Genomic DNA, 144,179 nt, shown 5'->3' on the forward strand with positions numbered 1-144,179 from the left:
CGTCCCACATAATATTAGGTCTACTTGGCCAGTTTACAAGTCCATTTTTTGTTTGTAACAAAAAACTTATTGATTGCAAGATATCAAACAAAAAATTACTTGTAAACCGCCCAAGTAGACCTAATATTATGTAAAAAAGATTTTAAAGAGTGGAATGAATATAACAAAACCATAATAGTAAAGTAAGTTACATTGCCGGTCTGCTCCGACTTCAAGTACCTCGGTTCGCTCGTACAGTGCGATGGCGATATTGACCGCGACGTGAAAAACCGGATTAGCACAGGATGGATGAAATGGCGACAGGTTACGGGAACCATTTGTGACGCCCGTATGCCCCTTCGGTTGAAGGGTAAAATTTATAAAACGATCATAAGACCTGTCGTCATGTATGGATCAGAGTGTTGGGCCCTAAAGGTGAAGGATGAAAAGAGATTGCATGTAGCGGAGATGAGAATGTTAAGGTGGATGTGTGGCGTGACGAGAATGGATAGGATAAGGAATGAGTATATAAGAGGAAGCCTGAAAGTTGCACCCATAACAGAAAAAGTAAGGGCAAATCGCCTAGCATGGTACGGGCATGTGATGCGGAGGGATGAAAGTCATGTGACGAGAAAGGTATTAAGAATGAATGTGGAGGGAAGTACGAGGAGAGGAAAACCGAGGAAAAGGTGGATGGACTGTGTGAAAGATGATATGAAACTAACGCAAGTGAATGATGAGATGACGGGTGACAGAGATGTATGGAAGAAAAAGACATGCTGCGCCGACCCCAAGTGAATGGGACAAGGGCAAGCGAATGATGAATAGTAAAGTAAGTATTTTTATTGCTTTCAATTTGGTATACAAAGATACCGCTTGCAGCTTCCGACTAATCCATTTTCTTGGATAAATAATTGTCACATTAGGGGAATTTTGGGTAATTGTATCGCCACGCCACGCTCTGTAGCTCCGTACACAGTTTGCTCCAAATATTATTTAAAATAAACACATGTAATGTTTGATGTCGTGATTCGGGTCCTTCTTGTAGCTGATGAATTCACGCATAGGTCGTATGTTTTGTCTACGCACGATGCACTCTATCTCGTCTTACTTAACGGAATCAAATTGCACAAATCTTTGCAGTGTCATCGGACAAGTTGGTCGTAAACAAAATTAAAATAGGTAATTTTAAAGGTCTTTATTATACCTAGCCTTTTTATCGCTGATTGCAATGAGCGCCCCGGATGGTATTTTCTTCTTACCTTCGAGGATATCTAGGCATTGCCTTGAGCACCGTTAAAAATGTAAACCTCCAGGTTTTGTAACATTAGAACTATTGGGTTTCTAATTACCCTAGTTGAGTTTTGCTCGTGTTTTATGCTGCTTGCTTGTTTGCTCCGATTTTACTCTACTCTGCTATTCACTTTAAAGATATTAGTAAAATAATAAGTTCATATCAATAATATCTCTGTTTACGATATAAAAAAATTCTGACAGTATATATAAATAACGGTTGCTAGGTAACAACATTATGAATAAAGAAAGGTATATGTACGAGGTATATGCAAACTTTTTAATGTTGTATTCATGCCTTTAAATTGTATCAATTTTATAGTGACATCTGGTGACGTAGTTTGCATAATCGGAAGTCTCCTTTACGCAATTTTTCTTTCATTCTTTCAAATCTATCATTATATGTTTTCTTGTTTGTTTTGTTTATGTTAGCAAAGATAGATATAACTCCGTAATAGATGGATACAGTCTAAGAAAAAAACGTGCCTCGAAAATCAAGAAAATTTGATTCTCGATCAGAGGGCGCTACTAGCTTTGGCCTACTGTCGTATAGATGGCGTTGACGATTTCGTTTGTTATTTAACAATTTTAACGCATATCAGTGAAAGAATATGGGTCAAAAATGTCAAAATCATAAAAATAATTAATGCAAATAAAAAAAAAACATTTATCCATATTTAAATACATTTTATCGTATTTTTATAAATCTTCATTTTTAGTTTCAAAGTGTGTTGATAGATGGCAGTGAATTTACTGTGGTTACAAAATTTACTATGACAGTACAGCTCTAGTATAAGTTACTCTATGATGTTAGTCAACTTTATAACATTGTTTTATGGTTTTCATGATCAATAACGGATTAGAATTAATAAAATATTAGATTCACTCACTTCACTTCTATCCTTATGTTTGTCAATTCTGTCATTGTCATTAACCGACTTCAATTTCATAGAAGGAGGAGGTTCTGTATTCGGTTGTGGCTATTTTTTTTTTATGTATGTTCACCGATTATTCCGAGACCCGTGGTCCGATTTGAGTAGTTCTTTTTTTGTTCGAAAGGAGCTACTTCCAAGTTGGTCCCATATTAATCTGGTTCTGATCTGATGATGGGATCCATGAGGAATTGAGGGAACTCCTCAGTTTTTAAAGGCACATGTATGGTGATTTGGTCGTTTTCTTAAGCAACTTGATCATTTTTTCTCGAAAACCACCAATTTGATGAAGTGGAGCTGATGATGATGATTGTTTTGATGATAATGATTCCAGCGATTACTCCGGCACCCATGATCCGATTTGAGTTATTCTTTTTCTGTTTGAAAGAAGTTACCTCTCCAAGGTGATTTCGTAATATTTTTAGTTTTGATCTGATGATGGAATCCGTGAGGAATTGAGGGAACTCCTCAATTTTTAAAGGCACGTGTATGGTAATTTCGGTGTTTTCTAAAGTAACTCAAGCATTTCCTCACCAAAACCACCAATTTGATGTAGTGCAACTGTAGCCTAACCACGAGTTTGGCACTAAATATTCTTCGTAACTTACTTTGTACACTAATACGCCAGTACGAGCGAGATGCATATACAGTAAGTTACGCACACGATAGCGAATATATCAATGTCAAACTCGTGGTAAGGCTACTGATAACTTCCCTCGTATGTGTATTATGATTTTTGATGTAGGTAGTGTTGGAAACAACCAAAGAGACTGAGAGGTGAAGGTAGAGGGTATTAGTGTTTGGGGGGTTTGAGGTTGGGGGTTGAGGGGAGGTGAGTTGATGGGTCGGGGACTGAGGGGTTGGGAGTTAAGGGATTGGGGGTTAGGGTTAGGAGTTAAGGGGTCTGGGGTTAGGGGTCGGGGAATGGCGGTTGAAGGGTTGGTGGTTTAGGGTCGAGGGGTTCAGTGTTCAGGGGTTGATGTGCTGTGAGGTTGAGTGATCGGGGGGTTTGAGGGATTGGGTCAGTGGCGGGGCGGAGAATAGATTTACAGACAGGAATGATTTCCCAGACGGACTCGAGGAAAATTCTGATTATTTAATAAAGTTTACGAATTTACAGATAAACATGATTATGTTTTTCATTCATGCGTCACGCTCTTAACAATGTCTTAAAACTAAAAATGGCAAAATAATAACTTTTATAAAAAAAAGATAAACCGACTTCAAAAAGGATGAAATCGGTTTTAAGTCGGTGCCAAGCCAAGTACTCCAAGTAGTAACAATACCAGTCAAAAATAATCAGCTTTATGTATATAAATCCCATTACAACTGTACAAATATTATAAACGTGAAAGCAATTATGTCTGCCTCTTTGCTACCTTTTCATGGCTAAACAACTGAACCGCTTTAGCTGAAATTTTGCATGAAGGTTCCTTGAATTGTTTTATATTTTGAAATGTAGTCCTCTGGATAAGCGGCAGAAAATAACTCAGTCCCAATCCCAAACTTGCGTGCTATGACTGTTTAAGAATTAGTAAGAAATGCTCTTTAAAAAATACGACGACAAAACGTATTAGATTTACACTAACGTGCCGACAAGCATGGTACGAACTGCGCCAAGAAGGTTCAACCGTGTGTTCTGTTCTGAGGTGTACAGAAATTTCGTTTATTGTTGTCGTGTAACGCTGCGTCTTACATAGGCGAACACTCGCGAACGCGAAGCGACGCGGCACGGTGCGGCCGGCCCAAGGCGTTCGCGTTCGCAACGAGATCGCCCACGTAGGACACTTCTATATAGGTATCAAAGGATTAATTAAGGCGCCGTGCCGCGCCGCTTCACATTCGCGTGTTGTTCGCCTACGTAGTACGCTGCGTTAGGTAATCCAACGTACATACTTATATAGCCGCATCTTTATCGAATTGCACCAAAATCACTATGAATATATGGTTTAAAATTTGGCTTGGCACCGACTTCAAACATATCAGTTGGTAACGCATATACTTAAACACGGAACCCTAAAAAGGATAAATTTTATTTCATCCTTTTTGAAGACGGTTTATCTTTTTTTTATAAAAGTTTTTATTGAATTTAATGTCGTGTAGCCATTACTGGCGCTAGTTATGCACGCTTAATGTCGCGCCACGATATGGTCGGACCGGACCGGTACATCTTCGGTCGGTTGATCCGTGTAAGTCTACTTAATGTTATGTACTTATGTTATGTTCTTATGTCGTCATATTGTATCTCTTTTTGTATTAGTTTGTATAAACTATGTGTAATTAATTTTTCGCTATATTTTATGTTTCTTTCCTTTATGTTGCTTTCTTTTTGTATGTTACCTTCCGTGATTCTCACCTGATGGTCTCATCGGAAGATCAGCGCTGGAAGTCGCCAGCAGCATGCTGAGATGGGGCCATTTCGTGACACTTTATTTTCACTGTTCTTTTAATGTATGTCTATTGTCTGTGTGTTTACGAATAAAACTATTCTATTCTAAATCTACGCCATCATCCTCCATCTTTAATGACGTTAACTATATTCCTAGTGCCCCCCCCCACCCTGATTTATACTCTATTGTTAACTCACTTAGAAAGGGATGGAGATAGAAAATTCGAAATTTACGATCTTCGCCGTAGCCGGCCTGTTTCGACATTCGACCTTCTGTAAATGTCTTCCTGGTATCCGGGACCGGGACGCTTACATTTACGTGCCAAACAGTCACCGGCTACGGCGGCTACCACACTAAAGATGAAGCTTCATAGTGATTCGAAGGCATAAGTTACAAAGTATGGATGGTATAGAAGTATACAGTCTCCATGTTACGAAGGGTCAAAATGTGTCATTTTCATTTAATTGTGGAAATTGTGGTTTTTAGCAGTTTTATAGTGGTTTTGATACCAGGAGTATATTAGTTATTCTCAGTTGGCCTTATCGACTAGGGGACGCACGGCGCCGACCAAGCGGACTCGAACGCAATACTAGGTACCAGGTGAACAAGAGTCGGAAGTAGGTTTAGAAATAATGAAATAAATAAATGCGAAAGTCTGTCTGTCTGTCTGTGTGTAACCTCTTCACGCTTAAACCGCTGAAACGATTTTTTTGAAATTTGGTATACAGATAGTCCCGGGGAAGGACATCTAGGATACTTTTTATCCCAGAACTCATCCCTCAAGGGGGTGAAAACGGGGGTGGAAATTTGTATGGGGAATCAATAACCGCTGAACCGATTTAGATGAAACTTGGTATGGGGATAGTTTGAGCTGTGGGAAAGGATATAGAATAACTTTTATCCCCGAAATCATCCCTTAAGGGTATAAAAAATGGGGTGGAAATGTATAGTGTGGACCAATTTGGGGGTGAAAAAAGGATGGTTTAAAAAGGAGATTTGTTTAAGAATTAAGGTACCCAAATTACTAATTCCACGCAGACGAAGTCGCGGGCAAAAGCTAGTTTAATATATATAATAAAGTTTTTCTTAAAGAAACAATATGAGTTCACTAAAAATCAATTTCTACCCCTTCCTATTTTCATTTCTACATTACGAAGTTTCACTTCTTCCGCGCGGAGGGACTCCACGCACTGTTTTTTTTGTTTGATTTCTTGTAACTAATCAAAGATTTTTGAGTACAAGATATCGAACAAAATAAATGACTCGTAAACCGCCCAAGTAGACCTAATATCATGTAGAAAAAAGGTTTTAAAGAGTGGAATGAATATAACAAATATTAGTTAAGTAAGTATTTTTATTGCTTTCAATTTGGTATACAAAGATAGTACCTTTAATAAGAGCAGGTGTAAGTAACAAGTATTTTGATTCCACCGCTTGCAGCTTCTGACTCTATATCCATTTTCTTTGCAATAATTGTCACATTAGGAGAATTTCGGGTAATACGCCACGGTCTGTAGCTCCGTACACAGTTGGCTCCAGATATTCTTTAAAACACACGAATAATTACGTGATAATTCGGATCCATCTTGTAGCTTCAGAATTTCAGACCCATGTATTATCTCTTGTCTAAGCCAGGTACCTCCATAGATGCGCTCTAGTTCCTCCCACGTGTCTTTAGCGGAATCAAATCTTACGATTTTGTGCAGAATGTCATTAGACATGTTTGTCGTGAACAAACTTAAAATTGCGCTATTATATTTTCGAACATGAAATAGTTATTTGTTATACAAGGGTGCAAAGTTGTATTTTACCCGCGAGTGTGGAATTGAAACACGAGAAGTAAAATACATTTGCACCCGCGTGTAACACAAAACTTTTCCCCTCACTATAGCGAGGAAAGTGCAACATCCACAGGCGTTAGATCATCTTCATCACTGGAATCACAATTTTTTTTACGATAATACGATATTATAACAGAAACTCTAAGTTGTGAATTTTTACGTATCGGAGTCGGTGAGAAAATTTTTGTTGACAATGTTGACATTTCTGACGATGCGTTTTGAAATTGCATCGATTCAACTTGTGCGTTCAGAATTACATTCAACATCATTTAAAAAAACAAATGTTTCTTATGGAATTTAAGGTTTAAGTATTACTTAAAATCATTAAATAAAGCTAAATTTGGTATTTTTTATTAAATTCTCAAACCATTTATTTATGATAATTAATATCGAACGAACCATTATTATGAGCGTTTTACGTTTTGTTATCTGTCAAAACTGTCAAAAGCTAATTAAACACGCTCCATCCAAGTTCAAATTACTTTCCCCACTAGTGGATAAAATGCGGTTTTCCCCGCTAGTATTAAAGGATAAAAGACGGCTTCCCGAGCTGGTGAGGGGAAAATGTCTTTTCATCGCTCGCTGCAGAGAGCGCCAACGATGATGGCTCCAGGTGTTGTAATATTGGAAGGCTTATTTCCCTATTCTCGTGTTTAATGCTTGCTCCATATTTTTACTTGGTTATACTTTAAAATTAATAGAGAAAAAATAACATGCAACTGTGTAATTTGTCTGACAGTAAACAACAGTGTCAGTGGTAGTTGCTGAGTAATCAACATTATAAATAAAGAAAGGTCTTAACAAACTAGGTATATGCAACCTTTTCAATGTTGTATTCATGATGTATTCATGCCTTAAAATTGTATCATTTTTATAGTGAGATCTGGTGACGTAGTTAGCAAAATCGAAAGCATCGGAAGTCGACTTTAACCTATTGATGCAGGTGAAGCGTTAAAATTATTTATCACAGAACGTAAGTAATATTACTACTACACGTGTTAATAATAATTAATATGATTCTTATCTACAACAGTCTTATAGGCCAATTTAGAAATAAACTTATTTTTTGGTTTTTATAATTCTGATATCTCAAACATTTATTAGGCATTTACATTGACACTTAAACACGATAAAATCTAAGTCAATTAGATTAGAAGGCTCTCAGGTCTAGATGACTAGATGCTAAAAGATTAATTACTTGTAAATATCTAACTAATGTGTTCACAGCTATTTGTATACCTATTGTGTGTATATGTTTGATTATTACATTATTTCACGTCATACTATTTTCTAGTACTTTTTACACCATCTTTAACACTGTAGGTAACAGTGCGACCATATAAGAAATAAAAATACCTATCCTATTATATTTATGTTTCTGCAATAGTACAATTTATTTATTTCAGGCACTAAAATCAATGTAAATATAAGTAGGATTTTTTTAGGAGCAATGATGTGTAGCTCTTAAATGCATAGTGTAGTGTAGGATACAGCCCACAAGAAAAACATATAAGGCCGATTCTTATTGTTATGCTTTATTGTGACTTGTAAGGATACCATACGGTTTCTAAGAAAATCATGTTGTTTGTATTTCAGTGCAAGTATCAACTGTTACTTGATTGGTTTACACATATATTGTACCTTAGGAATTGTTCAAGGATTTCCTTAAACTACAATTCCTAAGGTACAATTCAGGTAAGGTACAGTACGCTTTATCTGTTTTCTAATTAAATGGTTCAATGTCTATTCACGATAAAACATTTTTAGCGTTCCGTACCTCAAAAGGAAAAAACGGAACCTTATAGGATCACTCGTGCGTCTGTCTGTCCGTCTGTCACAGCCTATTTTCTCCGAAACTACTGGACTAATTAAGTTGAAATTTGGTGTACATATATAAGTTTGTGACCCAAAGACGTACATATCACTTAAACAAATGAATTTAAACACGGGGGCCACTTGGGGGGAAATGCGAAAAATAAAAAATAAAGTTTTTCAAACTATATCGTGTTACATATCAAATGAAAGAGCTCATTGTGAGAATCTTAAATATATAAACAGTTTAGAAGTTATTCAAGAAAATAGGTAAAAAATGATCATTCCCCCCCTTTATCTCCGAAACTACTGGGTCTAAAATTTTGAAAAAAATACACAAAATATATCTTTACCTATAGATCACAGGAAAACCTATTAGAAATGTGCAGTCAAGCGTGAGTCGGACTTAATAGATCATACAAAGCTGATCTAATACCCTACTCAAGAGATAAACTCCAGGCTACCCCCCAAATCTCCCTTCCCCTCCATAATTGGGCTGATCAACTATTTCTTGCTAAAAAAATTTTTTTGTTTTTTCCTTACAATATTATTTAATATTGATAATAACACTTCCAAAGATTGCAAATATATATCGAGCATCGCTCGTTCTTGTGTTTCGATGGAAATTAAACAAAGATTTGTTAACACACTCACGTAAAACGTCCACTGAGTCACAGATACGGATTTCTTGATTTTGATAAGAAACCTACATTTAATTTAAACATTCTTTTATTTATTACTGAAAATAGTTAATAATGAACACAGTTACTAAATAAAAGGTACAAAAGTCAGTCTCAATTTCGTAATACTGGGGTTGATTTTGTCTCTTGAGTCACATGGGTAGTTTGATGTGAATATTTTTTAACATAACTCAGTATGAACTCAATATAACTAAACAAATATAGTGACGGTACTTAACAGAGTTCTAAGCGAAACATTATTTGTATATAATGTCAATGAATGTTTTTTTATGAACTGATTAAAAGCCGGTAATCTGTTGCAATTTAGGGGGACATTGTCAGCGAAGAGACAAAACATGTGACTCAAGAGACACAATTACACTAACCTTGAAGATCAGGAAAAAAAATTCTGTGCTTTAGTACTATTCCAGCAACTGAATCACTAATTATCAGTATTAAATTTAACGTAGTATATAAGGATTTAAGGTTAATCAACCTAAAAATGTCTCTCGAGTCACGTAGAAAGTCTTCAGAGTCACGATTTTCATGACTATTTTAATTACTATAATAACATGTACACTGAGCATTTTAGACTTAAAAGGAACTAAACTAAGATACAAATTTGATTCGAAACGGAACTTCATACATTTCGATAAAATATTTCTTGTTTAAGGAGACTCGGTTCAATGCAAATTTGCCTACTTAAACACGGTGCTGCATCGCATCTGCTTTGTGATTGGTTGGCCAACAAAAACATTTTATTTTAGGTTTATAGCAACATACATACCCTACGAAAACCGCTTAGCGTTGCTTGTTAGTCTCCACCATAGGCTACGGTGGCCAAAATCGAGAAAAAAACTGTCTTAAAATTGAATTTAGCAAGGAACAGGTACCAGCTAGGGCCTCATGAGTTACGAGGAGGTGTCGTTGACCAATCCGCCGGGGACGCCGGGCTCGGCGGCCGGGGCGCGTACGGCGAGTATGAAGGTATCGCCGCGGGCTGCGGTAGCTCGCGTATCTTTGCTGTATACTTCTGGATGATGATTTCTGTTGCCGCTATAACAACAAATACTAAAAACAGAATAATATAAATATTTAAATGGGGCTCCCATACAACAAACGTGATTTTTTTGCTGTTTTTTCCGTAATGGTACGGAACCCTTCGTGCGCGAGTCCGACTCGCACTCGGCCGGTTTTTTTTATTTTATTATATGAGGATTTAGTAAATTGTAGGTCCTAAATCCTCATATAATAATACAGCCAAAATGCCAAAACGCTAGGTGGGGGATTGCCAGAGAGAATGACGTCACAAGTAACCAGGGTCCTAATGCTCCATGTGCACAAGGACCCTTCTCTGTGGATCGCCACATGTTGGCATAGAGTTAGACCAAGACAAGTCTGCAGGGATTTTAATAGCGCAGACTGTGCGAGTGTTATTTTAAACGTCACAAACTTCTATGAAATTATGACGTTTGATAACATTTGCACAGTGCGCTGTCAAAATCGTTGCAGAGTTGTCTTGGTCTAACTCTATGGCTTTCTGTAACGTTGGCATTAATGTCAAATGACGTGAACACCGTTATCAAATCGATATGCACTGCTCTAGTTGGACTTCTCTTTTGGTAACAGTTCTTGATCATGGAGCTCAATCTGCTGTCCCAGATAGCCAAGGTACCTATGTGCGATAGAGTCAGACTGTCTAAGGGTGGGTCACTCGTGTATGGAGAAAAAAAAAATAAGTTGTCCTTCGGGCATAATTATAAAAAGTTAAGTACGTAATAATACCAATAAACAGTATTTTAAATTATTTTGCAATCGGAATTCATTTAATTACCGCCTCCGGATCCATTTCCATGTTTGCATATAAATATTGATACATTTTGTATGGACTGCAGAGTATTGTATTGTCTCTTTATTCTAACTTTAGCTAAAAATACATAGCATGTTAAAGGTTCAGAGCTCAGAATAATATCTTCTTCCGTGGTTCAGAGCCAATAAATTAAAAAAAAAGTAATAAAAAAGAAACATTTTTTTTTAGAATGTTGTTTATGAAAACTTCAATAAAATAAAATAAAAACCGGCCAAGTGCGAGTCGGACTCGCGCACGAAGGGTTCCGTACCATTACGGAAAAAAACAGGACAAAATCACGTTTGTTGTATGGGAGCCCCATTTAAATATGTATATTATTCTGTTTTTAGTATTTGTTGTTATAGCGGCAACAGAAATACATCATCTGAAAGTTTCAACTGTCTAGCTATCACGGTTCATGAGATACAGCCTGGTGACGGACAGACGGACAGACGGACAGCGGAGTCTTAGTAATAGGGTCCCGTTTTTACCCTTTGGGTACGGAACCCTAAAAACGTGTAATAATTAATTACCAAAAGACACCTTTTTACACGACTGCCCAAAAAAAGGAGTGTATTGTTTTTTAACTGTGATATAAAATAAAATAAAGTAAAAATGACCCACCCTACGGTCTACCTCCTTTTACTTTGTAAAATTACTTTAAGTAAATACTTGCCAGTGGTCACATTCATTTTTTTAGGGTTCCGTTCTCAAAGGGTAAAAACGGGACCCTGTTACTAATACTCCACTGTCCGTCTGTCTGTCACCAGGCTGTAGCTAGACAGTTGAAATTTTCACAGATGATGTATTTCTGTTGCCGCTATAACAACAAATACTAAAAACAATAGATAATGGTATGGAACCCTTCGTGCGCGAGTCCGATTCGCACTTGGCCGGTTTTATTTATCGTTAACGTGTCCGTCATTAATGTCAAAGTCAGTTACAAAAATCTGCAAATATGGCAGAAGATTTTTTACTTGTGTTATTTTTGTTTTTCATTGGTTTATTATCATTTATAAGTTTTCTACCTGTGCTTCTTCATTTGATACAAATAATCTAACATAAAATAAATTTAATGGTGACAATACGAGCAACTATGATTACCAACTAACGTAAGTAATCGGCCAAAACGTACTTATTGCTACAAAGATGTTTCACAACATTTTAAATCTCGTCCTGAAGTCGCAGCAGAACACATTACAAATAAATTATTACTAATATTAGAAATAAAAAAATTACGAGCTTTATTGCTTTATACAAATTGAGATCGAATGTTTCTGTTGACTGAGAGCGCGCTCACGCCGGGGTCGGAGTTCGGCCGCACGCGCTCCCATGGGGCGGGCTATCTTGATCCCTGGCAATACTCACAAAGCAGCACCTTCTTAAAAGCTTGTCTAAACACTTTATTAAATATTGTATAGAAAATCGGATTTACCATAGAACTTGAGTAACCCAACCACAGTACAAAATCGAAAACCCAATAAGGTACGTTTTTCTCCCAACGAGGACAAATAGCTGGTAGCATGTTAAGAACAAAAAAAGGCGCCCACAGTATAACGAACGTGAAAAACACCACTCCAAGGACTTTAGTGGCCTTCTGTTCAAGACGCAATATCCGGCCGTGACGCGAAGAGTTCCGAGATATCACGCTTGAATTCCGTGAGTGATGCGTCCTTGGGTTCGCGTGGCGATATGGACTTGGGTTGGCCGGTTGTGCTCGAGATGTTAATGACCTTCGGGTCCGCATGTTTCGCACAGGAGTTGCCAGTGTTGTTCTAGATACGCCGAAAGTTGAACCCCGTCTTCCACATCTCCTTTCCTCTTCCCATGTAACCATAGAAGATGCTCCGCGACTTGAACGCCTCGAGTAGGAGATGGAAGGCTCATCACTTCTAAGCCGAGAAAACCCGTTACAGTCATTAACATCCTCTCCGGGTACAATGACTACATCTGTATTACGCCTCGGCGGAGTCGACTCATTGCCAAAATAAGGACACGTGCAAGGAGGCGGCAGGAGCAGACCATCTTCGGAACTGCGAGATTTAGTAGTCAAGGCATTGGGTGCAAGCAGTCCTTCGTTACCTTCGTCATCAGAAGCGCTTCTTGGTCGATGTGGCAATATACCTGTATCGACAGCAGCCGACAGTCGGCGTCTATCTCGATGCATCGAAGAAGGTGAGCTAGATGAAACGCTTATGGATCCAGGTGTGGCTATACCGGCACGTTCTGATGTATGAGGTCTAAAAAAAACATAAAAAGAAGGAATTAAAAAGGCCTAAATAATGGATTCCTATTCGTGTATCTATATAGATTACTTAAATTTTAATAATTAAATTGCTAAGCTTCGAATACATTGTTCCAATGATGGGCCGTCTCGATTTTAGACTAAACGGGACTTAATCATATAAGGTGCGTTGGGGTAAGTTATAAACAGGGGTAAAACAAAAAGTCCTCCGTAATTTGAATCTCGTAATATTTTTGCTGCTTCAACATTGTTCAAACTGCCATTTAGTTGTGCCCTGTCGCTCAGTGGTCAATATCACTTAAAGTGCGAAGTTGTGTGCTATGAACGTATTCGTACCAGAAAAAAAATAAGCGGACACGTACCTATTAATTTTAACAATCTAGGGAACAAATCAAATTATTTTAAGAAATATATATATTTTTTTAAGTAGTCACAATAAGAATAGTCACTATATATGAATTATAAACGGAAATAGATATCATACATTAAAGGAAAAGTAGTTGGACAAAGGCGCCTAGCCTTTCAAAGATAGCATATACCAGAGAATTTGGGACGGGTACCAAGCGGGTGGTTTAGTGGTCAGGATGTTAGCCGCGTAAGCTGAAGACGCGGGTTTGATTCCCGCCTCGGTCACCGGTGGACTTGGTCGATCTCATCCCGCCACCATCCCAATTTCTTCCAGTCTTATTTTGTTGAAAAATATTTTTAAATAGTACATTATTGTCGAGGCTCGGAAGTAGCTACTTGCTGGCTAAGGATTCGTTTTAAACGGACGACCTTGGGAGTCCATTTAATTGAATCTGAAGCCAGCAAGTAGCCTTCCAGCCGAGTCATATATAGTGCTTTTCTCAAAAATGGCGCAATAAATACAAATATAATAGAAATATTTTACAGAAGCAACGTTCTTAAAAAGTAATAAGATTTGCTTTGCCGCCGTTTATTTTTTTTTATTAAAAATAAAAGTGTATTTTTCTGCTGAAAATACGCCAACCTGTTTGAGACACCTAAATAGTCGCGGTACCAACATTATAATAATAAGTACTGATCATCTGTTTGGCTGTTTAATGGACCTATGCCTTTATTTGATATGGCCACTTCAGTTTTAAAAGTTTGGAACTCGACAAATAATGGAATTTGTATGCAACATTGCAGTCCCGAAATCAAGACTGCAATGTTTTTAACTTTTTAATTTTTGACTGACCATAAACTACGCACTTCGCGACCTACTTTTTAACCGGCAACGTCGACTTTGCCGTCCATTTTTGAGAAAAGGTCTTTTAACTCATTAGTACCATATTACCTGAGTATTGTATGTAATAGGAAAGACTCTTATTTACTTTTAACCCCTAATAAATATAATCTTCCCAAACAAACCTATGTTCTTTGTTTTACGGTGGCTACAATGCAACATTGCTCATCTCATCCAAATCCCATTCCATCTTACCCCAACGCACCTTACGTAAACCTTTACCGCACAGCACTTGTAATAATTAGGAGTCTGAAAAATATCAGTTTTAGTGTTAGTACATACCTGGTCAAAAAAAAACATCATCATCATCATCATCGGCCACGAAATTTTATTTGAACCACCCGCATTATGCTTATTGTTCACTAATTGGCCGACCTGTTCATCGCCAAATTAACAACTGTATAATAGTAATAGTACATTGTGCAACGAGGGGGGTCAGCGAGATTTTGTAAGCGAGGTCTATAATTCACGACAGCCGCAGGCTGGATTGAATTAAAGGCTCGAGTTTACAATATTCTTACCCCCGGAGTTACACACTAATTCGTTTTTCATCAGACTTGCGAAGAAAAAACTAAATTTTAAGCGAAATAATTTTTAAATACGGTGACATTTCAAACATTCGTCCGCCATATCGTCATTTCTTGACAGGTTAGGCATCGAAGGCACAGACCTTCGGCATTCTGCGACGATTGAAAATTGTGTAAAAATATTTTTTAATACAGTTGCTCAAAAAGTGCTACTTTACGTAGCTGTTTAGCGTGCGGAAAGTTGGTTTTCGCGAACTAGTGCTTTTCACTTTTCCATTTTTTTTAAATTTATACTTGTTTCAATTCATGACTACTTATTGATGAGTGTTAATATTAGTTTCCTTTTAACGTCGTAATCAACATAAAAACCTACTGTTAACGTAAAAATACGAAAATAGTTATTTACTCGTGTCGATTAAACTCCCTGCGGTCGTGTTTTAATTTATCGCCACTCGTTTCGAATTTCCTCTTTTCCGCACTTGTATCGTACAACGTTTCACAGTACAGATGGCCCTTTAATCTTTCGACATATGCACGAAAAGTGCTCATTCCCGCACTAGTGCGGAAAAGTAGCACCATATGTACTGTAAATATACATTTGATATTGATATTTATTGAAATAAAATTTTACAGCATTACAGCTAAGGGCGCCAATGCGCTGTAAAACTAAGTAATTAAAGCTATATGTAATAAAGTTATACGAATAAATATGACAATAATTAATAAGCTACCTATGTTGATTCACAAAAAAGTAAAAAATCTTTAAAAAGTTTATGATTTTTGTTGGCAAACAAGTCGCAGTCAGGTGCAAAAGATAAAAAATTGTTGAGGAGTGTCCGAGAGCGGACGATTGGAGAGTACTGTGCAATCGTGTGAAAGGTTTCATTCGCTAGAAGGCGATGGCTACGACCACGCAAGTAGTTGTCGGGAACGAAGAAGGTAGTCATCTTCGCCACCAAGTCCAAGCAGTCAGACTCTCCTCTTAGTATTTGAGATGCAGTAGATATCAGGTTGACATTACGCCGTATCTCAAGGGAGTTAATCATAATCATTTATTACATACGGTGCCGAGACATGGACGCTCACTAAGGAGGCTGTGCATAAAATCCGCGTAGCACAGAGAGCCATGGAGCGCGCCATGCTCGGTATCAAGCTTCAAGATCGAGTAAGGAATGTCGAGATCCGTCGACGCACCAAGGTGCAAGACGTTGGTTTCGCCATTACCAAACTAAAATGGAGTTGGGCGGGACATGTTGCTAGGCAGAGTGATGGCAGGTGGACTAAAATGTTAACGGAATGGTGGCCGCTTTCGAATGAAAGAAGCCCCTGGCGTCCATCGGCTCGATGGGTGGACGACATCCGGAAGATTGCGGGTCACTTCTGGAATCTGGATGAGATTGGCTCAGGACCGGGACAAGTGGCGTACTGGAAGAGGCCTATGCTCAGCAGTGGGCGATAAAGGGCTGATATGATGATGATGATGATTTATTGCACCATGGTAAAAAACAAGTTATTACAAAAATAGTAGTGTCTCATGGGCCCTAAAAGGGTATGGCAAACATTTCCTTAAATTAACTAGCTTAATAATTTTAAGAGATCAAAACTACTTAACAAAACTATCAGTGACAAAATCGGTGACTGAATAATATGCTTTTTCAGCAAGGAACGATTTCAACTTCTTTGCATACATCTTGTCCCTTTCCTCTGCTTCTAAGTAATTTGGTAGGTGATTATAATATTTTACTGCTGCATAGTGAGGGCTTTTAGGTATATTTCTAATTTTGGCGGGGGTAATTCGAGTTTATGTAGCTCTTTGAACAAATGTTTGTTTTTTCTTACTCTTCTTCTTCTTCTTTGTCGTAACCTCATGTCTGAGGGACGTGACGAGTGTGGACACTCTTCACCAGTGCTCTCCAGGCCGCTTTGTCCTGGGCCCAGTGCATGCTAGCCTGCAGTGTGGCGTTTGTCACTGATGTTATTCTGTCCGCCCAACGCGTGGCCATACGTCCATCCCTACGCTTCCTTGCCATGCGGCCAGTAATTTTGAGCCTTTCCAGGCTATCTGGCCCTGTCCTGCTCAGATGACCGAAGAAACCAAGTACACGTTTTTTTTTACATATATGCATAACTCTAAGATGTAAAGGCATGGAAGAGTGAGTATGCCGTGTTTGATGAAGTAGGGTTTGCAGCTTTCCCAATTTCTGATTCCGACTAGCACGCGAACGCATTTTTTTTGCATAACAAACAAGTCATGCACATCTGTACTGTTAAAGACTAGCACACCCAGTAAGAATTTGGTTGGGTATAAAAAGGGGTAAAACCCGTATGTTTTTTTATAAAAGAAGCGGAGAAAAGTTACCTGTACCTTTTCTAAGAGCAAGGTGTAGGACTACATATTTCATATTTTATTACTTGCCTCTTTATCATTATAACACGTTTATTTTTAATATTTAATACTGAAAAACCGTTCTTAAAAAGTTGTCTGAATGGAACGGAATAGCTATAGAAGGTAGAGGTAGGAATAGCTGCCGAAACGCCTGTCAAAGAAGAGGCGTTTTTTCTTACTGCAAGCATGTTTTAAGTTTCCAAAGTTTTTATTTCTTACTTGTTGTTTTTATTATTTTTTCGCAACTGTATTAAAAAAACTTCGTTCGATACACGTGCGGAAATGTCATTCTTCACTCGTCCCTAGTCTTGCCACTCGCCTACGGCTTGTGGCAAGATATTTCGGTAGTCGTGCCTCGTGAAGTAATGACATACTTTCCGCAATAGCATCGAAATGTACTATTAAACGGCTATTAAACAAAAATATTTAATTATAAACGTCAGTCAGTATTTTAAGCAGAATATTTTACTTATAACAGTTATAACCTACTTGGTTCATATGAATTAGTGGCACAATTAAAAAAGAAAGCTATGACTCCCTAGTTTTTTCACAATCAATAACTCCCACAGTAACATTTTCCCTGCAGCACCTACACCTGCATGAAATAAGATTTTTTTCGAGCAAGTGTGATGAAAACAATATTAACAAGTGCGGGGTTTGGGCGTTTTAAAACCTTACGTCGCTGGATAATGTTGATATCCGCTTATATCTGTCATTCTTGTGACCCCGGATATATATACAATACGGTAACTTACGAAATTACAGAAAGCAAATATAATTGCTGCCGTAGGTATTAAGTCCCATTTAGTAAAAAAAACTTCCTTCCATCTATATCTTTTCCATGTTACACAGTGTGTTAGTTGTTTATTTAATTGCTCAACTTCATTTTAAAGTACTTATAGATCGTTAAAAAACAACGTTAAGAGGAAAGAGGACGAAGTCACGTAATCGCTTCTCCATACAACCGTAGTCCCTATTTTCCTCTCTGGATTAACATTTTAGAAAATATTTTGACGCAATTTGATGTAAGTAACCTAGAACCACAGATATGCCCCTTCGTTTGTTTATTTTTTATTTTTTGTTTATTACTTATAAGAGTTTTATTGCTCCTAACTCAAAATCAAAAAATTAAAAAATTCAACGTCGGGGCATAGTCGGGGCAAAGTCGTCGTCAATAGAACTTGCAAATAATGTAAACAAATATGACAGATTTTGTTAGCGTTTTACACATAACCTAAAATTTTTACATAGGTTATTTTCCCTGGAATATTAATATTTTTTATTATTATGTCAACAAACAATCATTACATAGAAAGATATATACAATAAATGGACTACAGAGAAGACAAACAGTGCCGAAAAATTTTAAATGTGATATTATAGAAACATTATAAGAGTTGATACTGAGTGGTAGAGAGAGATTCATCGTGCAACCCAACAGACAGGTTTACAACATTTCAACTGTCAGTTAAGTCGTCGACGAAATCCGACTAACAGTTTAATTAAATGACAATTAATAGGAGATACTTATTAAATGAAAAGTAACAAACTACAGGTTCTTAAAATCGATATCCTTATGATCGATAATACATATTATATCATTTACGTTTTACATTATTCAGTTCCAATTATTAAGAGTTATTGACTGGGATGTTTTAATAAGCAATTAGATATTTCGTTTTTAAAAGATAAAATGGATACATTAAAAGGGTTTATATGCTAAAAACTGATTATTATACATTTCTGGCGCACGGGAGAGAAAACAATTTTTTGTGTATTTTTTCTTAAAGTGGGGTGGGGGGAAATAGATATTTTTTACGTGAGGAGCGAGCTGGACGATTACTACGCGAAAGCCTTATTTTAGATAACAAAGTAGGAGAGTCGATAAGATTATTTATAATTTTAAATAAAATTGTCGCATCAGTCAATTTGCGTCTGTTCTCTAAAGATAGAAGTTGGTAGTGCTGTAGAGTATTAATCCTGGTAACTTGAGTTAATACGAAAATTGCGATACTTGAGTATTTTCATAATTTTTTTTTGGATTCTACATTTATGGCACTGGAAGTAAGGGCTCCATACAACACTACCGAAGTCGAATATGGATCTTACAAACGAGAAGTAAAGAATTTTAATTGTTTTGTTGGTTTTAAAGGGTTTACTGAGTCTATTGATGAGGCCTAAATTTCTAAATGCTCTTTGAACAATTTTGTCTATATGTGCATTAAATGATACCTTATCATCCATTATAATACCTAGATCTCTAATATTAGTAGCACGTTTAAGTGTATTATCACAAAGGTTATAGTTGAATATTATTGGATTTATTTTACGGGTATAACTGGTGACAGAGCACTTATCAGCATTTAAAAATAATTGATTCTGTAAACAGTATAACGACGAAGTTCTAAGATCATCCTGCAAGTCACAACAATCTTTGATTGAGGTAACAATTTTAAAAAGTTTCGTGTCGTCAGCATATAACAAGTGATTGGAGTTATTAAGTGTTGTACCAATATCATTGCTATAAATTGTGAATAAAAGGGGCCCCAAATGGGATCCCTGAGGAATACCAGAAGGCACGCTAAGATAATTAGAGCAGTACCGTTTAACACATACAGCTTGACTACGGTTACGTATATATGAGTCGATCCATCTAAGAAGGCTGCCGTGCATACCGGCGTTCAAAAGCTTGTTTATGAGCAAATCATGATTAATTTTATCGAACGCTTTTGAAAGTCGGTGTACACGACGTCTACTTGTTGATTTTTGTCCATAGCTTGAAGTATAAAGTCTGTAAAAGTCAACATATTGGATTCGACACTCCTACATTTAAAGAAACCGTGTTAATGTTCAGATATGTGGTGTTTCAATGCTGCAAATAATTCAATAGTAACGATTTTTTCAAAAACCTTGCCTAGTACGCACAGTTTAGAGATGGGTCTATACTGGTCAATATGGGCCTTACCCTCTGTTGTTTTGGGTATGGGTGTTATTAAGGAAGATTTCCATATGCATGGAAATATTCCTGTCTTTAGAGAGAAACGGAAAATATACGCAATAGGTTCAGCAAGTTCAGCTGCACATTTTGAGACTATGAATGGATGTATTCCATCTGAACCAGCACCTTTATGAATATTAACACCTCGCAACTCTCGGAGGATTATATCTTTATGTAAACTAATGGAGTCTATATCTACGGTTGTTTGAGATGTACTTGAAAAATCTAACATACTATTTAAATTGTTATCTATAAACACGGAGTGAAAACATTGATTAAAAGCGTTGCATATATCAATACCCTCATTAAAAAAATTGTTTTTGTAACACATTTTGTCAGACATGTCATTATTCATCGTTTTATTTTTGAGAGCGTTGAGAAGTGTATGTGGGGTGAGATTACAAGATAGAATTAGGAACAGTGTGATAAGGGAAAAGTGTGGACTGAGCGAAGATGTAGTGACAAAAATTGAGAAAGGTATGTTGAGATGGTTTGGACACGTGGAAAGAATGAGTGAAAGGAGGCTAACAAAGAGAGTGTATAAGGGAGAGGTAGAAACGGGAGTTGGAAGGGGCAGACCTCGGCGGACTTTCTCTGATCAGATCGGGGAAATCCTGAAGAAAGGCCAGGTCAAGAGCACCCTAAACCGGCGAGCGTGAGCATGAGGAATGTTATGAAAGTGAAGGAAGCGAAAGAGGTATGTCAGGATCGTAGCAAGTGGAAATCCGTGGTCTCTGCCTACCCCTCCGGGAAATAGGCGTGATTATATGTATGTATGTTATTTTTGACAAAAGCCCAGAAGTATTTAGGGTGCTTATTTATTTTTTCTTGACTAAAATAAATATAATTGTTGTAGCAATCACGTTCCATTTTTTTAAATCTTTTTCTTAATGTGGCATAGGTTAGATAATCTTTACTATTACCGTATATTTTCCATTTCTTATGCATTTTTTGTTTTTCTTTATTTAACTTAATAAGGGACTTTGTGAACCAGGGGGGGGGAGCTTATTACTATTATTTGATATTAGTTTACACGGAACATGTTTCTCTATAAGTTCATTGAGAGTATTATAAAAATAGGTAGTCATGTCTTCGACCAGTGACATAGACGAAAAGACGTTTAACCAATCAACAGTCGATATGCCGGAACGTATAGCTTCAAAGTCGGCTTTAAAAACCATTTTTTTACTGATTTTATTATTTATAAGTGAGGTCGGTAAACACAACGATAAGTCTATGTCCAGGGCTTTATGGTGAGGATCCTCAGAAACCTAAGGTAACTCGCATGTCAACACGTTACAGAATCTATTACATAACACCAAGTCTAATACTTTGTCATTAGCATTGAACGACAAGTTATATTGAGACAATAGGGATAAACTCATGAAATCAACTACTCGTAATAGAGAGCTGTGGTAATCATTGTTAGTATTTAAGTCAATTGAGTCATTGTCTTCATCACGAGACCAAATTGCGTTTATTAACCACCAACCAACCAAATTAACATTTAATTTAACTATATAAAATATAAATATAATATTTAAGTATATAGACTATTGACTGTTGACTGTTAATGGTTGTCCTTTTAAAGAGCGAGGTTACGAAGTAATGAAGGTAAAATGGTCTGTTTACATTATTTGCAATGCAAGTTCTATTAACCACGACTTTAATATAAAATAATTTGTGTAAAAATATGTTCTTCCATAAAGGTAATATCCAGGGAGGAAAATAGGGACAACGTTTGAATGGGAGAAGCGGTCGCGTCGTTGTCGTCTTAACTGTTATTGAAGAAGATTTAAAAACACGCAGCCTTTTTAATTACATCCGGAACACTTAAATCCCTAAAACATCGTCAATCCCAGGTGCCAAATAATGCTCAACACTATGAGTGATATTAACGCGACACAAGGAAACCAACAAACCTATTTTACCGCACCACCCAAGTAGCACAGTAGCACAGTAACTGTATAGCAGCCGAATAATGTCTGGGTAACTGATTATCGGAAAATGGCGAGAAATCGTAAATCATCTGTGCCTGATGTCAGCAGTTGACCACGACACTCTGCAAAGAGTAAAACGACAAAGAAGAAGAAGAAGAACTGATTAGGTATCTCTTAGCCAGTCATTATTCGGCTACTATACAGCTATCTGTGCTACTTGGGCAATGCGAGGATAATACTAAAATATACTAACCGTGAAATATTACAAATCAAATTCAAATGAACGCTATATTAAATATGTATCATTCAAAATCATCAATTAAATGTCAATTCCACCAGCCAGCATGAGGTACCAATTCCAAATTTGTATCAAGTTACTTTTACTTTTCCTTAATAAAGAGAGCCTTTGGCGTCTGGTGTATGGTGTGAGATAATCAACTAATACCACTAACACGCTGTGAATTAAAAGATATGTCTGCACGAACAAAAAACAATTATATTGGGATACATCACAATTATCACAAATAAGAGACATTTTTCGGATAAGTCAAGTACTTGTTACATAAACTTTGTATTTTATTCGAGATATTTTATTTATATGGTATACTCTCCTAGTTGTAAATTATCGCATTAATTACATTTCTCGTATACTGAACATAAAAACCTGAACGCGTTAAATTGCATGTAGGACCGCACTTGTAACAAGTACTCGTACCTAACACTTTGCATCTCGTACACAAAGACATGATTAATAATCGACTCTTTTTGCGATGTATGGTTATTGGGATATTTTTCAATGTAGATGTACCTTTCTGGTGTATATAAATTTGGAAAATACATATTTTAAATTTTGAGAAAATGAATTATGCCAATTCATATATACCCGCTATATTGTCGTTTAGACGCAGCGGAAGCTTCCAAGCCGCGAGACAGGCGCAACATCTCAGCCCCAAACTGATGCAGTGCGGTCATTGCTGATGGGGCGGGCTCGCTGTGCAACACAACATGTACTCATATCAAGTCTACACAGATGGTTACAAGTAAACATAGAACAGCGCGGCGCGGAGGACTACTACATCAACAAATAGGTATTTCTATTCAATAAACATGCAACAATCTATAAATTGTATATACAGATGTAAATCACAATGAAAAAATCAACGATGATCAAACTGGTCAACGTGGGACTCGAACCCACATCCTTGGATTGCCGGTCCAATGCGTTACCAATTGCGCGTTTATAGATTGTAACAATGTGGTACTTCCCACAATAAAAAAGGAAAAATATATTAACATTTAAACATGCAACAATTAGGATAGGTAAGATCTTCACCGATACGTCTGACGGATGAAACTTATATTTTATGAAAGAAAATATGTTCCTGAACATGAATTAATAGGGTTGCCTAAAGAAATATTAGTAAGAGATCTTAGATCCCGTTTTCTAAGGGGACCTTGCATTTTTGAGACAAAGCAAACCGCTTGGAACAGGTGTTCCTGCATACATCTAGCAAATATATCAAGTTTGGTGTATTTTTCGTATAATTCGAGGATGAAGAATTCATTTCTGTGACTAAATTTTCACTCACCCATACAAAAAATTCGAGAAATACAAAATTTAAAAAAATCTACACTTTTTTTTTTCGAAAATCCTCTATAGAATTAAAACTATGAGAATTTGCTCTAGAAAAAAAATACACGTGAATAGCCCAGTTATCCTACTATATAGAATAGTAAACTTGTCAAACATTTTTCTTTTATAACTCTGTTAAAAAAATGTTTTGTGGCGCCCGGCGTACCCGCGTTGTAAGAGCGGTATGCAGCTTTTAGGATTTTTAAGTATGTTTAGATGATTTCTGATAAGTTGTTATTCTTCTGGTTGTAGATTACATTAATAAATTACTTCTGGACGTGATATATAGTTGGTCAAGCAAATCATGTCAGCAGAAAAAGGCGCTAAATTCAAATTTTATATGGGACGATATCCCTTCGCGCCTACATTTTATAAATGTTCCGCCTTTTTCTACTGAAAAGATTATAAGATATAAGAACTATATATACAAATATAAAATAACTATATAAATAAAGATGTTGCGAAAACTTTTGCCAGTAGTTATTATAAATGTGATAAAATTAACATAGTTAGATGTTTGACAAAAAATGCGGGTTAAAATTAGATATCTATTGTTCGCAATTGCCACTACATGCACACAGGTCCGCACATTTTAGGCACATTTTACATTTACATTTACATTTTAGATTTTTTAACGCAGTTGCACCTCCTTGCTCATTTGTTTTGCAGCGGCAACAAATAATCTCCAAACAAGCAGCAGCCGCCGCAGGTCGGCTTGTTCATATGGGCTCCCAATAACCATTTTGTTTGGACCAGCCCCAGTCAGCAGGGCATGGTAGCTGTTGCTGAGAGGATATAATCTGTCCCCAAACCTTCTCCCCAAACTCCTCCTTGGTAAACTGCACGGAGAATATGTTTACGTAGGGCATCTTCTGTTGGAGGCAGATTCTCTAACTGGAGATTTCTTATTGTATAAAGTACTCTTCGGCACTCATTTACACTCGTACCTCGTACTTGTACCTGATCTGAAATCAGTAACAAAATGCATAGTGTTAAAATACTGTCTAGGGATTAATTCACACCTCGTAATTCAAATCTGTCCAGACTTAAAATGTAAGACTCTTACTTGTGATACAAGACCATAACAAATTTTTCCAATATTGGCAACGCCTGCTCAATATTGCCTTGTTTGTCGTATTTAAATCCTTCCGTTACAGCAGGATATGCCCTCCAAGCTTGAAATACGCTTTTTTCACCTTTCCACACAAAAAAGAAACAGTTTCGCAACCTGAAAAGGCGTGGAAGAATGCCAAGACTACTGTCCTTTCTGGTCCTGTGAAATGAATTATATATCTATGCGTTACAAATAAAATCATATATTTAAAGAAAGTTTGCAGCACGTGACCAATTGCCCAGATGACCTGTCTCGTACTGCGGTGACATATTTATTTTATTTACAATTAATGGAGGAACTACAAAAGTTACCTAATGAAGATGCAATAGCATGGCACGAGAGGAACTGGTCATTCTTTCCTGTGTCAATATGTACCCATAACTCCTGGAGCTCCGGCAATTGTGATATACATGCAACTGCGAGAACAACAACATCAGTATCCACTGTGCGTTGCATAATTTTTGTGTGACCTGGGGCTACAGCATCAGCCACATAATGGACCATCATGCGCATGTCTGCTTTCTGTACGAGGGCAACTGGTCACGTGCTGCAAACTTCCTTTAAATATATGATTTTATTTGTAACGCATAGATGTATAATTTATTTTACAGGACCAGAAAGGACAGAAGTCTTGGGCGGGAGGGGTGACCAGGATGGACAAGGTGCGCAACGAGCACATACGGGGTAGTTTTAAGGTCGCGCCTATCACAGACAAAATGACAGTCCCGCCTTAGATGGTATGGCCATGTAATGAGACGCAGTGAAGACCATGTGGTAAAAATCGCTCTAAACTTACCAGAACGTAAGAAAGGTATCGGCCGCTATTTTATATAGAAGGATAACTGGGCTATTCACAGGTATTTTTTTTTCTAGAGCAAATCGCCATAGTTTTAATTTTGTAGAGGATTTTCGAAAAAAAAAGTGTAAAGAAAATTTTTGCATTTTGAATTTCTCGTATTTTTTGTATGGGTGAGTGAAAATTTAGTCACAGAAATAAATTTTTCATCCTCGAATTATACGAAAAAGACACCAAACGATATATTTGCTAGATATATGCAGAAATAAAGCTTAGAGTGAGGCGCGCCGGAGGCACTTTCCCGCCCCCCCCCCCACCCTGCCCACCTGCTGGGGGGGACCTCGTGGCAACCGGGCTAAATCAGCTCAGATCACCCCCAGAAACAACTGCTCCAAACGGTTTGCTTTGTCTCAAAAATGCAAGGTGGTGGACCTAAGATCTCCTGCTATATGGTCAAGACTATTTTGAATGAATTTTTGAAAATAATTTTTTTTCTTCTAATTTCACCGATTTGTCTGACGAACGAAATAAGTTCCAATGGAAAGTATACAACTTGTACAACACGAATAAATTAGGTTGCCTATGTTTTTCCGGTCACTATTATGAGATTGCCGTGTATAAACAGGTGAGTTAAAATCGATAATTGCACCCATCTGTCTGACGCTTGAATTATATATCAAAATAATAGTAATTTTATTGCGAATACAATGGTATAGGGTTGCCTGCAAAAATCCGATCACAAATAAGGGTTGCCAGGCTTTTAAAGAAAATAAGAAGGGACGACTTTTAACTATTTTCGAAAGTGTTTATTAAGCACTATTTTTGGATTTTTTTTCGTATTTTTTCAAAAGTTAGAAGGAAAAACCCTTTTTTTTTCTTTAAAAATAATTATTACCGAAATGATTCACTTTATCAAAAAATGTTGTTTTAAAGACCCCTATTTATTTTGAAAGACCTATCCAACGACACCCTACACTATAGGGTTGAAACAACAAAAAAAAAAATTACATACATTTTGTTTCTTTCGAAGCGATTATTTCCTAAAAATATTCACTTTATCCCTTTGGGGTTGGATGTCGTTGGATAGGTATTTTAAAATGAATACGGGTTTTTAACGAACAATTTTTATAAAGTTACTATTTTTGAAAATAATCGCTTCTAAAGGAACAAAATATATGTAAAAAAAAATCGTTTCAACCCTATAGTGCCGGATATTCTTGTATAGGTATTTTAAAATGAATACGGGTCTTCAGTAATCAATTTTAGATAAAGTGAATATTTTCGGAAATAATCCCTCCGAAAGAAACAAAATGTATATGAGGTTTTTTTTTATTTCAAACCTATAGTGCTGGATATTGTTGGATAGGTCTTTTAAAATGAATAGGGGTTTTGAAAAATCTGTTGTTATAAAGTGAATATTTTCGGATATAATCGCCTCGAAAGAAACAAAATGTATGTAAAGATTTTTTGTTTCGTTTCAACCCTATGATGTGGGATGTCGTTGGATAGGTATTTTAAAATAAATAAGGGTTTAGTTTTGCTGGGCATTTTCCGCAACTCGACATCCAATGTGCCTATTTTGCGTGAAACGAGGTAGCGCTACTCTAACCACCCCAGCTCCTCCATGAAGCCTAGCAAAGTCTTCAGGTTGCTAGTTGCCTCCTTTAGTGTGCATGGATTCCCTTGGTATTTGCTCCTATATACTTCTACCTGTTTACAGTCTAGGAGAATATGTTTTGTTGTTTCTTCTTCTGCTATGCACGCTCTGCACATGGGGCTGTCCGTTTTACCCATAATATGTAGGTGTTTGTTTAGTGTATTATGTCCTGTTATTAATCCTACTATTTTACGTAGTTGGCTTCTTGGTGTTTTCAGTAATAATTTGGTAAGCTTGTGGTTCAGTTCCGGTAGAATTTCTTTGGTTTGCCTGCATGTCTTCATTTCATTCCAGTACTTGTTGTGCAGTTGTCTGTGATGTTGTTCTAGCTGGTTGTGTATGTAGGATATTGGTAGGGGCATGATTGGCTCGGGTCCATATGCCGGTGTTTCTGAACCTTTCCTGGCCAGTTCATCCGCTGCATCGTTTCCTCTTGATCCACTATGCCCCTTTATCCATTGTACTGTTACTTTGTTGCCTTCTTTGCTCACTTCAGTGAGGCTCCGATGACATTCAAGTATAAGCTCTGAAGTAAGTTTGTCGCTGCATAGCGCTTGTAGTACCGATTTACTGTCTGACAGTATTAGTATGGTTTCGTGTTTCACTTGTCGTCTTGTAATAGCATTGCAAGCTTCTATTATTCCTACACATTAAGCTTGGAATACCGTATTGTGTTCACCAAGGGATTTTGTGATGTGTATGTTCAGGTCCTCTGAGAAGACACCACATCCTGTCCCTTCGTTTGTTTTTGAGCCATCTGTGTATATTCTTAGGTTTATTTGGTTTAGTCCTTCTTTCGGATCTTCTGTTAAAGATATGGCGTAATCTTTCCAGAAGATCATAGTTTTTGGTATTTTGTCGATGGGCGCTTCCAGCATGGGCAGTTTTAAGATCGTATTTTCATAGATCTTCTTGTGCGATGAGCTGAAAGATGTCCATAGGTTTAGATTTTTCAAACGAAGAGCTGTGGCAGCCGCTTCTTTCTGTATGTATATGTGTAGTGGCAGGAGTCCTAGCATTATTTCTAGAGCCTTCTTCAAATTTCACCGATTTGTCTGACGAACGAAATAAGTTCCAATGGAAAGTATACAACTTGTACAACACGAATAAATTAGGTTGCCTATGTTTTTCCGGTCACTATTATGAGATTGCCGTGTATAAACAGGTGAGTTAAAATCGATAATTGCACCCATCTGTCTGACGCTTGAATTATATATCAAAATAATAGTAATTTTATTGCGAATACAATGGTATAGCGTTGCCTGCAAAAATCCGATCACAAATAAGGGTTGCCAGGCTTTTAAAGAAAATAAGAAGGGACGACTTTTAACTATTTTCGAATGTGTTTATTAAGCACTATTTTTGGATTTTTTTTTTCGTATTTTTTCAAAAGTTAGAAGGAAAAACCCTTTTTTTTTCTTTAAAAATAATTATTACCGAAATGATTGACTTTATCAAAAAATGTTGTTTAAAGACCCCTATTTATTTTGAAAGACCTATCCAACGACACCCTACACTATAGGGTTGAAACGACAAAAAAAATTATTACATACATTTTGTTTCTTTCTTTTGTTTCCTAAAAATATTCTCTTTATCCCTTTGGGGTTGGATGTCGTTGGATATGTATTTTAAAATGAATACGGGTTTTTAACGAACAATTTTTATAAAGTTACTATTTTCGAAAATAATCGCTTCTAAAGGAACAAAATATATGTAAAAAAAAAATCGTTTCTACCCTATAGTGCCGGATATTCTTGTATAGGTATTTTAAAATGAATACAGGTCTTCAATAATCAATTTTAGATAAAGTGAATATTTTCGGAAATAATCCCTCCGAAAGAAACAAAATGTATATGAGGTTTTTTTTTATTTCAAACCTATAGTGCTGGATATTGTTGGATAGGTCTTTTAAAATGAATAGGGGTTTTGAAAAATCAGTTGTTATAAAGTGAATATTTTCGGAAATAATCGCCTCGAAAGAAACAAAATGTATGTAAGGATTTTTTGTTTCGTTTCAACCCTATGATGTGGGATGTCGTTGGATAGGTATTTTAAAATAAATAGGGGTTTTAGAAAAACATGTTTTGATAAAGTGAATATTTTCGGAAATAATCACTTTGAAAGAAACAAAATGTGTGTGACAATTTTTTTATTGTTTCAACCCTATATTTTCGGCATATCGCGGGTATGTGTCATCCCTATTGAGATATGGTTTGACTATATGGGGGAACTCAGTCGATGCTGATATAATATTTAAAACACAAAAAAAATGTGTAAGGTCTCTATCTGGGGCTTGGTATCTGGATCACTGCAGACCTTTATTAAGGCACAATAAAATTTTGACATTGAGGTCTCAAAGAGGTACCCATCGACATAATCTGTACATGCCCAGGACAAACCTTACACTGAGCAGAAAAAACGTGCATTACATGGCAATACAATTATTTAATACTTTTACTGACGATTTTAAAGCCCTTCCAATAAAACTATTAAAAAAATATATTTGACCATTTGATAGAGAACTGTTATTATTCAATTGATGAATTTTTGACATTATGTAAATTATAGGTTATAGATTTTACATTGTTTGACTATTGATACATTTATAATGCTCTATAATTATTGAATATTTTCACATTAGACAAATTGTAATCTTAAATTATATTTACAATTTATGATTTTATTATTTATTATTAATTGTACTTTTATTATTTTTCAATGTGACATTTTATTTTAATGGAGGTTTAATATTAGTTAGTAATTTAAGAATATTTGTACGCCATGTATTATGGTAAATCAAGGACTGGAAACAATATTATGTAACAACAATTTATACCCTTTTTTGCACAAATAAACTATTCTATTCTATAATGTGGGGTGCCGTTAGATAGGTCTTTCAAAATAAATAAGAATAAGAATAAGAAAACATTTATTGCCACAACAAAAGAGAAATTACAGGAAACAAATAACATAAAAAATTGGCATGCGCGACAAAAGGAGCGGGCTCAGCATATGCTGCGCCAGCCACTTCACCAGGAATTGACCACACAGCGCTGATTTTCAGTCCGCCCCCTTACATATTGATATGTGCGCGGGATATTATTTTTACAGATATATATATGCAGGTTAAATTTAGAATAATTAGATTACACAAAAAATTTCATAGTTAAACTCTAACAAACAGGTAGTAAATAGGGGTCTGTAAACAACATTTTTTGATAAAATGAATATTTTCGGAAATAATCGCTTTGAAAGAAACTAAATGTGTTTATTACAATATTACTGTTGACAAAAATAATTGTGTACCTACCTACCTGCTCTATTTTGTAATGCTTACTATGTGTAATAATTTATGTGATTGTATTAAACTGAAAGTAATAAAAGTAGTTGTAAAGCTGTGTTGGCCGAGTGGATAAGGCGTCAGAGGCGGTGGCGCGGGGTAGCCGGACGGGAGGTAACGGACAGTTTGTAGCTAACGGGTAGTAGTAGTCGGAAAGTCTGTCATATTACTTATAGAAGTTTAAGGGAAGACCGTCATATGCAATATGCGTCTTGCTTTAAACTAGTTGTTGCTAACCTTTTGAGTTTCTAGATCTTATGTCCTTCTCTGGGAAGTTGCAATATTAGGTATTTACTTTGTTATTGCATTACAAATTAAACACAATTGAGCACTGTGTGTCTGCTAAAAGTACCTAAGATTATTGACGATCCGTGAACAATAAATAATATAGATATGTTAGTGACAAATTTAAACTTTTTTCTTGCAATAATTCCAAAAGAACAAGTTTATATAAAAAGTACTGGGGAATATGCCTAAGATGTATTATGCTTTCTTGCTAGATCACTGAAAATTCAAGCGAATAGCTTTATCCAAAACGAAGTTACAGGTAGAAGGAAGAGGGATCAGTGAAGAGGCGTTTTAGGGTCTATTTGGTACGGTACGGTAGGGTACGGTCTACTCGTTTTTGGATCGATTAGCGCTGGGCCGTTCATTTTGGATCGATTAGCGAAATTGTGTTAATTAATTAATTTTGGATCGATTAGTAGAGAGCTGTCCATTTTTGTGTCAATTGGTGAAGAAGTTTCATTTTGGGTTTATTAGTAGAGAGCCCGTCTAGTTTTATGTCGATTGGTGAAGAGAAGTTTCCTTTTGAGTCGGAGCACACTAAGCTTCGTGGCGTAAACAAGAGCGTGTACGTACTCTCTTCTTCAGGAAATCGATTTTTCCATATCGCGATTTTTGCCATTCGCAATTTTTACGATTTTATTTTTTCTCAATAGCTTCCTTTTCCGAAAGCATTTCTAAGCATTCGCATATTTTCCCATTAATTATATTTTCCAGTAGCTTATTTTACTGTTACGTTTACTTACCATTTTTTCGGGAAATGAAGCTAATTGAGTAAAAATAAAATGGAAAAATTGCGAATGGCAAATATCGAGATCTGGAAAAAACGATTTCCGGAAGAGAGTACACACTCCTAAACAAGTTATTTGATTGATATCTATATCTCTATATTACGATTCATTTCATGAAATAATTTATAAATTTTCAGCAACATAGCACGCTTCTCGAGTCGTGAGCCTACCAGAATATTCTTCTGTCCGAATTATGAGTACCTACCGTCCATTTATTTAGTAGTCAAATAAGGAACGAAGGTAACGGAATAGGAAAAGATGACGTTTGTGAAATTTAATAGCAGAGGCACTAATGCCTGTGCACGTGATTTAATTGATGAGATAGAAAAAAAAACGATGTCAACTGTCAGTGTCACTTAGCTGTCATTGCCGAAAAATAACAGACATAACGGCCCAACCCATTCTGTTATCTTGTGATTTAGTGTTATCATTGAGATTTTTGACGACCTCAGCACGACCCAAGGACTTCTGATTCCCCACGACATCTGCGAGTATTTGGACAAAGATTGAATCTACTTTCGACAACTTGGCACTGCTTATTGGAGAACGTTTTTTCCCTTACGACGACCCGACCCCTGCGCTGACCCTTGGACTGAGTTTTGCAAGAAGGGTGAGCGAGTTTATGCGAGCAGATTCTACAAACTTGCCCCACATGGACCTAGTTATGATTTTAAATTATTATCATAACAGTGATAAGCACAATGCCGCCGTAATTAAAAAAAACTTTACCGACCCAATTGAAAGTAGTTGCGAGTGTCCATACTGTCCCATGTTTTTATTTTATGTCTGTGCTTTGAGAAAATATGTTATTTACCTACACGGAAATACACATTGATTTGCATAACAATCATTTTTATTATTTTCTTGCAAAATTAAATAAAAAATATGTAAAATACCTATTATTGTATGTAAGTTAAGAAATCAATTCATTGGGTAAGTACGAGTATATGGGATTTTAAATTGTATTTCTATTAGGTATTGGTCATTATTAAGGATTTTCATCGCCAAGACGTAACGAGTAAAGGACGCTTATGTTATTGTGAAAATAATAACTTTCTACATAGGTATATTGTGGCCAAACAAGTTGGTAAGAGAGTTACCTATGTAAATGTTTTTAGTATAATTGTAAAAAACCGGCCGAGTGCGAGTCGGGCTTGCGCACGAAGGGTTCCGTACCATTACGCAAAAAAACGGCAAAAAAATCACGTTTGTTGTATGGGAGCCCCACTTAAATATTTATTTTGTTCTGTTTTTAGTATTTGTTGTTATAGCGGCAACAGAAATACATCATCTGTGAAAATTTCAACTGTCTAGCTATCACGTTTCGTGAGATACAGCCCAGTGACAGACGGACAGACACACAGCAGAGTCTTAGTAATAGGGTCCCGTTTTTACCCTTTGGGTACGGAACCCTAATAGAGGATTACATGTTGCCGAGACATTTTATTTCGACGTTAACAATAGGATATGGAGGAGACAGTAAAAGTTAGAAAGTTACATGTTGCTTTTTTATTTTGTGTTTACTCAACAATACCCACATGTCCCACATCGACACGAGTATCGACCTAATAATAACGCTATAACATCGCTCGCTGCAGAACTGGACTTTTCATTACCTAGTCTAGGTATAAATTCTGTTACACTACGGCTACGGTATCTGTACAGAACAAGTATCTCTACCTATCTATGAATTTAAGCTAGATTTTTGATATAGATAATACGTTTTTAAGCACGCCCTATATTTGCTAGCCTTCGCGCGATAGCTTCTCACACCACCAAATCGGCAGTAAATAAGAACCAAAAAAACTATACTCATCCTTTTTTTTTGGTTGCTAGTACTAGTGTAAGACAAAGATAGTATGATTATCTCTGCTATGTTTGAAATGAGACAGTTCTTTGACAAACTATATCTACATATTTTACAACACTGAAATGAATGCTACATTAGTATCAGCCTTTATATTAACAAACAGCGTTATTACGAGTATTAAGTTAGAAAGTAAGGTAAGGAAGGTAATACCTAGAGTCCTGAATCCAGAGATCTCTGGTATCGATCGGCGGCAATTCTGTGTCAGTAGAGGCGGCAGAGTGCTGTGGTGTGCTTCTGTTCTGTCCGAGGAACCGACGCCACGTGCGGCGCCTTTCTATAAGTGTTACAAAATAGTTATTTATTGTCTGTCACTACTACTTCTGCCAAAATTACATTTAGGTACTACTGGTAATCTATCGCAGCCAATAGTGCCACGATTGCAAGTATTTCTACGTGTTGCTATTATAATGTCACAAAAAAGAAGTGCTAAGTAGAAATAAAGGATCCTGTCCTGTCAGCATCAAAACTGGTGTATCTGACTATGCGTCAAAAGTACATCTACTATTCTCTAATAGCTCAACAATAAGTCTATATGTAAAACAATTAGACTGGCAGATACTTTTGAGGGCGTAATCTAGAGTTATATCTCTATTTGGAAACATATGCGAGGATGACAGATACTTTTGAGGGCGTAATCTAGAGTTATATCTCTATTTGGAAACATATGCGAGGATGACAGATACTTTTGAGGGCGTAATCTAGAGTTATATCTCTATTTGGAACCATATGCGAGGATGACAGATACTTTTGAGGGCGTAATCTAGAGTTATATCTCTATTTGGAAACATATGCGAGGATGACAGATACTTTTGAGGGCGTAATCTAGAGTTATATCTCTATTTGGAAACATATGCGAGGATGACAGATACTTTTGAGGGCGTAATCTAGAGTTATATCTCTATTTGGAAACATATGCGAGGATGACAGATACTTTTGAGGGCGTAATCTAGAGTTATATCTCTATTTGGAAACATATGCGAGGATGACAGATACTTTTGGTGCATTGTTTCATCCGCTGCTATCGATGCTGAGTGTACGTCTTGTCGGAAATTTATTCTGGTAAAATGTATTTTTTTGGGTTCGATTCGCAGACAACGATTCGCCGAACATCGGTTCGCAGTGATTTAAAATTTGTAGATGTAACTTTTGGTCGACTAACGTTATAGGTGCGGCGGTTTTTGGTCTAGAAGTCTTCTGGAAATCGATTTCGCTCATGTCGTCGTAGACATGGACATATTTGGTATCAGTGCATTCAGTGTAATGTCCTGAATACAAATATATAAGACAAGCGCGAAAGTGGTGGGGGTAGTTGCTGTGACGTCAAAAAGTCGGCAGTACAAAGTTTTTTACTTTTTTTCTTTAATCATACCATGTGGGGTATCAAATGAAAGGGCTTTGTGAGTAGATCACACATATATAACATACTGTAACATTTTTACTACTTCGTCTAACAAATTATTAAAAAAGTTTCAAATATTTCACAATCCACAGTTGACTTTGAACTGCTCTAAATTGAAAATGTTTGAATGGATCATTCCAAAATACATACAAAGTGACTGTGAATATCCTCTATATAATGTTAAAAAATAATTAACCAGATATAACCAAAAATAAGAAAAGTACATCAAGTTGAAAAAAAAGTATACTTTTAAATATGTTACATTAAACTGCAAGTATTATTAAAACAAACAAAAAACCAGACTGTTTACATATATTTTTGAAATGGTCTTTTCACTAGCTTGCATTTGGTACCCATATTGCTAAAGTAAGAAAAAAACAAGGCTATGTCACTGACACAATTCTGACAAATTCAACCACATCTCATATGGGCTATATAAATTTTGAAAATGGCACCCGCTAATGAAAAAGGGTCCCAACGGATTGTTTTTTTTTTACTATAGCAATATGGGTGCCAAATGAAAGCTAGTGAAAAGACCATTTCAAAAATATATGTAAATATTCTGGTTTTTTGTTTGTTTTAATAATAGTTGCAGTTTAATGTAACAGAAAATTATATCTTTTTTTAACTTAATGTTATTTTCTCATTTTTGGTTATATCTTGTTAATCATTTTTTAACGTTATATACAGGATATTCACAGTCACTTGGTATATATTTTGGAACGATCCATTCAGTCATTTTCAATTTAGAGTAGTTCAAAGTCAACTGTGGATTGTGAAATTTTTGAACGTTTTCTAATAATTTGGTAGACGAAGTAGTGAAAATGTTACAGTATGTTATATATTTGTGATCCCTTTCATTTGATATGATTAAAAAAAAGTAAAAAACTTTGTACTGCCGACTTTTTGACGTCACAGCAACTACCCCCATCACTTTCGCGGTTGTCATCTCATATATTTGTGTTCAGGACATCACACTGAATGCACTGATACCAAAAATGTCCATGTCTGCGACGACATGAGCGAAAAGTAACCTAAAGCCTGTTCCGCCAAGCCACTATTACGCAGACTCTTGGTTCACATACAGTTCAGTTCGCTTCTGTGTAAATTAGCAGAACTATTATTGAAAGATTTTTATTTGGCAGAGTAATCTTTTCATTTAAGCAATGTTTAGTCGAATAACGTTTCACATTTTATAAGTACATCGTTATTTTCGAAATAGTCTTTTTACTAAAACATGTAACTGTCAAAAAAAATTTTTGGGACACACTTTTATTGCTGACTGTACTTCTTTTCGTTTGTATGTCTATCGAGTACTTCTTGAGACCTTTATAATGAGCCTAAATTTGATGTGTTTGTGTTTTTCCATCAAAGAGCTCCTTTGGCTACCTACCGGCTGCATCATCAGAACACCTCCATGTTAGCATATTATTGCATTGTCACCGGAATTACGACAGTACTTCAAATTTCAACTGAATTAGATACCGGGAAGTAGTTTAAATTTTAGTTACAAGATTTGAAGCACTATATATACAAAGGTAGGTATATACGCAGTGAAGCTAAATAAAAGTGTGTAATAATAATAAAAAGAAAACCAACTTAAAAAAGGATTAAATTAAATATTATCCTTTTTTAAGTATATGTATAAAAAGTAAGTTACGAAGACGTCAGCGAATATGTAATACTTAGACCATCTATAATTTTATTTTATTTAATCATTAAAAATAAGGTCAAGTTGGGTAAGTGAAACATACTTTATTTTTTTTCTTCAGTTAATCAACTGGTATTTCCTAAATAAAAGATTTATAGCAGCGACAGTATAAAATGTACTTTGCAATATAATAATGTAGTATAATTTCAGCAACATATAACGCTGCTTATCTAAAAGAACGCTCTATCGCGAAATAGTTCATTTTGCAACTAAGTATACAGCTAGACGCGCAATACGCCAAAGTTTATCGTGAATAAAACTCCCGTGGAGTTACGTTAAAAAATGACCAGATGGCAGCTTTGTGCCGTTATGCCATTGGTCTGATTGTGACGCCATCTTATGAGCGAGACCGGTCGCTGACCATTTGTGCCACTGCTGTCCGCGTCGTTACTGCGTTTGTTTGGTGAATAACGGCTCAACACGAAATAATACACGAGTGGTTATTAATTTTATTGTGCAACAGAGTAGTATTCACAAATCGTTTGACGCAATAGTAAAGAAAATCTGTGCAACAGTGTATCATTTCTCGATAGGACACTGTTCAAGAAAAAGTAAGTACAAATATTTTGCAGTAAAAACAAATGAACTTGTATTAATTAAAATCATAGTTATAGGCGCGGTCGCCATTGCAAAATAATCCCCTTTACTTGATAAAAATAATTAAGTATTGTTATTTAATATGAAATAGTTCACTGTTATTCATAAAATCACATTTAGTTGCCTGACGTAAGACAAATTCAAGAAAGTGATAACTAGCATTTGCATGAATAATACTACTTTTAACTTAGCTGTGGGGCTTGTTTATTATCTACACATAGCTGAAGGTTGACGGAAACATAGACGTCTTTATAGTTTATGTCTTTTTGCATTAAATGGAAGCTTTGTTAACATAATTTTTTGTTCATGCCTGTGTATTCTTCTTTGTACACTGCGTGTCAGTATTTTTATCTAGTCTCGCACGTTTGTAACTTCTACTTTTTTCTTGTTTGTGCCTATTTGGGGGTGTAATCGGGAGTGTTTGTGTTCCAATGATGTCACTCGACCACAAGATGTATTTTCTGAGCGTGCGCGCGTAAAAACGCTGACGCCGATCGCCACATACTTACCTACCTTTTGGCTATAAAATATGTAAGACATCGGGCCGCTTGCATTCGTCCGCGGTCTAAATGTATGGCGGGCTGAATCAGCTCTGAACGTATTGTAGGTACACGTTTGGGGCATTACGTGTAAGTACAATACGTTATTTCAGTGTACAAAACATTAAAATCGTTTGTTTTTCACACATGAACACGCAAACAGGAGAGTTGTTTCAGAATCTTCACATCAATCTGAATATTTGTAATAAAAGACGCCATGTAACCGACTATAGTAACTATTCTTCTGACGATAGTGTCAAAGACCCCACTTGGAAATAGCCCACGTCGAGATTCGCTGCGATCTTGTACGTCGAGTGACAGTGATAACGGTGCCAGTAGACCTCAAAGAAAACGAAAACCTTACACAAATAAAACCTGTAAACTTTTGAGTGAAACACGCATGATTCACAAAACCTCATGGAACTTGTGAACAGGTACAGCCCAAATACAGTTACAGTGGAAACTGGAAAAGAACATAACATGTTGATGTTAATTGGCACTCAGAAATTAGATGCCACAGAAACAGTTTAACAGTCAAAAAACAGCTCCGAAAATTTTACCGATCCCTCTTTCTAGTGTATGTCTGGTTTTATATGAGCACTAAGTAAAAGTAACTGAATAGTAGGGCTCATAAGAACACAAGTAGGTACTATAATAATTATGTTCATGTTCTCGGAAGACCTGAACTCCGCTAGAAGCCCATAACTCGATATTCTAAGCTGAGTGCAATGGGCATCATAAATGCGGCGGCTGCCATCACTGCAAGGAAGGTAGTAGGATCCTCCATCCGCATACTCTCCGACAATAGAGCAGTCTTAAAGGCTCCAAAAAGCCATATAGTTACATCCAAACTTATACACGAATGCCCCGAACGACTAACGGAGGTATGTCATAATAACAATATCACCCTACAATGTATCAAGGAACACAGTAGATCCCGGGCTAACGATGCTGCGCACGAGCTTGCCAGGCAAGGATCGAGTGCGAGAGCGATTGGCCCGGAACCAATTCTCCCGATACTGTTTAGCAAGGTACGCTCAATGCTGCTAGCACGTACAGGGAAACTACACACAGAACACTGGCTAAACCAGACTGATTGCAGACAGGCCAAACAATAAGCCATGCCTGGCATCAACGAAAAAGTCACAAGGGCACTCCTTCAACTAGGTAGGGTCCGACTGAGTATATGGTAACCACTAACCAGTGTCATAACAGGTCATGGACTATTTAACGAACATCTTTTTATAACAGGTGTCACAGACAGTCCCCTATGCAGAGGATGCATGGAGACAGAAGAGACGCCTCTCACGATTTTGGAATGCAGCGTAGTAGCCCATACAGGGCAAAACATCTCGTATCCACGAGAGACCTCCCCGAGGTCCTAGTCAACATCAAAGGTTTGATAGGATTCCTCGAGGAGTTGGGCTGGCAGGACTAGCCCACACCCCTGTCACGCAAAATAGGCGCCAGTCGTCTATTGCGGGAAATCTCCTGAATTACAATACAATACAATTAAGACAATACAATACAATAAATTTATGTTTAAGTAATTTCTGTTTTTTCATTTCTTCATATTATGACAAGTTTAATAAAGATTGTTTTTAAATTTTGTTTACTGTTTAAAAAAAATAATACATTAATTTATATGTAACACAAAAAAATATTACAGTTATGTTTGTAATAATGTTTAGAAAACAAAATATTGCTTTAAATACTATTTAGATTTTTTGTATACTGTTTAAGAAAAAAAAAATTACGTTAATTTATAAGACATGTAACACAAAAAATAATACAGTTATGTTTGTAATAATGTTTAGAAAACAAAATATTGCTTTAAATACTATTTAGATTCGTGATAAAGGAGATTATTCTTATGACGCAAGCACTGAAAAGTCATTATAGTTGATAAGTAGAAAACATTTTTTTTATATAAAACGTAATACTACGGTATTGCTCATAAACTTATAGTTACTTTTATAGTTAAAGACGAATATGCCGATATTTGACATAAAAGTAAACCATTTTGTGTTGTGTCCATATTGCTCAAAAACACTCGATCATACCTTGAAAATTGCACGTCACAATGCTAAGTATGTTCAAATATTTTTGATTTTGAAGTATAGTTTTTGTTATTTTTATTACTATTTTTGACTTTCCTTGTACTCTATTAAAAAACAAGAAGGAAACAGAAAGAATTTTTGATTTTAGTTTATTACAATAAAAGTTATGGCATGATACATTTTGTTTTTTTTTTCAAACCGCTCTCTTGAAAAAATACGTTTTTTGAAATACTGCGTTATTTTAGATAAGCAGCGATAAGTGCGCTCAGAATCCGTAAAAAATAGAAAAAACCCCCACATAAAAAAAAAACTGTCACTTTTCTCGCCTCTGAGGTAAGTGAAACAGTTGTGTTTGTCTTTTAGTACTAGCCTCAAACGTTATTTTGAATGTAACTGACATTCCATCTTAGTCATTAAACAATTTAGATCCTTGATACCCGAAAAACTAAGTTTATTTTTGCATAGCAACAAAAAAATTGAATTTGGGGTAATACACGATAATACATGATTTGGGGTAAATAAATAATAAATTTATTTTTGCAAAATAGCAGTTTATGTGACTGCTACATAATGAAAGGCATTAAAATTTGACACAAACGCATTTTATAGTATTATACCTTAGTATAGATATCGTCTCCGCAGAAACAGGAGAGTGTTGGGTCGCTATGAGAATAGCGTATTGCGCGTGACCTTGACGCGGCGGACGAGCGATGCGGCCTCTAGGAAAGCAAGGATCGTACTGGCGACTCTGGACTCTGGCGAGCACATGCGCAAGCACTGATACATATCTCGCCAGGCGGCGGTGTCGCGGAGCGACTGGTTTACGCTCGATACCTCGCGGAGCTTGGGGAATGTTCTCGAGTAACTTTCGAGACGTCGTATTCGCCCTATATAAGCAGGCGAGATACGACCTGCGTTCAGTTCAATTTAATACGCGCTCTCGGAAACAACAGGAAGAAAAGGAAAACCAGGAAGAAAAGTGAAAGTGCCCTAAAGTAGTGAACAGTATCAGTGTTAATAGTTGGTTTAGTGCTTGTCACGTGAACCGCTTAGTTATTTTACCTTAGTATAGTGCTAAAGTGACGTTATAGTGAAAGTACCTATAGTGTTAGTATTTTTAGTGCTTAAAGTTAGTGCCTAGGGTCTAGACTGAGTGTGTTAATAGTAGTTTCTAGTGCTAAATAAATAAGAATCTGATTAAGTGGTGTTTGTTTTTACGCCCCGACTACGTCCCACAGGGGGAGGAATTGGATTTCTGAACCAGCAGGCTCCGTAAATAAATGTTAAACTGGGTTATCGCTGAGAGCTGACTCCGGGATGTACTCTGGCGGTTACAATGTTTACACACAGCGTGACATAACACGTTTACAATGCACATGACAGTTTTATCTTTTCACTTAGTACCGGTTTTTGCACCATCCGCACTTGACAGACTAATCAACGTCACCCGTCGCGCCGCGGTGGTATACTATGAAATTGTTTTACCGGGCACTGTATAATATTAGTTTAAATATTTTCAGTAGTTGTTGTATTGATAATGTTGAAATGTTGATTATTTGAATTTGATGTAGTTTCTTCTGGTAGCTGAACTGTCGTATCGGTGTAAAATTAGACGAAGAAGGCTGAAATAAATGTCATATACGATTAGCCTCCAGTGTCTACAACTCTACACAAATTAAAATGTTCATAGACGAAGAAGGCTGGCAGTCTGACTGTTGCAGCTTGATACTTTTAGTGATTCTGTCCGATATGTTTATTTTATTTTGGACAGAATCCTCAATGTAACTTTCAGCTACCGCAGTTGATTTCCAGCCTCCGTGACTTTAAGGTCACATATATTATATATATATATTCGCGCCACAGTTGCCTTATAAGGTCGCTGAGGTTCTACGGAACTGTCCGGCAAATTTAAATATTTTGCTATTTGCGTAGGTATTGCCGCCAACTTATGTCTTCCGATAACTAGGTTTGTATATTTTGCCATTCCTAAAGTTAAATATATTATTAACGGGTCAGTCACGTATTCCTACTTAATAAAAAAATCTATCTGATTTTATGGCACTCGGACGTACGTTTTGGCACTTTTTAACTATAGGCACGAATTCCTCTCCGATGACAAACTTGCGATCGATTTAGGTTTTTGAGTCGCGTAATGTGACTAACATTGTATTGTCGTGGCATGTCACATCATTTTTGACATGCGCCGATCACGCCGAAAATTAGTCACCTGCAACAAAACACTTATAATTAAGTTTGATGTACTTAAACAATTTCAGAAAATATATGTTTATGTATAATAATTAAAGAGAGCACATTACCTTATTTACCAGAAACATGTCAACTGGAGCCTCAATTAAAAATGTAATTATGTTCTCTTCAGTGTCTTTGATTTCTAGCTTTTAAAACCAGCGGACTGGCTCCTTAGGAATGATGTTTTGGTATAATGTTTGATGTTTATGTCGTGTTTGAGTTGTACTTATTGTACTTTTCAACATCGAATACACCGTCCACAGCGTACTTGGTTGTTTATCTTTAGATAACTCACTAAAATAAGCCAGAATTACATTTTTTGAGTATGAATCTGTCTTTTTGTTGTTCCTTTAAGCCATAAAATTCTCATACGTCTTTAAATATTTCTAGGTAGACTTCGGAGGTAATAGGCTATCTATCTGTCACTAATCTTGCTTTTTCCCGTAGTTGGGGCGGTGTCCCCGTTAACATTTCATCGTCACTCGAATCATTTTAATTATGAAAAATAAATAATAAATTTATTTTTGCAAAATAGCAGTTTATGTGACTGCTACATAATGAAAGGCATTAAAATTGAAAACTGGAGTGTGGGTATATGAAACGAACGAAGTGAGTTTCATGATAGGATCACACGAGTGTCTTAATGCCTAATTATGTACAGTTACATACATTGCTTTATCACACATATTATAAGCGCTCTATGATGTGTTCAGGAACAGCATGTTACGACCTGCATTAGTGCGTTGATCAGTACTTATTAGAAAAATAATACAAAAGACAAAATATGGGAAAATTAAGTAATTTATTCATTATAGAGTAAGAGATCTTTATTTGCATACCAGTATGTTACATAGGTACATAATGGACCCTGGAAGGGTATGGCAAAACATGTTATTTACTATAATATATACTACTTATTTGTATTACTAATTTTCTAAATTACAATTTCAACCAAGTAACAATAATTATTATTAATTAATAATTATTCACTGTTTGTATGGTACAATTATTATAATGTAGTACTTGTCCAGCTTGGATATTGGTTGCATCGTGGCCGACTAACACTTGTAGATGTAAGTTAATATTAACCACTTCTTTTTTGTATGGTATTTGAAATTTCAACCTTATTCTGGATTGACTCCTTAATGTATCCTTCAGCTACAGTTGTAGAACGCCAGCCACCATGGCGTTTCAATGCCCCCCCCCCTGAATCAACTAATATTGTGGCAGAAGTTCTGGGGAAGCAGTGCTCGGTGTACAATTCAGGATTTGGTAGATTTAAATATTCAGCAATAGTTTTTCCAAGACATCCAAATTTGTTGATACCAACTTTTTGTGCTGTACATTACATTTACCGGCTACATATTTAATAAAAAAACTGGGCTCTGTGCATTGAATTGGACGTAGCTGTATGTATTCCTTAACCACTCGTTTACTCGCATAACCTTTTAAGCCCTTTGCAGTCCGGTTTCCGACCAAGTCACAGCACCAGTACTGCGCTTGTTAAGGTAACAGAAGACATTAGGCGGGGCATGGAGAATCAAATCAGCGCTGCCTACTGATAATTACTGTAAAATATAGCTATCGATATTACACTTTAAACAATATTAATGAGCAAAAAACAAAGGAATTAATCACGAGGCTACTATCAAGATGGCGTTCGAACCGGAAGTGTTTCGTTAGTTTCGTTTTCTTTTTCTAATGCATGTCACGCAACCATCGTTTATTTTTTATTCAGACAAACTCGAGTCGGCTCTGGGGACTACCGCGAAAGTCGAAAATCGAAATTTCGTTATCTGCCTCTCTATCACTCTTGAGTATTCGAATGATAGTGGCAGAAAACGAAATTTAGGTTTTCGATTTTTGCGATAAACCCTCTAGATCAAATCAAATTGCTTTTTTTCCAGATGTACGAATTTTAAATGTCATTATTAATGGGATTTTGATATAATAATCAAGCAATTATAACATTTACACTGACAAGAAATACGTACATTTACACATTAGAGTTAGACCAAGAAAAGTCTGCAACGATTTTGATAGTACACGCAGGGCAAGTGTTATTTTAAACGTATCGTTGCAGACGTTTTTGGTTTAACTAGTGTAGTTTTATGCGGGTCATTATTAACTGTTTTTGAACGCATCATAGAGGGTTTATAGATGGTTTATGGTATGTGTGTAGATAAAAAATAAAAAAATCACGTGTCGTATATTTTAACATGCAATTTGTCAATTTATTACACAAATTTACAAGATATATTTATGTATCTTTGATTTTTTCGCCTTACGTCCGTCTGACTCTCGTTTTAGCCATGTAACTAATGTATAGTCTATATAGAATCGGTACATAATTAGTAGTGGTTTAACGGGGTGGACTGTATGACTAGATGGAATGATAGAAACACGTATTATAAACAATACCTTTAATTAAAATGCTAAACAGAAAATACGGCACAATATTTATAAGTGACAAAGCAGACTGACATATAAGAATGAACCTGACATACAAGAAGAAGTAATAATATTTTACGAAATGACATGTTCGAAAGAGGTCACATGCCAGCCAGTCTCCAACATACCGGAACCCCAGTGGAACACTAACCACTGGTGGCTACTGGCTGAGGTGCGGCCTCCATCAGAATAAGTTTGCGGGCCGGTCTGCGCAGCACGCCTCCTCTGGTGTGGACGTCTGCTACGCGGACCGCTCCGTCGGGTCCTAAGTAGACCTTTGCTATCCTTCCTAGTGGCCACAAACCACGAGGGAGGGTAGGATCGGCGACCAACACCACATCACCCTCGCTAAGATTTAACGCGTTGTTGTTGGGTCCCCTCGTTCGAAGCGTCGGTAAGTACTCGCGTAGCCATCGTGCCCAAAACTGATCTGCTAAGCGCAGGGTTCTCCGCCAGTCACATCGTCGGGATAGGTCGGCGTCTGTCAGCGACGTGGTCCATGGAACGACGGATGAGGAGCCGAGGATACAATGGAATGGTGGAATGGTGTTAGCGCCTCTGGTGCATCTGGGGCAGACGGGACGTATGTAAGTGGCCTGGAATTCACTATTGATTCAGCCTCGAGTAGGAGTGTAGAAAAACCTCTTCCTTCAGTGGTTAATTTGTTAGGCAGGATCTAAGGGCTGCTTTCACCGTCCGCACAAGCCGCTCCCAGGCTCCACCCATGAACGGGGATGCCGGTGGGATGAAGCGCCAGTTGATTTTGTGATTAATGGCGTACTCTACGACCGAATTGTCATGTAGGGAGCGCAGTTCGCGGGAAGAGCCAACAAAGTTAGCCCGATCCTCGGCGAGCAATGAAGCGTCTGAGGCTCATTATAGCACTGTCTTCAGTGAGTGAGTTCACTACTTCGAGGTGAAGCGCTCTGATTGTGAGGCACGTGTATAAGGCGATGTATCGTTTCTCGCTCCGTCGATATAGCGTTACCAGGATCAGGCCAAAGTAATCAAGGCCTACGTGGGTGAATGGTCTTTTGTGGTGATCAAGACGTTCTGGTGTTTTGGCGCATTAGGCCTTTTCCATCAAGGGTAGGCGCCAATTTCCTAATCCGACTACTCGTGGGCACTGGCTTCGAAGATCGTAAGTTCAATACTTCCTCAGGGAAACTCTCTGCTTGAGCTTGACGGACCAACATCTTCTCCGCTTCTATGATGTCTGACGCGTGAAGCTGGTGGGGAGACGTGGTGTTGTCAATGTAAAGTTTAGAATTTGGATCTATTGGCCGAGACAGATTAAGGCGGAATAGGCGTGCGTAAGTAGTAAAAGTATTAAACGTAGCTAGGAGCTAAAACGCGTTGGATCAGGTAACGAATTCGAGAGTGGGATGTCGAGGAGCAGAACCATCAGATTAGATTTTAACTCAGTGTCTGTTGAGATCTCTCCCTCGTCAGTGACGCGCTCGGTCGGCCAAGTGCAAGACGGTTCGACAAGGAACTGTGGGCCGGTGAACCACCGATGAGTTGCAGTAAAGTCAGTTCGTTTTGGTTTTGTCGCATAGTCAGCGATGTTGAGAGAGGTAGGGATCCACCTCCAATCAGATGGATTCGTGGTTTCCAATATCTCTCCCAACCTGTGTGCCACGAAAGGTTTAAACGCGCGAGCATCACTCCGGATCCACTTTAGGACGGTGGTCAGTCAGTCAGTCCAGAAAATGGTTGCGAAAGGCGCAAAACGGTGAGCTTGCAGAATTGTTTGCGCAAAACGCGACGCAAAGAGCGCGGCTTGTAATTCCAATCTTGGAATGGAAACCGGTTTCAGGGGACAGACTCGGGCCTTACTACCGATGAGGGCTGCCGATACAGAGTCATCGTTGTAAGTGAAGCGCCAATAGGCGACGCAGGCGTAGGCTTGTTCGCCACCGTCGGCGATTACGTGCAGCTGGACGTCCGACAAGTCTGACCTGACCAGCGAGGGATTTTTATATTGGCCGCAATTTGCAACTGTGCAAACCAGTCTTTGGATTCGCTAACGTACATTTCAGGTAAGTCTGTGTCCCAGCCAACGCCTGCCCGCCATACTCTTTGAATCAAAATGCGACCCCAGATAACGACCGGCATCAAGAGACCCAGAGGGTCATAAACTTTCATGACGTTCGATAAAAGAATGCGTTTTGTCAAAGTGCTGGTTGGTATCTGGGGTACGGCACGAAACCCTAAGAAGTCTTGAAGTGGGTTCCATTTAATACCCAAGACGCCGACGTCACTACTGGGAGGCAGGTAAACATCAGAAGTTGCGTCGCTACGAAGTTCCTTCGGGACAAGAGAGAGTGCCTCTGGATGGTTAGACGTCCACGCTCGCATCTCGAAACCACAATTTTTGTGCACCGTGACAACGTCAACGGCTAGTTGAGTTGCGTCAGCAAAGTTTGTGTGGCTCCCAAGGTAATCGTCCATATAGTGGTCGTCAATAATTGCTTTGCAGGCAGCGGCATAGTCGACTTCGTGCATCTTTGCGTTTTTGTTTTTGATATAGAGGGCGATGAAAGGACTCTAAATTGCGCCAAAAATAATTGAGGACATACGATATTCCTTGAGGTCGCCGTTCTTGTCACGCCAGAGAAAACGTTGTGCATCCCTGTCCCTTGCGGCAATCTTAATCTGGGGGAACATCTTCTTGATGTCGTCATTCAAGGCTACCGCACCTTCTCTGAAACGGAACAGGATGTCAAGTAGGGGAGACAGTAGGTCAGGACCTTGCAGAAGCAGACTGTTGAGGCTTACGCCTTTTGTTGTGGCGGCTGCGTCATGGACTGCTCTCAGCTTCTTCTTCTGAGGATGATAGACGCCAAAGATAGGCAGGTACCAGCGAATGGAGCCATCTGGGTTGACGCAAGAGGTATTTGGTGCGGGTCGATGGTGGTAAGACTTCGAATCACACTCTTCGGCATAGCCTTTGCTGATTATGTCATCTATAAGTATAAATTGTTGAAAAGCTGCGGCAAACGCTGGGTCCTTTGACATCTGTCGTTCGAGGGCTTTGAAGCGTGAGAGTGCCTGTGGGTAGCTATCTGGTATAATTTTCGGTAGCTCCTCCTTCCAAGGCAAGCCAACTTCAAAATGGCCATCGTCAAGTTGGTGTGCGGATGATTCCATGATGTCTACAGACCGTTGATCCTCGCTGTTTTCGCGTGGGACCTTTTTTGTGATACCCAAGGCTTCAAGGTATTTTATAAGTGTATCCAAATCTTCTGTGACGTCATGGACGAAATCAATTGGCATCGATGACAAAGAGGGTCCGCCTGTTGTCGAGCGAGTTCGCGCTCGCGCTCCACCTGACGCCGCATTAGGTCCGCTTCAAGAGCTAGTTTTTGCGCGCGGACGGTCGCCAAAGAACGCTTTGAGTGTGTGCGCACGGTATGCGATTGCTTACTGTGAACACTAGAAGCGCTTTTAGTTGGTGCTCTGACATCGCCCTGTGCGAGCGTATGTAAGCTAGTTCGAGCATTTGGGCGGTCGGTAGCAGGCTTAGGTTGTGCTACACTGGTTGGAATGTCGCCCGTTGTTTGTATGTTCGAACTACCAGGAAATGCCGAAGCACCTTCGTAATTCGTGGCTAAACCCGGCTGGGCGCCGCGCGGTGAACGATCACAACGTTCGCGCTGCGCCCGGTCGGATTCCGTAGCCGTCGGGTCTGCCTTTGCCTTACAACGTGTTTCCACCATGGTGAAAAATGTACGTAAATAATGTAAACAATGTTTTACAATGAAATGAAAATTTACAATGACTTACGTGAAAAAATTTGACAACTGAATTTCGATGAAATGGTAAAATTACGGCGAGAATGGACCAAAATGATAGCTAACGGGGTGGACTGCATGACTAGATGGAATGATAGAAACACGTATTATAAACAATACCTTTAATTAAAATGCTAAACAGAAAATACGGCACAATATTTATAAGTGACAAAGCAGACTGACATATAATAATGAACCTGACATACAAGAAGAAGTAATAATATTTTACGAAATAACATGTTCGAAAGAGGTCACATGCCAGCCAGTCGCCAACAGCGGCCTTAAGACGAAAAGTTATATTACATCGTCAACAATGAAGTCGGACTTTTATACGAGTATTAATTAGTGCTCAGAGAAATGAGTTTTGCCATTTAATGAACCCCATAACGGTCCCGTGAAATTTTGGCCTAATTTAGCCAGCTGCCACTACTAGAAAAAAGTTTTGGCATGGCACTCTAATAATCAGGTTGATTAACCCCGAGATATGAATACTCCGAATTGTCCCCAATTTAGATCTATCAAAAAACGACTGGGCAATCATGAAAAAAAAAATTAACATGACTAGTCAAATTCTCCAGGATATCTATTCGTTGCGATCTACATGGGATCAACACGCCAAGAATGTCGACAAATGTGTTGTTCATAAGATGATGGCGTCCATTACGAAGTTCAATTATACTTTCGGAAAAGTTCGGATTTATTTACATAACAGACATTTATTTTTAAATTTGTACATGTTTAAAAGCTAAATACATTACTTTAATATTCACCATTCATAACTTTGTTATACCGTTTGCTTAAAAAAATTACAATTTTCTAGTGCGTACAAATTCTATATGAACTATACTTTAACTTTAAATAGTTTTTTATGTTGATATTATATATGCTTCACATACATCGTTGCCTTAAACATGGAGCTGCCTCTGTTCGTAACCTGGTCGGTTCTATGCGAACTCCTAGTATGTATGTTGCGCTCCATTGCTCGTTGACAAAAGATGAGTCGGGACTTCTGGGCTTCCGTTAATGTCCCAGTTTGGGCGCCGTAGGTTAGGATAGGCAGGATACACATGTCGACGAGTTTGCGCTTTAGTGTCAGTGGATGGTTGCCGTTCATTAGCGCCTTCATTTACCAGAAGCTCTTCCAGGCGTTTTCGATGTGTCGATTGATTTCTTTAGACTGCCTTTTATCGAAGGATGCTATCTGGCCCAAATAGATGTATTCATCGACATATTGGATATCCTTCCCATCAACCCTGACGCTACGTTTCGCGCCGTTGGTCATTAACTGGGTTTTGACGCTGTTCATTTGGATTCCGACTTCAAGACTTGCCGAGCTAAGGTCTTTTAGCATTTATTCTACATGGGGTGCAGTGTGGGAGAACAAAACTATGTCATCGGCAAAGCGCAGGTTAGTCAACCTTTTGCCGTCGACGACAATGCCCATTGTTTCCCACTTGGTCGCTAGCTTTTGGAAAATCTGTTGTAGGCATGAGATGAACAGTTTCGGAGATAGCGGGTCGCCCTACTTAACTTCCTTTTCGATGCGAAATTTAGGGCCAGAAACATGCAATTGAATGCTTGCTGTACTTTGCCGATATATGGTTCCAACGAGTTTTAGTTCTTTAAAACATACCACAAAAACTTTCTAATAAACTGAGCATTTTTCTTCGTTTTTCAATTAAAAAATTGCCTTGAGCATCCATGTACTTCGCTTTTGATTTTGGCGGCAGCAAGTTATTTTAAGAAAATTCTCCTTCCGCTCTCAATTTTGTAGGAGTAAATTAATATTCATTTCATATTTTCGTCGGAACTCATACTAAATAACACAATCAGCAACGCACAATAAATCCAATAAAACAGAATTACTTACAGAATGATAAATGTTCAACTTTGCCTCCAAACATTTTACCGGTAATATTTACATGAAATATTTTAAATGTGGATTTGTGTAGTTTAATTTGCAATTCACATTTATTGGAGTTTGTTAATAATGTGTTATTTATTATGTTCATGTCAATTTTATATAAATAAAACTGCAAAATATAGCAAACATCGTTTATTGTTTTTTTAATAGGCGTAGTTTAAAAAAAAGCAAATATTGCTTAGTTCTTTTTAATGGCTGAATGCCATGATGCTGTGTCACAAATATATGTGAAATGGAAATTAAAAAAAGAGCTACTTCCCGGCCTAAGCCGCGCCCGAGAATTTCATTAAAGACCTCTCGTCTCGATACTTCCCAGCCTAATATGAAGAGCATAATATCGATATTTCATTGCATGTTTGAGAAAACATATTTTCCCCTCACTAGCTCGGAAAGCCGTCTTTTATCCTTTAAAACAAGCGGGTAAAAACGCATTTCATCCACTAGTGGGGAAAGTAATTTGACCTTGGATAGAGCGTGTTTAAGTAGCTTTTGACAGATAACAAAACGTAAAACGCTCATAATAATGGTTCGTTCAATATTAATTATCACCAATAAATGGTTTGATAATTTAATAAAAAATACCAAATTTAGCTTTATTTAATGATTTTAAGTTATAAACCTTAAAATTCCATAAGAAACATATATTTTTTTTTATAATGATGTTGAATATAATTCTGAACGCACAGGTTGATTCGATGCAATTTCAAAACGCATCGTCAGAAATGTCAACATTCTCAACAAACATTTTACTTTAAAAAAATTCTCACCGACTCCGACTCACGTAAAAATACAGAACTTCCAGAGTTTTCTTTTATAATATTGTAAAAAAATGATTTATTCCAGTGATGAAGATAATCAGATCTAACGCCTGTGGATGTTGCACTTTCCTCGCTATAGTGAGGTAAAAAGTTTTGTGTCGCACACGGGTGCAAATGTATTTTACTTCTCGTGTGTTGAAACACTCGCTACGCTCAGGATTCTATTTTAGAACAACTCGCTTCGCTCGAGGTTCAACTATAGACTCCTTTCGCTTGCTCGTGATTCAATTCCACACTCGCGGGTAAAATTCAACTTTGCACCCTTGTATAACAAATTATTATTATTTATGGCACATTGACTGGGAATATTTTCAGTAACGTTCAATGTAAACATATATATTTGTCATAATGTAAGTTTTCTGTGGAAGAAAGATTGCAAATATAACTTTGGTGCATTAAGTAAAGATAAAACTGTCAAGTGCGTTGTAAGCGTGCTTAGTCACGCTTAGAGATGGGTAGTGAGTAAATACTCAAAAGTAAATACCGAGTAAATACTCGGTATTTACTCAATTTCGGGTTAAAGATATTTATTTGTCTCAAAAGATATATTACATTTCACTTGTCGATACATGCAAACATTATGTTGGCTACTGAGCGTTAACAGTAATGCAAAATACATATTATGTTTGTTAGAGGGACAGTTATAACAAAATGAGCAAAACAATAAAAACTGACATAAACTAATTAACAGATAATAACTTCTTGTGATGTTTTTATATGTATGTGTAATCTTCTTATTCCTGTAATTTAGTAGTGCACTACCTGTTTTTTTAGTTTTCTGTTCTTTAAATACCTGCTACCCTAAGGTTGTCTGGAAGAGATTGCTTACAGCGATAAGACCGCCTGTTGCTACCTTTATTTACTTTGTAAATATGTTATTAACTTTTCTTTTGTGGTGAAATAAAGTGTATTTACTTACTTACTTACTTACTTATATTCCCAAGTGTGCGATTCCCAATTTACCCGTATTTACTCGTTTATACCCAATTTGGTGGGTATAAACTATTTAGAGTGCTGACACTGCTGGCAGAGTATAGAAATCTGAAATAAAGGTGTATTTTGTACTGGATTTAGTAGTCCAATTAGTAAAAAATATATTTTAAGAGGGGCGTTCCATACATGTTACCAAAGATAGATATAACTCCGTAATAGATTGATACAGTCTAAGGAAAAAACGTGCCTCTAAAATCACGAAAATTTGATTCTCGATCAGATGGCGCCACTAGTTTTGGCCTACTCTCGTATAGAGGGCGTTGACGGTTTCGTTTGTTATTTATAATTTTAACGCATATCATTGAAAGAACATGGGTCAAAATCATATAAAAATAATAAATGCAAATAAAAAAATCATTTATCTATATTTTAATACATTTTAACGTATTTTTATAAATCTTCATTTTTAGTTTTAAAGTATGTCGATATATGGCAGTGAATTTACAGTGGTTACAAAATTTACTATGACAGTACCGCTCTCTTATTGTAATATATCCTCTTTGATGTAACTAAGTGTCACAATAAAAAAATCTGAAATCACCAAAGTGTGGCACATCATTAAATTGGTCTTTAAAAATAAATTCAATGTTATTATGCACTTTATTCGATAAATTTAATACTTTTGGGGAAAAAACCGTTTCCAAAGGCCAAAATAATGTTCATCCCTCTATAACTTTTGGAACAAAGTTTAATAAAACATGAAAATATATCGGGAGAATAGACCCTAGAAAATACTTTGAGAAATATCGTATTACCAACATGGGACCCCTGAGGTACTGACCGGTCACCAATATCACCTGGTTCCGAAGCATCACCATCCACTTCTGTTCTTTGGGAGCGGTTGCTAAGGAAGGAAATAATGAAATCTAGGGTCACCCCACGTACGCCATAGTGTTCAAGTTTAGCTGCCATTAGTTTGTGATCAACAGGGTCGAATGCGCGAGATAGGTCGAAAAGTATAGCGGCGACTCGTTTTTTGGATTCTAGCCTGCCTAGTACGTTCTTTACCACCCCACGCGCTACCTCAACCGTCGATCGAACAGCCTGATAAGCATACTGCTGAGAGCATAACGATTCATTCGACCTAAAGAAGCTCATCAGCCTATCACAAATTCCCGTCTTAAATATTTTTGAGATGGCGGGCACCAACGATAACGGACGATAGTTTTTGAATTCCTTCTTGCTACCTTTACCCTTATACACAGGTGTTACTTTTATACTTTTTAAAGTGTCAGGATGAGAACCGTTCGCTATTGAGGTATTAAGATGGTTGCATAGCAGGTTTAGGACAATGTAAGGTAGTTTACGCAGTGCAGATGTGGGGAACCCATAAACGTCTTTGGTGGCCTTCGATTTAATGTTTTTAATAATTTTAACCAGCTCCGGTGCCGTAAATGGGGTCATAAACATAGTGTTCAGTGTATTTGAATGTATTTAAAATTAGACTTATATTGACCGGGATATAGACCGTGATTACCTTTTGTATTAGACCGAGCGCTGTCTACACAACTTTGACACCCACCCGCTATCTTCAGTCACCCGTGAACCTGATGCATGTAACTGCGTCGAAATATCGGGAGCTCACAAATAATACAAAAGGTAATCACGGTCTATATCCCGGTCAATATAAGTCTAGTGAAATTAACCGTGAATCATTCAAAACTCTAATTGTATTTAAAATTAATTATTGTACACCATGCATGAAATAAAGCACCAGAAGATTAATAGAGAAACGTTAAGCAGTTATTTTTAGACACAATTTCTATTTTAAAGCCCGTATAAAACTATAATTTGATTGTGACGTCACATGCTAGTGTTTCATATAAATTCCATAATAGCAAAATAGATTTGACTGTTTGAAAAAAGAAACTGATTTGACTAGTAGTCAAATACCCTATTAGAATTATATGCCAATGACCGAACCTTTTTTGCAGGTAGTAGAACGTGCGGTTTTACTTACAATAGACAAAGAGTTAGCCGTAGCAACAACTATACATACTATGTAACAATCGCCGCGCTATCTGATAAGAGCTATAATATTGTAAAGTATTTTCGTGGCAGTTTTATTTTAATAAACAACTGGTTAAAAACTGTATAATATGTGAATCAGCTTGCAACATGCAATTATCTAGAACGTAAGTAATTAAGTAACTGTGAAAGTAATTAAGTAAGTACATTCTTATAAAAACAAAATTGTTAACTATGCTTTATCACGTCTTTATCCGTTCAATTCCAAATTACCTCTCACTTTTTTCCAAAAACTAAGCGTAATAAGCTTCTTATAACTAAATATCATTAATACACGTTAACACTATTAAAAAACAACTAATTTAGTACTTATTTAAATATTTTGTTAATAATCGTTTTTACTCACCAAAATGAGTAAATACGAGTATTTACTGTGTGCTTTGAGTAAATACCGAGTAAATACTCAGTATTTACTCACCCCTACCCATCTCTACTCACGCTGTGTGTAAATTTATTTAAATGTAATAGTATTTTATACAATCGTGATATAATAGAGAGCTTTTCAGTCGAGTACCGTGTTTAGGCAACTCAGCAAGCTTCGTTGCCTAAGTGAGGTACGAGATTGTAAAGCTTGATTATATTATATCACTATTCTATACAATACTTTTTCTACGAGTCATCTAAAATCATATTTTCTTACTATAAAACCTAAATAATTAATGAAAATTGGTAAGTAGACAAAATAGTCGCGCGTTTATGTCTTTCCTATAGGAGCGCGGCGGCACGTGATTGGTCAAATTCTTTTATAGTTGACTACAACGTATCGAAATGAATATTATAGTTGTTGGGAGTCCATACATGAAAAGTAAGCAATTATAGTTTGGTATACGAAATCTTAATCCAACTATTACAGTCGAGTAGATAAAAGATACTTATTGTTACATATATGTATTGTACAGATATGTTTGACCTCGACTGTACCTAAATAGTACCTACTATAATCAGCGTAATAAGAAACAAGTTCTTTGTATATTTATTAACAACAAAACAAAACGGGCATTTATATTATTTTCCTTATGTACAAGACTTCAGCACAGTGCCTGGCCTTTTTAACCGACTTCAATATTTCAAAAGAAGGTGGTTCTCAATTCGGTCTTACGTTTTTAGGGTTCCGTACCAAAAATGTACAAATGGAACCCTTATGGTGCGACTCTGTCAGTCTGTGTGTCTGTCTGTCTGTCTGTCTGTCACATTGCTAAATATCTCTAGAACTAATGAAGCTTTTGAAATTTGGAATTGTTATGAACGCCCTCTTAACACATTGGAAGTGTAATATTTCTATTATATTTTTATTAATTATGAAAAATGCCCAATATGTATGAAGAGGGGGCAAAAAGTCAGTCTAGTTACTAGGTCAAGTGGGATATTATTTGAAAGAGCTCGAATTGAATATTACAAAACAATGTTTTATTTGTTTTTCATAGTGAAAAAAAAACCATTCCCCCCCCCCCCTTATCTTCGAAGTTTACCATCGAAAAATTATGAAATTTTTACATAATAATAACATTATTATTAATATTACAGGAAAAATTAAATCCCACCTCTATCTTGAAAACTTTTTTTTATAATATTAGCTTCGGTTACCGCGATAGTTACTCATGAAATAAAACTATGAAAACGGATTATATCGCGTATATTGAATTTATAATACATCCCGACGTTTCGAACCCTTTACAGCGTTCGTGGTCAACGGGTGACTGGGGGGGTATTTTTTGCACTTTGTAATTTTTCCTCAGTCACCCGTTGAGTGTTCGAAACGTCGGGATGTATTATAAATTCAATATACGCGAAATAATCCGTTTTCATAGTTTTATTTCATGAACTTTTTTTTTATTGTCATAAAACATTTTCTAAATTAATTTGCAATTTAAACCCATTTGCGGGTGTTTGTTATACTTGAATTGTCTATGAGATTACACTAGAAACACCTTCTTTCAAATAAAACAAAAATTGTTGAAATCGGTTCACATGACAAGGAATTATCCCTAAAAAAACAACATACATATAAGTCGCACAAATTAGTTGGCCAACTTGCCGATAGATGGCGCTGTACACAATTACGCTTAGTATACTTCTGGTCGAAAGTCTTTCGTGATTCTATATACATGACAAAATTTAAAGTTTGTACGGAACCCTCGGTGCGCGAGTTAAACGAACTCGCACTTGACCGGTTTTTTTATGTTTGTTACTACATAACCGTCATTTCTCGACCGTGGTTGAAAATTATTTTTTGATTGAAATACAGATTGGTCCCGTTTTTGTCAAAACCCAGTTGTGATGATGGAATTCATAAGCAATTGAGGGAACTCCTCAAATCTTAAAGCCATACATATAATGATTTTTTTGTAATTTCATGAACAAATCAAACTTTTACATTAAAAAAAAAATACTTTTGGTGAAGTGGAACTGCTGATGATGATCAGAACGGAACTCTTCAACGACGCATAGTTCACTTTTGGCGATTTTTCCTCTTCGTTATGTTTGTTAAGCGAGTTGGCTTGTTAAGCCAGATTTTTGTTAAGCTGATGGGATCCATGAGGAACTGAGAGAATCCCTCAAATCATAAAGGCATACATATAGTGATTTTTGTAATTTCGTCAATAAATCAAGCATTTACACCCATAAAAGTGATACCTGATGAAGTGGAACTACTGATGATGATCAGAACGGAACTCTTCAACGACGCATATTTAGTTCACGTTTGGTGATTTGTCCTCTTCGTTAAGTTTTTCAATAAAAAAACATCTCGATTGTTTGCATTTTTGCTAATGCTAAAAAATCGAACTATAAAACTCCATTCAACCGTATAAGTATATTGACGGTTCATAATCGACCCCCGAAAAAAGACAGTGCATCGTTCAGAAACTCGTACTAGTAAAAATTCGCAATAATTGATGGATGAAAAAGAAATTTGGTAAACATACTTGAACTATTTTGGAATCTTTCGCTTGTACAGGACTTAAATAAGCACTGGAAGAAATATCGAACTTTGCTCTCTCGTTTAACAAATAACTATACTGGTGAGTAGGTAAGAATGACGAAATATTATGCAAGTCAGTTTAACGACCTCGGGTTATACGTGTAGTCAGAACGTGCGCGTAGGCAGTCACGCGACTAAGATGTGACTAATGCCCTTAAACGAAGTTCTAAGTCATACTGAGGAGCAATCGATCCACTACGTTCAGCCTTTTATCACATTATTAAAGACGAACCTAAAACATCAGTTGAAGGACCAGATTTTTCAACCTACGAGTATATCGAACCTAGCCATTATATGGAGCTTTTACGTTAATCTTCGTGTGGCAATAAAAGCTTTCTTTTAAATAATTCCCAGTTACTTTGCAGTTACATAATTTATTTCGATCATATTTTAACCTTTTGGACGCCAAGAGCCACTAAATAGGTCGTGTGCTGTCGTGCCTGCCAAGCCAGCGACCACTAAAGTGGTCATGGCGGACGCTGTCAAAGCAATTGTCCTGCTGACAGATAAGGTTTATATTCGTTATATTGGCGTGTAGACCACGTCTTGACGCTTGAGGAAAAGCGTTCAAAAGGTTAATTGATTTCCATCCGGTGATATTTTACGCTTTTTAAAGCTTTACCCCTGACCCCGCCACGAACGGAATAACCTCACCCTACGTCAGCAGTTGCGGTTAAAATTGACTGAATCTCAATTAAACTGGAATTACATCAGAGGATGGAAAGTTCAATATACCGGTATATCGTACAGTAGTATGGGTGGTAAATTTTAACGTCACATGCTCTCTGGCAATTCCATATTGCATTTTGGCATTTTTTATTATGTATAGGTATGAATATTTACTACACTAATTGTAGGTAATAAATTGTACATTGCGCAACAAGGGTGGTAATTGAAATATTGCATACGAGAGTCATATACATTCACGAAAGCCGCAGGCTAGATTAAATTATAGTTTGCAATATTCTTACCTCCTTAGTTACACACAATGTTATTTATCACATTTGCGAGAAAAAACAACAAAATAAAATATATTTATAAAAATTAAAAGTAATAGAACAATTGCTGTTATTAGAAAAAGTAAATCATGTTTTTATCGGGATATTTTATAGATTGGATGGAGTTTATTATGGTTTGTGTTGCTTGTTCCAGGTCTTGGTCTGATGGTGGTTGTTGGTAATGTTGGTCTTGGTTTATTATATTGAGGTATTTTGGCGGTCTGTGATTATCAGGTCTTGCTTCGCTATTGCTGGCATTTCGCTATTCTGTATAGGGGCGGATGAACAGAATGCTATTAGTATTAGTACTTCAGGTTCCGGCATAACATTATGACTTTATTGTTTTTTTTTTTGTTGTTTTATTGCTAACATCTATTTTGTTGGTGATAGAGTTATCAATATAACCCTCCGCAACAGTAGACGACCTCTAACCTCCATGTCTTTTAAGAGTTAAAATATCTACCCCGGAGTCTGCCAGTAATGTTGCAGAAGTGCATCGTAAAGAGTGGCCCGTATATTATTATAATGAGGCATCCGGTAGATTGAGATTTGAGATATTGGGCAGTTTCTTCGGGTATGCTCCCAAGTTTAATTTTTCCAATTACTTGGGCATTACATTTTCCTTTTCTAAACTGTTGGAAAAAGCCGGTTGCTGGTTGCCTTAGTGGAACGTAAGGATTGGTATTTTTTAACCACTTTGTAATAATTTCCAGACACTACAAATGATCTCGGGATCCTGTTTTTGGTGGTAGGAATTTTATAATTAGTAGCATTCCTCCCTGATTTTCAATATCATCAACTGCTGTTACATAATTCTTGGCCTCTTAGCGCACCAGTGACACCAAATATAATTGCAACCTGTAACAAAACCAAACATAATTTAGACATAATCTAGGTTCCTCTATGCACATAGTAAATTGAAACAATTTGAATATATTCAAACAGACAGTTGAAAATCAGTTAGAGTTAGACCAAGAAAAGTCTGCAGAGATTTTGACAGCACACGCAGTGCAGGTGTTATTTTAAACGACACACTTCTATGAAATTGTGACGTATAAATAGCACTGGCACTGCGTGTGCTGTCAAAATCTCTGCACTTTTCTTGGTCTAACTCTCAGAATAATGACTAAAGCAAAGAAGCCGGGCAAAAATAAAAGCTTGGTAAAAGATATCGTATTCACAACACGTTATTACTTTTTGTCTATGAGTGAGTGAGACAACAATCCGCAAGTTCTTTCGTTTTTTTCAGTATTGTCATAAGATAAACTGAGGCAAATGTCAAATGGTCCTATGTGGTTCTATAATATAATGCAGCCAAATAAAATATAAGTTCGTTATTTCACAGGTAGGTGTCAACTGTAACAACTTGACATAGTCGTATTATTTTAGTTGAAATATTTCGGGATGTTTCAGCGGTCATCTTGGTTTATTTTAATTATATTCTTGCTATTCCTGAAAGATTGTTGGAAAACGTGTTAAGTTTTTATTTGTTATGGTTTGAAGTTCCCTTTGTGATAATGTCTTGTGTGATCGAGGGCTGTAAATCGCATACAGGAAGAAAAGAAAATACGCACGAACCGATAACCTTTAATCGGTAAGTTTTGTTCAATTTTGAAGAAATTAATTTATAGGACCTGACCCTAAACATAGAAATCGATATATTGTTTATGTAATTATTACTTGCATTCAAGTCTATATAGATTTTTGCATAAATTTTCGAACTTTTCTGCTAAGTATGAAAGGTTATATTTTTGGCATAGTGATGTATCGACCTCAGATCAATAACCTATCGACATTTACAGCTTTCTTATAGTTTGGCCCAGGACTGTCTCATTTTAATTGATGAGTACAGTCAAGGGTTTAAATATATATACATTCCCAAAGTCTCAAAAATATGTGTACGCTCAGACAATAAAATCGTGTTCACATATTTTTAAGCCATTTGTCTATCCGTCCATCCATCGATATTTTTGCCTTCGACTGTACCTATAGCTTTCTTTGTTCTTACTTACTGACAGATTGTGTTTGCCAGACTATAGTTTAATACTAAAAACCGGTCAAGTGCGGGTCGGACGCGCGCAACAAGGGGACTTTTTAGTATTTGTTGTTATAGCGGCAACAGAAATACATCATCTGTGAAAATTTCAACTGTCTAGCTATCACGGTTCATGAGATACAGCCTGGTGACAGACAGACGGACAGCGAAGTATTAGTAATAGGGTCCCGTCTTTACCCTTTGGGTACGGAACCCTAATAAAAAAGACATTAATGATCATTGATGAATGTTCCTTTTATTAATATTGTTGGTCACAAAACTCAACTTTTTATTTCAGATTTCCAAAGGACGAGGAATAGGGGATATTACTGCAATGTTCTGCCACCAGAGTGCAGCACTAGCTTTTTTAGTGCACCGTATCGTAACTTATTCATACTGTACCTTTAACAGGTTTTTGACAAGTTTTCAAGGGACCTACCGGAAAACTCGAATCCGAAATTTCGTTATCTAGCTGCCTCTTTATCGCTCGAATACGCAAGAGTGACAGAGATGTTAGATAACGAAAGTTCGATTTTCTTGTTTCGCGATAGACCCTCAGATTGTGATAGTGGCGCCACCTACGCCGAGTTACGCGTAATATTCCCTATTATTAAATAAAAAAAATATATTACACGAACGTTTTTTTTTTCATTTCCTATTTGGTACAGTCAGCTGCAGAGAAAAGGTACCCCACGTCCATACTAATTTACAGAACTTTGTATGCAGGGGGGTGCCTTTTCTCTGCAGCTGACTGTACATGACTAGAAACTATACTTAGTCTTTTAGCATTAGAAAAAACGGTAAACCATTTCCACGTGTCTTTTTATTGACAAGTTTTTTTATAAATATAGCAATATTTTACTTATGAAAGCAAAAGTATGTAAATGATCGTATATTATATTTGTTGTGACTTATTTTCAAAGTGTTTTTCGATAAAACGACACGTTAAGATCGCTCGCCTTCTTTCTAATGATAAAAAAACGAGAGGTATAGTTAGACGGTTCTGAGTGGTAGACTGCAAATGAGATAAAAGCTATATTAGGTACATGCATTAATCCTCATATCAGGCGGCTCTTTGATTCCAAGGATTGCATAATTTTTATACTTTTTAATGATCATTTCAACGAGCCGCCTGCTACAGATTTCTTGAAATTGCCGCGTTTTTTCAGGTTCAACTTTCATTAGCCAGACTATTATCAATTTGCCAATTTCGTGATTATTCTTTTACACGGCACATAAACTTATGCATAATTTATCGATATAAAAAGTCGACACAGTCACATCCCTAGCAAATTATCAAACTTATGACACCGTACGTAAATGAGAAATAACAAGCATATATGCATCTCTTTTCGGCACATTATCTAATTCGTAAGGAAGTAAAGTACGGGTATACATATTTGCGAAGCATTTTTGCCTGACTTCTATGCTTTAGTCATTATTCTGAGGTCTAACTCTAGACGTTTCTGTACTGATTGTCAAGTATCTATATCAGTTAACTAAAGAGGTTGACAAATGATAAATTATTACGAAATTACTAATTGGAATCATACTCTATGTACAACGAAGTTATATGAAGCTAAGATATTTTATTGCGATGAATTTGGATTTTAAATGTAGGTATTTAGCAAATAATATCTGAAAAATTAATTAATTGTGCCTGATACGTACAGAGCTATTCTTAATTCCAAGTAAAAGAGGTATAGAAGGGAAATGAAGGGAAATTGGAACGAACTTACTCTGTCTAGTCCTACGTATTCAGGTGATGTGATGTACTGGAACTAAAGTCCTTGATGTGGTGGATGTCCAACGAACGCCTCCCTTATGCCGGTAGACGCTGGGATCCTTTGTTTTCTCCGTCCGTTGCGTGTTCTTCCTAAGCCGAAGAAACTGAAGACAACGAAGACGGTTGCGAAGTATTGCCAAAGTCCACTTCTACGATGAACCCGTTGTTGGTCAAATCTGCCCTTGTCTTGAAGATTTCGAAGGACCATATGTAGCCGCCGTGCAGGTCTCGACGACAAATAAAAAGACTTCGATTTGAAGTAAACTTATAATTAATAGGTGCTGGTTACTTTACAAGGTACAGTTGACGTAAACGGTTAAAGGTGTAGAAGTGGTGGTAATAGTATAGAGGCTGATGCGAAATAGTACAACCGGATTAAGTCTCACCTCGAAATCCTTCCAAAGATATGAAATTTGGTATGTATGTTAATTAAAGGTCTCTTTTTCATGTCCACACTATTTGACATTTGGGGACCTCGAGGAATCGCAGCCATCTTGGAAAATGTGTACCATCCTGGAGAAATTTGCGTTTTACTCTAAATATACGTTCTCTATGAAAATATGGTGTAAGGCAACATTAAAGCTTATTAAATTCTACACAAATAAGTCCTAGATAACTTTGCGGAAAAAATACATCTTGTTATAGAAAATAATAGCTGAATTCAGATTTAGCGCTTATACCCTTTCAGGGGATATTCTCTTAATATGAAACTTGGAGGAATATGAATTCCACTTTTGTCTATACATTTGTACACGTTCTACTCCAATATGAACATTTTACCCGACTGCGACTTAAACAGAAAGTAGGGTTATGGGTTTAAATACTGAAAATCAGTACACCCTGTAACTCGGGATACTGGACGGATTTTTTAAAACGACATATTGGTAGATTCCTCTTGCCCTTCACAACCTGTTTACACCTGTTTTATTAAAGAGAAATCAATACAGCTGCCTTGAGAGGACGCCGAATAGTAAATCATATTTTTACTTCTTGCGCCTAAACTATTGAGTGGATTTCAATAAAATAGACATTAGTAGATCCATAATTGCTACACGAGTTCTATGCAATACAAATTTACTAAAATAAATGGAGGAAAAATGTGTAAAACTTAAAAATGTGACTATAAAAACAGATTTTAGGTCTTAAATGGGGTTTAAACAATAGTGACAGTAATGAAATTTGACACCTACAATTTCAGGGATACCTGTTTGCGTGTCATAAAATTGGAGCTTCGGGGACCACGGGGATCAAGCGCCATCTTGAAAAGTATGTCTTTTTTGGTTTTTTCTTTTTTTCTCGGAATATCTGGGTTAAATGTGAATACTGTGTGTATAGCGAAATAAAAGCTTATTGCATTTTGGCATTTTTTATTATGTATATGAATATTTACTACACTATAGGTAATGAAACTAATGAATTTTTTCCTTACTTGAAAAATTTGTACCTCTTTAGTTTTGGAGTAAAACCCAAATGAAGATGGGGTTGTTGTAGAGTATCTCACCAGCAACCCCTTTCGAATTCCAGCATAGCGTCGGCTAAAGTCGCATACTTACCTCGAAACTCCAGTTTTTGAAAACCATGTATTGACACTTTTAGATAGCACTATTCTGAACGCATCTAATGGCAAAACTCTTAAATAGCAAGAAAAATACGTTACATTTAAAAAACAAAATGGAAAACCTCGCAACTCCCGACCGCCATTTTTTAAAGTATTATCACGTATCTCCCCCCGCTCAGTACCTAGAGTTGGCGATGGCCTTTGGACATACGAGGTTTGCTTCTCATCGTTCTTTAACTAGCAGTATACCTAAACATTTTAAACACGCAACCAAGTCGTTTCATCACTATTACAGAAATGTTAGTATGGTAGAGGATAAGGATTTAGAAGATATTACAACTATTCCGAGACGAAAGAGATCAAAAATAAAGAAAAAAAGCGATTGGGAAAATAATAAACAATAGTTATTTGTGCAACAAGAGAGGAAAGTTGGTGTGTCTTGTGAGTGTTTATTTGGAGTCCCGAGAAAGCGAAAGATTCTACAATAGAATCTTGAGCGTAGCGAGGAACTCAAAAACACGAGATGTAAAATAACTTTGCTCTCGTGTTGCACATATAATTTTTCACCTTAGTAGTGAGAACATACTAAAGGTAAAAAAAACCGGCCAAGTGCGAGTCGGACTCGCGTTCCAAGGGTTCCGTACATTACACAATTTAAACAATGTATTTTTTATGTGAAATGTAAGTGAAATGTCTTTAAAAACCCGTAGGGGTCGAATCAAAAACTATAAGTAATTAAGTCCGACTCACGCTTGACTACATATTTCTAATAGGTTTTCCTGTAATCTATAGGTAAAGAACTATTTCGTGTATTTTTAAAATTTTTAGACCCAGTAGTTTCGGAGATAAAGGGGGGGGTATGGTCATTTTTGTATATTTTCTTGAATAACTTCTAAACTCTTTATCCTAAAATTATAAAAAAAAAATATTTGAGTTTCTCACAATGAGCTCTTTCATTTGATATGTAACACAAAATAGTTTGAAAAACTTTATTTTTTAATTTTCTCATTTACCCCCATTTAAGTGGTCCCCATGTTTAAATTTTATTGGTTGTAAAAAATTTTTTATGTAATGTCCATCTTTGGGTCACAAACTAACATATGTATACCAAATTTCAACTTAATTGGTCCAGTAGTTTCGGAGAAAATAGGCTGTGACAGACGGACAGACTGACAGACAGACAGACGCACGAGTGATCATATGATCACTCAAGGATGTGAGGAAAAAAACGGAACCCTTATATAAGGGTTCCGTTTTTTTCCTTTTGAGGTACGGAACCCTAAAAAAAAGAATTTGTAATAGAAGTATGAAGTAGCAGTTCATGGCCTTCACTAAATTAAAAAGCTACTTTGTTTCACTCCCTGGAGTGAGGAAAGTGGCACTTTCCTCACTCCAGGGAGTGACAAAAGTAGGCTTGTTCGAGCTGCTGAGGTGAAAAAAAAAATTGCGGGAAAAGGGTCAGCAATACTAGGGAAAAAAAAAAAGGTGATGTATGGAATTATAGTAAAAGCAAAGCGGAACACTAAAACCGAGGCCCGAGTGTAAATTGAGTGGCAAACCCACAGATTTGAAATGTTTTTATTTTTTTACAAGTCTACAATAAAACTAACTCGCATTTTTTTCCAAACAATAACTTTACTAAATTCAATATACGTGATATAATCCGTTTTCATAGTTTTATTTCATGAGTAACTATCGCGGTAACCGAAGACAATATTAAATAACTTTACAATTTTATTAAGAAAATAGATATTGTCTGGGTTCAGATTATATTTCTGTCGGCTACATTTAACTTGACATTATGTAAAAAAAAAACTTAGCAAGTCTTCATACAAAATTTTTGGTAATGAAGTTTTTTGTGCCTCCTGTAAAATTTGGCCAGGTCGAGTTACGAGGTTTGCGACTTTAGCCAACGATAGGTATTTACTTTATTTAGCAAACGAAAGATTTGAGAAATTAGTACTCACAATTTCATCCTCAAATAAGTAAACTTTGTTTAGTTTAATACCTTAGTTGCCAGGAAACTTAAAAATTAAGCCAACTCTCAGTAATGATTTAAATTGGTTGTATCGTAGGCACGAAACAAGTATAACTACACTCTGATTTATTTCTTCCTAACAACTACAATATTTGTATTAATGACTATATAATCATAAACCCAATTAATCATTTTATACTTCACCATTTAAAAAACGAATAAAATGTTTTTTTTTGGTATTAGAAATAGATGGTATTAGAAGTGTGACGGGTGGGATATCAAATGGCCCCTCCTCTGCGCGGGCACTGAGACACTTCGCAAATTATAACAAACTATGCAACTTTTATTAAACAACTTTTTAGGGTTCCGTACCAAAAGGGTAAAAACTGGACCCTATTACTAAGACTCCGCTGTCCGTCTGTCCTTCTGTCCGTCTGTCTGTCACCAGGCTGTATCTCATGAACCGTGATAGCTAGACAGTTGAAATTTTCACAGATGATGTACTTCTGTTGCCGCTATAACAACAAATACAAAAAAAGTACGGAACCCTCGGTGCGCGAGTCCAGCTCGCACTTGGCCGGTTTTTTTTATATATTGTTTCCGAGATTGTCTGAAGTAAATACATGTATAATTAATGCAATGAAATTTATGCAATTTGTAAAAAATATATAAAAATGCTTCTCATAGCTTGTGACGGGTGGGACAGCATGGTGGACCTTGTGACGGCATGATCATAACTACTACTACCTATATAGGCACGTTCAAAAATATGATTCATGAACTTTCCTCTAGATATTGATTTCAATGTAAGACAGTTTATGAATTTATCACCTGTGGTGTCGGTTTCGCTGGAACGTACAGCTTGTACAGTTATAAGAAAAGAATGCGTGTGAAAGGTAAGTACTAATTCGCTGTAACTGTAGCAATTTTGTACTTTTCGTGTTTTCGCAAAAAAATAACCTCAAAGGGACCAAGAAATAAATCATAATCTCGACGAGGAGACTTAATTTGCAGGTTTTATTTGATTACCCACACTGTTCCTACCTGTCGAAAAAGTAAAAAAATATAAAAAGTACTACGTTGTATTTATTGTAATATAAAATATCATTACGAGAAACACCTTGTCACAATTTAATGAACATGGCTATATTTCCGCAGGCGCTATCATGCTACACTATAATAATTTTATTTTCTCGTTTACCTTTAACGTTTAGTCTATTTAGTTCAATGCGCCTTGAGAACTATATTTAGAATAATCTGTAATAGAAAGAACCGACTTCACAAAACAGTATGTTACAATTTTTATGAGATGCACTATACATCTCATAAAAATTATAATTCGCCTCAAGACTTTAAAAAAAAATTCTTGTAGAGGAGTTCCATTCTGGTCTTCAGTTCCATTTCACCTAATAGCACCATTTAAATGCAAATACTCAGTTTTTAGATAAAAACTAAAAAAAGCGCTATAAAAATAGAGGAGTTTTTCGGTTCCTCATGGATCACATCATCAGAACTCGAGCTTGATAAAAATGTGACTTGAAAACCTAACTTGCTTAACCAAAATAACGAAGAGGACGAATCACCAAACGTGAACTATGCGGCGTTTATGAGTTCCGTTCTGATCATCATCAGGAGTTTCATTTCATCAAATGTCACTTTTTTGAATGCAAATGCTTGACTTGTTGATGAAATTATAAAAATCACTAGTATGCCTTTAAGATTTGAGGGGTTCTTTCAGTTCCTCATGGATCCCATCATCAGAACTCGAGCTTGACAAGCATCTGGCTTAAAAACCTAACTTGCTTAACAAACATAACGAAGAGGACAAATAGCCAAACATGAACTATGCGTCGTTGAAGAGTTCTGTTCTGATCATCATTAGCAGTTCCACTTCACCAAAAGTAACTTTTTTTAAATGTAAATGCTTGAATTGTTCATGAAATTACAAAAAATCTATATATGTACATATGTCCTAAAGATTCGAGGATTTTCTCAATTTCTTATGAATCCCATCATCATAACTGGGTTTTGACAAAAATGGGTCCATCTGTATTTCAATCAAAAAAAGAATTCAAGATCGGTCGAGAAATGAGGTAGGTACACTAGGTACCAAGCGGGAGGACAATTCGAACGTATATTTTGATATATAAATGATGTCATTTTGTTATCATCGCATAAACGGAGCCATGCGAAGAGAGCCAAGCCCGTCAGCTTAGGTTTAGGCCGTCGCCCGGTAAAGTTTGAAAGCTTATGTTAAATTTCGTATTGCGTTGCTGCATTTCTGCTGCCATCGGAATGTTCAAATCTGCTACATAATGCTACGGTTTGGGTCGCTCTACTGTCGGTTTCGCACATTTTAGGATGTTGTGATTTCGTACCTATTGGAGGAGCCCCAAGCCAGTTCGTTGCCCAACCAGCCCCGAGCCCCTTACGCTGCCGCGCCAGCAGTTGCACCGTCAGCGCGTAGGTCACCATCATCACAACCAGCGGTATGTAGAAGGAGACGATAGATCCAATTGACTTGTACAATGGGTCGGGAATCTGACATACGCCATCAACTAACAGAGATTCTACATCCTGCAAGGACAATCATTAATTAAAAATATAACAGTTTATGTGACTGCTACATAATGAAAGGCATTAAAATACGAGTGTGGGTTGGAAATAGATCACACGAGTGTTTTAATGCAATTATGTACAGTTACACTGTACTATCTACACACATGTTATAAGTTCTGTGATGTGTTCAGGAACTGGCATTGCAGCATCGTTTCTCTGCAATGGAACTCCCGAATACGAGGTGGCGTCTCCGCAATATCTTGATCGCTCATTTTTAACACGAATTTTTTGCTATAGTTAAAGTATGGACACGAAAAAATCTGGTCATACATGATACGGTAAATCTTTTATATGAATGAGGATTTTCAAGCAGCACTTTTTAATGATCAAACTTCATAATAAAAATACAATCATAACATAGCGTTAAGTTGTTTGTGAGTTTCAGCATTATATATTTCACCGTACATATATTTTGTTGAACAGCGTTTTCTGATAATCTTCACTCGCTTCCTGTTACCATGCTACAATTGTATTTTCCCCTCACTAGCTCGGAAAGCCGTCTTTTATCCTTTAAAACAAGCGGGAAAAAAACGCATTTTATCCACTAGTGGGGAAAGTAATTTGACCTTGGATGGAGCGTGTTTAAGTAGCTTTTGACAGATAACAAAACGTAAAACGCTCATAATAATGGTTCGTTCCATATTAATTAAGTATCATTAAAGAAATGGTTTAAGAATTTAATAAAAAATACCAAATTTAGCTTTATTTAATGATTTCAAGTCATAAACCTTAAATTCCATGAGAAACATTTGTTTTTTTTTAAATTATGTTGAATGTAATTCTGAACGCACACGTTGAGTCGATGCAATTTCCAAACGCAACGTCAGAAATGTCAACATTGTCAAAAAAAATTCTCACCGACTCCGACACGTAAAAATACACAACTTCCAGAGTTTTCTGTTATAATATCGTATTATCGTAAAAAAAAAAAGAGTGATTCCAGTGATGAAGATGATCTAACGCATGTGGATGTTGCACTTTCCTCGCTATAGTGAAGGGAAAAGTTTTGTGTTACACACGGGTGCAAATGTATTTTACTTCTCGTGTGTTGAAACACTCGCGGGTAAAATACAACTTTGCCCAACCCTTGTAAAACAAATAACTATTATATTTTTACAAGTTGTTTTACGCTCAATAGAATGTCATCTTACCACAAAAATACTTGTTTTAATACTTTTCTAATTGAGGTAGTCAGGAAGACTTTCTATTCCAAGCACTGAAAGTTTTTTTATATGGGAGGCATTTTTCTGTAAAAAAGGCAAATAGGTACACGATAATTATAAAACCGTCGAACTACCTCAATCTGAAGTCAACTAGAAAAATATTAATTATTGTAAAAGGACGATGTAATAGGGTATAATTTGAAAATATCAAGTTAAAAATAAATAAATATTATATATTACAGGATTTGGTAAATACTCTCCGAAGACGCTGTACAAAAAAAACATAGGTATGGTGGTATATATAATGCTGAAATACGCAACCAACTTAACGTTATATTATGACTGTATTTTTATAATGTAGTTTCATATCCACAAATCATTAAAAAAAGTGCTGCTTGATAATCCTCATTCATATTTTCGTGTCCATGCTTTAGTTCATACACCTTATAAAACAAAGTCCCCGGCCGCGTCTGTCTGTTTGTATGTATGTATGATCGCGATAAATTCAAAAACTACTGCACGGATTTTCATGCGACTTTCACCTTTCAATAGAGAGATTCTTAAGGAAGGTAAACGCCTAAAGCGTATAATTTGTTAAAGTTCTACACGTGCGAAGCCGGAGCGGGTCGCTAGTAATGAACAAAACTATCAAAAGTTATATACCTGTCAGTGACAATTTATAGTGCTTCATAAAGGGTGTTATTTAATCGATCTTCAAAATATTCCTATTTTGATGAACAAAAATATAAGATTAATTGCAAGAGATCCCTGAAAGGGATAAGTTCGCCTTTGTACAAATGATGCGTTTTTCTCTTGTTTTATGTTTCTTTTTGTACAATAACGAGTTTTACTACTACTACCACTACTAATATATATTTGCTCAGCCAAAACGTGTATTTAATCAGCAACTTAAGGTTAGCAAGTATTTCAAAATCAGTTCGCAATTAATGTCATAATGAGCTGCTCTAAATTGATTTGGTTGGCAAATTAATTATTTGATCGGCAGTAAGCGATCCACCATTAAACAAATTTTGTTAAGCAGACAGTGGGTAAGTAGATTATTTCATTTTGGATTACAATTAACTGATCCGCAAAAATTAGTTAGCTGAAAATTCAGCTGATCAGCAAAGGGGGTACCTTTGCGGATCAGCTGATTTTTAGGGTTTCCGTACCCAAAGGGTGAAAACGGGACCCTATTCCTAAGACTTCGCTGTCCGTCCGTCTATCCGTCTGTCACCAGGCTGTATCTCATGAACCGTGATAGCTAGACAGTTGAAATTTTCACATATGATAAAATTCTGTTGCCGCTATAACAACAAATACTAAAAACGCAAACAAGTTTCCCGTACTAAGACGTTTTTTCGGATAGATTATTTCGTCGAAATCGGTTTATCGGCTTAGTATCATTGTTTTATCGCCTTACACGGTGGAACAAGTGTAGTTTGTAATTTGTTTGTAATTTCATACAAAACACTCTGTTTTAAGGGAAACTTTTATTCTATCCCCCAATTTTTTTGAACTGTCTTTAGCATGTCACATTTCATAATTACAGCATTGTAAAATTCTACTTTATTTCTTAGTCATATAGTCTTTAAAATAACAAGACTAAGGTTACAATGCTTAATTCACGAAGGCTGATATTTGCTTGTAATTTCATACAAAATGTTAAGGACAGCAGACCTTATTAACCTTAAATACGGTTACGTCAAACTTTCTTAGTCTAAGATACGTTATATATGGTCGATCTTCACCCATACGTCTGACGGATGAAAATTATATTTTATGAAAGAAAATATGTTCCTGAACATAAATAAATAGGGTTGCCTAATGAAAGTGCTTGTTGCTAGGCCTATTTTAATAAAGAATATTTTGACTTTGACTGACTTTGAAATATGGTCAAGGCTATTTTTAATAAATTTTTGAAAATATTTTTTTTTCTTCAAATTTCACCGATTTGTCTGACAAACGGAATAAGTTGCAATGGAAAGTATACAACTTCTACAACATGAATAAATTAGGTTGCCTGTGTTCTTCCGGTCACTATTATGAGGTTGCCGTGTTTAAACAGGTGAGTTAAAATCGATAATTGCACCCATCTGTCTGACGCTTGAATTATATATCAAAATAATAGTAATTTTATTGCGAATACAATAGTATATGGTTGCCTGCAAAAATCCGGTCACAAATAAGGGTTGCCAGGCTTTTAAAGAAAATAAGAAGGAAAGACTTTTAGCGATAACTCAAAAACGGCTTAACTGATCACGATTGTATTAACTATTTTCAATTGTGTTTATTAATCACTATTTTTGTGATTTTTTTCATAATTTTTGATTAATGGTTCAAAAGTTAGAAGGAAAAACCCTTTTTTTCTCTTTCTAAATAATTATTTCCGAAATGATTCACCTTATCAAAAAATGTTGTTCAAAGACCCTTATTAATTTTGAAAGACCTATCCAACGACACCCAACATTGTCACACACATTTTGTTTCTTTCAAAAATATTATTTCCGAAAATATTCACTTTATCAAAAAATGTTTTTCTAAAACCCCTATTTATTTTAAAAGCCCTATCCAACGATATCCGACATCATAAAGTTGAAACGAAACAAAAAATCCTTACATACATTATGTTTCTTTCGAGGCGATTATTTCCGAAAATGTTCACTTTATCAACAACAGATTTTTGAAAACCTGTATTCATTTTAAAAGACCTATCCAACAATATCCCGCACTATAGGTTTCAAATGAAAAAAAAAATCCTTACATACATTTTGTTTCTTTCGAAGGGATTATTTCCGAAAATATTCACTTTATCTAAAATTGATTATTGAAGACCCCTATAGAGTTGAAACGATTTTTTTTTACATACATTTTGTTCTTTTAGAAGCGATGCGAAGCGAAGCGAGCGAAAAAAAAGGGTTTCTATCTTTTGAACCATTGATCCAAAAATTGTGAAAAAAAAATACAAAAATAGTGATCAATAAACACATTCGAAAATAGTTAAAGCAATCGTGATCAATTAAGGCGTTTTTGTATTATCGCTAAAAGTCTTTCCTTATTTTCTTTATAAGCCTGGCCCTTGTTTGTGACCGGATTTTTGCAGGCAACCCTATACGATTGTATTCGCAGTAAAATTACCATTATTTTGATATATAATTCTAGCGTCAGACAGATGGGTGCAATTATCGATTTTAACTCACCTGTTTAAACACAGCAACCTCATAATAGTGACCGGAAAAACATAGGCAACCTAATTTATTCATGTTGTAGAAGTTGTATACTTTCCATTGGAACTTATTCCGTTTGTCAGACAAATCGGTGAAATTTGAAGAAAAAAAAATATTTTCAAAAATTTATTAAAAATAGCCTTGACCATATTTCTTTAGGCAACCCTATTTATTTATGTTGAGGAACATATTTTCTTTCATAAAATATGTTTCATCCGTCAGACGTATGGGTGAAGGTCGACCATATATAACGTATCTCCTACTATCTCTATCTGTCAAATTCTACGGTGAATGGCTTCGAGCAACGCGGGCTCCCTACTACACGTAGGAAGAGTGACGGCATTCGCACTATTTACCCTCCGCCGAGGTACAAGAGAAACTTATCTAGAAAATCTAGCGCGGGTAAATTATAAAACTAGTTGCGCTAGGATTTTAAACTAGACCGAGTTCAGTTGCGCGAGTGATCACTGCAGCTGAAAAAAATGCCTAGGTGCTCGGTTTTTTGTTGTAAAAAGAAGTCGAATACATCAAATTTACAAAAAGATGGTGTTACATTTAAGCAAGTACATGTAATAAGTATTTTTTTTTTACATATTATTACGTTTAATTACATTTTCTCAAAAATGGACGGCAAAGTCGACGTTGCCGGTTAAAAAGTAGGTCGCGAAGTGCGTAGTTTATGGTCAGTCAAAAAATTAAAAAGTTAAAACATTGCAGTCTCGATTTCGGGACTGCAATATTGCATACAAATTCCATTATTTGTCGAGTTCCAAACTTTTTAAAAGTTGAAGTGGCCATTCCATTAAACAGCCAAACATATGATCAGTACTTATTATTATAATGTTGGTACCGCGACTATTTAGGTGTCTCAAATAGGTTGGCGTATTTTCAGCAGAAAAATACACTTCCATTTTTAATTAAAAAAATAAAACGGCGGCAAGGCAAATCTTTTTACTTTTTTCTGTGAAAATATATACATAACAATGTTGCTTCTGTAAAATATTTCTATTATATTTGCATTTATTGCGCCATTTTTGAGAAAAACACTATATATGACTCGGCTGGAAGGCTACTTGCTGGCTTCGGATTCAATTAAACGGACTCCCACGGTCGTCCGTTTAAAACAAATCCTCAGCCAGCAAGTAGCTACTTCCGAGCCTCGACAATAATGTACTATTAAACACCAAATTATTATTATTTGTATCTCCGTTACAAACTCTCGGGTTTTCAGGCCCGGTCATTTATAAGGCGTGCGTGGGGATATAGATCCAACACGTAGAGGCCGTTTGGAGAGTTTTGATGTCATGTAGAACGGCTGCTGGAACACATTCACGGGTACATAAATAGATACCCGTAAACCGGTTTCAGCAGGCATTGGGAGCTATTATAGAAAAGTAGAAAGAGTCCTGGTCTATGGCTTAAATTTGGGTGGAATATAAGACTGGGCTATTGCTAAGAGTTCCGGATATCTGCCATAACATTGTGCTATACAGTGTTATCGAGGCAGGCGGTGACTCGCCACTCCTTAGATGGGCACCTGTGCGGCATCGTAAAGACGGCCAGGCGCAACACCGGCGTGAGCGGTTCAGGGGTGTCGAGCGGTGTGCTCCGCTTTCTCCGAAGTTACTCGCGGCGTTATGCCCTTTACCACTTCCACCCCTGGAGCATATAGCTCTTACGACTCCCCTCTGGACAGCTAATTAAGGCAAGCCAGAGCTGAGAGTCCTGCGGATCTCCTTGAGGTTCCACTCCGACCGGCGAAGACACGCCGGAGACGGTGACCCTGACCGACTCTCTGGAGCACTCGGGTCCGCGGGGTCGTTACTACCCAACAGCTCGCCACAAGCTGCCCTGCGGGCTTATTTTTTTTATGTGATAGCAAACGAGCAGACGAGCCACCTGATGGGAAGCGGTCATCGTCGCTCATGGACATAAGCAACATCACAGAAGCCACTTAAGCATTGCCGACCTTTGAGAACCCTAAATACCAGCTTCTTGAAGAATCCCATGTCGTGTATTATTTTAGTCTCATGTAATTGCTGGATTTATCGATTTTGCTCGCCCAGTTTTCCGAATATTTTTAGTTAGATGCCTATATCTACAACCCTAAAAAAGTTTCACTTGTATCATGGTTTCATAAAACCACACAATGACTTTTTTTAAATAAGTCGCCATTTTCATTACACAGAAACTACTAGATGCTAAAACAAGTCAGATTTTGGTTCAATATTATTTTGTTTGCAATTACCAATCAATTTTGGTCATCACCTGACGAAATACTAGGTTCTATTTGAAATATTGTAGCCATGCATACTTATTATTTAAAAAAACATATTTTTAATAGCTTTATATGTTGATACCCTAGTTCACAATCGTACTAATTACGAAGAAAAAATGTTTTAATTAGTACCATAGTGCACAAACATTATTGCAACCAAATTGTCCGCGTAATTAGTATCTACGTGTGAAGTATGCCGGGTATCGATGTATTTTATACCTGCGAATACATAAGGCTTAGCGGTAGACTCATAGCCGTGGATGAAATCCAAACGAAGGCAATCTTTACTGTTACACGTTTCCTTGTTTTATTCCGTCCGAATTTCATTGGGTAGCGAAGCGAAAGATACCTGAAATAAATAACATGTAATACTGTTGGAACCACTATAATCCGTTCCAATAGACAAATTAAATGAACATAGGAATATTATATTCAAAACCAACCATTAATTATTTATTGTACATTCAGCAGCCGAAGTAGTTACGTGGAAAGAGAGCCATCATTGAACAGCATTAGGTACTACAATAAAAAGGCTTATTATTAACCGGGCAACTAAAATATTAAACAGGAACTTTCATTGGGCATATCATAATATAATTTGGCCGTACATTAATATTTTAGAGCCTAAAAACTTATATTAGCTCGAAATATAAGCATCATATTATTGAAAAAACTGGCATCAGATTCAAGCCACAAAAATATTTATTGGGATCTTGAAATGATAGTTTGGCGACTAAATAATTAATTGGCATCTATTATTGTAAAGCGTATGCTTTTTAATATTTGTTGTCATATAGTTGTTTACACCTAAGTAATCATATTGAGCACATCGTTTCAGGTAGTATTTAAATTGTGGAAGCAGCTAAATTTAATGAAAATTGGTTTATTTTTAGGTTTCCGCACCTCAAAAGGAAAACCCTTATAGGATCACTCGAGCGTCTGTCTGTCTGTCCGTCTGTCACAGCCTATTTTCTCCAAAACTACTGGACCAAATAAATTTGGTACACATATGAGACATTTGGTACACATAAGATCTGGAATGACCTGCCTCCACCAATCCGTTCGCTGAAGTCGTTAAGTGGCTTCAAATCGAAATGTCGTGCACACTTGTTACAAATTCAAGTACAGACATCACAGTAACATATCAGTCACTCGCACACTTATCACACACTTTTACATTTCCGCGGCAATTTGATAATTTGTGTCAATGTAAATTTATTTGTGTGTAGTTGGCGTACGTGTCGCCATTAATTTTTAGATTAAGTCAGGTCCCCACAGAAAACCAGTGCCACGGTTTTCCGCGGCATTATGCTGAGTCCTTTTTGGCGTCCAAATGTTTTTTTGTCTGCATGCTTTTCTTTTTTATGTACTATGTTGTGGCGTCAAATAAATGTATTTTCTTTCTTCTTCTTTTCTTTACATATATGTAAGCTTGTGACCCGAAGACGGACATGTACCGTAAACAAATTAATTATAAACATGGGGCCACTTTTGGGAGGTAAATAAGAAAATTAAAAACATATTTTTTTCAACTATAAGTATCGTGTTACATACCAAATGAAAGAGCTTATTTTGAGAATCTCAAATATATATTTTTTGTAATTTTACAATAAACAGTTTAGAAGTTATTTAATAAAATAGCAAAAAAGTTACCATTCCCCCCCTCCCCCTTTATCTCCTAAACTACTGGGTCTAAAATTTCAAAAAATACACAAAGTTTAGTTCTTTACCTAGATGACAGGCAAACCTATTAGAAATCTGCAGTCAAGCGTGAGTCGGACTTAATTACTTAGTTTTGATCCGACCCCTACGAATTTTTATAGACATTTAACTCACGTTTCACATAAAAAATACACATCGTTAAAAATTGTGTAATGTACTGAACACTTGGAACGCGAGTCCGACTCGCACTTGGCCGGTTTTTGTAAAAAACAGCTAGTGGCCTAGCGGTAAGAGCGTGCGACTTGTAATCCGGAGGTCGCTAGTTCAAACCCCGGCTCGTACCAATGAGTTTTTCGGAACTTATGTATTATGAGGCAGTTAACTGGACCAAATAACGAATGTGCTTGTGAAGTTGGGATTCCAAATTACTATACGGCAGAGTCAGAGGATGAAAGACCTCTAGAAAAAAAACGAGGGTGTAACAAGACCTGGGTTTTTTGTAAACAGTTTGGTTGATACAGTAAGAAAAAGACGGAATCAATCGTCATTTTTGTAAAAAAGGTATAGGTACCTACATATTTATGAACTCGACTGTACCTACCTATAATAATACCTGGTCTACGTATTTCAGGCGCTTGGAAGTCTTGGCACACTAGTAGTAGCCTACTTAAATTATAAAAGTGATGTTTGCACACACTTTAACATTCCGTTATTATTCCATAAACATTATATTAACCACGACATAATCAAACACCTTCAGTTGTCTACCCATAGGTTCAATGTTTATACGACCACAATAACTTTTTTAGGATCCTTTTTTTATATTAAAATGACAGCTCAAGTAATGATTGTCAAAATACAAATTTTAAGTATGCATTTACCTTAATTTGCTATCTAAATATTTTAAAAGAACTTCATTTTTAAATTAATAGATAGTCGTTTTCTGTTTAAAATGTGCTTCAGAAATAGTCTCCAATATATTAATTTAGTTTCCAAATAAATAATTGGTAATTGCCTTTAAATAAACAAAAGCTGTAATGGCATTAGAATACTACTGATATTGGAATAATTTGATGCTCCGCTTTAGTTGCCAAAGTATTAATTTCAGTACCTATTTCTATTTTTTTAAGCTACCGAAATGCGATTAATTAATTGACCGGTTAAATACGTGCCCAATAAAAATAACACATGAACAATACGCGTAGACGATCGACTGAAATACCGTATAGCTACTTCCACTGCATGAACACATTTTAATTTAAGTAGGTAACATATTGCAAGTGAGAATACTTCTAAACTACATAGTTATAAGTATACTATTATAAATGTCCATGTTAATGAGGGGTATGTTGGAACCTATGTAAACTACATGTTCTATATCATAGATTACGCATTGACTGGTTGTTTGTATAGCAACGTAACTTTGAATATTTTGACTGTTCCTAACACTCCAAATATGTCATTCACGGAATAAACACACTTTTACCTAATTCAAGTGGTTTTCCTCCAACATGGTAGCAGACCTTATGGTTACAGTCGCTTAAAGTGAAGTAAGCGTCTGCGGAGTGCTGTGTGCGTTGTTATTTATATCGTAAAAATTGTGCGCACGAAATTCCAAAAATCGAGATGGCGACGTCCAGTTCGGGGGCGACTATCGTTCCTGCTATTGAGAAACTAAATGGCAAGGGGAACTACGGGTCATGGAAGTTCATGGTGAAGATGGTCCTGATCCAAGATGATTTGTGGGAGTGCGTCGAGAGCAATGACGGTGTGAGACCGATATGTGAAGATAAAAAGAAACAACAGAAAACACTGGCTCGAATCTGTCTGAGCATAAACCCTGTGGCGATCACGCACGTGCGTAATGCAACTACCGCACGGGAGGCGTGGGTAAGTCTTCAAAATGCGTATGAAGACAGGGGTCTTTGCCGAAGACTGGGTTTAATGCGGCAGTTGTTTGGGATGAAGCTCCAGGAGTATCCCGATATGGAATCTTATCTTACGAAGATATGTGATGTCGCACAGCAATTAACCGACATCGAAGCTCCGCTGAACGACGAGTTTCTAGCTGTGATAATGTTAAGTGGGCTCACATCTGACTACGACCCACTAATAATGGCGCTAGAAAACTGTAGTGTGAAATTACAAGAAAAGTTATTACAAGAACATCAGCGCCGGGCTAACGGAACGGACAAGAGCAGTGGTTCCGTTATGGTGGCGAAGCGACGTGACGAAAAGCCTGTCAAATGTTTCATGTCATTTTCAACATGTCGCGGCGAACGTGGGGACTGGGCATGTGATTTCTCAAGATGTATGGCATCGCCGTCTATCTCATCTGAATTCAAGAAGCATGAACCTACTGAAATCAGGTATGGCCAAAGGCATTGACTTCAATAACTCTGAGTTCAAACAGTGTATTTCTTGCATTGAAGGGAAAACCCCTAAGTTACCGTTTCCAAAGAAATCATTTTCGAGAGCGACTGAAGTCTTAGGGCTCATACATACTGACGTTTGCGGGCCTATGCCGCAAACATCGCACAGTGGTTCGAGATATATGCTACTTTTTATAGATAATTTTTCGCGTAAAACATTTAGTTATTTTATTAAAACGAAAGACGAAGTTTTTAGTATGTTTAAAGAATTCAAAGCCCTAGTCGAGAATCAAACAAACAAAACTATAAAGATTCTGCGTAGTGACCGGGGAGGCGAGTTCGTAAATAAAAAGTTTGATGAATTTCTGAAGCAGTATGGCATCAGACACCAGCTAACAGTTTCTCATTGTCCAGAACAGAACTCAGTCGTGGAAAGGGCGAATCGCACGATTGTTGAGGCTGCGAGGTGTATGTTGCAGGAAGCTGGCTTGGATCAGAAATACTGGGCAGAAGCAATGAATACCGCAGTTTACCTGAAGAACAGATCGCCAACCAAGGCCGTGTTGGGCGCAACTCCTGAGGAGAAGTGGTCGGGATCTAAGGTAAATTTGAACCATTTACGAATTTTTGGCTGTATTGCTTACTCTGTCGTAGAGGATCGTAAGAAACTTGATCCAAAGTGTAAACCGTACATTTTTGTTGGTTACTGCGAGAATACGAAAGGATATCGGCTCATAGATCCCGCTCATCCTACAAAATGTATATTTTCGCGTAATGTCGTGTTTGTAGAGGACAAATTCTACAAGGACCCGGTTCAGCAACCTGTGGTCAACGAGCCGACTCCGTACATGGTCATTAATTATGATTCTGAAAATGTAGGAGTGCAGACGGTGGACGTTGACGTCGCGGAAGAGCCGGAACCTGCGAGCGAGAACCAGGACATTGATGATACCAAAAACGAAGAAACCGGTACTTCGGATGAAGAGTACGCTCCTAGGTCGTCATCTTGGGATTCGGAGGAATCGAGAGGACGGAGCGAATTTGAAGATGCGTTTTGTGCGGTATTCACCACTGGTGCGAGTTGCGGCGCGGAAACGCCCACTACCGTGCGCGAGGCACTCGACGGTCCTGAGTCTGCGCAGTGGAAGGGAGCAATGCAAGACGAGCATCAGTCCCGTCCCGTCCCCCCGTCCCGTCCCGTCCCGTCGTTGTAAATAATAATGAGCATCAGTCTTTCTTAGATAATAAATGTCTGGAACTTGTGGACTTGCCGAAGGGGAAGAAACCTATCAAGTGCAAGTGGATATTTAAGAAAAAGAGAGGTTTGAATGGAGAGCTCTTGCAATACAAGGCTCGATTGGTTGCGAAGGGATTCACACAAAAATATGGAGTAGATTACTACTTCGAAACGTTCTCACCCGTCGTGAGATACTCCACAATAAGATTACTCTTAGCACTGGCGGCAGAATATGATATGGAAGTTGATCATATGGACGTCAAGACAGCTTTTCTAAACGGAGACTTGAAAGAAGAGGTTTATATGGAAATTCCTGAAGGCTTTGGAGTAGAGAGCGGCAAAGGAAAAGCGTTTCGTTTGCTGAAGGCTGTCTACGGATTGAAACAAGCCAGCAGATCATGGAATGAGAAGATAAACGACGTTCTTGTGAAAAAGTTGAAGTTCAAGAGGCTGGCGTCCGAGCCGTGTGTCTACGTTAGATCGAATAACAATGGAATTGTCATTCTTGGCCTTTATGTTGATGACATTTTGATATTCAGCAATAATCAAACTGAGAAAAGGGCGGTAAAAGAGGAGATGATGAAACAGTTTGTTATGAAGGATCTTGGGCCTGCGAAATGTGTATTGGGAATACACGTCAGCCGGAAAGATGGAAAAATCATTCTGGGCCAATCTGGTTATATCAGCAAAGTGTTAGAAAGGTTTAAGATGACTGACTGTAAACCTGCTAAAACACCGATGGAAGTTGGTTTGAAACTTGAGAAAGCTAAGAAGACTGGAGATTACGAGTACAGAAACTTGATCGGTTGCCTTATGTATATCGCGGTCTGTACGCGTCCTGACATCGCGCATGCTGTCAGTATGTTGTCAGTTTAACGACTGCTACTCGGAAGCTCATTGGAAGGCTGCGAAGCGCGTGCTTCGGTACTTGAAGGGTACGATGGACTACAGCATCAAGTATGAGAAAAGTGGGTTGAACGTGACAGGGTCAGCGGACGCAGACTGGGCGGCTTGTGTAGTCGATCGTCGGTCTTACACTGGTTATATATTTAGGGTAGGCAATTCTTTAGTTTCTTGGGAGAGTCGTAAACAACGTACAATTGCCTTGAGCAGTACGGAAAGTGAATATATGGCATTATCCGATGCGTGCAAAGAGGCATTGTTCATTAGGGCTTAGGGCATTCATGGCGGAATGTTTGAAGTTAGATGTCAAAGTAGTGGTTTACAATGACAATCAATCCGCAATTAAATTGTCTGAGAACCACATGTTTCATGCAAGGACTAAGCATATTGATGTTAGACATCATTTTATTCGCGAGGTAGTCGACAATGGCGTGATAGTAATAAAGTATATGCGCACTGACGACATGCTGGCCGATGCTTTAACAAAGCCTTTATGTATTGAAAGGTTCCAGCGTTTCGTTAGAGATTTTTATATGCTTTGTGCTTAATAGTTAATAGTAATTTGTATTCGATATTTACTATGAACATATAGTTTAAGGGGTGGTGTTGAAACCTATGTAAACTACATGTTCTATATCATAGATTACGCATTGACTGGTTGTTTGTATAGCAACGTAACTTTGAATATTTTGACTGTTCCTAACACTCCAAATATGTCATTCACGGAATAAACACACTTTTAACTAATTCAAGTGGTTTTCCTCCAACAGGGTAATGGGGGGGGGGGGGGGTTAACCATAAGTAAATTAGGTTTCCTAATTGTAAGCCATTTTATTACAAAACATTATAGAGAAACTGGACTAGATATAATATTTTTATTCATAATATATCCAATAAAAAGTAGTTAAAGTATGTCGGGAGACTCAAGATTACACAAACTAATAATATGACATGGAAACAACTATGTATAACATATTATAAATTAATAAAACTCGCTTTTTAGCATTGCAGGGTATAAAATAACATTAGCATTAGTGATCCGCATATTAATTGAAAATTATCGTGCTCTCGCATAGCAGCAGAATAACACAAAGTAGTAAATTTACACTGATAGCTAGGTATGTAAATCAGTTATATTAGACACAATGTAGCATAAAGATTTAGTTTCTGTAATACCACACTACAATACTTATAAAGTATAAACTGAAATAGATGTCAAATAAAATAAAATAATTAGTTTTTTCCCTAGTTGTATAGTTACAATAACTACAAATAAAAACTGGTAAAGGCCCGCTTGATTGCTCAAAAACTAATGAGAAAGTTTCATTTTATCTACATGTGGGGCAAAGTAATCAGATGCAAATTTTGAGTTGTTTCCTTATATTAGCTGGTAGAATTAACTTTTAAATGATGATTTTGAATACAATTTTTTTTATTACGTTTATATGGATATGATACTGTGTGATTTTTTTTGGTATTCCATAGTTAGTATGTTCCTCGCGCTGGTGTGGTGAAAAATTTTGTGTTTCACTTGGTGGCAAAGTTTGTTTAACCCTCGTGCCTTGAAACCCTCGCAACGCTCAAGATTCCATTTCTCGAACAACTCGCTACGCTAAGACCTACAATTTTGTTATCTTTCGCTTGCTCGGGTATCAATATTAGCACGAGCGGTTAAACAACAACTTTGCCCCCTTGTAAAACAAATAACTATTACCTGTCGATGCTAATTGTGCAGAGATGCATGATAGACGCCGTGCACAAGAGTACGTCCAAACATATCCACAGCAGGCAGTACACGGCCGGCAGCGGAAAGTGACCTGCGACAAAACGTACCTTTGTATGAGTACCATCAACACTCATACACGATTAGATAGTGGATGACCGGTTCTCCATACGAACCTAGTCCTGATTTTCCTCCCTCGATAATGACATTACAGCACCCGGTCGACCCCTTTCCTCTTAACACTAATTCGTATTACACGCGTCAACAGTAACAATAAAGATTGATGATGCAGCCTACGAAACAAAATCACCGTTTTTAACCCAGGAAAGATAGAAGAAGACATTAAATATGTCGTGTATAAAAAAAAAGCTGTGTAGTGGTTAAAAAGTAGATTGTAGAGATTCAAAAGAACCTATGGTGAATTTAGAATAAAGCCTAGATATGCCTGCGGCAGAGTATTGTCCTATTGGAGTACAAGGACCTCTTGCTATATCTAAAGCGGTGCTGGGAGCCTAGCAAGGAGATTTTAATTAACAAGGCCAGATAAGTTATATGCAGTTTAATGTAGGTCAGTATAAAGGTCCCTACTTTACATGGCCGCTAGGGCAGTGGTCAATTTACACCCTTATCTCTACGCTAGCGGTCGCGAGGTGAAACGGGACGTGAAATTCCGGCCGGAATAAGGTATAAAGTTAGTGCACTCACGAAACCGTCGTGGTCGTCGCTGCTGGAGCAATCCCGATGTCGGTAACGGCGACCAGAGCGCCGGCCGAAAAGTGTGGGCGTCCGTCAAGCCGGGCTTAGCGAAGCCGGGCTGAGGACAGGACGCAAGGGCTGGCCCTTTATGTGGGGGCTCGCATTAAAAGCGCCTTGGCATCGTCCTGAGACACGCAGCCTGCGAGCCGGAACTGCGTCCTACGGCGTACATTATGGCGTCACTGCGCCGCGCCGGAAAGCTGGCGGCGGGCACCTGCGCGCTGAGGGGCGCGGTACTCCATCCTGCCGTGGGAGGCGGTAGCGAGTACGTTTCGCGAGTACACGCGAAATCACGCGCACTTAACATTTAAGAGGTTTCCCCCAGACTAATCAGGCGGCAGAGGACAATGGTTTTTCCGTTCTCTGGGCTTCGCTAAAACGTTGCGTCTCGGACCCGCCCCGTATCCAATCTGCCTTCCCTCCAAGAAAAAATGTTTTTTTCGCAGATAACGTTCCAATACGCCCTTGCCTTCCGAACGTCAAATCACCTAGAACTCCTTTCTAAGTCGAACAATGTTCAAATAAAATATATATTTGTTAACATTAATACTACTTCTTGCCATGCCATTCTTTACTTCGTTTTAATTACAATGTCGTTTATCTGTGCGTAGAACCAAACCGTGAAAATTGTCACTTCAATGTTTGACAGATAAACGTCATTGCCTGATGTACCTACAATTCTCGTTTTTAAATCAACCAATGATTTCATATATGATTTTGAAAATACTAAATAACTCGAAACGTGAACAATCTGAATAGCTTCAGTGAACTGCGAGGAACATTTTGATATGCTTTTGGCCAAGTTCTGTACAGTGGTTGTGATGTAATTTGAATGTCAAGTTTCGCCAAGATCATGTGCTTTTCTTAACCTGTTTTTTAAGTTAGCTGATTAAGAGGCTGGATATCCTACTCAACCTACAGCTGAGAAGGTATGCTTTAGTTTTACATGAGTGTTATACTGGAAAACATGTTATTTTGTTGAAAATCTGACATTGATGTTTTGGAGGTTTAATGGTAGGTTCTTTTGTATATCAATGTATGTAGCATCGCTACAAATAATAGCCAGTGTAAGCTTCTTTATAATTAATAGTCATATTTTGACTAAGTAAACTCGAGTGAAATCCCCTAGTGTGCAAATATGGTACTAAAGTGTTGTGCAATGGTTAAAAGTTATAAGTGTGTTAAATAGCAAATCTACAATATCATAAATATAATTAGATCAATTTAGTTAGACATATTCTATGAACGAATAAAATGATTTAATTCCTCCAATGATAATAAAGTACTGTAATTGACTTGGAATTGGTTAGCGGTTTCCGTTCGCGCTCTTTTATTAAAACGAAGTAGGAGGGATGTTTTTTACCGGTAACCGATACCAAGTCCGAGCGCCATTCTGTTATTGGATTGCAAACTGTGAACAAATGATCGTAAAGTAAGGTGACCGAAATATAATCTAGTTATTTAAAGTGAAACCGTGGTTTGATTTATCTATCTAGCGGCATTGGATTAGTGTGTGGTAGTGGGTTTACAAATTTCAGAAGTGGTGATGCGTTAAAGGTACGTGATTATTTTTTCTAAATACATATTAGAATTTTGTGCTTTATAAATTGACCCAGTTGAAAGTGATTTCTAGTTAATAATTCTATTCGATATCTACGAACGATTACATTAATAATTTGAGTAAATTTACTGAAATTAAATCTGACTGCAGTGCCAAAAATAATTGATGTTGAAATTATACCCTTCAAAACCACGTGTAAAAAAAAGCGTTCAAATTTTAACGGTTACAGTTAAAAGGAGTAATGAGTAATTGTTTGACTCAATTATAGACTTGTAATATCTTACTTTTTAATATTTGTAACATTAGTGCATTATTTTATTTTCTCTATTAAACAATGTTAACATGTTTTCTTATAAATGTAAACGTAAACAATAGTAAAATGTAAACAGTAGTAAAATGTAAACAATAGTGAAATGTAAACAATTGTAAAATGTAAACAATTGTAAAATGTAAACAATGGTAAAATGTAAACAATGGTAAAATTTAAACAATAGTAATATTTAAACAATAGTAGAATGTAAACAATAGTAGAGTGTAAACAATAGTAGAATGTAAACAATAGTAAAATGTAAACAAAATATGATGTAAGTGAAATAAAGTGGCTATGAGCATATTAGTGTTGCCGTGTATTTTGTTTACAGCTACAAATGAGTGACGGAGATGAGGCGCCACTGCCGGCTGAACTCCAAGCCGAAGCAGTCGATGACAGCCTGGGTATCGACGATGCTCGCAGACGTAACATACTACGAACTCCACGAAGACGAGCGTTGCGAAGCCCTTCACCACAGAGGGTGCTACGGCAGCGTTCACCGTCAGTGAGGTCACGCTCACATGTACACAGAAGTCTTACTCGAAGCCGGAGCTGTTCCTACGTCAATGAGCGGTGGAGCGGACACTACAACGATCAACGGGAATCTCGGCGTCGCAGCAGATCCAGAGAACCACTGCGACGCTACGACCGATCTAGGGAAGCGTCTCGAAGACAACTGCAATCATCGGCAGCTGACTACTCGTAGGCGTGTAGATATCTCGGACTCCCCAGTGAAACGTGACCGTAAGCTCCGTAACAAAATATGCGTAATCGGAGAGCTTACTTATACCGGTTTCTTTAGCCCTTCACTTGCGTATGATAAGTAAGCGATTTTAATATTTTGATTGAAGTTTATTGAAGCGTCATCTAGTGTTGAGTAGCTGCATTAGATTAGTGTTAGGCGAGGTTTTGTGAAATAATTAAAGAACAGATTATGGTTCATAACTTTGACGTTATATTTTAGACCGTGTTATATGTTACCTACAGTTGATATTCATTCTGAAAGTGTCAACCGGTAAAACCTAATTGGAATGGAAAGTTGCTATTAATGTATGCCGTGTTGTACTTAACTATGAATGTGTGAGTGGCGACACTGGTTTTCATACTAAAAAGCTGTCATTTCATATCCACTAGTTTATTAATTCGTGATAATTGCAAACAAGATGGGCATCCATCGTCAAGGTGTCCCAAGCCCTTAAAAAAATGCACAAGTGTTCCTTAATTGGTCATGTCGCGTCAGAATGTTTTCGTTTCAGCCCAGACGATAAAAAAAAGATAATTAGTGATTGGCCAATTACGAAACAATAAAGTACCTAATAAATACATACAATAATAACTTTTCGTTGGGGGACGAAATATGCTTCTTTAATCTTGGGAGCAATCTAAGCTCATACCGAAATAGCGAAGTTTAATTGGTACACCTAACGACAAAGCTAAAGTTGACAAAGTATAGTTGTTTAATCTCTAGGTTCATGTATAACTAACATATTATACTATAAATTGTATACTCTGTTTGGAATGAGGTATGTTGTGTGTCCAAATGAAATGAATTGGTTATAACTCTTATAAGACCCTATAGGCTTAATGGAATTAGTAGCAGTAACAGTAAGAAATCACACAAACCATTCAGATAGGAACTGTTGAAAAAAAAAAAGAAAAATGTTTATTGGTTCCTTACAAGTAGTTTACAGCATGGGATGGGATCTTCTTTTAAGCATTAGATATGCTTGTGACTGTTAGGAACAGAATGAGGAAAAAAACCAATGGGCTCGAAAAATAAGGGTTTTAAGAGACAGTACCATGCAATGTAAGCGAGCCAGGGTAACCTGGCAATATCCCGCGCTGTGCGGGCCCGCAGTTTCTTCTTTTGATCGTCTTTCTTCTCGGTCTCACTGTTTAAGTATGACATTGTCTAATCTTGATTGAAATGTATACAGGAATTAAGGTGGACGTTGATACATATGTATATGTATGTACAGTCAAGGTCATAAATATATATGCATTACCAGGGTTTCATAAATATGTGTACGCTCTTACACCTTAGACAATAAAGTCGTGTTCACATATTTTTGAGCCATTTGTCTGGATCGATAACTTTGCCTTAAAAAAAAAGTACTACAAATCAATTTGATAAATGTCGATACAAAATAAAATGTTATTATGTTATGTTAAAATGTTATTGTGCATTCCGTAAGTTTGTCTACCTAATTTGAATTCTCCCCTCATCTACTCGAAGGTTAGCTGGAAGAGATTCCTTAGAGGGATAACTACGCCTTTGTACCTCTATTTCTGTAAATTTTGTAGTGTGTGCAGGTATTAAACATACTTACTAGGAAGTCCCAACCATGAGAGTGTTATGATGTACTATTTAACGAAATAAATGCTTTTTGTTTTTTTTTTTTTGTTTTTTTTTTTGTTTAAGCATGTATTGTGTGTGATTACTGCTACTACTACTACAAATCACATAAATTCAATATACGGAATTTGGTTAGTGAAAGATCGTTTGTCTGGAAAGAATAAGATACGACATAACGGGAATTCGGTACAAAATAACTATAAAGCGTAAGGAAACGGCCGTCTTCAGGGATATATATATTCAGTAGAAATGATACAAGTTCTGAAGGGATGGAGGATGGTGATTTTAGTAATAGTAACTGTAGGTAGCAAAGTAACGCGTGATGGATGTAAGGTAGATAGGAAGATAAACAGCTGAAAAATGAGATAAAACTACGAAAATTTAATAAAAAAGGGATGATGGATATATTATGGATATATGGAAGGATGTTAACGTTTTTATTTCACAGGGATGATGGATATATTATGAATATATGGAAGGATGTTAACCTTTTTATTTCAGAGGGATGATGGATATATTATGGATATATGGAAGGATGTTATCCTTTTTATTTCAGAGGGATGATGGATATATTATGGATATATGGAAGGATGTCAACCTCTTTATTTCAGAGGGATGATGGATATATTATGGATATATGGAAGGATGTTAACCTTTTTATTTCAGAAGGATGATATTATGGATATACGGATATATGGATATATGGATGTTAAATTTTTCTTTCAGAGAGATTATATGGAAAATAATAGGATGTAGTGCACGACGTACAACCGCCGCGGACACTCGTGCCTGAGGATGGATTCCCAAAGAATAAAGATAAATAAAACTATGAAAACGGATTATATCGCGTATATTGAATTTATAATACATCCCGACGTTTCGAACTCTTTACAGCGTTCGTGGTCAACGGGTGACTGAGGAAAAATTACAAAGTGCAAAAATACCCACATACTAAAATAATGAACAATCATAGACTACAAACTTTAAGGCTGGTTGTACATGCAAAATCGGTTCATAAGGCTAGTTATACACTATAATTATTTTTCAAGTAAAAATATATATATATACGCGATAAAAACTATGCCGGCTCCAACCCTACACCACGGACCCGAGAAGATTTAATTCCCTCCTAAATTGTAGGAGGGTATCCCAATATGGGACCGGCAACAAACTCGGCGGGACACATCTTTTCAAAACATCAGAATGTCCAGCATCATCCAACACTAAGGTCTCACAGTCTATGTCTCGCTTGCTCCTTTATCAGATGGACTACAGGATCCCAAGCTGGTGGTAGAGAAAAGCCATTTTCCCTATTAAAGTTTGGATATTTCTTAATCTCAATGGCCTCGCGCAGCATTCTGGGTATGTAACGCTTCTCCTTGGCAAGAACCAGAGGCTTATCAAACTTGATTGAGTGATTGGCTTTATCCATGACATGCTCACAGACAGCAGACCTAGGTCGACGGTGCTTGACATCAGCTATGTGTTCCTTCACCCGAGTGGAAATGCTCCGTTTCGTCTGCCCGACATATGATAGGCCACGCCCCCAAATCCCACGACGCTTCACTTATCGAACAGACTCTATTAATAAATTTTCATTTTCATTTTTTTTACTTCACATGAAATGTTTTGGTGGCCCTTTGTATAAACCCAACTACTACCTAACTCAGTCACTTATCCCTGTAATGGCTCTAATAGCAATAAAGCGTAGGTACTCTGAATTATATTATTTTACTGTCAAAATTATTCTATGTATTAACATATGTAATAAAACAAAAAAACTTATTGCAAACGGTTTACGCAGAGGGAAGGATCTAATCTACTCAAGGCAAGCAATCTATCGTGACTCGTGACCCTAAAATTCACATCCCCAAAATCCTTTATCTGATGATCCATTTGCGGTGGATATTGCAGGTTGGACTGTTACCTATGTCAATGTTGACCTAAGGATTAAATAAAGGTGAATATAGCTGTGCAGGTATCATTGTACGGTCTTATTACGTCTAAATAATACTCGTATCTGTTTATTCAGACTATTAAAACTCACTTTGACCGGAAAATGACAATAGATTGGATGGGTTACGTTGTTAGGCTAATGGAGTCAAGTCATCTACCGTTATCCTTATTTGTTACTTGGTATTAATCGCCTTAAAATGATGTAGGGAGTAGGTAAATTAGATTGTAGCTGCGGGAAACGGGCGATGTCACTGTACTGAAACGTTGCGCAATAATGCGTTCTCAATCAAAATGTAACATGTTACATATATATTATAATGTAAAATCAATATTTGGAAAACTTGACAATTTAAAAGTGCTTGTTGCTAGGCCTATTGAATACCGCATATATTGACTTTGACTTCAATTCACTCCAAATAACTTAATTTTGTTTTTTATCATTTTAACAGTGTCTAAGAAAAAGTTAGCCCAAGAAAAGTCTGCAGAAATTATGACAGCACACGCAGTGCCAGTGTTATTTATACGTCACAATGTCATAGAAGTTTGACGTTAAAAATAACACCTGCACTGCGTGTGATGTCAAAATATCTGCACGTTTCTTTTGATTTAACTTTCTACCTACGTATTTGCTTACGCAAAAACGTGTATATAAGTAATATAGCTTTCGAATTATAAGCCTTTTATTAGCCTGTAAAGTCTGTGCGGAGAGAAGAGTCATGGAATGTAAGGTGGCCCATACATTTCACGACTTCTCTTTCCGCACACTAATAGTATTTTTCACATAGCTTGTTATGTATGCGTCTTAAGTGCAGTGTAATGTGTGGGCGCATAGCCCAGTGTAACCCGCGCGCCGCGAGTCAGTGCTATTCCTAAAATCGGATAGAACACACGTACCTCGTTTCGGTCGTGTTCACTAATTTGTACGCTAATCAATTGTCGGGACCATTTTGTAATTTAGTTGATTAAAAACGTGTAATCTATAAATTTAAACAAGTTTTATTGAAACGATAAAACCCAACAACTATAATTGGCGCAGTCTAAAAAGGATAACTAGTGCTCTTCTACTTTAAAAGCCTAGTCCTTTCCAATTTCCAGTGTATTTTTGTGCATTACAGAAATTCATAAAATCTGCATATCTGTGTATCAAATCATTTGATTGTACAAGTTTTATTTCGTTATTGTTAAATTATAATATTTCTTTGTGTACGATTCTTTGTAATCTTTTATAATGGCGGTAAATAATACTAATCAATTAAAGTTAACTCTTAATGTTATACCAGAATACGATGGAAGTCCAAATCAGTTGCACAGATTTACAACTATATGCGAAGCCGTTTTGGCCCAATATTATGACTTAACGCAACCCAATAATTTTAATAATCAAATATTGCTGCATAGCGTCCTTAATAAATTGAAAGGAAAAGCTGAGGAGGTCGTTACTATAAATGGTGTAACATCTTGGAATGAGATAAAACAGGTTCTATTAAAAAATTTCGGTGACCAACGGGACGAAAACTGTCTTAATAGGGACTTAATTAATTTGCTTCAAGAGAACGAGACACCCCAAGAATTTTATAACCGGTGCATGCATATACTTAGTACCATAATAAATTATGTTAATTTGCACGAAACGGACGAAAACACGAAAACTTGCAAGCGAGAGTTCTTTGCATCTCAAACCTTGAAAGCTTTCCTGACTGGTCTTAAGGACCCCCTGGGGGTAACAATCAGAACCATGCGTCCCGCGGACATGCCGACAGCCTTGCAATTTAACAAAACAACAAAACATACATTATCTCCAAAAAAGGCAGGTACCCCAAACTAACTTTCAAAAACCGTTAGACCTAAACAAGTTTGCTCCACACAACTTACCTACAAGAACCATACCAAAATAACTACTGTAGTGTATTGACGCTTCAAGCGCTTACGTCATGGTGACGTCACTGACAGGGTCAGTCGATGTTATACCACGAGCAGAGCCAGTCGTACCGCGTGATGTTTGTGTTAGCGAATCGTTGGAAATACATTACATCGTATGATATACTGAGGTAAATACGGTACATTACATGTGGCGACGAGGAAAACAATAAAAGAGGAAAGGGAAGACATGTTAGTCGATCTCGATTAATAAGCAAGTTTTGTCAGTGTACAAAAAATTGGTTTAAAATCGAATTCACTGTTTCAAACAAGTGATAAGTGAGAGTACGCACTGGTGGTACACCTTTCACACTCACTTCTAAAAAACAAAGAAAACAATATTTCCATTCGGTAACGCCTTCTAGCAATATGATCTTTGAAGCGTTGAACATTATAATTGTAGGCTTTAAAGTTGAATGTGCGACTAACAACAATTAGATCTACCTACACATAAAAAAATCATCTCGGAGGCAGCCAGTGTTAACAGCACTGTTTAAAGCTTAAAGCCTGCCAGGCATCAACACTGCAAATAATTGCATGTTGACTTCCACTTTTAAACGTAGGTAGGTAGGTATAATGACACTACATTCATTGTTGACATGTTCACACCGGAGCTTTATTATTGCAACTTAGTTCCATCAGAACGCAATTGTGTGATGCAAATGTAATACATAGTTGGTTTATTTAAACATTATTGTAGTGAGAGGAAGAAAATATTTACTTTGCTACGAGTAATGTGAATATGTAAGGTGAGCCCCAATCAGGAGTCCAATTGCCTTGAAACAGCAGACTACCGAATCTGGACATTAAATTGTCACACGTAATATTATGGATGGCATAATGTAACCGGTTTATGAAAACATAGCAGATAGATTTATCTGGTCATAAGATTGACATGTAACAGCTGTAGCTAGCAGATTACCGAATCTGAACATTAAATTATCATGATTTATGAAATCATAGCAGATTACCGAATCTGGACATTGTTGTTATGGATTTATGAAATCATAGCAGATAAATTTATCTGGTAATTAGATAGACATAAAACAGCTGCAGCTAGCAGATTACCGAATCTGGACATTAAATTGTCACGCAAATAACAGTTACGATAAAATCAGTTACGACAGATAATTTGATCTGGTCATGAAATTGACATGGCGGGTTACCGAACCTGGACGTTAAATTGTCACGTTAATAACCAATCTGATTACAAAATCAGTCACGATAGATAATTTGATCTGGTCATGAAATTGACATAGCGGGTTAACGAACCTGGACATTAAATTGTCACGTAAATAACAAATCTGATTATGAAATCAGTTACGACAGATAATTTGATCTGGTTATAAAATTGACATAGCGGGTTACCAGACCTGACATTAAATTGTCACGTAAATAACAAATCTGATAACAAAATCAGTTAAGACAGATAAATTGGTCTGGCCATTAAATTAAGATAGCGGGTTACCGTACCTGGACATTATGTTGTTACGTAAATAACAAATCTGACAACAAAATCAGTTAAAACAGATAAACTGATCTGGCCATTAAATTGAGATAGCATGTTCCCGTACCTGGGCATTAAATTGTCACGGAAATAACAAATCTGATTACAAAATCGGTTAAAACAGATGAATTGATTTGTTCATTAAATTGACATAGGTGATTGGTACCCTAGCAGGTTCCCGAACCTAGACATTAAATTGTCACGTGTGTATTAAAATCTGATTACTAAATCGGTCAATGCAAATAGGCATATCTTCTGTCTGCTCATTAAATAATATAAATATAGACTTTGAAAACACCAGGTTTTAAAGCCAGGACTAAATAGTCATGCTGTGTATAGCAAAATTGATGTCAATCGACAGGTTCATTAAATCGGCATCGTACGTAGTACGGCCTATTGTTTAATACATCGATGTTGTATGATATGTTCATACAATTGACAGCAAGGTCACACGTTGTATTAAAATAAATGGGTATACCCTGTAATAGGTCATCCAATAAAGCGTTTCTAAGATGACGCGAGAAATCGCTTGAAGACCTCAAGAGCGGGGTAAAGTTATAATTCAAACGAAATGATTTATATATATATATATATATACACCGTGTTTTTTTTATTTCCGTTAATTTTAAGGGGAGATTCTTCAGGTTAAATCTGCCGCCTTAAGGAGAAAAACCATAAGTGACAATTTTTGCGAAATTGAGTTATTGACACCCTCGAAATCAGGAAGAAAAATGTGATTTTTCTATCTAGCAGTTATTTCTTTATCTCTAACAGGTCAAGATTTAGACAAGCATAACTACACGCTATTTTGGTAAAGTTAGTTCCTTTTTGAGAAAGAAAAAGCATAAGTATATATTTATAGACAGAAAAGTACTAAAGTGACGACTTGTGTTTTTTTCCCCTTTTGTGTTGAATTTAAGCCCAACATCTATTTCATAAGAAGAAAAACCATAGTTTAGGATTACATAAAATTTCTATGTAAAAAACCCTTAAGGTGACAAAAATGTTCATTTTTGTTAGTAAAAAAATATTATTAGTCATAACTCTTGGAACCTAAAAAAAACATAAGTTGCACGTTATGTTTTTTCTGTCTCGTATGACTCTTCCTTATGCTTTTTCTGCTTAGTGTCGGTTTCAAAAACAGTGAACTTGTGGTTTATTTCTTAAACATTGTTGTCAGTTATGCTTTATCAGGCTAGTAGGTAGTCCCCCTCCGGTCTCCTCAAAGACAGATTTCGGGCGGTTCACTTGGCGCGCGCGGCTTGATCGGGTTTTTTCCTTTGGAAGAGGTTGCGAGTACGACGCAGTACGCACGTATACTCCTGCCTATTTTGAAAAACATGAGAAGTGTTATGGTGTACCGCATTCTGTTTCAACCTTAGATTTTGATACAAAAGGACATTTTTGCAGGTAAAAATTTTGGCTTGGCATTTGGTTTCAGTTTCAGGGTTATATTTGCCTTTTTAAAACTACCCCAGCCTGGTTCAAATACAAAAGAGCTCTTTTTTTTATTTTCTCTAGCTGTTTAGTTGGGACATCTAGACACGCGGCAGCGTGACCAGCCAAGTTAAAAGAAAAAGCAGCAACCGTGTGTAATATTACATGAACCATTTCGAGCTACTTTTGACCCCTTCATAACTTGAAACCTTTATATGACCTGCACATATGAAAATTGGCACATTTATTCAAGCCCCTTAGCTTGTCTAGAATACGAAATTTGGGTTGGGTATATTTGGAGCACCTAATGGCAATGTGTCATGAATGTTACTATTTAATTTTTGTTATCAAGAGAGAGACCTTTTTTTCTTCCGAAATGTCATGTAATAACTTGTAGCCGGCTAACTAGAGCGGTAGAAAATGAAAAATAGGTTCTTATAGTAAAACAATATAATAATAAAATATGTACAATAAATTAAACTAATTTCTGTCAGTACACGAGTCAAAACCAATAAAATATCGTCACTGGCCTTAACGTTTTCGATTTCCAATCTTCGTCGAGCCGAACGATGAATTTCCGCAGCGGTAGTAGCAACTGCGGGCTACGCGGGCTCACCAGGCGCAAGCAGATAAAAACTTCAGGAGCGAATATCCAGAAAATAAGTAGCTTCAATCATGCGTCTTCAGTTTTAAACCAAAAGAAAGGGCTGCAACAATCGTGCGTTCTTAGTTTCCGGGTTGAAACCTAACCCAAGCCTCATTCAGTTACAAAAAACCAGTGACGTACAAATAAGACTTGGATTAGGTTTAATTTAAACATAAACTTAATACTATACAAATTTTACCTGCATTAGACGCAGCCCTCGTATTACTATCGTATTAATACTTTTAACACAAATCACATAAGCATGGAGTCACATTAAATAAATATTAGTAATCAGAGTTGTGGGTTATTTGCAACAAAATTCCCAGAGAAAAATTATCAGAAAAAACAAAAGACGGGCGAATGGCTTAATTTTTTTTTACCGGCCAGTGCGCGCGGTGGCTGCACTATGCAGGTTTGCCATGTTACAGTACCCCTCGCGCCCAGGAGAATTTTCCAAAATATGACATGAAGGAAAATTCCAGAAAGAGAAAAAAAACTTAAATTATGTAACACATATTTACAATTTCAAATCTTTAATATGCCATCTGCCTATGGCACGTCCATTAGAATCTGCCAATTCATATACAAGAGGAGACAATTTTTTTAATATAGTACATTTTACAAATTTGGGCGCTAGTTTTGCAGTAAAATATTTACCAGCATCACTAAGCTGGTAATTACGACGCCAAACAACATCGCCTTCATTAAACTCTGCATGTTTACGCCTTAAATTATAATATTTACAATTTTTTACATGTGCATCCCAAATTGCGGCTTGCACTTTGTCGAGAATAGGGGACAAGTGGCCTAAGTTCTCAGCGTATTTATCACGCGGTGCAAAAATGAGGTCCTCGTAATCGACTTCACTTGAATTGGGAGCACCATAGAATGACCCGCAAGGGACAAGCTCTCTACCGTACACTAGAAAAACTGGAGTGAACCCAGTTACTTCATTAACACTGGTGTTCATGGCAAATTGGATTTTAGGAATATTAAGATCCCAATTTCTATGATCATTCTCTACAAACGAGCTAATAGCTGTTATTAAGGTGCGATTGTATCGCTCAACAGAATTCACTTGAGGGCAATATTTAGGGGTAAAATGTACTTCAGGAATTTGATATTTACTGAAAAGATCCTGTAAATCATTACTAATAAACTGAGCACCATTGTCCATTATAACAGTCCGTGGAAAACCATGTACCAAGAATACGAAATCTTCCAAAATCTTACAAATTATATTAGACGTTGCCTTTTTAATTGGAAATATTAAGCAGTATTTGGAAAAGCAGCAATTGACAACTAAAATGTACCGATTTTGTTTACGTGTCATTGGTAATGTGCCAACAAGGTCGATAGATAAACACTGAAATGGTCTGCAACACTCCTTTGGTTTGCCCATTATTCCCAAAGTTTGATGATTCTGGTACTTATATGCCAAACATGTTTCACAACTTGCAATATATTTACAAATGTCCCTATACATGCCAGGCCAAAAATAACGCAAAGAAACTCTTTTATGCGTTTTAAAAATACCAAAGTGAGCAGCAGTAGGCTGTGAATGATTCTCATGGATAATATCTCGTCTCATTTCTTTTGGAATTACCAGTTTCCAATCATATTCAGAAGTCAGTAAAGAACTAGTTCGCTTAAGTCTGTACAAATTATTATTTACAACTTTGAAGTCAGGAAATTCAGAAGGGTTGTCCTGGCAACCTTGTAAAAGGTTATTAAACCAGTCGTCGTTAGACTGAACATAAACCAAATCGACTGGTACCGAGCGCGATAAAGCATCAGGTACCACATGATCTTTACCCTTTTTGTGTTTTATCTCAAAATTAAATGAAGACAAACGGACGCTCCAACGAGCCAAACGCCCAGTAGGGTTGTCTAAACTTAAAAACCATTTCAGAGCTGCATGATCTGTATAGACAATGAATTTCTGACCATTATCTAAATAACATTGCCAATGTTCCAATGCTAGAATTACACTTAAAAGCTCACGTTCCGTTATAGAATAATTTTGTTGTTGTTTTGATAAAGAACGGCTAAAATAAGCTATAGGTTTGTCAATACCGTCTTCATCTTGTGTCAACATAGCACCTATCCCGTAGTTTGACGCATCACAATGGACAGAGAATGTTTTTGAAAAATCAGGACATGCCAAAACAGAACTAGACACAAGTGCTTGCTTTATTTTGTCAAAAGCAATGTTAGCCTCCTCATTCCATTTAAATGGAGGAGCCTTTTTTCCCGTAGATGTAAGCATATTAAGAGGAGCGGCCAAAGTACTAAAATTAGGTACAAAACGCCTGTACCAACTGGCCGTGCCCAGAAACTTTTTGAGTTCACGTCTTGTTGTAGGAACGCGAATATCAAGAATTGCCTTTACTTTATCAGGGTCTGTTCTCAAGCCTTTGTGGTCAACAATATAACCTAGATATTTTAACTCACGTCGGAAGAACGCAGATTTCTCATAATTAATCGTAAGATGAGCAAATTTTAATTTGTTCAAAACTCGAGATAGTAAGGAAATGTGATCATCAAAACTGTTTGAAATTACAATAATGTCATCTAAATACCAAAACACGCGGTTTTCAAATTCAGGAGTAAATAGCATATCCATTAGGCGCTGCTGTGTTGCTGGTGCATTCGTTAGACCGAAAGGAGTTACCTTAAAACGATACATGCCACGGCCTGCTACATAGAACGCGGTTTTATCTCTATCTTCTTCGCGCAGTGGCACTTCCCAAAACGCCTTGGCGATATCAATGCTCGATAAATATTTGGCATCACGTAAATTGTCAAGTATTTCATTTATAAAAGGCAGTTTATATGCGTCTTTTTTAGTAACTGAGTTAAGTTTTCTACTATCCAAACAAAATCTCCAGCTTCCGTCCTTTTTAGGAGTAACAAGAACAGGACTCAACCACGGACTTTCGCACGGCTCTATGATGTCTAGAGCAAGCATCTTATCAACTTCTCCTACCAACACCTTTTGTTTTTCAGGAGAGAGTCTGTAACATCTCTGCCTGATAGGCTCATGTTCACCAGTGTCAATACGATGCTCAACCAAATGCGTGCGACCGAGCGGACTAGATACAGTCGACGCTTCACGAAATCGCGATATAATATCATTCGCTTGAGCCTGTTGTTCTTGAGACAAGTCTTCGAAAGGAAAAACTTGTTTATTATTAGTAATAGGTGTATTATTATCATTATTCATAATTAAAGTAGAGCAATTAGAAGGTCGCATCAATTTAGCATGTGTTACACATTTAGGTAAAAGGTCAAATCCTTTCCAAAAATCAACACCAAGTATTAAATGTGAAGAAATATCAGGGATAACGTGTGCAGTAATGTTAAGACATTTATTATCAAAACATACTGGTAAGTCAATGTAACCAATAGAGTAAGCGGAAGCGGCTTGTTTTTTAGCAACTCGCACAGAGAGCTTTTGTGATGTGTTAAGAACAAAACCTTGTTCTAGTAAAACATGGTGAGAATTATTACCAAGTATAGTCAGAGAACTCCCACTGTCCAAGAGACCGCAGAGAGACAAATTATTTACATTAATATTTACATAAGGCCGATCGTGATCATTTTGATCATCAAAAAGGATCAAAGATGTTTTATATGACAACATGAAAAGACGAACAACTGATAGCCAATCTTCCCACTCGCGACGCGATAACTTATCGTTATTATTTACATCCGATCTTTGATCCTCGTTTACTCGTTTTTTGGCATACGAGTAGTATGAGCAGACTTTTTACATTGAGGGCATTCAGTGCTGCGGTAACCATCTTGGCCGCATTTAAAGCACACTATCTTGCGTGGTTCCTTACATGAACGCAAAGAATGGCCATTCACTCTACAGCGCACACAAAACTGCTTACTTGAGCTAACAATATTTACAGACTTACTATTTACAGGTTTATACACAAAATCGTCAGTCACAGACGAAGGACTGGCAGTAGGAGGCTCCTTAAAGTTCCTCGAGCGATCAAGGCACGCCTCATACTTCCTACATACAGCCTTCAAGTGCTCAATAGTTTTAATCTCAGCTTGAGCTACCATACAATCGTATTCAGGACGGATATTTCTTAGTAATATTTGTAACCTATCTGTCTCAGGCATAGTATAGCTGAGCCGGCCAAATAAACCCGACATAACGGCAAGGTACGCAACGACCGACTCATCTTTACCTTGAGTACGGTCCTGAATTTCACGCATTAGTTTATAGTCATAATCTAGAATACCAAAATCATCAAACAATTTTACTTTTAAGCTTTCCCAGGTGGAAAAACTGTCCTTGTAGGCACGGAACCAGTGAAGTGCTGCATCCGTAAACATTTCATAGGAATGTTTTAATAAGCTACTAGTAGGCAAGCTCCTAGAAATCGCAAATTCCTCAACCTTCTGCACAAAACTACGCGGACAACCTTTACCCGCGTATGTAAACTTCCGAAACTCGCTTGTTACCGCCCTGTCACAATGAACAATAAGTTTACCCTCTGAACTTTTATCAGAGCTCGCGGTAACAAATGATGACGAAGAATCGCTGTTACTGCCATTTTTTGTATCAAAACGCATTTTCAATGCGCTGAATTTCGATACGAGACTTTTATAAGTATTACAATATTGCTCAGTGTCCGAAATATCAATACGCTGAAGGCGCATATATATATGTACAAGATAAGCCTGAATTTTATTTACAAGTTTTGAATCACCGGTACTTTCGTATAAAATTATTTTATCCTCAATGAAGGAAAGTGATTTTTCAGCGCCTGACAAGTCATCGGCGACTGAAAAAATAGAGGACAAGTCCTCACCCGCATATTTAATCAACAAGTTACTCAACTGTTGTTTCAGTTCTACAACCGTGTCGAGAGGCTTTTCTTGCCTGATACTTATTTCGTAAATAAGTTCAGACTTATTTAACATATTTACATTAACACTAGACAAATCCATGTTAGATCCCTATAAAACAACGCACGTCCAAATGAAACAGACTATTTACAAGAAAAACATACAGACATACATACAAATATGTACTATGTATGCGTTATACTGTAATAAGTGTGTACTTATATTATATGTACCAAACGGCAAAATGCAAACTGCAAGTATTGGTAACACCAATAAATCTAGTACCTATAATTACACTTAATAAATACACAGAACTAAGAAAAAAAAACATAACACACAATAAAATTAAGGTATGCACAAACGCGTATAGTATTTACAAGTATGTATATAACCCAATCCAAGTCCTTAAAGACCCACGTACTGACAGAATACCCTTTGGGCGCCAATGTAGCCGGCTAACTAGAGCGGTAGAAAATGAAAAATAGGTTCTTATAGTAAAACAATATAATAATAAAATATGTACAATAAATTAAACTAATTTCTGTCAGTACACGAGTCAAAACCAATAAAATATCGTCACTGGCCTTAACGTTTTCGATTTCCAATCTTCGTCGAGCCGAACGATGAATTTCCGCAGCGGTAGTAGCAACTGCGGGCTACGCGGGCTCACCAGGCGCAAGCAGATAAAAACTTCAGGAGCGAATATCCAGAAAATAAGTAGCTTCAATCATGCGTCTTCAGTTTTAAACCAAAAGAAAGGGCTGCAACAATCGTGCGTTCTTAGTTTCCGGGTTGAAACCTAACCCAAGCCTCATTCAGTTACAAAAAACCAGTGACGTACAAATAAGACTTGGATTAGGTTTAATTTAAACATAAACTTAATACTATACAAATTTTACCTGCATTAGACGCAGCCCTCGTATTACTATCGTATTAATACTTTTAACACAAATCACATAAGCATGGAGTCACATTAAATAAATATTAGTAATCAGAGTTGTGGGTTATTTGCAACAAAATTCCCAGAGAAAAATTATCAGAAAAAACAAAAGACGGGCGAATGGCTTAATTTTTTTTTACCGGCCAGTGCGCGCGGTGGCTGCACTATGCAGGTTTGCCATGTTACATTATAACAATTCAGTTGTTCCTCGTAACTCCTCCAATTTCCACCACAAAATTTTTCTAAACTCGTAATAGGGAGCATGACTGGTGTGACATCTTAATGTTTTTGGTTTTTTCTTATTATGGAAGCAATTTTCGTAAGTCGACGATACTCTGATTTGAGCCTGGCGATGATCGTAATTGTTTTATGAGTTGCGATAATGTATCCTTTGTTAATTCTTGTATTACCACTTGCAATTTTTATTTTAAATTCCTCTAGTAGTGACATTATCGATCTTTAGATTGTACCTCATTTCCATTACATTATTACCTAAAGATCTCTAAAAGCATCTGTACTTAGTGGAATCTAATTGTAATAAATTTGAGTTTTGTATTACATTATTACTATTATTAAGGGTATCTCAAAGAATTAGTAATTACTTAGTGCAATCAAATTGTGGTTAATTTTAGTTTTGTGTTACATTATTACTCAAAGATTTCTAAAAGTATCTTATTTGTTTTCTTTTAATAAATAATTTTGATTCCTCATCGTATTTTTATGAATTCCTTTAACGAGATAAATCATAATTTGATTACTTTAACTAAGCAAAAAAACCACAAAGTACCCAATTGTGCTTTTTCAGCTTCTAGATCGATTAGTAACATAAGCACAACTGTGTACTTGTGCTTTTATTTCTTAGACATCGTAGTGCAAAATAACACAAAAAACATAAGTACGCACTTTTGTCATTTAATCTTAGTAAAGATATTTTTATTCTATTTGTTTTACGAGGTAGTAACTATTTTTTCTAAATAACTTATTAAAATAAATAGATAATCGAATAACTTATAATGCATAAATATTCTACACTATTACTTTGTTCATTAACAAAAGTTTCAACTTTGTACTTAGAATTTAACCTATTTGAACAAGAGCGCAAAGTTTTTTGGCTTTTTCTCGAAACTTGCTTTTTGTCAGTTATGGTTTTTTTCCTTGAGACGGCAGAAATAAAGTTAATTTCTCTAAGAAATTTGTTTTAACTCTTACGGTTTTTGAGATATTCAATAAATAAATTTAATTGCTAAACCTGTGTAAACAATTCTTCATTGCCTCCAAATTTTATTTATTTTTTAAGTTTCGTCAGTAAAGAGTTTTCCATTGATAGATTCACTACAAGAAGGTTACTGAGGTGAGTTAGTTTGACAGTTCCGACATTACCTACTTTTCTTTCATTATGTGTCACACTAACTTTAACGTAACTCTAAAGGACCTTTTACGATGCAATATTCATTTATTTTGTATGAAAAAGGAAAACAATTTTATTTTTTTCGAATTTTACAAAAAGCTATATACCAGGTAGCTTCTATTAATGTACCAAGCAACGTGTCGAAATTAACGGAAAAAAAAAAAACACGGTGTATATATATATGTATATAAAAAAAAAACAATAATAAGTGAACTGTGCAAACATAATAAATTATTAGCGAACGCAAATAAAGTAAAATGTATCTGGCTTATTTATAGATTTGATTTTGAGGTACTGGCATGACCAAAATAGGAAACTGGATAGTCTACAATCTAGTCAGTATACTTTTGATTAAATTTTTAAATAAATGAGATGAGGTAAAATTTATTTGTCTACCCCGAACATTTATATAAACTAATGTCGGGTAGTTTAGTGTTGTTTACCAATATCTCAATTGACATTTGCTGGGACGTCAGTCTTCCGTGACCACAGCTAGTGCAACCTAGTTGAAACGTCGGAAAAAAGGTAAAATAATGAAATTTAATCGCGTTAGACCCGGTATAGACATTAATTATGTCTACAAAACGCGAGAGTTTAAAGTGTTAAATGAGGTTAGCTAATCAAACAGCTACCTAATAAAAGTAATATGTAATAAAAAAAGTAGTATTGCCGATATAAAAATATAAATTCATTAAACAACGAGTTAAGTAAGCTTATTCCATAATCTAGTGGATATCAATTGCAAATACTTTAAGTAGGCTGCTAGTCAGCGACATACAATAATTATATTTAAAAAAAACGGTTGCAGGAAAACACTTACTGGTCATTCGTGACGTTTATATTACATAGCTAATAAGCTTCAAAGATTTAAACGAAATTCGCACAACTTTACATGGACACTGCATTCAATTGAAAAGGAAGGGATGAAGGTGTCTGCTTGAAGTCGTGATTATTTAGCAAATTCATAATAATTACTATAATTAGTTACTAGTGGCTCTGTGTGAAACACTTAATTCGTTGAGTCATTGTCATTATCATAGTGAACTCACAAGGGTCTTAAACGCCATAGACGCTATTGGCACTAGTTATTTAATCTGGTCACAAAATTTCATGATAATCGTTCGAAAATTGTGACCTGTAGAGGAGAAACGAAAGCATTTGGCTCAAGTTAAAACGGAGACCTTCGCTAACGCTTCAGTCAACTTTTGAATACAGTGTATAGCAAAAAGAACTAAATTGTGAACGTTTCATTACACAACTACGGTACATAAATGGATATTTTTAAATAAGTACCAGTGATATTAAAATAACATTGTGACTTCAGACCTATAAAAAAAAGAAATTATGAAATAATAAACATTGAATGTTTTATTAGTAAATCTACGTCCGATATCTTCCATAGGCATATTGTTAGCTACCTACGAGTTGGTATGTCAAAGGTTGAAAATGTGAATATATGTTTAAATTTAAGTAGATAGCCATAAAAATAAATCCAACGAATAAATAAAATAAAATCTAAATAATTAAGCTATGCAGGCTAGTTTATGTATGTAGTTCGTAGTTTTAACCGTCTGCACGCGCATACTAGACTACATGCGGGAAAATAAAGAATTCTAGAGAAAACATGAAGTCCATTTTAGTGGTGAACGATACCACACGATACCATGTACAATATATTTATATGTATGTACAAAGAACATAGCGAACAGTGCAGTCATTATCATATATAGGTATGTAATATGGGCAACTGCCTGGTTTCACATTACCACAAGTATCTAACGAATTTGCCCTCGATTGATGGACGTTGCGTTGTATTGTATATATCCACATAAACACATTTGTAGGTCTATAGATACTATGTATATAACTCGTAGTTAATGGACGGGAATCATACATTTGAAAACCGATTTATAAAGCATCTTGTGTATAAAATATAAGATTACAATAAATAAATATTATAAAATAAGTTTTTATTGGTCTAAAATGTATGCATGTTATTTGAACATACACAGAAAATTGCACAAGCTAGCAATTATCATTGACCTTCTGAAAGTGATAATAAAAATAAAACTAATGTTGGTTCAATATTTAATGAATTTGTATAAATGTTGCACATAATAAATTAAACAGAAAATGTACGTGCACAAAGCGTATGTAACTAAACAATCACGTTTCAAAATAAAAAAGGTAAACATGAATTTCACCAGAATCAATGTGAGATTGATGTAAGTGATACCGATGGTTGTCAATTAATTATTAATTCTATGTATAAAAAAAAGAGATGTGCTACAAACAATCACATATGGGTTCTTGATTTTCTGAGAGACAAGGAATTTGGAATTTAAATAGCTAATCCGTAGCACTGAAAGAAAAGATACAGCTCCGTAGCTCCGTTCTGTGTTCACTATAAAGATGAAAGTAGCAAGGGCTCGGAAACCGGTCTCAATGCTCAAACCGTTATCGCTCATTCGCCCGGGAACGAAAAGGATTTCGTTTCCGTTTGCGGGTACCGGTTAAAGAACAGTGAGATAACGAACTGAACTTTTGAGATAACGGTTTACACCAATTCGTTCTCATTACGTTCTTGAGTTCTTATTTCGTTCGACATAAACCGGTTAAATTGACAATGTCGCAGCAAGTTAAAACGAGTTTTATTATTTGTAACCGGCAGTCCGGCAGAATATCAATGCTTTGCTCGAAAAAGCGAAGCGTATTGCTGAGTAGGAATCCTTTTGCTGGGACGAATGTTGTTTTTTTATGTTCAATATTTTTTAGTTATCTTTTAATTATTGTATGTTTGTTAGTATTTTCCTGTTTGTTAACAATTTTTTTTTAAATTCTTTGGGGGCGCAGATTTCAAAAAATTATGACTATTTTGAAATCCGTTTAGTTTGCCGACCGCGATTAAGTACCTACTATACTTAAATATATAATGAGAACTAGGTAGTGTTTTTACATGTGTTTATACATACTAATCATACTATAAGTATATAATTGTAATGAAAATAACTTTCTTATAACAGTTTAAATAATTACATTAATTATAGAAAGAAATATTATTAATAATTTTTATTATTTATTGAAAACCAACAAATTTAGTATTCAGTTTTATATTTAGTTTTATATGAGAACTAGTGTTTATACATAGTAATCATACTATATATAATTGTAATAAAATAACTTTGGTAACAGTTTAAATAATTATATTAATTATAGAAAGAAATATTATTAATAATTTTTATGATTTATTGAAAACTAAGAAATTTAGTATTCAGTTTTATATTTAGTTTAGGCTATGTGCACTTACAATAGTAACATTATAAAGAGATAATAAGTAACGTATGTATTCAATACATACATATAAGATAATAGAATATGTATTGTACATTGTACGAGTATGTATATTATCCTGGCGTTCATACTGTATCCAGGCCTTATGTGACGGTCCGGACCGGTCCTTATGTACGTGATAACGTAATGAAATTTGGGAACCGGGCTGCAAGATCGACACATACATTGCCTTTTTGACGCATTAACTATTTATTTTTCCTCATTCTTTTTCCAATTCGAAATAAAAAAGTGCCAACATAAAATAGCAATATGTGGCTATAATTATACAGGTACCTATTAACACATAAGGTACGGCTGTTGTCGAATGGACGAAGGAAATACTACGATAATAGTACATTGCTACAGAGGCCGTGAAGTAAAGGGTTGCCGATGAGGCCGGAAACCCCTTTTTACGCCGAGGTATGTATAGAGCTTTTCTCAAACATGCAATGAAATAATAATACAAAATCAACAAAATTCGATTAAAATTGACACTTGGCGCGCATGATCTTTCCAGTTCTTTCTTGCGAAATGTGACAGAGACAGCGGCAAACCGATGGAACGGCCTTAAATAATTACAACAGCCAGACAATGTATCAACAACATTGCCCAGCCCCAGACGGACTTTGGTCACAATACTAAAAACGTGCAGTACAACGAGTGCAACAATATGTACTCAGACTATTTAGCCTACCAGCAGTGCTACGATAATTATAAACCTACTTTTTCTGGAAACGAAATCAATCAGGATTTTTTGTCAGGACCCGGATACGAACAACAACCCATGACTTTAGAGAGTAATGCTCACTTAAAAAGACGGCTACCCTATATTGAAATTAAGAACCATCCCTGAAACTACTTATCGATACCGGAGCTAATCAAGCTTTTTTATCACCGGATGTTTTCGAAAATCATTTCAAGAGCCACCCGCTACTGTTTGAACCGTTTACTGTAAACTCAGAATATAGTACTGTTGATAATTATGCTGTGGAAATACCTTCATTCCCCGAACTAAAGGAGGAAACATTGTCGAAATTTTACATCTACAAATTTCATAATGTATTTGACGGATTAATTGGTTTTGATATGTTAGAGAATTTACGAGCTAAAGTTGATCTGGAAAATAAATTACTTATTACACCCAATGCTCAAATACCAATAAAAATGTTGTCATCCGAAAGCAAATCTCAATTTGAAGCCCTTAATATGAGATCAAACTCGACAAAAGGTATAAAGGTTCCAGTCAACATCCACCATGGTGATATCTACGTCCCACGTACCAATGTAAACAATTGTTACATTCCCGAGACGGTAACTCGAGCAGAGTCAGGCTATGCCCACCTGCAAATAACAAATCCCACTAATAATTACATCATCATATTTTTATCGTCGCCTCTTAGAACTCAGAAGTTAAACAACAATTATGAAACATAACTTAGAAACGACTTGCGAGAAGAATAATAATGCGCTATCATTTCTTAGAACGGATCATCTTAACATGGAAGAAAAATATAATCTTTTAAACTTATGCGAAGCCTATAGTGATGTTTTTTATACCGAAAACACACCGCTTACGTTTACAAACTAGATTAAACACCGAATTAATACAACTGATGAGATTCCGATCTATACGCGTTCTTATAGATATCCCCAAATACACAAAGCGGAAGTGGACAGGCAAATTCAGTCAATGCTTGAACAAAACATAATAAAGACCCTCTAATAGCCCATGGTCATCTCCTATTTGGATTGTCCCAAAGAAACAAGACGCCACAGGCCAACCTAAGTGGAGATTAGTAGTCGATTATAGGAATTCTTATATATATCTTTACTTGAAAATAATTGTAGTGTATAACTAGCTTTATGAGCCGATTTTGCATGTACAACCAGCCTTAAAGTGTATAGTCTATGGTGGTTCATTATTTTTAGTATGACATTTTCTAGTTTTTCCTCAGTCACCCGTTGACCACGAACGCTGTAAAGGGTTCGAAACGTCGGGATGTATTATAAATTCAATATACGCGATATAATCCGTTTTCACAGATTTTTCCTGTTCTTACTGTTAGTACAAGGACAGCATGGATTTGTTGATAAGAAGTCCACCGAAACTAATCTTTGTGAATACGTTGATAGAATCTTGTCTGGCATGAATGACGGTTATCAGGTAGATTTTGTGTACACCGATTACTCTAAAGCCTTTGACAAAATTTCTCATCCTATACTTTTACCAAAACTAGAGTCAGTCAAAGTGCATGGCGATCTCCTGCGCTGGGTTGCCCCGCACACATATGATTAAGAGGAAATGAGGTTGACATGTTAGCAAAAGAAGCCCGCACAATTAGCTCCATGCATGAATTAATTTTTATTTTTGGATTCATAATTTATATCGTTGGAACACCGGAAATGATAAAAATACTTTTGTAAACCTTAACATTATTTTATTAAAAAATATTTAAAATGTTGAAAGTTTTTGAGCGGTTGAAACGCTCATAATTTTTGGCGCGAATTCGACAGAGCGTGATGACGTCACACGTTGGGCGGCCCAACTGACGTTTGCTACTAATGACACTAATCTGTCGAACGCGTGACGTCACGTGGCGTTTCGAGCGTTTCGCTCACTAGCTTTTCGCGGGCAAATTTTTGTACTTTTTATTTATAATTTTAAGTAATTAAATGGTAATTTAAAAACGGAAATGCATTTGTAACATGATATAACGGTAACAAACATCCGAATAAAACATATTTCGTTCAAATAGAAACTTCATGCATGAGGCTAATTGGAGCAGAAGTTTATATTACACCAGACTTTACAGAAAAGTTACATAAATACAATATAAAAGTACGTGGGATATGGAAAGAACACTTTGATGAGCGTTGCAAAGAAAAAGGTATATGGTACAGGACTATGCAATGTGAACCTCCTCATATTCCTTGGTTTATGAGTGCTAGGTTAAGTAGGAAATTAATTAAAATAGGGTTAAGACTTCGTTCAGGACACATTCCTTAAAAGAAGTTCGCTTTTATGATGAAAAAAGAGCCATCCCCGAACTGCAAAGCTTGCAATATTGTAGAGGATGTTCAACATATACTGGTGGAATGTGTACGGAACGAAGGTAAAAGACAATTGTTGATGAAGTCACTAAATATTAAGGGGATCCCATGCCCCAATGACCTTCGGTCGGAAGCCCTTAGTTTTCTAATATTTTTTGTAGCTTATCATAATAACAGAAATCGCTTTAAGCAATATAGTATCCCGTTTTTGCTTCAAAGTTCATTGTTTTCGAGATATTTGGCATCAAAGTTGAACAATTTTAGGCCAAAAAACTGGTTTTCTGGCCATAACTTTTGGGTTAATTAGTTTAAAATTAAAACCTTAGACACATTTTTAGAGACGTCATAGACGAACCCAAATATGTAGATTTCGTATCTGTAAGATCCTTCACAGCAATCGAGATACGAAACAAGTGTGTTTTTAGACAATGTTTAAAAGAATCATAAATAAATAAGTATTCATTTCTTTCAAAATCCGGTAGACAAAAATTGAGATAAAAGATTGAAGAAACGATAGCCGTTTGTCTTATAATTCTATATGTAGTACAAAAGTAGGAGATACGATTCAAAACTTGTCAAAAATCGATGAAAACCTCGGGGTAGCCCCTTAATAGGTTAGATGTAGGCGCTTTTCAAAGCATCTTGGCGGCACCAATCTCAGAAGAGGCAAAGGAGATATCTTTATTTGTGTATAATTATATTAGTCAGTATACTGACAGGCCGTAGATGAGTGTAATTTAGATTAAGGTACGATGGGACTGGCGTAATCTTAAGATTAAAAGTCCCTAAATAAATACATGAATTAAAAAAAATATATCTGCGGGACCGATCTCAGGCTGTAGCTGTTAAGGGTTTCTGTTCTAGTTTTGTCCCTGTCAGCTCAGGCGTCCCTCAAGGATCTCATTTGCGGCCCCTGTTCTTTAATGTTTTTATAAATGACGTGCCTTCCCATCTAAAATCTTCAACCTGCCTTTTAAACGCCGACGATAAAAAGATACTGAAACTTGTTAAGAGCATAAGTGATTGTCAAGCTTTACAGGAAGACTTAACCCGACTGCATATATATTGTCAATTAAATCATTTGCACTTAAATATAAATAAGTGTAACATAATAACGTTCAGTAGAAAAAAACAATTTATTAACTACGACTACCTTATAAACAACGTGTCATTATGTAGAGTTTCTACCATCAAAGATTTAGGTATTCATTTAGATAGCAAATTATTATTCAGCGACCACACCGACAACGTAATAAATAGAGCCTTTAGGTTACTTGGGTTCATCTTGAGAACTTGTAAAGAATTCAAAGAAGCTATCACCTTGCTGACACTCTTCAACTCGCTAGTCAGACCAATTCTGGAATATGGATCAACAGTATGGAACCCTAGCTATAAATGTTGTATTCATAGTATTGAAAGAATTCAAAAGAAGCTCATCAAACATTTAAAATATAAAAACCTTGTGTCAACTCAACCGCTTAACCTGAATAAACTGGTGTCTCTTGAAAGCCGGCGCACATTAAAAGATCAAATATTTTTGTATTAAGTATTAAGAAATTTAATTGACTCCCCTTATTTGTTAAGTAGACTTAGCTTTAAAATTCCCCGCTTGAACACACGGCGTAGCGATAAATTATTTTGTATTCCCTTTACTAAAAATAAATACAAATCAAACTCCTTTCTGATAAGAGCTTGCAGATTTAATAATGATATTTTCTCAAAAATTGATATATTTAATGACTCCTTGACTAAATTTAAACGTCAAGTACTTTGGTTGTACGTAAACAAACGAATTAAATACACTGTAACTTTACACTTAATTGCGAATTTAATGTATAAAAATAGTTTTATCTTCATTAATTAAGCCCCTGTCCTAATTCGACCCTTGTTGTTAATTTTTAAGTTTAGTTATCCCGTATTTTGTTTTTCTTTAATGAGCTATTAAGTGGTGACAACTGTCTTGGTTTATGAATTATGTATAAGACACTAGTTATAAGAAACATGTACCGTTTGTGCCCAAATAAACATTAAAACATTATTTAAATTTTAAATTTTAAACGGTAGTTAGCAGCGGCCTAGCTAAACATCGCGAGCAAACCGGACTAATCCCAACAAGGCCTAGTTTCCCCTCTGGGTTGGAAGGTCAGATGGCAGTCGCTTTCGTAAAAACTAGTGCCTACGCCAATTCTTGGGATTAGTTCCCAAGAGGACCCCAGGCTCCCATTAGCCGTGACAAAAATGCCAGGACAACGCAAAGATGATGTTGATGATGATGAGACGGTAGTTAGCAGTATATTGACCTAATAAGTATATTTAGATAGATTTTGCTTAGAAATACAATTAAAATTTTAACCATACAATAGTTATTTGTGCAACAAGAGAAGAAAGTTGGTTTTTCTTGCGAGTGTTTATTTTGAGTCCCGAGAAAGTGAAAGATTATATAATTGAATCACGAGCGAAGCGAGTGATACTAAGTTAGAATCTTGAGCGAAGTGAGGAACTCAAAAACACGAGATGTAAAATAACTTTGCTCTCGTGTTGCACACATAATTTTTCACCTCAGTAGTGAGAACATATTACAGGTTAAAATGTCCTATTTCGAATTACACAGAATAATTCAGAGAAAAAAATAACAAAGTATGAAGTGGCAGCTCATGGCCTTCACTTAATTAAAAAGCTACTTTGTTTCACTCCCTGGAGTGAGGAAAGTCGCACTTTCCTCACTCCAGGGAGTGACGAAAGTAGGCTTGTTCGAGCTGCTGAGGTGAAAAATTATTCGGCCCGCAATGTAATACAGCACACAAGTTACGGGATACGAGCTTTTTAAAGTAACTGTCGACGCTTGATAGCAGTTACTATTAAAAAGCTCTAATCTCGTAGAAATAGAGAGGCGCATAATATCGAGTTGGAAACGCTACTGGTCATTAAAACATTTGTTTAGAACAAACTCATGGACACTCATGCATCCTACCAACACTGACTTATGCCTGCCAGACGTGGAGTTTAGAAAAAAAATGCTCAAAAAAAGTGGATCTCCACTTCATTTTCTCGACTTATTGTAAAGCATCAATAACTTTGGTTCTTTCCCGAATGTCCTTGTTTTTGATCTTGTCTTTTCATTTGATGTTGAGTAAGTTGCTTCTCTTCATCGTTCTCTGACAAAACTGGGCAGGACATATTGCACGCTACGATACCACAGAATAAGGTAGGTAAGGTAGGTAGGGTAGGAAGTACTACCGAACAGAAAGGAAACTTCCTACAAAACCGAAGTTTGACAACGGTTCAGGGTCGAATCATGGTGTCCCTTTCTAATATATGGCACTATCCCTTTCGGCTATTTAGGGTTTTCAAAATTCAAGTCATTATCTTATCTGTGGTCGTGCACGCAAAGGGACGTCAAGTTGTGCCAACCCTAATAATTGCTCGGAGCAATGCTGAGCCGAACAGAGCCGAGTTTGCCCGAAGATAGGAGTTCGCACCCCTTACGATATTTCAAGATGGGCGAAACGATACTCGCATAAGTATACAGATATATAAATATATACCTATATATACAGCTGCATGTGCTTAAGGGTAACTAATAAAATTAGTCCTACTAGTCTTGTTCTAGCAGGTGCTTATGAAGTAAGCGTTTGCAGGTTATCTTGCTTTGGGGCTTGTCTTATCGTCAGTGGGAGCGCATTGCAGAGATGTATAGCCTGGACAGCAAAGGAAGATGATAGAAAACCACTATGGTGAGGAAGAACTGAAATTTTAAGAGATCGAGAGGAACGAAGTGCACAGCCCGGGCGGTCACAAAATTAAATTTACACTTGAGATAACCTGGAGCAGATGGCTCGACCAAAGAAAAAACTGAGTCCTTCGTTGACGAATTGGGAGCCAATGAATAAGTTATGATCGTATTTGCGCAGACCGAAAATAAGTAGTTAGATCGTTGTTCGTTATACGCACCTTTTACTAGCGATAATATTCCTAAAGGCATCACAAGCACCGCCACCATGCAGTCCGTTATAGCCAATGACATCAAGAAGTAGTTAGTGACATTTTGAAGTCTCCGTTCTAGGTATATTGCCATGCAGACAAGGATATTCCCACCCGCCGTGCAGACTACCAGAATTGATGCAAGTATGGCCCATATATTAATTTTCCATAGCTCCATGGAAGCAAACCACCCATTGTAGTTTTCTCTATCAGTTAACTCTTTTTCGTCATAATCTAGAGTTGTAAGTACGCTGTCGTTGAAGGTATAGTACAACGTTTCATCAGATAGCTCGGTAGCGGAGTATCTTGTTGGGGAGGTAACCTCTTCAAAAATCTGCAGACCATTCATGACTGATGCTCTATGCCAATATAGTATTTTGTTTAAGAAACGCCGCTCATATTTACTATTTAAGCTTTTCACCTTATTTCGTAAATGTAGTATATGGACTGAAAACAACTCATTGTGAAAGAATTCTTGATTACAACCTGGTACCGCCACCTGTTGACAAAAAACATTTTGTTACATGAATGCAGTTATTCCCCTCCAGCCGTTTTGGCAACCAAGTTTCGCAACCAGTTGTTGAAAAAGAAGTAATAATCCTGTTACGCAACTAGTTGCCCAAAAAGAAAATATATTCCTGAACCAAAACTAGATGACAGTGGAGTTTCGCAACCAGTACTGTTTCTTAAAAAAAAAAACATTTCCATCGCATCTTAACTAGACGGAGCCCCGCGAAGCTATTTCTGGGCGGTTTGCCCTTCGGGCATCTGAAGCTACCTAACGAACCTAACCCATTTACCTACCTATTGATTTAGTGTGATATCCGTGAAAAACATTACACTTTGTGGAAAAAAGCGTAGGTAGGTAGGTATGTTAGGTTCGTTAGGTCACAGAATAACTAATAGTATATAGTATGCGGTCTACTACTGAGCTCGTTCACTTACCTGTACTAACAATTGCATTATGTTAAACAAAAGCGATTATTTCTTTTGTGCCTGAGCGCGTGGCCTTTGTGCCTGAGGCTCACACACAATGGCCACGCGCTCAGGCACAAAAGAAATAATGGCTTTTGTTTAACAGAATGCCATTGTCAGTACAGGTAAGTGAACGAGCTCAGTAGAGATAGCGTTAACTATACTACCGTACAGAAAATTCACTCCTTCACAAAAGTCAGATTTAGGTATAAAATTAAAACTGAAACTTATAACCGCGCACGAACCGTGAATCTTCTTTGCGCGCCGCAGTTTTATGACCGAGCTGCGAGTGTCGGCACGGGGTTGTCACTTGACAAGTTTTTGTACCTATACCTACTGATTTATTATTTTTAAGATAAATATGTAGGAATTATAAACGTTGATTCTATAAACATATTTTTTTTATCCGGAGATAGTATGTCTGATTCTCACGGAAGTAGGTATGCCACAGAAGTACTTATTCCTTTGAAAATATGTCGGTCAATATAGTCCGGAATTTAAATTTTTTTTTATTTCTGCTTCCTTGTTCTTCCGTTTATTCAGACATCTGTAAACAGAACAATATCTATAGATTTAGGTTTCGAAGGCATTATGTATATTTTCAATTTTGCGCGAGTCGCGCGGCAGTCCATTGCCATACGCCTGCCCGGGAGGCGCGCCGGCCAAATGTACCTAAACTGCGAAGTGACACCCCCCTGGTTAGGTGCCCGAAGGGCAAACTGGACAGAAATGGGAGCCCCGCGAAGTGGGGCTCCGTCCAGTTAAGTTGCAAAAAAGAAGTGGACTAACAATATATATCTATACATATAATAAAGCGGAAGAGGGTCGAAAGTCTGTACATGGAAGATAATCTAAAAAAAATTGGCTAGGGATACTTAGAATCGATAACAGAACACGTTCCAAGAGTTTTTAGAATTTTTGTCTGTTTGTCTGTTTATCTGTTTGTCTGTTTATTTGACCGCGCATCAAATGAAAACAGCTGAACGGATTTCAATGCAAACTTTATTAATCTGTCGAAAAAAACCACGGCCAGGTTAAAAAAGGGATGAAAGTTTGTATGGGGTTTAAGATTTATTTTAAGCTAGCAATTTAAAACTTCGTAAAAAGACATATTATTGAAATACAAGAAAACTAATTTCAGCGTTTTTGAAAATTCATCCCCTAAGGAGGTGAAAAAGAAGTAGAAAGTTTGTATCGAATCAAATTTTTTCTCGAGTGCGTTACTTGAAACTATGTATATGGGCAAAGTGAAAAGTGATTGAAATACGGGAAAAGTGATTTCAGCGTTATCAAGAATTCGTCCCCTAACGGGGTTAAATGGGGGTTGAAAGTTTGAATCCATTACAAATGCTTTGAAACTTCTTAGAAAGGTATAATAGACGATTACAAAAAAAGTAATTTCGACGTTTTTGGAAATTTAACGCCTCAGGGGGTTGAAAAGGGGATGAAAGTTTGTCTTGGGGAGCACATTTCATTTTAAGCTTGGAACTTGAAACTGCAAAAAGGAAGCAAGAAAATTACTTTCAACGTTTTTAAAAATTCATCCCCCAAGGTGGTGAAAAAGGGGTTAAAAACTTTATCTTGATAACTATATCATTTAAGCTACTAGGCCAAGTTAGTTATCGTTTTTGTATAAATCGGGTATGCCGAATTCATTTATGATATCAAAATTACACCATTCCGGAGTGAAAACACAAAAAATATGAAAAAATAATACTTTTTTTTAAATCCTCTTCACGCTTAAACCGCTGAACCAATTTAGTTTAAATTTGGTATAGAGATAGTTTGAGTCCTAGGAACATTATTCAAAATATTTTGACACAATTTGTTGTGTATCAACCACAGCTATGTCCCGTTTACGTTTGTGTTTTTGGAATTTTTAATTACTTATTATAAAAGTTAGAAGCATTAAAAAATTAGCCTGAAATCAGTTTTTCGCTCCTAATTTTTACAATAATCAAAAAATCTAGAAAAGTCAAACGTAGAAAACGTAGCATTTAGCTATGGTAAATATACTTCAAATTATCTACCTAAAAATATTTTCATAATGATCCCCCTCATCCCGAGCAACTTCCCGTTCCGCTTCAAGCGCGTGCAGGTTCCCGTGAGCGTCTGCTTCGCTATGACCATCAACAAGTCGTAGGGGCAGACGCTGCGCGCCGCCGGCGTCATGCTTAGACTGATTTGACTGGAGGACCGATTTGGATGATATTTGCCATGGACATGGTTTGAATAGGTACAGTCAAGGACGTAAAAATACAAAAATGGTACTGTATCGTTCCATATACACCTACTACTCTATGTCGTTTAAATCACGTCAAAAATTTGAATAAGGGCAAAAAAATATTGATTTTTAAGTGTAGTTTTATTTAGTGGTGCCTACTTGTAAAATATTTTATCTGGACTACAGTCCTCTAGCGTATCCATCTGTCAACTTTACTTCAAGTTCCGCCTCCAAGGGAGAGGGAGATAAATTAGGGGTGAATTAGCCGCTTACTGACACAGACCGAATTCCACGCAGGCGAAGCCGCGGGCACAGCTAGTATTTTATATATACAAACTAGTCACATTACGTTCTAAGTGTCTGAGACCTATTCTTCATTGGCAACTGGATGTAAAACAGGAATAGAATTTCTTTTTGGGCAACTAGTTGCGTAACAGGATGATTACATCTTTTTTAACAACTGGTTGCGAAACTTGGTTGCCAAAACGGCAGGAGGGGTTTATCCATTTATTTTATTTTTACTGTTCTATATAATTACAAGAGGCATAAATATGAAGTAATATAATTTATTATTTAGCTACAAGTGAAAAAATGGCCTATAACAGACAAGTAATGCGTCTACAAATCTCTCCTACCGACTTCACGACTGATTTAGGTACATTAAATTCGTGAAGGCAAGCCAGAGCGGAGAGTCCTGTGAATCCGCTTGGAGTCCACTCCGACCGACGAAGATACGCCGGAGACGGAGACCCTGACCGACTCTCGGGAGCACTCGGGTCCGTGGGGTCGTTACTCCCCAACAGCTCGCCACAAGCTGCCTTAATTATTTATATTATTAAGCATGTGGCGAATCTCTTTGGTCGGCTTACGTCCGCCTGCGACCGCAGGCCGCTAAGCCGATTATATGTATACCTCTCGGTGTTCAAACTGATTGATGTAAAAATATTATTTGATTGTCATAACAAAATATAATTAGTTTGTGTGATTAATTATTTATTTATTCCAAAATAGAAGTCCCACAAGCACAATACTAAAGCAGCTCGCCGGAATTCCTTTCAACACAGAATATAACAACAAAAGGCAAAAAGGATACTGTAATATTAAAAAGCCGGTTTGTTTCTGACTGACATTTATTGTCACAGAATCTTATATGTGCCAGTAAAGTAATAACATCAAACCTTTTTACAATCGTAGCATCTCTCCCTCTTAAGTTTGGTACCCGATACAATAAAACAAAGTTTTATCTAAACATCAACAAACATTAACACAACTAAGTAGTACTGACTAGCACTACACTTATTTAGCTAGACCTTTGGGCCCGATTCCAAGCACGCAACGCACGGGCGGAAGCATCGGGCGGTGGCGCGGCCGGAGCATCCACGGTTGGCGTAAGGACACCCGCGCTAGCGGGAAGGTGCGCCGTCAGAGGCTGATCTGGTGCTGCTACCTGAACTTCACCGTCCAATGCATCCTCAAACGCTTCGTCAGCATCCATATCGGGTATATCAACACGTGTATTCAATTGTTCATCCGGATTACAAACACTTGCCCGTGTAAGTGAAAATCGATTTTTACTAGCCGGAATAATTTGATCAACATGCCTTCGCCATTCGATTCCCTGGCCCATATCCACCTTATACGAAACCGGACCAGTTTGCGCCTTAACCCTACCTTCCGACCACTTCTCCCCTCTTAAAGTGTAGTCACGCGCGAAAACCACGTCCCCTACATTGACGGAGCGTGGTGTGCCGCCAGCCGACGTCACCTGTCGTTCCTGCGCAGCTCGCACGCCGGCGGCGCGGTCAGGGCGCAAGGCGTCCAGCCGCCCGCGCAGCCGCCGCCGCATCAGGGCTACGGCCGGAGACACACCAGTCGTCGCATGCTCACAATTACGATATTGGAAAAGAAACGTATTAAAAGCGGTAGTTACGTCCGCGCCTTCGTGTAGAGCTCTTTTAATAGCCTTTTTAATTGCTTTTACCGCATTTTCAGCGTCCCCGTTGCCTTGTGGCCTGTATGGTGCTGACGTAACGTGCTTAATACAATTTTCTACACAAAACATCTTAAATTCATTAGAAAAGAATGGCAGACCATCGGTCGGTCGCTCACGAGCTGCTCAGGGAAGCCAAACCGCAAATATGGATCGTAACGCTAGAATAGTAGTACGAGCGTCCGTGTTTCTCATTAAAATAGCTTCTATCCACTTCGAATGTGAATCAACTACAATTAAATACCGCTTTCCACCACAATCAGCAAAGTCCGCATGCAGTCGACTCCACGGATTCAACGGGTACTCCCATGGATGCAGCGGCGCGTGCGGGGGCGCGTCCCGCAAACCGCCTTAATATCTCCGTCAATACCTGGCCAGTATACGTAATGGCGAGAAATGTTTTTCATTTTGTGTATACCCAAGTGCCCTTCGTGCAACTCATCTAACACCCGCTTCCGAATAGCCAGTGGAATCACTACACGGTATTTGTAAACCAAACAACCCATGTCAACGAACAAATCACTTTTCCTTGAAAAATAAGCCTTCTCTTCCTCACAGCTCGCGACAGACGACCACCCAAACAAAACATAACCATAAATTCTATTTAACACAGAATCCTTCTGCGTTTCCCTAGCCACCTCTTTGACGCTAACTGGTAACGAATCTTCAACTAATTGAACATAGCTTACCGCCTCCGAAGCGCGGCCCTCGCATGGCAATGGCAGGCGGGAGAGAGCATCGGCCGGCCCATTATCTACGGAGCGCACAAATTCCACTGAAAAATCATAAGCTGCTAGGCGCGCAGCCCACCTCTGCAAGCGACTTGCAGCCGTCTGAGGAATTCCACTTTCATTTCCAAAAATATAACTTAGCGGCTTATGATCGGTTCTCAGTGTGAAGCGTCTTCCGAAAAGGTATTGGTTGTGCTTAGTTACATCGTAGTATATTGCTAAAGCCTCTTTGTCAAGTTGGCTGTAGTTCCGCTCATGTACATTAAGCGTCCGCGACGCACAGCTAACGGGCCGCTCGGAGCCATCATCATACCTGTGTGCAAGCACCGCGCCAAGGCCATAGGCGCTGCTATCAACCGCCAAAACGAGTTCAGGCCCCTCTTCATAATGCGCCAAAACGCGTTTACCTAACAAAGCTTGTTTCGCCTCAAGAAGGCCTGTTTACAAGCGGGATCCCATTTCCACTCAACTCCGGTTCTTAACAACGCATGCAACGGATGCAACAAAGTGCTTAAATTTGGTATAAACTTTCCGTAATAATTCAACATCCCAAGAAAACTTTTAAGTTGCGACACGTCTTTCGGTTCCGGAGCATTGGAAATGGCCTCTAGCTTAGTGGGATCTGGCCGTAAACCATCTTTGTTAATAATGAAACCTAAATAATTGACTTTATCTTGTAATAATTTACATTTGCTCAATTTTAAGGTCATTCCCATGGTGCGTAAGCGTTCAAGTACAGCGCGCAGGTTTTGCATATGCGCCTGTTTATTAGGCCCGGTCACGCAAATGTCATCCAGGAAAACAACGCAATTAGGATTGATGGAACATCTCGAGTCTCCCGAGGTTCCATCGCATAGAAGTTCTCAAATAGCACTTTTGGAATCGTTTCTCAAACGAATACATCTTCAACCTTCAGCAAAGGACGAAATGGCGCCATTCGAGAGGAAAGCTTGAAGTCGGAACCATGGTGGTAGTGAAAGAGAACAACCAACCGCCTCTCATGTGGTTGATGGGCCGTATCGTCAACGTGCTACCTGGGAAAGATGGAGTCGCCAGAGTAGCAGACATCAAGGCAAAGAAGGGAAACATACGTCGGGCATTTAATACAATCTGCCCTCTTCCGATCCACAGTCTGGAAGACCAAGGGTCTTCAACGCCGGGAGTATATGGTGCCGATAGCACCACCGCATCATCATGAGCCCTGGACGCTCGGAGCAGAACCGGTCGTCCATCCGCGGCCGGGCACGCGCCCCGCGCCCCGCGTGCCGCGCACGAGATTCTCTCACCAACCGCGACACACGAAACACGACGGCTCGCGCCCGTCCCGCTCGCGATATACTGTACGCGCCGCGCTGAGTTATTATTGTAACGGTCAATTTGTAGTTTTTAATATATTTATAAAAGTTATACAGTCCGCTTATTTCTCTCCAGTAGCTAGACCAACAGTAATTGTTAAATTCGGTGTTTGCCACCATCGGAATTGTTATAATCGGATCTACATAAATCCGATTCGGAATTTTCAAAATTCGGCTTTTTGGGTTTTCGGAAATATAAATCATCGTGGGACTTCCGGTTCGAACGCCATCTTGATAGTAACCTCGTGATTAATTCCTTTGTTTTTTGCTCATTAATATTGTTTAAAGTGTAATATCGATAGCTCTATTATACAATAATCTAATGTGGTAGTGTGCAGTGAATGGAGAATTAATCTCAAAGCGTGTTTAACCACCATTTTGGAGTCAACGGCCGGTAGTCCACGTGCTTCTCGTAAAATCCAGCTATCGGTTTTACGAGACAACTACAACAACCACCGAACAGCGTCGTGCTCTAAGAGCATTTATTTTGTTCCTACCCTTTTACGTGACATTGGCTACGGGCAACAGCGCCCTCAAGTCCATCAAGAAAAGAAATCATCGTGATTTTCATTATTCGTAATTACGACGGTCGGAATTTTGATGGGTCGAGCATTTAAAAATCGGAATGATAAAATTCGACATTCTAAAATTCGGAATATTTTTTTTCGGAATTATGTAGTGTACCCACGTATACCATGAATATCTCGAGTTCTAAATAACGTAGAATCACAAACAGTTTCTAAATATACATATTTGGGGTCAAGGAATTCAACTAGATATTTTTTAGTCGAGTTCCCAAAGGATATCAAACAGAAACCTGTTCCTAAGCTTCTACTGTCCATCCGGCTGTCTGCGTAGCTAGACTGATGATGATGATGCTCTCCTGACCGATTTCGGCCACAGAAACATTCAGAAACAGTCCGTTGCGCAGGATAAGCGTAAGTGCTCGCGCAAGCACAGACGCACCCTCTTATCCCTACCCCTCTTGTTCCAATGGAACGGATAGCCGCTACGATCGGAGAGAAGTAGAGATGCAGTATCTAGGTAGCGATAACAGGTCTCCTATCGCTACCCTTCAGGCCCTCCACAATTGCCTAGCTACCTCGCCACCGGTGGCGGACTGCTATTCAGCCGAAGCAGACACTATGCACTATGCGGGGAGCGACCGCAAGGCTTAGGTGCAAGCACCTAAACCCCCCTCTACCAGGTTCGGCCCACGAGTCGACGTGGTTGCCCGGGGTGTGGCAGCTGCGTGCAAACAGCTACGAGGAGCCACTGGTGAGAGTTCATGGGCATCAGTGATAGCTAGACTATTGAAATTTTCACAGAAGTTGTTTTTCTATTGCTGCTTTAACATACACTAGCTTTTGCCCGCGACTTCGTCTGCGTGGACTTAGTAACCCCCGCTAGAGTAAGAATAGCGCCTGGAGAAAATCTTATAGCAATTTTTCAATTTGAGCATATTATGCACACAAATTAGCAGACACTTCATTAATTATCTCAATTCCACCCCGCTTTTTACTTTCTTAAGGGATGATTTTCGGGATATAAACTATCCTATGTCCTTCTCAGGGACTCAACCTATCTCTATGCCAAATTTCAACTAAATCGATTCAGCGGTTTAAGCGTGAAGAGGGAACACACAGACAGATAGACAGACAGACAGACAGACAGACTTTCGCATTTATAATATTAGTATGGATAGTATGGATTCAGAAAAATAAAAATAAATTAAAAATTAAACAGTGCTCTCATACATGAAACGTAATTCTATGTCGTTTTTTTACCGCCCATAACAATCGGTATATCTCTAGAACCGTAATATGTATGTAGATACTTGAAATTTCCGCAGATAATGTATTACTAATTACTATAGCCTCTATAATAAAAATATAATAAAGTTAACAATTGGTTTTTCAACATAACTTAAAATTTTATAAAGTTTTATATAGGTACCTAATAAAGGGACTAATAATAACTTAAAAATATACACCAATTTTGTATTTTCAAGTAATTTTGTAACTGAGATATCGGTAAAATACTTATCTAGTTGAATTTCCTGACCCCAAACATGAAATCATGAGTATATTTAAAGTCTATTTTTGTATTCCCTAGACTAAAATGACAGCCACAAATGTCAAACGTAGAAATAGTGTGACCAGCTTAAAACCAACGTTTTGAACCCATGTCCCCATTTATGTCCATAAACTACGTCCGGACCCGGGTATGTCCTTAAACTATGTCCAAAAGAGAGGTATGGGCACTGCGAATGACATCTCGCTTTGTGTGGTAGGGCACAGGACAGCGGATGTCATTCCAGATCTAGAGCAGAGTCCAACTGGGGAAGTACCTCCACCTTACAGAAAACCGCAGCCAAACAACACTAGACCCTACTCATAGTGTTGTGTTACTGCCGGTGAGTAAGGTTGCCAGAGCTCAACGAGGGAGAGGAGTGTTAGGGTCGGCAACGCGCATGTAACTCCTCTGGAGTTGCAGGCGTACATAGAATACGGAGACTGCTTAACATCAGGCGGGCTGTATGCTTGTTTGCCACCGACGTAGAATTAAAAAAAAAACCAGTGCTGATCTTTGATTTCGGTTTGTTAATAACCGATAAATATTAAATTAATTTTGGATAAAAAATAAATGAAATCTACTCGCTGCACGATAGGAAATAAATGAATGAAGTGAAACAATTATTCGAAGAAGGGCTGAAACAAGTAACTCCGCAGGGATGGAGTGGGTGCATAGCACATGTGATTAAAACGGAGGAAGAAATGACGCCACAGGGACATGTTGTCGAAAGTGTAGCGAAAAAAATTATTATAGAAGTTGGTACCTACTGATTCAGAGGAGTCAAATAAATCAAGTTCGGAATGCACAGATTCTAAATAAACAAAATTGAGTGTTTTGTTTGCAATAATGATAAAGTTTGGTTATAATGGACTGTACTTGCTAAAAATGTTTACACGAATTTTACACACACGTTTATACTTATTCCAATAAGAACTCGCGGAACAAGTTGATATGAATCGAAAGTGCACAAATCACATACCTTTAATCCGAGATTTGCTGAGAAGAGGCTAGCTTTGGGCGGCTTTGGTGTCTAGGAATATCGTGCAGCTGTCTTACCGAATTACCTATTACCTGAACCAGACTACGAGCTTAGCTTTGTACTTTCCACAACACACATGTGATTGGCACTGATTTTATATTGGTTTATACTTGGTTAAGGCTAAAAAGCGACTTTAAGGTAGTTTCCGACAACGGAGCACGGGACAACGTGAGTTCTCTCCGAAAGTAACGAGAACGAGTTATGGCTACCGGAAATGGACTATTAGTGTTGCCCTAAATATCACGGAAGTTGTAAGGAAATAGGGTTGTGATCCAAAACCGATACGAGAGTTAAACATTGAGTTTTATTTACCCGTTTATCACTGACTTTAATAGATCATGGCTTAGCTGTAAGTAGCTACAAGCAGTGCCCTACTAAACGTAGAGAAAAAGCTAACGTGAGTAACTTGGTGCAGTATGAGCTATATGATATGTAGCTTCGAGGTGACTGTTAATCTTACAATAAAATCGCTTTTAAATATTAGAAATTATTGTGTATACACCTGAATACATTTCTTAATACCTCAAAATGATGGCATTTTTATCTACACTATTTCACTCTTTTTAATACCTCTCCTAGTGTCGATTCTGGGAGAAGGAGTCACCTTGACGAACGCCTCTACATATATTAATTTCAGTGCCGGTTTTGTCTAGTATTACTCTACTTGTGCTTTTCTTATAAATGTCTTGTATGAGCTCTATAGTTTCTGTTGGAATATTACAATCCTGTAAGGCTCTCCACATGCTGATATGGGATATAGAGTCAAATGCCTTTGCATAGTCGATGAACGCCAAGTAGAGCGGGCGTTTCATTTCGCACAGGGCGTTTTCTTCGTATTTTTCTATAATCAGCTCTAAGGAATGGATGTGGTCTATAGTTCAATATGTGGTTCTAAATCCCGCTTGCTCTACTCGCTGGTGCTCTTCGGTGTAATTCGCAAGGCGTTTCTCGAGGCAAGAAGCAAACAACTTGTAGAGATTCGATTGTAAACTGATTGGTCGATAGTTGCTTATGTCAGTAGAGTTTCCTTTTTTGTACAACAGCACAATATCTGATTTAGCCCATTCAGTGGGAATTTTTCTGTCGTCTAAAATTTTATTGAACAGGGTAGTTAAGGGTTGTACTAGGAGAGTTTTGCCCGTTAAAATGGCTTCATTCGGAATGCCGTCTGAACCACTGCTTTTTTCTTTCTTTAGAGACAAATTCCTAGCAAAAATTTCGTCGGAAGAGAAACTTTGTATTGTCGTATATTTTTCCTATAAAGGCAAAGCCTCTATGCTCGCCAGTGTTTTACAAGCGTAGAAGATCCTTATAAAATTCAGTGGCCGCCTCTATTATTCCCGATCTAGAGAATGTTTCCTTGGTAGAGTTCTTTTTCAAGGAGGGATCCATTTTTTAGACATATTTAGCTCTTTTTAACCTTTTTTCATACTTCCTGACTTCTTAAGATGTTTTTCAATTGTTGCCAGTCTGTAGATATTCTTTTCTTATAATTTTGTGAATGTTTTTATATAGATAAATTTTCTCATTTTTTTCTTCTATTGTCAAATGTTTTTTATTTGTCAACTCGTGTCTTCTTTTTATGAGGTTTTTTGTTGTGTCTGAGATAATGTAGTTCCGTTTTTGGTCTTGTTATTACATCCGAAAATTGTTTTTAGTATAATTGTAAAAAAAACGGCCAAGTGCGAGTCGGGCTCGTGCACAAACGGCAAAAAAAATCACGTTTGTTGTATGGGAGCCCCACGTATTACGGAACCTTAACAAGTACCTCCCAATAGTTTATGTTCGGTTGTAGCACATCCCTATTTATAAGACGTAAAAAACTAGGAACACATGAAAATAAATGGCATTTTAGTCTACGGAATTGACTAGGTGAACGATGTCTACAGCCGATACCCCATGAACGGGATATAAACTTAAACCTAGAAGAGGAGATAGGCATTATGAATGCTATCATTGAAGACCCCACCCTATCTACAAGGCGGGTGTTGCATGTATTCAACGTATCTCACAACAAAGTATGGGATTTGTGGAAACGGTATGGCCTACATCCGTACCATGTTTGAAATGTGCAGGGTCTTTTGCCGTACGATAGCATTTCACGACTTGCATTTTGCCAACGGACAAACAAACTTTTAGTTCAAGATCCTCGCATATTAGCAAAATATTCTGGATGGATGAAGCACGAGGGCGGGAATTATGATCTCTTAAAATATTCATCATTGGGCCGATTTTAATCCAAAAATTGCCCGTGAATCATCTTTCGAACACGAGTTTTCGGTGAACATGTGGGCGGGGATACTTAACAATCAGCTAATTAGTCCTTTGGAAATTCCAGCTAGGCTGAACGGTGATAATTATTTGAATTTTTACAGCCTTCACTAATTAGATTATTTTGAAGATTGAAAAAAAAAATGAAAAAATGAAAAATTGTTTATTTTGGTTAATACATAATAAACAAAACAAAAACAAAACAATTTTTTCAAAGAAGCTATCACCTTGCTGACACTCTTCAACTCGCTAGTCAGACCAATTCTGTATAAGTGATTGTGAAGCTTTACAGGAAGACTTAACCCGACTGCATATATATTGTCAATTAAATCATTTGCACTTAAATATAAATAAGTGTAACATAATAACGTTCAGTAGAAAAAAACAATTTATTAACTACGACTACCTTATAAACAACGTGCCATTATGTAGAGTTTCTACCATTAAAGATTTAGGTATTCATTTAGATAGCAAATTATTATTCAGCGACCACACCGACAACGTAATAAATAGAGCCATTAGGTTACTTGGGTTCATCTTGAGAACTTGTAAAGAATTCAAAGAAGCTATCACCTTGCTGACACTCTTCAACTCGCTAGTCAGACCAATTCTGTATAAGTGATTGTGAAGCTTTACAGGAAGACTTAACCCGACTGCATATATATTGTCAATTAAATCATTTGCACTTAAATATAAATAAGTGTAACATAATAACGTTCAGTAGAAAAAAACAATTTATTAACTACGACTACCTTATAAACAACGTGTCATTATGTAGAGTTTCTACCATTAAAGATTTAGGTATTCATTTAGATAGCAAATTATTATTCAGCGACCACACCGACAACGTAATAAATAGAGCCTTTAGGTTACTTGGGTTCATCTTGAGAACTTGTAAAGAATTCAAAGAAGCTATCACCTTGCTGACACTCTTCAACTCGCTAGTCAGACCAATTCTGGAATATGGATCAACAGTATGGAACCCTAGCTATAAATGTTATATTCATAGTATTGAAAGAATTCAAAAGAAGCTCATCAAACATTTAAAATATAAAAACCTTGTGTCAACTCAACCGCTTAACCTGAATAAACTGGTGTCTCTTGAAAGCCGGCGCACATTAAAAGATCAAATATTTTTGTATTAAGTATTAAGAAATTTAATTGACTCCCCTTATTTGTTAAGTAGACTTAGCTTTAAAATTCCCCGCTTGAACACACGGCGTAGCGATAAATTATTTTGTATTCCCTTTACTAAAAATAAATACAAATCAAATTCCTTTCTGATAAGAGCTTGCAGATTTAATAATGATATTTTCTCAAAAATTGATATATTTAATGACTCCTTGTCTAAATTTAAACGTCAAGTACTTTTGGTTTTAAATAAACAAACGAATTAAATACACTGTAACTGTACACTTAATTGCAAATTTAATGCATAAAAATAGTTTTATCTTCATTAATTTAGCCCCTGTCCTAATTCGACCCGCGTTGTTAATCTTTAAGTTTAGTTATCCCGTATTTTGTTTTTCATTAATGAGCTATTAAGTGGTGGCAACTGTCCTGGTTTATGAATTATGTATAAGACACTAGTTATAAGATACATGTACCGTTTGTGCCCAAATAAACATTAAAACATAAATGATTTTTTTATTTGCATTAATTATTTTTATGATTTTGACCCATGTTTTTACTGATATGCGTTAAAACTGTTAAATGACAAACGAAACGGTCAACGCCATCTATACGACAGTAGGCCAAAGCAATTAGCGCCCTCTGAACGAGAATCAAATTTTCTTGATTTTCGAGGCACGTTTTTTCCTTAGATTGTATCCATCTATTACGGAGTTATATCTTTGCCTGGAGTGACCTAACGCCCCTCGATTTTTATGTGTGGCGCACTTTAAAAGATCGAGTTTATTCGAAACCTCTTGCAACTCGATTGCACATGCGTGCCACTGACGTCAATTCAAATCGTCAGATAAGAACGCGATTATTTAAGAGCAAGCAGGCGGTCATTTTGAAAATAATTTACATTAAACTCAGTGCTCAGTGCAGTCCTCATATTTCCGAATACAAGCGATAGCTAATCGACATTAAGAAAATAGAAGCACTGTAATTACATAACTACATCAGCCATCAGCTATTTCTTGAATTTAATATTTCCTTCGGTTACCGGGATTAGTACTCATTTAAATGAAACACTTTAAAAAGTTTAAACTGACTAAATCGCGTGCATTGGCTACATCCCCGTCATTACAGCCCTCGTTGTCACAGGGTAGAATTAAGACTCATTCTGTTTTCATTCTACTCTGTTACAGTACGATTGCTGTAAAGGTTGGGGATGTAGTCAATCCTACATGATTTAGTTCATTTTAAAGTACTCATTTTAATAACTATTTTTTGAATTATTTGTAGGATTTCTCGGAGATTGCAATAGTTTTGCAGTATTTCCATCGCTCCCGACCCGTGGGCCAACCGCTACGTCCAACTGGTTGCACCACGGGTAAGTAAAACTACCCGTGGTTCGACTATCAGTACACCTTTTTTCTGTGCTATTTTGTTATGACCTGTGGTACAACTTGTAGGTAGACTTATGTATGAGATGTGGGTAGGGGAGTGAATGAATACAGTCTTAGCAATGCACTCGTTGTTTCAATATATCATCCTGCCCAAATCAGTACTTTACATGGCGCAGTCGGTTAAAAGTAATTGTTGAATCGTTATAAGTTAACGGGATTACCTAGATTAACTAGGATATTGAGTGAAGTGGAATTTACAAAACAGTGTGTTGCGACTAGTGGAAAATGGATACAGTTCTAAGGCCGCCACCTCCATTTTGTTTCGAAAATACTCTCTCAAGCGTTACGTCGGGAAACTTAAGTAGACAATGGTTAAAGTGGAAGAAATCGTTTGAGATATACTCTAAAGCATGTGAGCTTAGTAAAAAAACTGAAGACGTACAAGTGAGCATTTTATTGCATGTCATAGGAGAACATTGTCGCGAAGTCTATGAACAGTTCACAGATAAAATAACTACAATAAAAGGGTTATTAGAACATTTTGATAAATATTTTCTACCAACAAAAAATCTGACTATCGAGCGGCACAAGTTTTTTCCGAGAGGTCAACAAGAAGGCGAGTCCGTTGAACAATATACATTTGAGTTAAACAAATTAGCTATGACATGCGAGTTCAAGGACCTAAGGGACGACTTAATAAGAGATAGGCTAATTTGTGGATTGAGAGAAGACTCGATGAGGGAACGTTTACTTCGAGAAAGCGAGACCTTGACCCTACAGAAAGCCGTGGATATGTGTCGTATAGCGGAAATGTCACGCATGCAAGCAGGCTGTATTAAGCAAGAGGATACAATAGTAGATTGTGTCACAAGGGAGCAAAATGACATATTTACGGCGAGGGCGTACAATTGAATCCTAAACGAAGCGAAGGATTCTATGTGTTAACGCCCAAGGTGAAAATAATTTTGCTACCATGTGACACATACTGCTTTTCACATCACCTATGAGGAAATTACATACATATATTAGGTTTCAAAACATTATTATTTTAAGCAAAGATCGATACGGACAAAGTGCCAAAAATATGTATACACGACCTTAGTATAGGTACATACTTCTGGCACTTTGTCCGTATCGATATTTTCAGACGTGACTGTACCAGGCGCGGATACAGGGGGGGGGGCACTAGGGGCAATTGCGCCCCCCCCCCCCGAACCCCTGACACAAGACTCGGTGCAATTTTTCAACAATTGACTAAAGTATAACGAAACTGGGTCCTGTAATACAGGGTTTCCTAGCTCAGGACACAGGGTCGTGATTTACTGTATGTTTAAATTTACACAATAAACTTTATTTATTTTTTTCATTTTCAATTGGAAAAAAATACTTAAATATGAGTACAACAAATAGTTTCCATGAACCCGCGGCTCCGCTCGGATTTTGACAAAACAGTGCCCGCAAGCCGCGCGAAGAGAAATTACGTAAACATTTCGACGGATATACGAGTATGAGTATACATATACAATAACACAACGCTTTTGATTTTATACACTCATAAGAATCGTCTCGTCTTGATAAATTAACTTTTATTTTGTTGTTAGTTTAATTTTTTTTACAAACCCCAATCCTTATACCTACGATTTATTTCTACCATTTTTGTAATTTGGCAAGAATTTGCCCCCCCCCCCCCCTGAATGAAATCCTGGATCCGCGCCTGGACTGTACTGACAAATTAAAAGTACCTACAGCTCATAATTATGTACCTTATATCTTTTCAAAGACAGCAGCAAACACCTAAAATGATACAATGAAAATCAAGTACATTATTTTTGTAGATTTTTCTGGTAACAAATTAGCTCTTACCCCTTTGAACCAAATCTTCGCAAGAACACTATGAAGACTGATATCACTTATATTTATTATTATAAAGTTATTGATTTAAACTAAGTATTTACAAATTTATACACAATACAGAACCGCATAATTATGCTTTGGGAAAACATAGAAAATATTTGTACAAAACTTTTTAAATATTAACTTTTTAAATTGCATAGAGAAGTATGGCTGCGTTTAAGGAGACCTAAAATGTCAAAATAAAAATTAAATTATTAAACGAATGTTTTTTACGTTTCTTTGTAAATATTACGCTAATTAATTAATTTACTTAATTTAAATATGCTATTTATTAATTTAAAATATGCTAACTACATTTATTGTTTACAATTACAACAAAATATTATTTAAGTTAGAAAATTGTATGCACGTAATCGATTATAAAGAAATTGTAATCGATTATATGCATACTAATTTCATCATTATGTCTTTGTGTCAATATTTCATACTGGCAACAAAATGTCCTTGAACAGAAAAGTGCCACTTTGATCCCTCCTAGCAGGGAAGAAAAGTTCCCTTTTCGAATAGGTGATGTGAAAAAGAGTATAATGTATACGAGCTCACGACTAAGGCTGAGGACAAGCAACAACAGTGTGAAGTGCACTGGGTAGGACGTCCTGCAAAGAGTCGTCCTGGATCAAGTCGAAAGTGCCGAGTCGCGGTCCGGCGCGCCCGTGACGTCATCGCGCAAAAACGCGGCGTCACACGGAAACAACCGTAGGCAGTGTCATTATTGTGGATCGAATCATGAAAAGTTTAAGTGTCCCGCTTATGGTCAAAGCTGTACTAAATGTCATAGATCTAATCATTTTGCGAAGGTGTGTCGTATGTATGCAGTACAGGAGAATTCCACGGATCAGGTATGTCTCATTAATTCTATAAATAAAAATAAGCGCTGGAGTGTGGACATTTTAATTAACGGAGCTAGCATAACGTTTAATTTAGACAGTGGGGCTGATACCAATGTTCTGCCTTTGCGATTTTTACCGGAAATCGGGTATAGTGTAAACGACTTAGTACAGACTCGTATCAGATTAACAGCATACTCAGGAGATCAAATTAATGTTGCAGGCAAGTGTCACTTAAAAGTAAAATATAAAAATAATTCCCACATTGTAAGTTTTATTATAGCGGATGTAACATCACCAGCGGTACTAGGTAGGTCGACTTGCGAAGAATTAAACTTGGTTAGGCGCGTTATGACTATAGAGACCTCAGGCTTAAATAGTTGTTTAGGAATGTTAGATGAGTATGGGGATGTGTTTGAAGGCATGGGGTGTTTACCCGGCGAATATAGGATACAATTGCAGCCTAATGTGCAGCCAGTCGTGCATGCGCCGCGTAAGCTGCCACTGGCGCTGCGGGATGCGGTCAAAAATAAGCTGGATGAAATGCTGGAGCAACAGGTCATCGCGAAGGTTGAGGGGCCCACGGACTGGGTCAACAGTATGACTGTCGTGAAGAAAGCTAATGGAGACCTTCGTATCTGTTTGGATCCTCGAGACCTAAATAAAGCTATTCGTCGAGAGCATTTCAAATTACCTACTCTGGACGAGATTACTACGAAATTATCGGGTGCAAAATATTTTAGTACTCTGGATGCTAAACACTCATTCTGGCAGGTAAGGCTACACGATGAGTCAACTGACCTTTGTACCTTTAACACAGTGTTTGACAGATACAAATTCCTTCGTATGCCCTTCGGAATTTCTTCCGCATCGGAGGTTTTTCATAAAAGGCTATTCGAACAGTTCGATGATATAGAGGGCGTAATACTCTTTATTAATGATTTGCTTGTGTATGGAGAAACGGAAGAAATCCATAATACACGTCTTCGTCAGGTGCTAGACCGGTGTAGGAAAATCAACATTAAGCTAAACAAGGATAAATGCAAGGTGGGACTATCTGAGTTAAAGTATTTGGGGCACAGAATATCATGCGAAGGTATACGGCCAGATGACTCGCATACATTAGCTATTAGAGAAATGCCTAAACCTGAAAATACTAAGGATTTGGAAAGGTTTTTAGGGCTTGTAACCTATGTTGGCAGCTTTATACCGCATTTGTCAGAAAGTACCCATTTGCTGAGAGAGCTACATAAAAAAGATATAGCATGGCATTGGGATGATAGGCATCAGAAATGTTTCAATGAATTAAAACAATGTCTAGTGAGTCCTCCCGTACTACAATATTTTAATTTAGAAAAATCGGTCACGATTTCGGTTGATGCAGCAAAAAACGGGTTAGGTGCTTGTCTTATTCAAAATGGATTGCCAGTTTGCTACGCGTCGCGCTCTTTAACTAAAGCCGAGCAAGCCTATGCGCAAATTGAAAATAAATTCAAAAAATCAATTTCAAATATATCTATGTACATTGTACAGACGTGACAGTGGAAACTGATCACAAGCCACTAGTAAGTATAATCAAAAAGCCTATTGCTAGTGCCCCGGCACGTCTTCAACGAATGTTGCTAAGGTTACAACCATATACATTTGAGCTGGTGTACAAGCCGGGCAAGTACCTTTACGTGGCAGACGCGCTGTCGCGCGCGGTGGCGCCGGCCGACTCGAGCGCACCACCTGAGAAGCCACTAGATCATTTAGAGATGGAAGCGCAAGTATGTGCCGTGGCCGTTGACAACCCCTTAACTGATTCACATTTCATAGAAAAAATTATAAAAAAAGGTTGGCCCACACATCGAAGTCAGCTGGAAAATATATTACGACCGTATTGGGATTGCAGAGATGAGTTCACAATCGCATATGGCATGGTATGGAAAAGCAATCGTATAGTTATACCTAAATGCATGCGTCAGTCCATGTTAAAGAAAATACACATAGGACATTTGGGTGCTGAGAAATGTAAACTGCGGGCTCGAGAAATCATGTACTGGCCCAATATGAATACGCAACTTGATGACATGATATCGCGCTGTCAAGCCTGTTTAACTTATCGCAAAGAAAACTGCAAGGCACCAATGATATCTCACGATGTTCCCATGAGACCGTGGTCAAAAATAGGAGCTGATATATTTCATTTCGCTGGTTCATCTTTTCTAATTGTCGTTGATTATTTTAGCAAATTCATTGAAGTAACAAAATTAAATAACATGACATCATCTCATGTTATCGATCAATTGATCAACATATTATTTTGTAGACAGGGCGTTCCGGAAACAGTTTTTACAGATAATGGACCGGAATTTTTATCAAGTTTGTTCCATAACTTTAGTAAAAATTGGAAATTCATTCACATGACATCATCACCTAGGTACGCACAATCGAATGGCCAAGTCGAAAGAGCAGTACAGACGATAAAATCAATTTTAAGAAAAACTAGTTGTGACAATACAGACTATAGATTAGCATTATTGGAGTTCTTAAATACGCCAGTCAGTGATAGAATAGCCTCTCTTGCGGAGATATTAAACAATCGCAAACTGAGAAGTATCTTGCCGTGTTCACCAAATTTGTTAAAACAAGCTAATATTATTTAATTAATGCACGGGTTAGACACGAACTTAAGGCGCGACAAGAAAAACAAAAATACTACTACGATAGGGGAGCCAAAAATGTACAAACTTAACAAGCGGGTCAGCCAGTTAAAGCACGCATTAATGGTAACTGGGTGTACGCCACGGTGGTGGGTCTCGTAAGTCCGAGATCTTATTCAGTAAAACTGGAAACGGGCAGGTTACTTCGTAGGAATCGTCGTCAGCTGATAATAGACTCGCCGCGCCGCCCTCCCGCCCGCGCGGATCCCAATTTATATGATAGCATAAACCTGCCGGTCAACAATTCTCGCGCTGCGTCAGACATGACATTCAGTCCCACTGTCCCATGCTCTCTAGAAATTAATAACTACAACAATTCTGGTAATAATTATGTCACACGTTTTGGCAGGACAGTGAGACCTCCTGATCGGTGGGGATACTCTGACCTAGGAGTACCACAACGCAACTAAGTACCTAGGTATAGATCATATAGATATATATGGCAACTGCATCAGATTTGATTTGTAATAAGTTATCAAATAATAATGTATTGTAATATTAAAATAATATGTAATATTAACTAATGTGAGAAATGAAATTAATTAATTAATTTATAACTAATTATAAAATAATATCAACATTGTAAAAGAAAAATAGGCAATGTACGTATATTGCATGTATAAAAAGATAAATAAAAAATAAATAAAAATAAAATTGTATCTTGCATGTTTATATTTGTGCGAATGATTTTGCATGTAAGAGAAAAGTAAATGTTAGATCAATAAGGAAGTATATAAAACTGTTACAACAATGTTCCCCCAAATCAATGAAGCAAAAATGGTTCATTACAAAACAAATGTACTTAGTATAAGAAGGCTACTGTTGTGATATATATAGGTATATTAAAATAACATTAACTTAACTACATAAAAAGATGTTCATTAAAAAAAATTTTTATATTGTGATTTATTTAGAAAGTAAGTAATACACTTATGCCATTTTGTTTATAGAAAAGAAAGGGGTTGTAGGTAGACTTATGTATGAGATGTGGGTAGGGGAGTGAATGAATACACAGTCTTAGCAATGCACTCGTTGTTTCAATATATCATCCTGCCCAAATCAGTACTTTACACAACTGAGGGGCAATTGTCCAACTAGTATATGAACCACCTCTATGTCCAACTGGTTGTACCACGGGTAAGCAAAACTATCCGTAGTTCAACTGTAAGAATTCTTTTGTTTTCTGCGATATTATTATCTATTCTTCATGTCCGTTTATCTGAATAGTTAAGTTGTGAAAGAGTTGTTTTTTGAAAACAAACAGTGGGCATTCCAGGCCTTCGGGAACATAATGTTGAATTCTCGAAATGTTATATTCTCAAAATGTTGAAATCTCAACAACTATTTCTTGGCGGTTTGCCCTTCGGGCATCTGAAGCTACCTAACGAACCTAACCTACCTACCTATTGATTTAGTGTGATACCCGTGAAAAATATTACACTTTGGAGAAAAAAGCGTAGGTAGGTTAGGTTTGTTAGGTGGCTTCAGATGCCCGAAGGGCAAACCGCCCAGAAATAGGGGATCCCCGCTTTAAGTGGCAACACAACAGCCAATCTGCGGCTATGCATTGTAGTAACTGCACTTCACGTTAGCTTTGTGTGCGAAATAAGATCATGGCGAAACGATGAAATGACGAAATAGATATTATAATGAACGAATAAACTAATTAAAATCGTAGCGGGTACATATATGTGTGCGGTCATAGTGCGAGTAACATATACATGGAATTAGGTAATATTACAAAAATAAATAACTTTAGGTACGATAGGATAACGGCCGAATGACAAAAGCGTAAACAATTTTTTGCATCGTCTTCTACTTGGTTGAAAGGATTAGTGAGCGCATCAATTTATCACTCGTCGACATCGCATGGGTTCTTTCTTTTGTGTATAGCCACAAAAGCTTACGGCCTTAGGCCGCGTTTTCATTTTGTTAGCGGACGATTCTGGGTTCGCTCTGAAACGAAAACAGCGCTAAGTGAAATCTCTTTCATAATCTGTTGTAAAATCACGACAATGCGACTATCACTGCGTTCGGCTGCGTGTCATTTATTCTATTTTTTATTTTACGAGATGTACCTATTTACGAAATTTCGGTAAATAAAGTTAACAAAATAAATTCGCAAATAAATATGATTTAATATGCAATATGAGAGTTTTCTTTTTAAGTAGATACCTATGAAATATTGCACTAATAATATGGTACCAACGCAACGGGTCGGAATCACGTACATTACCCACTAACCCCCTGAGGCTGGCCGTATGACAACACACGCTAAGCCGAGTATACCTTCCTCACACCCCTGCCGTCTCCGTTTCCTTTCTTATTAAGTTCGTTGTATCCGCTTACCGACAGAAATCAGTCTGCCTACTCGCATTCATGGGAAATGTTTCAAAGTCATTATGAATGTGTTTGCACAACATTGTGTGTGCATGAATTCAATCTGAAGGGATCTAGCGAAATTGCAATTGCATATTTATTCGCAGTCGTCAGATCGTAGTGCTAGTGATAAGGCAGACAGCGCGCAGTGATTGGTGTTTTTTTTTTTGGTTGTCCTATTCACGGGACTTGGGAGGCGTGCGTGAGGTCCAAGCCAACAGCGCAGATGCCTTTTAAGACAATTTAATCTAAAAGCAAGGGATACACGTGGCGGATACATACCCGGGCGCATAATATTTGGTGAAAAGCAGGTTGGAAACCTCGTCAATAGGGTATTTGACAACATTAAAAATATATAACGAATTGCTGTCATCCTGAAAGATAATAAACTAATAAAGTATATTTCACTATATTTGAATGTAAATTATGTTTATTTTTTGGAAAATAAACGAAAGAAAATTTAATATTTTTTGAAATTCCATCAGGGACGTGAACGCTCTGTGATTGGTCAACGCTCGGATGACGTCACACGTGGGTAAACATTCTTGATTGTCTTGAGTGTTTTAACTGTTTTATTTGTATTTAGTTAATTTTAGTTATTGTTCCACAGTTTTCTGATATAATTATTCCGATTTATCCGTATATCTAGTGGCACAATATTCATAAGAATCTCAAACTGAAGCCGAAATATTTGAAAGCTGATAGCGGCAACCTACCAGACATAGACGCATTAATGGTTGCACTTTTCTTTAAAGATAATCCGGATTACTATGCTGCGGAACTTAGAAATGTAAAAACAGCTGTGTGAGTATACGTAGAAATTGTTTATTTACGAACATTTCGATTTCGATGATACGAATACGACGACGATATATATATATAGAATACGACGACGAGAATAGTATATCCATACTGCACTTTAGTTTGAAAGAAAAAGTATGCTACTAACTACCTACTAATGCTGAAAGAGCTATGTTATAAGGTTATGTATAGTAATACATTAAATACCTAGATCTTGTTTCGTTAAGAGCCAACAGGAGCTCAGTGAATTCTCAATTTTGAGATTTCAAAGTGATTATCGCCGTCGCGCTGACGGGGGCGGCGCCGCCATATCCCCGTGTGTGTGGTGCACGCACACAGACGCGCACGTCATTTGCGCTCGCGGACCTTATGCTTGCAAGTTGCAAGTCGCGTCGCGGCCCGCTATATAGGCATATCATAGGCTATAGGTACCTAGTTCTTACAAACTTTTTCTTCGGTTAATAACTCGTTAGCTTAGCTCGCTACCACCACTGAGCGTTTACTTATTTCCTGTTATTGTGATTTAACTTCTTGATTTTAGGTAGCTGAATTCAATATCCTTCTACAACCTGCAATCCAAATAACATTTAGACTTTTACAGGAGAGTAAAAAAACAATCATTTCTTTTCTGATTTCCGTGCGGAAAGTATCAACTTTCGACATGCTGTGCTATTAGTACCTACATTGTGCAACGAGGGCGGTAAGTGAGATTTTGTAAAGAAGGAGTTTACAATATTCTTACCCCCGGAGTTACACACAATGGTTTTCGTTACACTTGTGATGAAAAACTAAATTTTCAGGGAAATAATTTCAAATATTCGTCCGCCATATTGTCATTTCTTGACAGGTTAGGCATCTAAGGCACAGACCTTCGGAATTCAGCCACGATTGAAAATTTTGTGTAAAAATGTTTTCAACGGCTATTAAATTAATCCAATTAAATATTATAAACAAAAATACTAAATTATAATTGTCAGTATTTTAGAAGTAAAACTCCCTTACACACCCTTATACTTTAAACAAAGTATTTTACTTATAACTTACTTGGTTCGTACTTCGTATGAATTAGTGACATATCTAATTAAAAAAAGAAAGCTATAACTCCCGCGGGAACATTATAGGCCTTTTCCCTTCAGTACACCTGCATGAAATAAGATCTTTTCGAGCAAGTGTGATGAAAAACAAATTTGCCGCTCTCCGGCTTCGTTGAATAGAAAAAAAGAAAGCCTCAGGTTAGATAAAATTATCATAACAAAGAAACATGTGACATGTGATATTTCTTACTTTGATGTAATTATACAGTTTTATTAATGGTCCGTTTTTTATTTATGAGTCAGATTTTGATAAAAATAGGTATGTTTGAAGAGCTACTAATCCTGGTCGGAATAAATATGAAACCCTAATTTGGGACAATAGTCTAGTCTACAAAACGTTCATGGTGGTGAAGAATATAGTGTAAGCTGTTCGCATAAAAAACCGCAAATCGATGTACAGGTTAGCCGTTTGGTACACGTATACTAGAAGTCAAAACAAAATTTTCGACCCGCAGTTCCTAAAAAAAATTCCCTTGGGAGGGGTGCTTGAAATTTTTTTTTGTATAAAAAAAACTTTTTTTTTTAAATCTATCGTATTCTTCTCTTATCTATCATACGAAAGGGCTTTTTGAAGCGATTCTGAAAATATACCACATCATTACATTTTAGCCATTTTTCTTAAATTGAAACAAAAAGAATTTTCAAAACATACCAAGTTTGGGCTCCTCCAGATACGTTTTTTTGTACAATATACCACATATGATACGTGATATCCTCATATCTAACCCCAAAAAAGCAATTTTAAAAATAATTTTATTTAGTTTTTTTTTTTCAATACAAAGTGACACAGTTTGGTCTAAAGATCTTTATTTTCTCATAAGAATACATGATATTCACTTAAACGAGATTTTTTTTTTTCATGCAAAATACATTTTATCGGTGAGCGCAGACTTATCTAATAACAAATAACAATACTGTAGGTATTATAAATATATGACTTAAACTAAAATTATACAAATTAAACTAAATTAAACAAAAAACACTTTTTTTGTTTTTTTTTGTCGGGTATATCATTAACTTATAAACAGAACAATTAGCAATGGAATGCGAGCGTAGTTGCTACGGCCCGGACCGGCCGTTCTAATTCAATACCTATTTTACGAGACTTATGGAACTGTACTGCAGATACGGTACATATTAATCATACAATGATACGTAATATCCATATATCCAACGGGAAATACCTCTTTAACCCTTTAACTTGACCCCAAACTTGGTATGTTTTGAAAATTCTATTTGTTTTAATTTACAAAAAAAATGGCTAAAATGTAATGATGTGGTATACTTTTAGAATCGCCTCAAAAAGCCCTTTCGCACGATAGATTTTTGAAAAAAAAAATGTTTTTTCCATACAAACTACTAAGGGATTTTTTTAGGAACTGCGGGTGAAAAATTTTGTTTTGACCTCTTAGTATGCGTGTGCCAAACGGCTAACCTGTACATCGATTTGCGGTTTTTCTTTGAAATTGAGCTTGTACGGCTGCCACTAATAGAGATACTAACTCCTAAAAATACGTATGATACCTCATTAGATTCGGAATGATGTCTAGAAAAATGTATTCGAAGCGTTTATTCCCACATAAAAAAAGTTCAAAAGCTATTAACAAAAAACGGCCAAGTGCGAGTCGGACTCGCGCACGAAGGGTTCCGTACCATTACGCAAAAAACAGCAAAAAAAATCACGTTTGTTGTTTGGGAGCCCCACTTAAATATTTATTTTATTCTGTTTTTAGTATTTCTTGTTATAGCGGCAACAGAAATACATCATCTGTAAAAATTGCAACTGTCTAGCTATCACGGTTCATGAGATACAGCCTGGTGACAGACTGACAGATAGATTGACAGACAGTCAGACAGACAGACAGATATTATTTTAAAGGTATTAAATATTCTTGTATTAGGATTATTTAAATTATATGCATGTACCTGATGTACCCTACTTGTAAATGTAATTTACAAACGTTTTGCATGTTGGCTTTATGTCGACTGAATACTGACTCTAAAACTGTATTAAGACCTAATTGTAACGTATTCTGGCAAATAAACATTTCTATTCTATTCTATTCTATTTAAAAATTGGAAAAAAATATGGTGTATTTAAAACATATCATGGAATATACTACGGTTATAAGTTGATAGTATGTAAAGTTATTTTTTCAACAAGTTAGGCAATTATTAAATAACCACATTTTTCTCGAACTTTCGTCTTTGTTGTAAATTAAAAAAAAAAAATAATTGGCGTAAAAAGTATTTCACCTCGTGGAGCCCTTTTCATATACATACTTAATAAGATCACGTCATAAACGATTTAATAAAATAAATACTTTATTTAAAATAAATTTTATAATAATAGTGAAAATTGTAAAATATAAAACAATATTTTAACCAAAGTATTACTAATTTTTTTTTACAATCAATGAATGAATACGTACTTAGAACTGATACTTTTCTACATAACTGATATATTTAATGTTTAGTGCAAATCACCACAATTTGCTTCTAAAGAGCAAATCAGTGACCAAAAATTATATATAATTTTAATGTTTCGTTCATATATTCAGATTTGTGTATGAAAATGTGAAACTATTATTTCTAAAATAAATTATTCGTCCCTAATTTACACTAAAATTATACCAAATTTGATCTCATAGCAACAGATATGTAGAAATAGAGGCAAACTGGACCGCAGAAGCCGACTTTTCCCTCCCTTTTTGGGGGGTAGCCAGGACTTAATCTCGTAGCTAGTGCGTCAGCTCAGCTTTGTATGAACCAAGGAATAATAAATAGTGTTAAACGATATCCCCTGAGGCCAAAGTGCATACTCACTTTGCTTACTTCGCCTACTAAGAGGCAAATCGCGACTTTGTTATGGTTTATCGATCTCATCACATCACTAGATTATCGATATTTAATGTCGACTATTGCCCATCACTTTTCTATCTATGTACGTATTTAGAAACTTGACCCCGCCCTAAAATTAGTGCGATAAGAACAACTGCAGCTTAGGCGAAAAATCCTGCGTAAAAATCTCAAAAATCGAGGTTTTGTACTCGACTGTTTCCTCCTCCAAAACTTAACCAATTGTAACCAAATTTGTAAATCTAAATGATTATGAAATTGTCAGTGTCGGACTGTTTTGATATTTTGGCTAATTGATATCAGTTTTGAATACCACGCCTCTCATTGCGGCATAGTCAGTGAGGCCATTTTTGGCCATGTTTCTTCAAACCCTTCGGCTCTAGCGCCTTAAAAAACAAAAATATCATAAAAAGCAAAACACACCGACACAGATATTGACAATAATAATCTGTGTTGAAAAAATCATTGCTCTAGCTTCAAAAACCACGGAGGAAACAGTCGAGTACGTTTGTATGGAGAAATGACCACTCCTGTGGGCTCTTAAATAACAAAATCCGCAGATTTAATTACCATATTTATTTACAGTTAAATATTACTTACATCGAAGTTGTCTTCACACATAAAAAACATTTGTATGCGCTAAAATGCTCTTTGGGTCTGTTCGCGCTAGTTTTAAACACATTTTTCTTTTTTTGGGATTCGTTGGAATGGAAACAAACTTTTGTCTGGATTTTTTATAGTCGTACTTGAACATTGCGGCACTATACACCATTTATATACCATTTTACAGTGAAATAATGAATTCAATGCACATAAACCATAAGATTAACTAAGGTTATTGACTGAGTTTACTTGCGCGTGACGTCACACGTGTCACGTGATTAGCCCCTTTGCAAAAACAGCGTTTAAGGCGCGTTCAAAATAAATAAACTTTAACATTGTGCAAAGTAGTGTAATTATTAAGTCATAAACAATAAATTAAAACCATTTTCAAAAATTAGTCAAATAGCCTATTGTGTGGATCCCGTATGAGTCGACTTACGCGACTTAGTCCAAAAGCGCGCTGTACGAATCGTCGACGCTCCCAAACTCACAAGCGGTATTGAACCTTTAAGTCTGAGAGACTTCGCCTCCTTATGCGTGTTCTACCGCTTGTACAATGGGCTGTGCTCTGAAGAACTATTTGACATGATGCCAACGGCTGCTTTCTATCACCGCACCGCTCGCCATCGGCAGGGTGTTCATCCTCACACCCTAGCACCTAAATGGTCGCGTACTGTGCGGTTTAAGAGGAATTTCCTCCCACGTACGCTTCGGCTGTGGAATGAGTTCCCTGCCGAGGTTTTCCCGAGGGGCTACAGTATGGGGTTCTTCAAAAAAGGAGTGTACAGGTTTTTAAAGGGTCGGCAACGTGCGTGTAATATCTCCGGTGTTGCAGGCGTCCATAGGCTAACTGGTTACCATCAGGCGGGCCGTATGCTTGATTGCCACCGACGTGGTATAAAAAAAAATTAACTTAACTAACATAGCGGTTTCACTCACGTGTTTTTAGTCACTCGCGCGACATGTTTCGGAGAGCCTAGTATTAACAGCAAAACGCACTAAGTCTTGAGTAAACGATTTATTTTAACTCGATACACAACAATGCTTGACCGACGCTTCCGTGGATCCGGCACCAAGCCCTCATGACAGCTCGCGCTCATGACAACCGTCCTGTCAGTTAGGGGCGCGTTCCGAACTCCGCTAACACTAGGTCTCCATTTTCAAGCACTAACAGTACCTGAGTGAGTAGCGGTCACGACGGATGGGCGTCACGTACTGCGGCGCGCGATGATATAACCGGTTGAGGGGAGTCTTGCGCTGTTGTTGTAGGCGGGCGCGATGGCGGGTTTGGGTCACCCAACACTTGTAGCGATGAACAACACGAACTCACATGTCCACTGCACTGTCACAACACGCACCGGATTTTCGTCCCTGGATTACAGGATTAGCCCAGCCGCTGTCTCGGTTGAAATTAGGGCGCCGCCCAATCTCGATCGCTTCACGTATTTTACGCGGTACATAACATTTTTCACGTACCAGTAGCCTCGCCTTATCGAATCGGAGATAGTGCGACGTGCCTGTCTCGAGAGCGTGCTCTGCCACGGCCGAGTTACTGCAGTCCATCTTTTTCACACTCCGTATGTGCTCTAACAGCCTTGTGGCCGCAGTCGCATGGTATCTCGTAGACGCCCGGGTTACCCAGCGGGTCCTTGTCTTTTGGAGAGCGCAGAATATTCCTAATCCTTATATGAGGACGGAAAATTGTCCTAATGCTTAACCTCCGGCGTAATAGGCGTCCAATTTCATCCGTCACTCCCTTAATATACGGTAGGTACGCTGGTGCTCTCTCAGCTGTGTGCTTCTTTCGAAGCGACGTAGAACCAGCTGCACGCTGGCTCTGCCTCCAACCATACCCATTTCTTACAAACACCTGTCGTACATGTCGCAGCTCGCCTTATATATACTGCGGATTACATAGACGCAGAGCTCTGTTAATCAGTGCACGTGGGACCGACGACAGGTGTGCGGGATGATGATGTAAGCCGGTCTGCAAGTATCTGTCTGTGTGTGTGGCTTTCCTATGCACCTTATGCGACAGACGTCCGTTCTGATCCCGCATAACCAAAACATCGAGGAAAGGAAGTGATCCATTTGTATTCCTTTTCGATAGTGTCTTGGGATGCAGCTCGTTAAGATATGTGAGTAGCGGGTCCACGTCACTCTCGGACACCACAGCAAAAACGTCATCTACATATCGCCACCAGCGCTTCGGTTTATAAGGACTATTCTCCAAGGCTTTCCGCTCAAAATCCTCCATGAATATGTTAGCTACCACCGGCGCTATAGGCGATCCCATTGCCACCCCTTCAATTTGCAGGTAGTATCCCCCCCTCCAGACAAAATAACCGGAAGTCAAGCAAAATTCAATGAGCTCCATGTACACGGTAGGTAAGCCGTTACGAGCCACTAGTTCTCTAATTATTCCTATAGTTTCCAGTACCGGTACATTCGTGATTCGGCGCTTTTTTTTAGTCTTCTTAGACACGTGCCAATGTTATTATCAGTAACTCCCGTTGCAAATAATATATTGCTACTGCATGTGCATACGAATCAAACCTAGAAAAAAACCTACGATGCTAAAACCGAAAGCTGACGCCGTTCACCGGTATTTTTCATATAATGTAGAAACGAACAAAAGCGAGTGTAAATTATGCGGCAACAAGCTGAAGGTAAGGATGTTTTTAATCTTTTACTAGTTAACATCGCTCACTCTCACATGTGTTTCTTAAACCTTAAACCACGTCGATAAGAAGATAAGAACCTATATATCATTCCAATCCATTAATTACGAGTAACTTGTTTGTAAACAAACACGAGGATTTTTTCTATAACACCCTATATTCGCCTACTTTTTGACATATTTTTGAAGTTTTCTCTTAAGGCACATGTTTATTGTGTCAACATTAGTGTCTAAATGGTGTATATTATGATAACACCTAAATTTAAATTAAAAATAACCCAATTTTATGGATATTTATACCTAAAAAAGGAGCTCAAAGACAATAGGCGAAGTTTCATCTTTTTGCCTAATTTTGCCTACCCCATCAAACATGACTGAACATAGGCACACTCCATTAAAATTAAGTTCTACCCTCT

At 37.1% G+C, this 144,179-nt stretch overlaps 3 protein-coding genes across 3 annotated transcripts; 1 reads left to right on the top strand and 2 right to left on the bottom strand.

Moving 5' to 3' along the window:
- Window positions 1-12,012: 12,012 nt before the first annotated feature.
- On the bottom strand, window positions 12,013-113,215 carry LOC134754476 (D(2)-like dopamine receptor). The gene is made up of 7 exons (XM_063690810.1): window positions 112,692-113,215; window positions 82,685-82,787; window positions 75,016-75,145; window positions 67,888-68,086; window positions 33,758-33,881; window positions 23,005-23,112; window positions 12,013-13,016 (listed from the first exon to the last, which is right to left on the bottom strand). The coding sequence occupies exons 1-7, from the start codon at window positions 113,068-113,070 to the stop codon at window positions 12,119-12,121; spliced, it is 1,941 nt and encodes a 646-aa protein (XP_063546880.1). The 5' UTR covers window positions 113,071-113,215; the 3' UTR covers window positions 12,013-12,118.
- A 4,005-nt stretch (window positions 113,216-117,220) lies between these two features.
- Window positions 117,221-117,982, bottom strand: LOC134753749 (uncharacterized). The gene has a single exon (XM_063689687.1). The coding sequence runs from the start codon at window positions 117,980-117,982 to the stop codon at window positions 117,221-117,223; it is 762 nt and encodes a 253-aa protein (XP_063545757.1).
- Window positions 117,983-128,014: 10,032 nt separating this feature from the next.
- On the top strand, window positions 128,015-133,714 carry LOC134753750 (uncharacterized). Its single transcript, XM_063689688.1, has 4 exons — window positions 128,015-128,765; window positions 131,105-131,276; window positions 132,176-132,411; window positions 133,697-133,714. Exons 1-4 carry the CDS (start codon window positions 128,187-128,189, stop codon window positions 133,712-133,714), a joined length of 1,005 nt encoding a protein of 334 aa, XP_063545758.1. The 5' UTR covers window positions 128,015-128,186.
- Window positions 133,715-144,179: the final 10,465 nt, after the last annotated feature.

Source organism: Cydia strobilella, chromosome Z (assembly GCF_947568885.1).
Source record: "Cydia strobilella chromosome Z, ilCydStro3.1, whole genome shotgun sequence".
Lineage (NCBI taxonomy): Eukaryota > Metazoa > Arthropoda > Insecta > Lepidoptera > Tortricidae > Cydia > Cydia strobilella.

What these genes read in the sequence shown, in the direction of transcription:
- LOC134754476 (XM_063690810.1), bottom strand. Translation starts at nt 113,070, where the DNA reads ATGAATGGTCTGCAGATTTTTGAAGAGGTTACCTCCCCAACAAGATAC. An exon ending in TGCACAATTAGCATCGACAG is followed by an intron (nt 75,146 to 82,684) that starts GTAATAGTTATT and finishes TATTTATTTCAG; the next exon opens with GTATCTTTCGCTTCGCTACC. An exon ending in GCTTGGGGCTCCTCCAATAG is followed by an intron (nt 33,882 to 67,887) that starts GTACGAAATCAC and finishes TAACACTTATAG; the next exon opens with AAAGGCGCCGCACGTGGCGT.
- LOC134753749 (XM_063689687.1), bottom strand. Translation starts at nt 117,982, where the DNA reads ATGTTTTGTGTAGAAAATTGTATTAAGCACGTTACGTCAGCACCATAC.
- LOC134753750 (XM_063689688.1), top strand. Translation starts at nt 128,187, where the DNA reads ATGGATACAGTTCTAAGGCCGCCACCTCCATTTTGTTTCGAAAATACT. An exon ending in AGGATACAATAGTAGATTGT is followed by an intron (nt 128,766 to 131,104) that starts GTCACAAGGGAG and finishes ATACAATTGCAG; the next exon opens with CCTAATGTGCAGCCAGTCGT. An exon ending in GAAAGCTAATGGAGACCTTC is followed by an intron (nt 131,277 to 132,175) that starts GTATCTGTTTGG and finishes TACATTGTACAG; the next exon opens with ACGTGACAGTGGAAACTGAT.